The following is a 144179-nucleotide window of genomic DNA, read 5'->3' on the forward strand; positions in this document are numbered from 1 at the left end:
TCTTTGCAGGGAAGGACTTAATGACACGCTCAATATCGCCAACAATGTCGTTTGGAATAAACAAGTCCTGCATCATTGATGGGGAAGATAATTGTCCACTAATTTGCATAAGAAATGTTGTCGAACCAATTGGGGTCCTGAGCAAATACGCAAGTACATAATACCACTGATGCGTAATTAAAGGTGAAGAGTTACTGATAATTAACCGTTGACCTTCATAAATGTCAATCAAAATGTTATCTTCTGATCAAAGGTTGGCGAGACGGGAGGTGAGGAAGACAGATAAATGAGTGAAAAAGCAGAATCTACACCCTTTGTACCTTTTTACTTTACACTATTCACACATTTAACGACTCCCATTATCAGTACTTAGAGAGGAAATACAGCAGGGTCTCTTCAGGGTCCATTGGCTTTCCGTAATGGACGACAAACTCATAATGAGTTGAAATAATAACCTTTGGAATGCATATTTTTGTGTCACCACAAAGTAACGAAAAGGCAATCCATTATCGCCCATTAGGTCTTGAGGTTGGAGAGTTAACATAGGTTTGATCAAATTACCCGTAAAAAAAAAAGACAACCCCCTCCAGGTTTTGACTCTGTTCAATTTCATGAACTCACCTTAATTGATTCAGAACTGCCTCTCTCCAGCTGGCATCAATCCATCACCAGTGCTGCCTGTGTGGAATGTAATACAGCCACCAGTTAGGCAGGCTGCATACCTGCTTTTGCTTGCTCTCCTCTGCTCTCCTCCCCGTGTCATTCCCTGTTTGAAAGACAGATTATATTGGCCTCCTCTCAACACACAGACCCACAACTCTCAGCCGTATCACAACAAGCTGTAAATGAACTCAAACGCTGCCGTCGGCCGAGGAGCACACTGGCAACGGACATGAAAACAATTCCCCTTCATTTCTTTTCTTTCATCAACCACAGGCAAATAGTTGGATTTACCATTTTAATAAAACTACCACAACTCTTCCATTTTTATATCCATCAGCCACATATTTATAGTTCAGTAAATGATCCCAGCAAACATGCTGCCAGTGGGACCAGAGTTATGGGAGCATAATTTTCCATCACCTCAGCTTTATCAATGATGAAAAGATGATCACGCCAGGTTTTTGCCATGAATCTGCCTCTTCGATAAACCATCACAATACAGAGCAGAAGGACGCTATTTTGCTTATTGCCATACATATTTTAAATACAGCAGACTCACAGCAGCCATGGCAGCTTTCAGCCTTTAAGAGACAGCAACAGGTCCTTGATCGCAACAAGTGCTGATAGTAGGCATTTGCACAATGGTTGAGTCCACGTCAGCTGTGCTCATTGTCCAAAGAGCCTCTATACAAAAAAGTCAAACAGGAGAGCACAATCTCGATCGAATTACAAAAGCAATTGTAAAAAATTGAGAGAATAATTGTGGAGATATTATTTTGGAGAAATGGTTAGGGAGACTCCAGAGGCAGAAAATTTATGTTTTTGACATCGCTATATCCAATAATCCAGCCATCTTTTAAGTATGCTGCTAACTCAGGGTCATGAGGTGCTCGAGCTGACAGCAGACTGTACAGGTCACCAGCCCCTCACAGGGCGAACAATCACATTACTGTCAATGTAGAGTCATCAAAAGTCCTTGAAAGCACTTTTCCGGACTTTAAGAGGAAATCAGAGAACTTTAAGAAAATCCACACAAGCCCAGTAAGACCATGTAAACTCCAAGCTTCCACCCAGAAATCCAAATGCTAACTTTTTACTCAAGTGTGTGGCTAGCACAATTATGAGTGCTTTCATTTAGAAATCTATCCTTCGGCTAAGTGTGATGACTTTCAAAATAATGTATTTTTTTTAACTTGATTTCCAACTTCACTCTGTTAAGGAATGACTGTATGTAGCAATGAATTACTGTGACTTTTATACTATTTCCTGCAGTTTTCTCTGCTCCACTGTGGCATTGGCGCTTAATGTTGTCACTTAACCTGTATACTAAAAATCTGCCTCATCTTGGCAGCCGGTGCAGAATGGAAGCAGGATTGCTGTTGCCGAGCGATTTGTTCAGGTGGTGAGAAAGAGTCAATGTGTGTCTCACGGCAAGTCTGCAGACATAGTGCCTTCAGGCAGTGTTTTTTAATGAGTCTACTTTCGTGAATTTTTAAATTCATAGTTTGAATTCACGCCAACATTTTTAACCTGTGATCCAACCAAAAAGGTCTCGTCATATCAATTATGTGAATTTCTAGCTGTTGTGGACTGTATTTGTCTTCTATGTCCTGTATCTTGATTTTTTTTTTTTTACTTATTATACATTTTGTCTTTATTTATTTTGACAATTTACCTTTAGTATAACAAATTCAAAATATAGAAGGTTGAGAATGAAATTCTGCTGGACAAACTAAATGTGAATATGTCTGTACAGTATTGGGACAGGATGACACCGTATGAACTGTACAATATGTCCTGAATGTCCTCTGAAGTTGTTTGACATACAGATGATCTGCTGCTACATGGCCAACAGAATGACCAGACAGCCAAAGGATCACTGTTCATCCTCTGAACTGTTTCAGCCTCATCTTTCCTGAGCTGGGAGCATTCCTTCCAGCTTCTGCTTCCTAACTCACTCCATCTTAATGCGAGACATGTCAATCAGAGCTCTGAGACAGAACACTCATCTCCCAAGGAGATTATATGTCATCAGAGGATGGAGGAACTTGCAAATCCCCCTTCCTTTCACTGCTCCTGTGGAGGGCTTGAGGAGTAGCCTATCACCTCCTCAGTGATTAAAGTGGGAGATTGAGTGTGTTTGCGCTGCACACGAAGAGGCTCATTACAATGCACTAGCATGTTGTTGGAAATAGCTCTTGCCAGAAGCAGTAATCCAGAATGTGCTTAATGAGGGGCCACCCAACCTCTCCATGGTCAGTCAGACCTGGAGAGGAAAAAGGGAATTGGATGGAGAGAGAGAGAGAGAGAGAGAAACAGCTTTCTCATCGTACACATCAATCTTCACTGTGATTGAAAAACTATAATAGAGCTCACCGCTGATATTTCAACTTATGTGGCGTGCACTGCCTTTGGTTTAATGAGATTCATGTCAGATGGTTGTTCAAGGGAGAAAATGAGAAAATATGAAGAGTGTTACAGGAGGATGGGTGCAACTTAGAAATGAAGACAATTTGGAGAAAGGATGAGCTTTTATAGTGATTAGGGGGGAATCTTAGGAGACAACTGGAATCGGTATATTTGTGTCACACACTATAGAAGGTGGCTCATTGATCTTTGTGAAAAGCAGCACAGTGTATGTTTGAAGAAATACAGTATACCCTTTTCAAAGTTCAGTTTTCTTTCAGAGAAAACTGAGAAAGGCAAGTCTGATTTTTGCAGTGGAAATCACTGTAATGCACAGCACTCACCGTTCTTCAACGACGAATTAGATTTTTATCAGCCAACACGGTTACAGTCACCGTGATGCAAAGTCTTCAGACAAATAACAGCTGACAAAGATTGACATTTTGAATTGTAGGTTTTATCGGTGAGGGTAGCCTTAATGGGAAGAAGCAGACATGATTTTTTTTTTTTGAGAGAGAGCTTCTTTCGAAAAAAGTAACAATTTTCACCTTCATAATTTACACTTGTTGGTAGAGAGTATGGTATTGATTATTCCAACACACATACAAACCCCACAGCAGTAAATACATATTGGCCATTTACCAGATTGCAAGGAGTGCACACCTACAGATATAACTATAAGTTCATATCATTTGCTGTCAGTTTTTCTTACCTCTGTGGGCTCGGGTATGTATTAACAGGGTTATTTAACCAAACTCATTCACTTGCATTCAGTCACATGTGAAAAATATGACAATGAGGAAACACAAAAACAGTCAACTGATCACATTTTGTCATGTCATAGAATATAGTCTCTTTCTTTCATTGTGATAGGATTTGGGAATAACTTCACAATATTTCAATTCATTCAAGAATTTGTTAGAAATCCAAAAGATATACAAACTTACAAATGAATAAGAAGGTTGAAGTGAGTGCATAGATAATAATGAATAAGGTAACGTATTGTCAAGTGACTGTGAAGGACTGGTGACATGTCCAGGGTGTACAGGATGAATGGATGGATGGATGGGTGAACAAACAAAGTTGTGGACAGACGGATGAATTGTTGGATGAGATGAGCCAATGCAATGTGTCTTCCTACCTATAATTCTAACAGTAGTAAGTTGTCATTTTATATTCACATTGGTTAATGCCCTGCACTTTTAAGTGGTTTGCACCATAAAATCCTCACCAGCACTGTACCCATGATGATCTCTGCATAATATTAAGATGACCAAAGCCAAGCCTATCTCATTCATATTCATATCAAACTCACACAGCACAACCAGCTCACTGGGCTGACTGGAAGCTTGCCCACTGCTCACCTACTACATCCCACAAATTGTTCTCTTATTGATTTGCCAATTTGAAGTATCAGTCATTGATGCACACAGGCTCAGAGACACAATCTAACACAGCAGTACACTTAATTCCATCTATTTGTTACTGGAGGTAATTGAAACCGTCTGAAAATGATGTTCGACAGGCTTGATAACATCCCAGATTCATGCTACTGAGACTAAAAATGTAATTGATGTTGAGTAGTCCTTTACAGCGACAGGTGCACTGTTGTTTCACTCAAACCTGACTCACCACTGTTTATGATACTGTATCAATATTTTAACAGATACATATTAACATATTAAGAAAATGAAAATTCATTAAAGATTATTTATTTATTTATTCATGGGAACAGGTAAGCTGGACAATATAGTTTTAAAACAAACAAACCCACGTTCAAGTGATTCCCAAGCTGCCACCGTTATATCAAACTGTCAATGGAACAATGGCCTGACACATAATTGAGAGCAAATTACTTTTCCCCGCACTTGTTTTCTCAGCGCAACCCCCCACAGGAGGGTTTGCACATATCTCTCTATTGCCTACATTTTGGGGGTCTTTTCAATTAATTTACTTAATATATTTTCATCCCCTTGCTTCTATCTAGTCAAAAGGAACTGCCTCCGTGTTGCTGGGAGACCAATTGCATTATCACAGTCATTCATCCTTGCAGAGCTCTCTCGGGTCAGTATGTGAGTGGCGTGCTATGCACACATAGTTTGTTCTGCAGCGACATGCAGCTTGTCCTTTCCAAGTTTGTGAAATAAGAAATTACAAATAAGAACTTAGTGCAAATTGCTGTCTAATAAGACAATCATTGTGCATATATCTAAATGGCGCAGCATATATTATATGTATTTAACTTAAACACCAACATCATATAGGGGACAAGTAACTGCTGTTTATCTGTCTTTATTTTTGTGGCTGTCGTATTTTGGAAAAGCGACAGTATTTATTTATTTGTTGGACATCTGGCTGGAAACATGAAAAAAGACAGTGTGCCTGCAACATCTCCCAAATCCTTCAGAATTTCTTGCAATGGCAGATGGTGTAATAAGTAAGAGAAACACTTGAAGGGAAAACACTTCCAGCATGTATATTCATTGATGATAAACAGGGAAAAAAAGATCCAGACTTCCTCATTTAAACTGCTACTCCCATGACTTGAAGAGTCACATGTTATTACAGTGTAGATACTTGGGAACTGGACTTTGACCACTGGTTAGGGTTCATAATGATGAAGTGAGTCTGTCCAAAGACATGCATATTACTTTACTTTGTGTCTCTAAATTGACAAGTGTGCACATTGTTTTTGAACAGAAAGTCGCCACCGCCGAGTTTGGTTCTGCAAAGATTTCTTCCTGTCAAAGTGGGCATTTTTCTTTTCCATCGTCACTAATGCTTGCTCATGTGGAATTGTTCGGTTTTTCTTTGTAAAACTGCCTAGAAATGACTGTGTTGCTGTTGGCGCTATACAAGTAAAATTGAATTGAATTTAATTCTGTGTTTTCCCTGATGGACAAACACAGGGTGTACATAACTTGCCACTTGGCCCCACGACCCTAAGTTACACAAAGCGACGTAGATGCATCAAAACATATATATTCAAAGTAAATAATGTTAAACCCTGACATTGCAAAAAGTATCTCATCCTGACAATCGGTCAGCAACAATCAGCTGTGTTGAGTTGGTACTAGTGATAATTAAGTATGTTTCTCAACTGGCCTGCACCCACATATGAGATGTATAAGATTTTGTTGTGAACATATGAGAAGTCAATTCACGTTTGGTGTCAGCAACTGTGGGAAGCATATCAGGGCTTCAAGGCTCTCAAGAGTTAGGGTCTTATATGTTCACCTCTATAACATTAACACAGTGATACAACTGGCTGTTCCTTTTGGCATTTCTGTTACAAATGTCCAGCTTTGTGCCACATCAGCATAATTTGTTTGTATGTTGTGGTACTGCTGATAGGATTGGAGTTTTCCAGTTGGAGTCAGAATGCTGGTGGAATGACAGGTCGACACTTTCTCTTCTGAACTTTTGGTTTGTGTGGAACCAAATGTTCCCAGAAATCCCTGTCATGCTTTGACTTTGAATCAGTCGCATAGAGTGATAAAGACACATGTTTATTGCAACCAATTTGTACAATACCACTGCAATCTAATTGAGATGTTTCTGTTGCTCTTGTGTCAGCTAAGCTCTTTATTTGAGCATTTTGAACATTTTGTATGGTCCCTTATCATTAACCAATTGCACAATTAAAATGACTGGATTTTAAAAGTGTGTTTTACAAGATTTACTCTTTTTCAAAAATATACCCAAAAAAAATACAACATCAATGACTTAGGGGAAACACTATAAAAAGGAATACAAGGATTTGTTGACAGCATGTTTCTGACTATTCCCAGTTTAGGTTTTATTAATTACTTTTCAGAAGCTTGTTGGAAGCAGCCTAATCTGAAATCTTGCTGGTTGACATTAATAAAATTGGAAGGTGAACGAATATTTACAGCCAAACACAGACGACCTCACAAATGTTGTGACATAGAACAATATCCTATCAACCGGAAACTTCCTCCCTGATGACCTCTTTGAAGACCCATTTCACTGTTTACCAGAATGCTTTGCAGAAATTGACTGAAATTAGCTATGCACCACAGAACCATAAAAACACAGAGGGAGGGTGGAATGGAGGAAGAGATGGAGTGGCTGGTGGCTGGATGCCAGGTGAAGTTCTCCTGAGAGGGCCATGGGTACTGTGGCAGAGAGATCCAGCCAAAGAGCTTTGTTGCGATAAATCAGATTCACAACCCTATTTGTACTCATCTATAAATCTCATTGAAAGAAAAAGAAAAAAAGTTTGGCGAGTCCACGGTGAGACAGCAAATGATCAAGTTACTTGCGTTACAGCGTTGGTTGAACATGTTCTAATGGCCATTATTTATTTCTGCTGCTGCCCTGGTCTCAGATTTCAATCTGGAGCAGATCTATCCACTAATATGAGGGGATCATTAGTGAATCACAGAGAGTAAGAGAAAGAAAAACACAGATGATGGGGGGGGGGGGGGGGGGGTGCGGGGGGCAATTACCATGCCTTGTTAATTGCACTTATTTGCACTTATCGTGGCAATTACAGGCCCCCGTGAGTATAAATACAGCCGCAGTGAAAGTGAATTCACGAGGTACCTTTTTGGGGCACTATGGTAGTAAAAGATGGAGTTGGCGGTATTTCATAAACTGGTGGTTATGATACAATTATTCAAAATATTTATTCTTGGTTATACCTTGGATGTTTCACTGCAATGAATTCCTGCTCTGCAGCAGATGATCCATCAGCACGCCATAAAAAAATCAATTTACATTATAAAGCAACAGCTTCTCCAACAATTTGAGAATGGTAGTAAACTAGTGACACATTGCCCCATAGGTGGTCAGTCGCCTGCACAAGCAATAATTGCAAGTAACATGTGCAGAGCTCAAATTCTTCAATATTAAAAATCACAAGCGGACAGATGATCGGTGGTCACACACAGTCAAGACATTTGTGCATTATGTACACTGGCTACATTTGGAATTAATAGAATTACATGGGGAATGCCAGCTAATGAAGCACGCAATTAATAGTGATGATCGGTACTTGTCCATAATTTAACCAACCCTTCCGCTTTGACAAGCACATTATTGATTGGCTCAGCTGAGTCGAAGGGGTCCACTCTGTGAGTCTGTTTAAATGATTCATTATGTTTCAATCCTTAATTACTCCCAGGATGTTTTTACATCACAAAACATCGATGAGAAATCATTATTTTATTTTTACTTGTTTTGAAAGAATATAGAATATTTTCTTTCTCTGAGCACAGAAAGGCTAATGATCTGTTTATCTGTTATCAGAGCACGGAGCAAAAATCACTGCACGCACATTGGCTGCTGGCTTTAATAAAAATTAATGATGTACAAACACTGATAATTAATTGTGTGGCATATCTGCCTTCCTGCGGCTTACTCAGCAAAGGGCAAAGTTGTATGTATAATGAAATTGCCTTGTTAAATTTACACTAAAGTAAAGTGTAGGTTCCAGTAAGAAAGGGAATTTTGATCGAGATAAAAAATATTCTCCAGACAGTTATAGATAGAAGATCATTACATCATGGGTTAAAGTTGATATAAACTATCAACATTCTGACACTACATTGAACTTCATGAAATATAAAATAGAATATCTTGAGTTTGCATGTTTTCCTTAGAGACATTTGTTCTATCAAACATGGCTGTGAGAGATGGACTTCCAGTAATTTTGGATATGAGTTTCTCATGCATTAATGAAATGTTTCTGTCAAAACTAAGTTCATCTGTGTGTCTGTATGTGACATTTCATCTTTTCTACAAGAGGGATCGGTTCAGGGCCGTAGACCATTCAAACTGGAGTCTGATGACTGCCATTGTTTAATTCAAACCAGGGTAAAGCAAAAACAAATCTGAATATAGCATTGGGACCTGCAGTGTGAATATAACCTCAAACATGCAGGATGGTGGCCCTGCCACTGGTTTAGAAGAAAAGGTGATGAGTGATGGTTCAAATGTTTTTCTTTTATAAAATGTAACCTTTTCTGTGAAAATCCTGATGCTGATATTAAAATTACTGAAATATGCTCTGCAAATATAGCAGCATACCTCAATCAATTACAGGCAAAGCAAAATGGCACCTGTCATTGTGGAGTGAACTAAAAACAAAACAAAAAAAACAACTCAATGGTATGAGCCTGAAGCCTGATTATGACATGACAACCATTAGTGTTCATTTTGATTGCCAGTGGAAATGGAGGTGGATTATTTTAAAAGCTAATTCAACCATTTTCAGCTTCATGTTGAGTGGCAGGAGGATTCAAAGCTATATACTCTACGAATTGGATAAACATATTGATTGTATACCATTTTGAGTACGTCACACTTGTGAATATTAATCATCACAGCAGTAAGCAGTTTGAAGCAGATGTCTCCACCCAAGTTGAAATGAATGTGACACCCCAGAGTCTACCAGTTGGTCAGGGACAGCCAGCTATATGAACAAAAGTGGAGCCCTGAAGCTGTCCTCATTTCTGCCAGAGTTGAAAACATTTTATTGGTAGCATCACCCTGGGGGCAGATGCTGTCATAAACCGGTCTAAAGACTCAAGAACATCATTCTGTAGTGTTTAAGTTTGAGGTGTTCAGTCAGAAGAAGTAAAAAGGAAATAAGAGGTAGGTTTTTTTTTTTTTAATGTATTAATTTATCAACCCTGTTAGTATCATTCAAACATGTAAAAGTTTAATATTATTTCAGCCATGCCTCAGCTTCTTTTGGTGTTATAGTAGCAAGCATCCTAGGTTAGTTTAACCTCTTATGGATGCTCAGAGTGAAGGTGGGCCTTTATTCATGCAGCTGTTTGGGGTATTTGAATGAGACAATCCTGATGTAATCTCTAATTGAATTTTGTAAAGTTCTCCTGGCAAATCTGCCAAAACCATCAGGTTTACCACTGGCCTGTGTCGGATTACTCTTGCAGTTTTCTCGCACAAGAGGGTGTATTGAGTCAGTCAAAGAAGCAGCCATCACACAACAATGCCTAAAGCAAGTGGGGTTTATGGATGACCAGGGTTATGTGATGAAAAGAAAGTGTTCCGTTGATGATCCCAGCAACAACATTTTGAAAAAGCTGGAGTTTCTGGATAGATTTAAGAGGTAGAATAGAGAGGAGGGAATTACTGTAGTTCAGACGGGAGGTGACCAGGGCGTGGACAAGTGCCAAATTTTTTTTTCAAGAATCTTAAAAGGATTAGTTTGGTAAGAGGGGGAGAAAAACAAGGGGCGATCAAAGTGCAGGAGGAGGGAGGGATCCATTGTCTGTGGATGAAAATGTACAGGAAAAGAGTCCTGGATGAATTTGTGAGATCAAAGCTCAGATGTTCCCCCTGCCAGCTCAGTTTTTTTTTCTGACTAATACAGTGATTTAGCCATAGATAGAGAGTTCTTGTAAAGCAGAATATGGTTATGACACATTTGGGTATGAATATAGAAACCAGTTTTCAGAGAGTCTTTGCAGTCATCTTTTGGCCTTGAACAGATGTAGAGGTGGTGAAAACCAGAGGGTATAGATCAGATGAGAGATACAGTGCTGGTTTTTAGTGGGGCATGTAAGGCCAGTACTGTGGGGACTATTATTATAGTGAGAAATTGGTTCATCAGTAGGAGAAGAGGAATTCAAGCAGTGGATATGATCACAACCGGATTTTAAAGCTGTTATGTTAATGTTCTTGATATTGCAGAAGGAAGTCACCTGTCGTGTTTTACTTTTGTGAAGTTAAAGTTGAATGAAATTTATATGCGGTTGGAAATGGAGTGATCAGTTGGTGAGCAGTTTCCGAGATAGACACCAGAGCAGCAAACCAAGCCCAGAACATGAAATTCTGAACGTGTTGGGAAGTTGATGTACTGTTTTAATCCAAAAGTGTCCAGGCGTGATGTGAAAGCCTTAGTGAATCAGAGATTGATGTTGTCCATATGAATGTTTATATGGATAGCCAGTTTATATCGCTGAAAGTGAGCAGATGCCAGTGAGAAAGGTGAAGAATTCATGTATAGAGTTTATGTTGGGTTAGGTGGGCAGTAAACAGTAGCAATTATGGTCAGAGTTGATCCATTAGATAGATAGATAAGAAAATTTTGGGGGGAAGTCAAAGCAGAACATTTGATATATATATATGAATATGACAGTCCAGAAACATGCATTTTAGACTAACTGGTGAAACTGAATTGCCTGAAATGTCTTCTGTCTCTGTCTGCCTGTGATGGACTGGTAACCTGCCGTCACACACAATCAGCTGGAAAATGTCCAAAGATAAAAACAGAGAAGACAACTAAAGTTGCCGACTGTATATAACACCTCAAACACATATTTGGTACATACAGATTACTGAAACTTTATTTAAGTCACAGGCAGATTTGCTCAAATCAGGTGTAATTTTGAAGGCTAAACTGGGAGGTGATGCTGTGCTTGATGGAGAGGCTTTTGATGCATTGAAGTTAATTCAAGGGTACCAAATGCCAGATATAATATTAGATGTAACAGTGCACTTTTCCTGCTGAGTTGATTTTGCTATAACAGAAAATGGCCCCACACTCATGACAGGGGCGTTGGGCTGCTTTGATGTATTTGCAATGACGTCCTCATTATTTTTTTTGCACAAAAAGAGAATAGAGCAGAAAGTGGAGAACAGAGGGGGACCGTAAGGACACACGAGAGACAGACATAGAGTAATAACCTTGCCAATGGCACGCATGTGTATGCGTGTTTTCTGTACGTGTGTGTGTGTGTGTGTTGGGCCACTCGGTTGACATGGCCAGAGAATGGCCCAGCTGACAACAGCTTATCCACTCCACAGTTTCTGTGAGGCCCCATGCAGACACACTTACACACACACACACACACACACACACGCATGCGCGCACTCACATGTACACATCAAAGCATGCACACACTCACTCGATGGTTTCATGGGGAGAGGAAGTGCAACCCTTCTCACCATGCGGTTTGGCCTTCTGCCTTCATGTTCTTCGTGAACTGTTTGATTGTGAACTCTTTGGTAATGGTAATTCAATTTGTGAAGTGTGTGTGTGTGTGTGTGTGTGTGTGGGGGGGGGGGCATTTTAAAAGGAATTCAAATGATAAACATGTCAGACTGTGTACAAATGTGTAGTCTGCATTAAATAAACATCAAATATACTTGAAGAGTTGAAGAAACCTCATATTAAAAAATGAAACGATGGATTAAAAAAAAAAACATGTTTCATCTTCTTTCTATCACCTTGGAGTGGCAGTCTCATTTGATAGAGAGCAATACTGAAAATGGAAAGAAATAATTGTATTATTTTCATGGACTTGAAGTAAGTAGAAGCCACTATATCGCTGTAAATATTACATGAGCCAGGTCATTGAAGAAGTAATTGGCTTTTAGAGTTGGCCGATACTGCTCTCCTGTCTCTGCTGAGATTTACAATGTTGACTTACTGTACAAGACAGAGAGGGTAATCACTGAGACAGTTTATCCTAAAGCTCTATCTGTCTCGCACCCTCCGACATTGGGCAAGGAGTGCAATTGTTTTAGGGCAAAACAGGTGTCAACCTAAATCAATGCTCAATGGATAAAAAAGTCTAAACTTGGGAAAAAAAATGGAAGGTTTAATGTTTTAAAATTAGATCCAGGGAAAATCTAATGATTCATTCTAAATGTATTTTTGGTGCATTTCTTTTTCATCTTTTTCTAATTCATCTTCCTTTCTCCCAAAGTCTCCCTCACTTGCTCACTTTAGGTTTTAGCTGAAATTAAATTGATTTGCATAATGAAAGGAGATCAAATTTTGCCGTACAGAAGTAGAATAGAAATAAAAAGGACTTTCCTCTGAGGGCGGATAGGGTATGAGCCACAAGAGAAAGGGAGAGGTGAAAGAAAGAAACAATAAAATGCAATTATACAGCTTCAATAAACCCATAATTCCAGCATGTATGAAAATACCCAGATAGGCGGTTCACATTATTTCATTCGACAAAGCTATAAAGACTCATTCATAGTTGCAGTGGGCCTTACAAGGCCACAAATTGTCTAATCGCTGGTTTAAAAAAAAGTGTAGAGGGGGGGGGGGTTATTACAATGTTGCTAACACCGTTGACAGCCTCCACTTTCTAGGTGTTAGTACTAATTACATTTCTATTTTAATTGCAATACTTGGCAAGCCTCAACATGGAATCTTGTCTGATTATCACATTAGTAGCTATATCTCTGTTATGGGTCCCATACTGAGGTGTGGGATTGCTTTGATTTTTGATACATTTGGGTCCAATATATACAAAATGTTGACTGAAAATAAGAAAAAAAGAAAGAGACAATGTATTGTGAACAACTGTACTGGTAAACTAGATGTACAAATCTTTTTGGGGATTCACGTGTGTTTGGGGATTTCACTTCATGGAGAGACAAACAAAAGGCTTTGTAGTACTGTAATGTCTATGATTTTTTTTTTTTTCATTGATCATACTTTCAACATGGGGAACAACTGCACTTAACATGGGGAACAACTGCACTTTTTGTTCTTCAGTGCAATCTGCTGCTAGTCAAGTCAATGAATCTCAACATCAAAGTAACCCAGAGGATTGCTGTAGAGAGATGAACTGTAATTTCTCTACACTATGGCTTCTCTTTTCTACTGCTGCACAGTTAATAATGGATGAAGGCTAAGTCTTCTTGTCTGCTTCCTCTCTTCAGAGCTGAAATGTCAGAGGTGAGTGGAGAGCCAGCGTGAACAATACATTTTCTTATAACATAACACACTGTTCCAGACTGTCAAGTAAGCTAGAGATCTTAATTCAGGACACACAAGGGCATGAATTTCTAAACACTGACCGGTTTAACAAGGTATGCAAGTTCAGTTTGTTACAGTTGAGTCCTCAGTGAAAACAATAAAAGTAAAACAAATTTAAAAACTTGTATTGTTGTGAAAAACACATCATGTCACTGATATGGGCAATAAAAAAAAAAAAAAAAATCTAATTAGAATGGATCCCTGTGTCAAATGCATGTATTTTTCCTGTACAAATTCTGGCTTATTATAAGGAGAATTTTATCACGTCATCCCAAATAGAGAATTCTTTTGGTGCCCTCTATTTTATTGAGTCCAGCAAGGTAAATTGGATTATTTAAAAAACACCTGATTGATTGTTTAGGTTGTCTTATGCTTCTCTTATCTTCTTCCAATCAGCCTCGAGTATCCTGTTGCTGGAACGCATCCAAATGGTTAGAAGGTTATATCACATCAAGCACACAATCATTTAATTTCAGGGAGGGCTGCATACAACTAATTGGGATGGATAAGTAAATGGTTTCCATTACTTAAATTGGTCTTTAATTAATTTTGCCTGCATTTGTCTTTTTTGTTTATCCTTTGATTCATTTTACGAGTTTGATATTCAACTGTGTTCAAGTTTGAGTTTTTTAGTTCTCACCTTCACTGACGGAGAAGAAAACGAAACACTTGGGATGTCCTTCCATGACCTGTTCTGAAACCTCTACATTAGTTAGTTTCCTCTAAAGATGTCACTCTCTCCACCATCAAAGCCTGGCACTTTTAAAAACAAAAGACTTGGTTTGATTTCACTCCCATTATTATATGAGAATTAGATATAATGTGATTTACATATTATGTTGTCTTGGGAGTTTTACTGAGGGTATCTCAAACTGTGGATTCACTTTTACTGTCACTGTGGAACTTTTGCTTTCTTTGTTATGAGCTGAATGAGCCGGCGATATCAATGTCTATATTGTTACTTTTGTGTATTTTTTTAATAACATCTTTTAATGTTGGAATTGGAACTGACTTATATTATACTTTTAATAAATCAATCAGTCATTAGCTTGGCCTGCATTGTGGTAGCGACAGAGGCAACCATATCTTCTGATCAGTAAGGTTATATTCACAGCTATGTGTACATTCATTAAGAAACTTAAATATAAACAGCAGGTTATTTTCTCTTTTTTTTTTTTTTATATTTGCCTGTCAGAATATACTGCCTTGCTGTGATTGACAATCAAAAAGACACAATTGCAGTGTGGAGGTAAATGAGCCATAAAGATTGGTGCTTGGTGTTTGTTGGGCTGGTGTCCAGCAAATTTTCTACCAACATTATTCATTTCATAATAACGTGCGTAAAATTGATCTTGTATGTTCTCTTATCAGGAAAAAAGATTTGTGCAGATTTTTGGGCATATGAAGACTTTGACATTACATTAAGAATTGTAAGCAATTACACATGGTTTCTCCATAGAGTGCCGATGTGTTAGAACAAAGGTAGTAACTCATAATTTTCATTTGAAATAATGAGCACCGTGTAACATGCTTTTCTTGTGTAATGACTTCAACACTGAGTGGCGGATTCTTATAAAGCAGCTTAAGCTGCAGTTTCCCAAAGGTACATTTCCAGTGCACTTTGTACTGTTTTTACACAGGTCACCAGGCAATAACAGGGAAAACAGTTCACGCAAACAACCACATTCACAATCTCTTTGACACACAAATCATTTACCTGCATGTTTTGAGACTAGAGATAAAATCACAAGGACCCAGGGAAAACATGCAAAAATCCACCCAGAAATTCTTTCTTAAATCTATGTTCATAAAAATTTACTTTTTCTGATTAGATATTGTGCCTATTGTTCAGCTCCAGGAAGGACTATACTGGTGTTAGATTGCATCTCATTAATGCAAGCACATGTGAGTCTAATCAAAGAGTGAGGATCAGGCGGACTACTCTCTTAAATCCATTGCTGGAGTAGCTTCTCCAGAGTCTCGGGCTGGTTCTATTGAGATGACCTTATAACATCGTCTTGCTCATGAATAACAATGAATCTGGACAGCATTAATGGCATTTCTATTTACAAAGTCATGGCAAATTTTTTGCAGCGCTATGTTCATTCATGTGAGGCAAAGAGTTGAATCACAGTCCCTGCACATCAGGTTTTCCTTTATTGTCAAGGCACTTGTGCCAAATACACGCACACGCACACGCGCGCACACACACACACACACACACACACAAATAAATATATATGGCCAATTTTAGCATAAAAGTAAAAACAAAGTGCTGGCAAACATATCAAATACAAGCCTATTTATCACTTTCCAATTACCATGAAGTAGCACCGAGATTTCATATTGAATGCCAGTTGAAGGGGTTGGTCATTGTTGTTTGGTAGTTATGGGAGTGTGGGGCCACTAACTGCTTGAATAGTCAATCAAGAAGGACAACTGAAGGGGCCCATTTAAGCATTCCCACATAAATATAAATCATCTTGGAAAATCAGGCTCAAAATGGTAAAAAACAATGATTTAGAGAGCAATTCAATATAAAGGACTGACATCAGATACATTTGAAAAACAGAATTGGCTTGCTCTACCCTTGCCCTTGACAAGTTTGGTACTTTTTCAACCCTGTGCTGAAAAACAATCTCAATTCAGAGGACAATTGATCCAGCTATGGCATAAAAATTGTGGGGGATTGGGAGAGAACGGCTCTGCATGCAGTGATATATGCTCCATCTGTGTCTTCCAACTATTATATAGAGACTAATACAGTATGGCATGAGGCACAAGAGACTCAGTCGACCTCCCTCTTGGGAAACAAACACATGCTTGAAACTCCTCCCAGTAGAGAGATCAACTGCCTGGACACCCATTACTTTAGCAATAAATCTTGCACATGGACACCTTAGATGAAGTGCTACATGTTCAATTTGATAACTTTTGACAGGTAGGTATAGGCCTCTTCAGTATGTCTCCTTGGATAAGCCTTTGCAAGGTGGTGGTTAAATAGCTGGATTAAATTATATTAGTATGCGCTCTGTGTTGCAGGCACTGGATCAGAATCTACAGGACCCTGCTGCACAGGACTTGAAGGGCAAACAAATCTAACTTTGTGTTGTGAGGCATATGATGACATCAAACATGGCTGTCTTCAAATTTTCCAATGTGGAGTTTCATTTTAGTCTGGTTTTTAAAGGTTTATACCTGAAGGGGGCTCTCGTTAAGTGACAAGAGATGATTTCTTTTTCTTTTCAAAAACATTTATGGTCGATGTGATGCTGGATATAGGGATCTTCTCAGAGAGGTGGGTATCATCGGACAGTTCTCACTGAGCCTTGGAGAGTCAAGGCCACAGAAAAAAAGCGGCTCAATGGCATCTACACAAAGATTTGACAGTGAATCAAAGCAACTTTCTACTGTTTCAGCTTCATACTTCAATTATCTTTTCTGGCAAACCAGCAAACCAAAAATAAAGTGTGAAACATATCGGCTGTATCAGAGAGATTAAATATGGAATATCATGTGCAATAATGCATCTCTATTTTCACAGCATTGTCTCAGAAAATCCCATTCAAGTCTACTCTATCGTCTATCCATCCAACGAAATCAATTGTAACTTCAATGGTCCATCTTTCATAAAAAACTTTATCCAACTTAGCGTCACAGAGGGCCCGAGCCATTTCCAGAAAACATTGTGCTTCAAGGTGGGCCAAACCTTTGGGAGGGTTCCAGTCTGTCACAGCCACACATTACCTAACATGCTCTGGGAGAATGCACAACCTGCAGGGAGTTTCTAAGCATGTGCTCACCACGACACAACACTGCAATTCATGAAACTTTCATATATTTAAATGAGTGAGAAAGTTTAATTAATCATTAAATCAATCAGATACAGCCAAGAGCTTCAGAATAAACCCAAAGGCAAATCTATGATGTGACCAAAACAAATAATAATTATTAAAAAAATAATAATACATTACTTTTTTTCATTTTGCATTTATTACCAAGATCTCTAAAGAACATTTACTTTTATTTCTGAGATGAGAACGCACAATCAGTGAAGAGAAGAATTGAGAAACCTGCTGAAGGACATAAACTGCAAGAGGCTCTCCCGACTGTGCACACCACATAAATAAAATAAAAATCAGAAGGATCATGAAATTAATTCAGAACTTGATGAGAAGCCTTTCACCAGGAGTAGTATGGCATAACCTCTTCTACTGTGAGATGAAATGAGACTGAAGCCTGAACAATCTTCTCCAACTGACTTAAACTTAACAAGTTTCCTTTGTTGTAAAAACATGAACAACTCAAGCTCTTTCAGATATCTACAGCAGGCTTTTCTGCAGCTTAAAGTAAGACATACAAATGTTACATTATTTAACGTAATTTGATCATTAAAAATGTGTAAGAGAATCGAGAAAGCCGAATAAGGCTTTGAAAAGTGTGATTCTCTACTGGCTAGATGAAAGAATGAGTCAAGTTTAAACCAGAAACACATTCAAGGACCAAACAATAGATATGACTTCAGGCAGAATATTTACTTGTGTGCACAGTGAGATAATGATTCCATCTTTATACATTAATGTGAGAAAATACCACAAAACATCCAATAGTGTATTTAGCATAGTAAATATTTTTTTTCTGAAACCTAAAAAAGTTTTGTCACAATATGTTACAATGCCACAAAAATATTCTTTTTTCCATATTTACAGTACCAGGATGAACACCTACAACTTCTTTACACTTTCTAAGTGGAACAATATAAGGAAAGTAGTGGCACATCACATGTGTGGACACATATTTACTGAATTTACTGTAAAAAGTCAAAAATATATTAGAATGACCACAGGGCTGACCTAGAGATACTCGCACACTACCAAGACATATTTCTTAGGATATTGTGATTCATACTGTCAAAGGTCACGCTGATATCCCGTGGTACCAACCCAGCACTGTCCTACATTACCATGCAATATGTCTTCTGAGACACTATTGAGTTGTTGTTGAGTGAAATGAATGTACATAAACTTGCTGAACATATTTGTGTGCTGCTTTGCTTTCACATTTTTATTTGTCCGGCGAGTAAAGTTTATTCTTCACAGGACATTCATTGAAATATTTTCTTAATGTTTGACTTTCAGAGTCAGTCTTGGAAAACACAACAAAATGTTATGTATTATTTAAACTGTAAAACTGTCATATTTTACAACTTACAGATACAAAATGAATCTCTAAACCGGCTAAATGCTCAGCAAATGTCTTTTAAATGCCTTCACAATTCTGCTGTGCCATTCTAATCAGCATGCTGTACGAGTATCCTGCAAAACATGTTTTTTATTAGAAAAGTAATAGGATCTGCAATTATTGTTAACATATAATTTATACATATATGCTAGTTTTAAAGAAACATGAAAAAGATGGAACTAAAAATATAGGGCTACTTGAGGCATCAAGGGATAACTCTTGAGTTCATTAGGAAGATTCTTTAAATTGTGTCCTGGATGTAATATTTACCTGCTGCCCTTCTGTGACTTTGGAGGAAGTGGAACTAACGTCGTCCGAAGTCAAAATCACCTGACCGTCAATTCCTTTTTGTGAATCAAATCCACTGATCAGTCTGCCCTCGAACCTCAAAACCCAGCCCTTTCCCATTGACAACCCATCAGTCCAAGACCAAGACCACCATCTCTTTATTTCTCTAGCACTAACCTCCAGGGCCGTCGTGTTTGGTTTTACCATTCACCTTGTTCTTTGCCCTTTTCGGTCGAGTCTGGTCATCAAATTTCAAAAGATGTTATTCCATTTTTTCCCCACTTGATCTCTCTTTTTAAACTGAAGGCTGTTTATAGTTGGGACCCAGTTTTTACAGCATGACCCCTTTTTTTTTTTTTTTTTTAAGTTGGTGAATGCCTGTTTAAAAGACGTAGATACCCAAGTACTACTCACTGTGAGAATACCAGCACAAATTGCAGAAAGCAATTTTAAACAGAGATGATTGGAAAATGTGAAAAGGGCAAGATGAGGGTTTTTTTTCCTTTTCTTCAGCTACACCAATTTAAGCATTCAGTCATCTTTACACTTTTACCCCATGCATCCCTAAAGCGTCCATTTAAGCTGCACGTCTATAGAGTGTACAGCACTAATGTTTTCCACAGTGAGCCCTCAGTGAGATGTCCTCTTTTATTTAAAGTGACAGAGATGCTGTAGAAGCAGACTCAAATGTAGTAATGCAGAGACAGCGTCAAATCAATTGTCTGCAAGACTGCCAATGTGCAATGAGTTATAGAGGAGTCACCACTGCACTTAAATTAAGGTCTTCACACTTCAAATTGACTCCTACAGAAGGTGCAGCTTTTGATTAAATCTTAATCAAACACAGTTATCTGTGAAGAGAGACGCTTGTTGCCGTTTTACAGAACAAATCAAAGCCTACAGCCATTGCTTTTCTCCATGTAAAACTCAAAGTGTCTCGCGACTAATTCTTTCATTCTGTGAAATTTCTTATTTTTACATATTTAGAATGTAGATAAGGACTTTAAAACCTTTGGATTAAGTATATGTGGGAGGTTGATGGCGATAGTAATATAGCAATTTAAAGTTGATTCATGGTTCACTGATTTAACACCTATTCTTTTTTTTTAATAATTTTTCTTTCACTGATTGATGGCAGCTGAAGGGGGTTGCTTCAGCCCTCAGAAAAAAAAAGCAAACAAGTGAAACAGAGGTCTTGAATACTTATTGGTGACACCACTCAGACATCAGAGGGTTAGAAGAAATAACAGAATCATTTAAACTGCAGCTACACAATAAGCCAGCGCCATCGCTTTCGGACAGTTTTAATTACATGAAGGAGAAAATGAAACCCAAAATAGAAGAAAACGGACTCACCTCATCCAACACTTCACAAATCCATGTAGGTTTAATCCAAATTGTCAACACCTGGTTGAGCACAGGGAATTCAGGTGCACCTGTGCATCACAGCCAATTTATGGAGAACACCTTATTTTTTTATTGTGGTGAGGGTGCACAATGATGTATGGTTGGTGCTGGATTGGGGACTTTGTGTATGTGAGTTGCTTTTCTCACACTCCAAAAACATGGTCACTCTGAAATTATTCTTTGGGATGAATGTCAGTGTGTATTTGTCTCCTGTTTGCTCAGCGATCTGTCCAGGGTGTACCCCATATTTGCTCACAGCAAGCCGGGTAAGTCTCCAACCACCTGCAGCCCTCCGTTGGATAAAGTGGTTTAGAACATGGATGGTTGGAAGATTGCATTGGGAAGCAGCAATGTTCCATTATCCGCGAGAACACCTATGGCTAAACACCTGGGGCTACACCATCTTGTAAAGAAGGTATCCTCCTGCTTGATACTTTGAAGCTCGAACCTGTATGGTAGGACGTCATAACCCAATGATCCTCTCCAGGGTCAATAGGGAGTGTTGATCTGTCACAGTACATGTGAAACCAATGAGCATTATTAAATGTATTAGAAAACTGAAAACAAGAGGAACCTGCAGTACTTCTTTGTGATATCTAGAAATTATTAATTGTTAAAACACTTTTAACAGTGCAGTTTTATTTGGAGCATCAATCAATTTTCAAATAACTTACTTTACTGAATACCTTCAAAGCCTGGTTACTATTAGCCGTAGGCTGTCGTGTGCACATTTCATGCCACTATGAGCCATTCAATGACCTCTGATTCTGCAGCAGGTCCTTTTGGCTGATCCAATATTTTGAATTAAACGAGGGGGTTGACAGGACTTTTTCAATCTGGGCCCGTGTGATTCACGACGATCTGCCCGAAGAGCTCAGGCAACACTTGAATCAATATGAACTTAATGCCCTAAACCCTGTTTTTAGATGTTTTTTTTCATTTGAAGGTGGCAATGCTGCCTCAAAGTGGAAAAAGTGTTTTGCTTTGCTGCTTTCGTCTGTGGAAACTGGATGTTAAACAGACCCTTGTTTTCCCCTGCAATTCTGAATTTCAGTGAAAATGTATATACTGTATATTTTCATAACTGTGATCAAAAACATTCGTCCAATAAAGAAATAGCTCAAATATCACTTTTCAATTATTTAATTAATTTAATTAATTTCGAATTACCTGTTCAATTTGTGGCTAAGATAGGCTTTCAAGTATTGTTGGACCAGAAGATTGATCAGTTGATGACTGAAGAGTAATGATTAGAAGCAATATTGACATTTATTAATCTTTGAGTGCTGTCAATTGATTAAATGAATTAATTGCACACATTTCTGTAATTGCGTTGTTTTTCTACTGAAGACTGAAGCTTGTCATGGATATTTATTGAGGGAAAACCACGAAATTAATGTTGACTCAACACATGGAGACTATATTTAAAATCAAAGACTTTTTTATAATGTCCTTTTGTGATTTTGTGACTGTGCTGCTCTTCTGAATTTGAAGCATCCAGGCTTCCAGTAGAAAAGATGTGGATACTTTTGATTCCAGAAAAGAAATTGGGGAATGCTGCCAAGTTAAAAAAACAAAACCCAAGACAAACTAAAACTCAAATTCACAGGTTCAATGTAGCTAAATACTGTTTTTCTGCAACAATAAGTCTGCAAGAACTCCTAAAATGTTCTCACAAGAAGTTCTGATAGCTCTTATGTCCACAGTTACATTAACAAATTATTTAATTTCCAAGAAGATATAAAATCTAATAAATTACATTAACCGGAAAAAGTTTAGGATTTGTGCTGTGGTTGGTGCCATTGTCTCACACCCATTGCATGCTGGGAAATGTTCCAGCTCTGACACACAAACTCGTTATGAGATACTTCTTTCTTTTATGTTTTACCTCAGAAAGCGGTTTCATTTCATTCTAGGCTGACTTTTAAAGGTACTATATAAATAAATGGTCCATTTTTCATTTAGAAAAGTATGGGAGACGAACAATCCTTGCTGGCCCAGGTAATGCAAACACAACACCAAAAACAGTCATTATCCAAGCTTCGAATAAAATCCTCCTCATTTTCTGAATAAAACACTCTGATATTCTCCACCTGAGTGCAGTTTCTGTAAAGAGTCAATGGCCATCTCGCCATAATAGCCAACTCATTTTTTAAATCAGCTTGTCAGAGTGCTGCCTTTGCTATGCAGTGTAAGTCAGGCTTGCTTATGTGGTGTATTTTAGCAAAATGGATTTGTTGTTGTGCCACTGAAGGAGATTGCTTTGTTTTGAGTGTGTGTGAAAGCAAAATAAGTAATGGTTTTCAGTTACTAGGCTATATATGATTGATATTTTCTTCAGTTCATGATCATATTTCCCCCCAATGTTTAATCAATTGTCATTACCCAGCTAAGTACAGAGAGAAGAGAAGAGGATATTTAATGTGTGCACAGCTAGCCCCCAAGAGAACTGTCAATCACCAAATGTCTATCTGCATAACTAATGACTGGCCTCGTGTTGCCCTTGGAGTTGAGGGGGGGGGATTGTTCTGATTTATAGCAACACATTCATACGTTCACATGTGTGGGTCATCATTAAGGAGTGACATTTCCTCTGATATTGATGGAAAACAAATGAGAGGCTCTTTTGCTGGGAATGTGCCGAAGCGTCAGAGTGACCAGGGAGCTTCCTTTCCCCCCCGAATATGTGCTTGTTCGTTCACCTCAGCTTCTTCAGCGTTAGTCAAGCGACCTGTGGCTATCCCGTCTACGTCGAGCTTTCTTTAATAAAGGAGCTTGTTTGTATTCAACCTTTCCTGTATGACTATGAAGCTCATGCTGACCTACATTTGTGTATATCCATCCAGGCTGTGACATTTGCCTGTCAGTTAACAAATGCTGTTAGACTAAGAGCTATGATTAATGATGAACAGCCAAACCACCTCTTGGCAAAAGTACAATACAACAAATACACTGTTGTAGTCTAGTTTGATATAGTGTGATAGGGTGCAATGCATGCTGATAAAAGGCTAAAAGTGAGTGTTGCTTTGTGTGTTTCTTCAGCCCATCCAAACACATCTTGCCCTAAAAATATAATTTATCAGGTGATTTGAAACGATAATGAACATATTCAAAATTTATACTGATACTGCAACATCATTAAGTCAATTTGGGGCAAAACAATTGTGGCATCTTTCCGAAGTATGCACAAAAAAAAAAGACTTTTTTTTCAAATTGCTTCCACTTCAGTTTTGTAACGCACAAAAAAATCTGGATGAAGTTTTCTTTTTGTCAAGCCATGATACATAATTTATGTTTGAAACAGAGTTCAATGTCAGTTCTCAGCAATCAGTGGATACAGAAGTCCGACGACTGACTGACTGACTGACTGACTGACTGACTGACTGACTGACTGAGCGCGCGCGCGCGCACACACACACACACACACACACACACACACACACACACACACACACACACACACACACACACACACACACACACACACACACACACACACACACACACACACACACACACACACACACACACACACACACACACACACACACACACACACACACACACACACACACACACACACACAAGGAAGCAGACATTCCTCTGAATCTTTGCTACGAAAGTGGCTGAATGTGAATCTCAGTCACTGGACGTTTTAGCAGCAGATCATAAAGATGAAAGCAACTTCATATGCCTCAGCATCCTCTGGTGACTACGACAATTACAGTGGTTTGGCAGAAGGCAGCCAGGAGGGAGATGCACTGAGAGGAGAGTCTTTGTTTGGCTGTGGTCTGTCATATGGTCTGTTTGTTTCCATCTATGACTATTCTCTGCATCTACCCCTGGTGTAAACAAAAGCTCGCTCCGCAATTATTCATAATTCAGGAGACAGCCTCAGCAAACAAGTCACAAACAATAATTAGCAACACGTATGCTCTATTTACTTTATCTCCTTGATCTCATTTACAGAGCAATTCACTGAGTAATTTAGTTTATTGCACGCAGTGAAATGAAGATTTTTTTTTTACCAAAAAAATTAAATATTTATTAGTTATCTTTTTTTTTTACTTTTCCATACATTTGCAAGTAAAGGTCAACACAGAACAGGGTATGGGTATCAGGTGGATGTGACCAGTCCATTCATCACACAACCATCTTGTGTGGTTCTATCCCCTTCCCAGAAGAAAAAAAAGCAAACTCAAATATCTTTGAACATAAAATAAACTTGAACATATTGTACACAAATCCAGAATGAAGATTGGCTTCCCATGGGACAAAGCTCGCCACAAGCCAATTCCACGAAACAGTCCTTTTGTTTAGTCTTAAATCACTGTAGTGGTTTGTGCCTTATTGCCTTGAAAATGGCTGTGGAGAGGATAAAAAAAGAAATCGTTAACGCACAATTGTCCTCAGTGTATGACCTTTAAAAAAAAAAAGGAAAACAACCTTTTCATAAACCACATAAAATACAGCAAACGTGTGTCAGTTTTAGCTGTTCCTGTTGAACTGGAGGCTTTCCCCCCCTCATTTCAGTTCACCTTTGCTTTCACACACATCACTCTGATGTTGGTTATTTTACAAAACTGGTCATACAAAATAAATACAAATATTTTCCAAAATGTAGTTTTCATACGAGTCATTTGTCACCTTTGCAACAGTATTGTGTGCAGTCCTCTAACACTGTTGTTACTTCTTTTTGATTTCTTCTCGTCTCTCGGTTCTCTCATAACGTCGTCCTCCCCTCACATTTTCTATTCCACTTCAGCAGAGTTCACTGTCGCAGTTACCATAGTGATCATGGTATCAAATAAATAAATAAATACATAAAAACAAATAAATACATAAATATTTTCTCATTAAATAAATACACGTTTGTCAACCAGCCATGGCATTGTTAAACCCTACCTAATGTTAATAATGTGAACTCTGGAATCAATCTCATATCATAAAAAAAAAAAGGTCCCCATTGTTGAGAGAGAAACTAATTCTTCCTTCTCACATGTTTAAATGGCAGTTTTGGACAGCTCTCATTTTCTCCTTTTGTCTCATAACATCACAAGAGCTTTCAAGTCTGAGAACCCCCCTAAAAAGCAAACAGAGATGTGTGGAGAAAAAGAAAGAAAAAAACTCAAAGTTTTCTCCAAAGAGTTCAAAGTCTGAAACTGGGAGTTTTCCTAAAGAGATGAAGATGTGGTACTCTGTCTCTAATGAGTACACAGTGCTGGCTCTGATGATCTCAGATATGTGCCAGTGGGTAAAAAGACGAGATTTAAGGAAAAGGGATGTTTTTTTTCTCTTTTTTTTTTTTTTCCTTGTGACTGTCTCTGCATAGGAGAAGCTGTGCTAGGACCTCTCCTCCTCAGGATTTCCTGGAGCGTAGTAGCCTGCCAGTTGCCTGAAGCGTGGCCCCCAGTCGCTGAGGTAGGAGAAATCCTGCTCCGAGGTGGTGGACAGCGTGTGGATGGAGCTTAGTGAAAGCGCAGGTGAACTGGTGCCTTCAAAGGCATATGTCTGGAAGGAGTCATATGGCGGCACCGACAAGTCGGCATCGGCCTGCTCCACCTTCTTTCTGATGTAGCCTTTGAAAAGGGAGAAGTCTGTTGCTGTCACCGCCGCCGCCCCCTCTGAGCCTCCACCCACCCGGTTCGCTTGTATCCACTGCGGCAGTGAGCGGATGTCCGGGCCAGAGTCACAGCTCTTGGCCTCTGGGAAGTCGTAAAGGTTCCTCAGAGCGCTCATGTCATACGCCTGAGTGTCCTGCTCCCCTCCGCCTTCGTCGTTGTACTTGATGACGTTATCTCTCATGTCCTCCTCGTCCTCTGCCATCCTCTGGCCCTTCCTGTGGCGTTTCAGGGTTAGGATCAGCAACACAAGAACTGCAGAGAGAAAGAGATCACAATTATAATTCCACAATAATATTTACGATTACAGTTTCACATAGAAAACCTCGATAATCAGGAAGGTTGGCGCAGTTTCCATCCTTGTCTACACAATAAGCGGGTTAAACACAAATCTGTCAGATTAACATTAATGGAATGATGCAATAAAAGCCATGGGGAAAAAAAAGACAAGGGACCAATTAAAAGTTGCTTTAAACTGTCATTACAGCAAGTGCTTTGGAATCTGTAGCTTTAACATGGATTAGGATTTGTCAGGCTTAGTTTGAAAACCGTGGATGTAAAAGTGAAATTTCCCTTTTCACTTAGAAAGAAGTAAAAAGCAGACAAAAACCCAGATTTAGGGCATTCAGCACAAAAGGGAAACAAATGCTCTCAAGAAAATAATTGCAATCAATGCTCACATCAAACATGCACTGTGCATGATGAATTCGCTACTACCTCCTCTGGGAAAGTTTAGAACTACATTAAAAGTAACTTGGATTTCACCTCTCAAGGCAAAACAGGGGAGGATAATATATTATCAAGTTTTACATTTCAAATGCATGAGCATTGATTTTTCACAATCATGGCTACCTTGCTGAGAAATATGATTCAAAAGGCTTAATGGAGGCCAATCTGCACATCAATAATCATCCAAGTCAAATCAAGTAACACTTCAAACTAAAAAGTAGGCTCGCCAGCTAAACGAGAGCAAAATGCCTTTGAGAATTAAATCCAGATTAAAAAAAATAAGACAATTGGGATTGATAATGCTATAGACTAATGAGACAAGAGGAAAACAAAGGCTGTATGCACAGATAAATCAATAATGCTTTAATTTCACCTCAGTTACTTTAATTAATGCGTACATTTGTGATTAGACCCCCAGTCGCTAACTTCATCACTCCTCCACAGGGCTTCATCCTTCCCTCTGAAACTTTCACCGTGCTCTCGTCTGATTCACCACAACATCAAATGTCATTTCCAGTGAGGATAAGAACACATTACATTGAGTTTCTAATGAATTATGTACACTGGGGATAGTAAAAAAAAAAAAAAAAGATAATGAACAATTGCACTTTAAATATTGAGATGAATAGCAAATCGCTTTTTGATGAAATCATGAATTAGTAAAATGGAATGTGTTCAGATATTGACGCACCACAGCTAATATATTATCACAAGCACACACATGTTTAACACATTGCTCTCCTATAATGGTGCTAATATTGAGAACTTGCAAGTAATCATATTTAAGAAGAAAGTATAGTATCGGCCTATATCTGTGTCATGTCCATGGGAGTCCTGGCCGGGGTTATGATTACAGGAGTGTTTTTTTATTTTTTATTTTTTTATTTACCATCAGCTGCCACATGGAAGCCCACCCTTTAAACATTGGTTGTTCACCAAAAGTGCAAGAATTTGACAATTTCTCAGAATGTGTCATTGTGAGCAGCCTGACGTATTCTGCCAAAGAGTTATTTCTTGAACCCTGAAGGCATCTGTCTTTATGTGACATGTTTCCAGTCAATCCTCCCTTGTTGTAAGTGACACACAATTGACATTTATCTCCCCAAAACGGGTGTAATTGGCTGAATAGTGAGCAGCTGCTGCGCCACAACACGGTCACTCACGTGAGATCAGGTCAGGCCAGGAACTCATTGAGAACTAATTTCCGAGTTCAGCTGAAGAGGACGAAGGAATCAAGAGGCAAAGAGGAAGACTGATAAACAGGAAAGAACTATGCTGCATATATGACTATCACACAACACTGTGCTTGTTATTTTTTATTATGACAGGTGTATTATTTCCTCCCAAACACAACAATTTGAGTAGCTGGTATAATAATCATACATGCTGTTTGTGAGTCATTTAGGGTGGCTGTTGTTTAATGAGAAGAGATTATCATTATCACTCTGTTATTCCCACTTGTTGACCCTGTGGCATGGCATTTCTTTTGTGTGAAAACTTCTGTGGTGTTTTGTTATTTAAATCTTTTCAGACTGTTGAATCGAAGTTACGTTCAAAATGGCAGTATGTTTACACAAGTATCCAACAATATGAATGATGAACTTACTTGGTAATTTTAGTGATGGAACAGTGATAACATCTGGGAACACATATCTCTTTACACAGAGTACATTTTTATCTAGGCAAGTTGTTGAAAAGGAGACATTTTCCTTCATAACAGACTCAGCAGTGGAAAATATCTTGTTGTTGCCGATTCCTACCTTGGTTCCACTAATTGGACTGGGAAGAAACAGCATAAACACCACAATTTACCATCACTCTGACTGGTGTTCAGCTGTGGCTGAAGGCTCACAGCCAAGTCGATAAATAGTGGTTTTAGCAGTCACCGTGCTGTAGGAGTATTGCTTGTTTAAAAACTTACTCTTGAGTAAAACCCTCTTACTGCTGTCATTGTTTGTGTGTGGGCCACGTTGTTGAAGTTGAGCTTGCTCAAGCAAGCAACCGCTGTCAGAACCTAAAACAAGTTTCTATTCTTTCACACACATCTGTAATGGCTTCTTACTGTGTCCTGTACATCCCTATTAAAGTGTGACTTCTTAAAATCTAGATTGAGCTTAATTTTGTTTTCAAGACACCATGATAAAATGCAAAACACAGGTTACTATAAAATACAATAATAACTTATATAACTTATAATATCATGAATACTGGAAGCAAACTTTAACAATTAATGTTGGATTTGTTTTGGAAAACCTTTTTGTGATCAGAATAGTGGCCTCTTTTTATAAGTTTGCCAATTAAAGTCACTATCAACCTTTGGAGACCCCCAGAATGATGCCGCAGAAAACCTACTTATTTAGCACATTCACTCATTCACACACAAACTCACACACCAATATAGGCAGTTGCCATACAGGGTGCTCAACCCACCCTTTAGGAGTAATTTGGGGATTAGTGTCTTGCTCAAGGACACATCGACATGTGGACTGGTAGAGATCGGCAATAAAAATGGCAACCTTTTTGTTATGAAAAGAAAGAAATCATATTCTGATTTGTATCAGTTCAATCTGAGTCACTTAGAAATACATCTTAGGTTCACCTGCGGAATACATTTGGAGGACATGGAGAAACTTCGTCATGTATTCCTCTTTAGTCGACAGGACTGATGAAGACTTTAGTGAATTCTGCAGATTCAGAAGCTGCATCTTGAGTCGTCACAAAGACCAAGACAACTGACTGCATTAGTCAAGTTCTCAGGTCTTTGCACAGATTTCTATTGAAATAATACTACTGGTCGACAAAGTAAGAGGCAAACATAAAGAAGCAAATTTGAGTTTTTATGGGCCAAAAGTTTGGAACAAACTCACAGTAAAACTGCAGGGCAGCTCCCACTCTGAATTCTTTAATAACAAAAGTATTGAATTGAATTGAAAGTTTATTTCGGACATGAGGGCACAAATTAAATTATTCAAACAATATGTTTTTTTGGTTTGCTGCAGCTTTTCAGTGAACCACTCACTCATTTTGCACTGCAGTGTACCTTTATCTCTTGTATTACAATTATTTGTTTATTCTTTTAATTTGATCTTCATTTTTTTAAATATTTATACATTCCAAACAATGCTTTTATTTGTTGTGTTTTTTTTATTTCCTTATCCTGATATTAACATTTGTTGTTTATTATTCTATATTTGCAGCTCTTTGAATTGCCTTGTTGCTGAAATGTGCAATGCAAATAATGTTGCCTTGCCTTGTGATTTTTGGGGCAACCCAATGTCTGCCAACATCCAAATGTACGATTCACATCAATTATGTTTTAGGTTAAAATCTGAAAAATAATTAAGCCAAAGGTTCATCAACATGTGAAAATGTATTTTTTTTTTCTTTTTGCTTTCTTGCAGCCAGACATGGCACATGTTACTACAAATCGACCCTTTCTTGGTTTTTGCAGACACATTGAGCAACTGCTCTAAATGGAACCAGAGAAGGGACATTTAGATAGATCATTAACGAGTGGGGACCATGCATCTTCTTGGAACCGATAGCCTCTTTGCTAAAACAAATGCCTACAAGCCCACAGAGATAAAAAGACTATCAATTACAATGGAGCCTGTGCTGTCTGGCATGGCAGAGATTGTTGAATTCTCTGAGGTCACCAGGATACCCATCCATACACAGTGAAAATGAGGTATGTCCACAGTGTTTCACAGTGAAGATCAATGTCGGGGCATTATGTGCCGTATACAAGACATTCATGGATGTCTAAGCACAAATAATAGCATGCACGGATTAACTGACAAATGTATGCTGTCAAAGTGACCTTGTAAGTCAAAGTGTGCCTATAGAGCACTTTATATGACCTGCCCTTTCCTTTCTTTTCTTTCTTTGGCGCAAATTCTTAAAGAATCGGTTCAGTACATGATGCTTACACAATCCATGCAAATAACCTGTTGCTTTTCCTGATGACTGTCATCATTTGAAATTAAGATGCCTAAAAATAACTTTGTTGACTGAAAACACCATGTTTGCTTGATGCCTTAAGAGCTGTGCCAGACTCCTGAAAAAGGTGTCCACATCTTCGATTGGGTTTTCATGCAGTATCTCTGACTGATAATGTTCAGTTCTTCTCTTACATTGTTTGCTGGGATCCATTGGGGGAAGCGGTGTCTGGAACTATTGTGTTAATTCTTTTCCTCCATGAATGGGGCAAATGAATTTCCATGGGGCTGAAGAAACAGTCATGGTTTGAGGTAAACTGTGGCACACACTGACATGCATACTAAACACGCACTGATACAATTACACTAAATTCCCACTAATTAGAGGAGTAATAGGAGGTAGAAAACTTAACGCTATGAGCTGCCTCCTGTATGCAGATCAAGAGCTTCTTCAGTGAATTGTGTTAAGGAGAGCATGTGCCATTATGTGAAATTCGGAAGCAAAGACGATCAGATAACCTCCCTCCTGACAAATCCTTCCTCGGCGATAACACTTCAGGAATGCAGATGCTTCAATTGTGATCCATTAAAAATCTATTTAACTAGGAGTTTAACACGACTTCAGAGATGCTAATAAAACACTGTGTAAAGAATTTACTTCCACTAGCAGCATATGTACCTGTATATACCTGACTCCTATACATACAAAGCTGGTCCCCGTGTGTACAGATGTTGCGATAAGCGTTCCTGACAAGACGGTTAATTTACCCTTGGGCCGCACTGGTTGCCCCCACACGGGAGTTCATCACAAGCAGATGGGAGGTAATTGGAATGGATGCATGCAGATGCTGTGGAATGGATCCATCAAATCAGGCCTATGAATGAACTGATGGAGGGACTGTTTGTTTGTAAAGTAATTAGGCAGAAATTTGTTTTCATTTTTCTCATCATCCAACAATTGATGTAATCGAGGCGGTCCATCCTCTGGAGAGTGAGAGAGCAGCTAGTTAGGTAGTTATTGTGTGTGTGTGTGTGTGTGTGTGTGCGTGCGTGTGTGTGTACGCACACACATGAGAGAGAGAGAAAGCTAAAGATTACACATGCTATATGGCACAAGGAGAATGGATTGCATTGCAGTTTGGAGGTGTGGCGTGATTTGACTAAGTGAGTTGACGTGTGCAACATGCAGGGGCAAATTCAGTGTATGCCTATATGCTATATTAAATACCACAGGGTAGTGGGGAAGTGTCAGGCATTGTGTAGGGGAGATGATAAGATTGCTGTCACAAGCCTCACCCCTGTGTTGTTATTCACACCAAATGATAGTTGCGAAAACACTGCTCACCCCCCCCATCCCCCCGCAGCCCTGAGACTTCACCGTCCTCATGATGACGAGCAGAAGGTGGGTGCTCTGACTTGGCCTGTCCTTCAGTGCCTTGATGAGGCATGTTGAGTCCATTTCCTCCCAATCACTCAATCACAATGGCATGTCTGGAGCCCACAATATTCACTGAAGCCAGAGAAAATCAACTTGGGATCATTTTACTTTTTTCACTGCCTCAAGAAAAAACTGCATAATGTAAAATTTCTTTCACTAAAGCCACCGTGAACATTTTCTTTATCTGCTGTAATTCTATTTCTCCTGCACAAGGTCTGGCTTTCTTTTGATATAAAGACTAAAGAATCGTTTTCAACTCAAAGGCTTTTGAAGGGACGCCATCAAGCCAAGAACACCAAAACCACGATACACTGCAAACACTGTGTTTTTATAGCCTTCGGGGGTTGCCTTAGATTTGTACATAGCATTTTTTTCCCAAGCTTTTAAAACCATGATGAATAAATGATGCTTCGCTTTTGAAGTTCACTGCAGTGTGATGGCATGGTTAATGGAGACCGAGTTTTAACAGCTCTCATTAGAAAAGCTTTTAAAGAAAAAAAAGATCGCAATGTTGGTCACAGTTAAAGCCGCACAGTGTCAAATCATCCATCATTCACTGCCTGCACAATGTAAAACATGCAAAGGCGCAAGCAGGGAGACAAAACACTGTGACAGCATTGTCGTTACTTGCTGTCACCAAGGAGTGGGATGCTGAGATGTACAGTGAGAGGGGAACGAGAAGCGAACTCATAAAATTTTCAAATATGACAATACCAAACATTGGTTTCTGAGAGGGTAAGCGTGTGCATGCATGTGTATGTTTGTGAGTGCACGCGTGTATGTGTCTATGTGGGAAAAGCCCAAGAATGTCTGGAAAGCTTTGCCTATTTAAAGCCTGTGGTTCCTGAGGGATACGAGTGCTGAGGTAGCTCTTTTGCCAGTTTGCTTCATCTAACCCACCTCGATTTCACTTCTATTCATTCCATCTTTGTCTGCTTCATGGATGCAAGTGACTTGATATCATCTATAAAGCCAGTCATCACCTGTGTGCTAGTTTAAACAAATACTTTCTCTTCATAAAATCTGAAGCGCAGAAACAACATTTCCAACAAGAACTTGACAGACGGATGAAAAATTGATCCAGTTTCAAGGTCATTTATCTTCTTTTTTTTCTGCTACCACGTGTGCAATTTAATCACTGAAATATGGACTTCTCAAAGTGGCCAATCCATTAAAAGACAACATGCTTGGTTGCATCGTATTTACGAATAGAAGACACAGAGTAGTGTCTTGGGGTGCAGCCCCAAGTTTACCTCTTCACTGGCACATTCCCCTAGTGATAGTTAATGCTCTTGGTTGGTCCTGCTGGAGTGGCGGACCTTAGTCATGACCCCAGAAAAGTAATACTAATAAACAGTGCTTATCAATCCATCATACATCCATCCATTTATCCCTTGTACAGCCATTCATACATAAATACATGAGTGCATCCAGCTGCTTACCTATGAGGATGAGCATGCAGACCAGTAGTGCTATAAGTGCTCCAGGGCTGAGAGCCGCACTCATTGCATAGGCTGTAGCATTGCAGGATTGGATGGCTCCCTCTGTGTTAGAAAAAAAAAAAAAAAGAGCATTTACTGCACAGATTCATGACAGTGTCTCTATTGAGTCCGTTCAGTCAACATGCAACGTCTCGTCAAGAACAATAAGAAAAACAGAATAAAAATAATGTTTGTAATGCGTACATATTATTTTTACATGTGACCTTAACTCATTTGGCATTTTTGGGGGGGAGCTGATATGATGTGTTTGCTGACCAAAAGAATGGCATGTAGATGACCTTTCAGTACTGCTGCCACTAATACAGGGGGTGACAGTGACGATAATGTCAGTAATGGTGCAGCCCCTACAGTAGCTCTCACCTGTGTCGCAGCCACACACACGGATGGTCAGGGTCCCCGTGGAGCTGAGGGAGGGAGGCCCGCTGTCAACCACGAGAATCGGCAGGAAGTACACATTCTGCTCATGGCGGTTAAAGCGTGACCGCTGGGTACGAATGCCAGCTGTGTTGTCTGGGTGGGCAGTATGAGGAGGTTGGGGGTTGGGGTCAGAGAGACAAGGTAAAGCAGAGAATTACACATGACTGACTTTGTTTCTCTGGAACAATAAATTATGCTCTTATCTGGCATGAAAGAATTTCATGAAAATCCATATAGGATATGCTTATATCATTGTATTCACTTTTTCTTTTTGAGAAAAAAGTGCCTGTGGAAACAGATCTATATTTAAGTCTTTATATTTAATTAATGCGACTCTAGTGCTACAGTTTTCAGGGCAAGACATTTGCCATTTTGATTACAATCAAAATAACTTTAGAAGTGGTAAAGAGCAAGAGAGCGAATATCGTCACTTTTAATATATAACAAGTAGAATAAAAATGTTTTACATTCAAGGACTCCAGACTTAGACTGGCAGGGTTGTCAAGTTTACCTTCAGGTTAAATGATTTCACACAGAGCGAACTCCTTTCAACATTTATTCTTTTTTTTTGTTCTTTTTTTTCCTCTCTAAAGCAAAGAATAGTTCATGAGAAAATGAGTCTGAGAGGCACTGTTGAAAATTAAACTTCACCAGTATATATACAACCGCTCTGCCAGAGACCTAGATAAATGCAAAGCAGAATACAGGACGAGACTTTGACAAATAGAGTGAGAGTGGCTTCCTGGGTACAGTTGCATGGAGGATAGCAAGTAATCCATCTCCCTGAACATATATCACTGTTATCCATGTCACTTGAAAGTCCCCCTGGCACATGTAAAACAATTTTCATATTACTGTTTATGTTACACCCCTGAGTTTGTCCTTTTGACTTTTATACAGCATTGTCTTGTGTGCTTCTTTGCTTCAGGAAAAAAATTATAAAACAAGTTTGTCCAGCTATCTTTATGCCATCACACAGAATCAGGAGCAGTGGTGCCTTCCAGGTTAAAACAGTGAACTTGTAAAAAGAGGGTCGAGATTTGAATCGTAATGATGACAGCGGAAAAACTGTGTCAAGTCAAACATGCAAATCAACTGTGGGGTCTCTGTAACAGAGCATTCGAAACCAAAACCCCCTTTTTTCCCCCTTCTTCTTCTTGTTCTGTATGAATTCCGATTTTATTGATATAAAGTTCAATGACACCGAGAGTTCAAAAATAAAAAAAGCCCAACAAAACTGTTGTTACTTGACTGTCGGAGATAAAAGCAGGTCAAGGATCCCATAAGATGCTCTGCAGGTGTTCAATTTGTATCAGTGTGTTAATAGGGAAAGTCAGAGGGTGAAGGGCTTTTGGGGTCCTGCCAATTGAAAGAAGATAAAAATGTATTTTAGCAATTCTGAGGCATTGCAGTGCTGTTTTGTTTGAGCAATGATCCAACTCCAAAAATGCTATGAAATCAAGCCACTGAAATAGTAGGGTTCGTGGGAGAAGGCCTGGTTCACCACCTAATCTCTGCACATACTTATGTTTTATTTTCCAGAGCAAATATATGTAACTTTTTTTTTTATGCTTTTGTTAAAAAGAAAAAATACAGAATTTGCAAAATTGTTGATTTGTCTTTTTTTTTGGAGGGGGGTGTTTTGAAGGACATTTTGCTGTTGAAATGATGGCAGTTTGTCAAATAGTAGCAAACTTTATTTGGTTCAATGGGGTTTTTTGTTTTACAGACTGCCAGCAACAACTTCAAAGAGTTTAGCAACATGGGGAAAATGCCTTTTCATCATTGTGTGTCAAGGCTTGGAGACAGAACACAATGTGAGGCCATGATGAGGAAAAGAAGAAGTGACAGATTGGAAGTGACAGGTTGACAAATGTGTCCATGAAAACAGACACCAGAGTGAAAAAAAAACGAGGGGTAGGAGGATAAAAAAAAAAATCTAGGTGGTGTTTTCTTTTCTTTTCAACAGAAGATGTGCGGGCATGGCTATATGTATTTTAGAACATTTTGTTTTTCTGTATGTATGTGTGTGTAGTGCTGGAAATAATGGGTGGGAAGTGCGACATAAAATGTAAAATATACATATATTGAGTGTGCTGATTTATCATTTTCCACAATCACCCACATTCACACCTCTGATTTCGTGTGCATCTAAAGACAGACAATTACTTACGTCGAGGTAATGGTGAAAAATGAAGCAGAGAGAAGTAAAATGGAGGAAATCTTTATCATGTTGTGTTGCATGTTTCATAACTGCGTGTGCAGCTTTGTGTGGAAATGAGAAACACAGAGCCAGAGGGATACTTCTGTCATACTTTTGCCCATCCCCTGCTCATCCACGCACACAAGTGTATACAGCGCCTGTATGTACTTTATACAAGGTTTGTTTTATGCATGTGAGCATTCACATGGTGACATTTCCCTGGTTCAGGCTGCTCCCCTGACATTTTCCTGGTGTCAGATCAATCTTGATTTAGCCAGATGTCACATCCACTTAAGGTACACATCTCTAAACAAGGGATCTGCAAAGCATGCTCGCAAAAACACAGACAAGCATGAAAAAAGTCATCTTCCCTAACAATGCAAAGTCGTCACTGGGAAACACAGGGTTGTAAATGATTCCTTACAACTTGTGGGTGTGTATTGATGCTATGCTGAAAGCAATTTTCATGAATGTGAAACAGACTGTACAGCTAAAATTGCTGTTCAAACAGAAATTATAGTCTGGAGTCAAGCAAGTATCTCAAAATATCTTCCATACTCTTATTTCAAAATGAAGGTTTCAAGGATGAGTATACTCTCCTGACGAGTTGCTTATCCATCACATGGCAAACAGAGAAATGGACAAGCACACATGTCCACACATTGACATCTCCAGTCAACTCAAGCAACCAAGCCACAAAATGATAAGCTTGTCTTTGGACTTGTGGAGGAGACCTAGTTACCTGGAGGAAAGCCACACGAGCACAGGGAGATGCACACACTCGCAAAGAAAGGTGAAACAACAGAACCAGAAACACAGCCACTATGAGGCAAGAGTGCATTTCACTATATCACCATGGGGCCTCTGAGGCAATACACTCTGAAAACATGTTTATTTGCAAGCTCAGAAAATCAGACACTCACTGGAAAGTAATACTTTTGAGTAGTTTCACTTTGGCAACAGGTGGTGTTTATCCAAACATTAAAATAAATTAAAAGAAATCTGCCTGATTATGAAGCAAATGCTAAATCAAAGACAAACTACACTAAATTGGCTCACTTTAAAACTGTCTCTGGCAATTTTTAAACTATCCTGGAAGTGAACTTTATCACTTGTCTTATGTTAAGAAAATACAGCCATCTGGTACCTGAATGCAATACCCAAGATTTTTTTTTTTTTTTTTTACTTTGTTGTTGATATTTGAAAAAAGTTTTGGGAGCTGCAGCCTTGAGGTTTACATTTACAAAATGCCCTCAAGCATGTTTTGTTTATACAAACACTCACATATCCAATCACTTTGGTAAAGGTTGAGATCATTCTGAAGTCTTCCACTTTCATAAGTTTCATCATAATGTCAAACATTGGTACATTCATTTGTCAGTTCAGCAGTTGTTTGTACCAACACTCACTTAAAATGCAAACACCCACTCGCAAAAAAATAAGGGAAACTGTTTTTAACATCACATCCTAGATAAATACAGCCACAGATGCTCAGAAATGCCTCTTCAACCACAATTTGAGGATCTCTGGACTCTCACCTTTGACGTTCCACAAGGTGAAGTGTCGATTGCTGGAGGCTTCGGGAGCGAGTGTGAAGAAGAAGCGGTGTCCAGATTGTGGCTCGTCTCTATCCACCACACTTATGGTGTGTATTAACTGAAAAAGTCAGAGTCAAAGCAAAAGGAAGGGAGGGGGAAAGAGGGGGGGGGGGGCAATGACAAAAGGAAACGGGTTATCTAATCAGATGTAATCAATGGGAACAAGGAAATTAATAAAAAAAAAACATTTTGCATTTCAAATGTCTCTTTCATAAGGGAGGGAGCGAGGTGCAGCGAGTGTATTTGGATACTACACACCGAGAAGGTTTCCCATAAAAGAGGAGTTGAAAGGTGCTCCAGTCACAGAGAAATAAAAACTTCTCTTTCGAAAAGGTTGACACAGCAATATGAAGAACGTTAATGTAAGAAATGCAAAATCATCACGAAAAGTCTCACCCAAAAAAGCTTTATTTTGATCAGAAAGGGACAGAGACATTGGGCAAATCGGACTTATTTTTTGCAGTAACATGGGGCAAAGTCAAAATGAAAATGTGCAGTGAAACAGAAAGAAAGTCACACAGGCTGGATGGGATTGTCACCCTCCTCTCTAATGCAATAACAGTGATCCACATTCAAAGATAAAAATCAACTGTGATCCAATTTTGAGAACTCTGTGTGGACACAATAAGGTGAGATAGGATTCACGGTGAGCCGAACAGACATCAAACAGCCCCTGGAGATCCTTTCACCTTAACACAGGGCTCTCAGTGACAATTCATCCTCCTCTCATCCTATTACTCTACAGTCAGCATCAAACCACAAGCTGATAAATGATATTTTCACATCACATCTGTCGCCTCTGTTTCCTCTGCAAGCACACGGCGTACAAGTCCACATTCTTATTATTGTGATTTCCTTCACCTTTGTTTACTTGCACTTGAAAACAAAAGCAGTGGAGCTGAATAAGATTTTTTGGAGGAGGTTTGTTTTCAAGCTGCAGACAATAGTGTGCAGCAGAAATGCCAGATACGTCAAATCCGTTTATAAAAGTTGTTTAAACGTCTGAATCTTCTGCAGATCCTGGACATTAAGGAAGACAGAAAAGTGGCAACATTTACAAAATACAAGACGCCTAATGTATAAAACATATTTTGACTGAAAACTAAGCATCTTCTATATTAATTCATTATGGGTGACATGCAGGGTACAGCCTGGGCAGATCACCAGTCAATCACAGAGAAAGATTGACAATCATACTCACATTTGGAGAGACTAGCTATCCTAAAAAACATGTTTTCGGACTATGAGATGAAATCACAGGAACAACATGCAAACTCCAAATAAGGTTGCCACAAATGGACTCGAACTTCTAGGTTTGTGGCAAGACTGCTAACCACGACATAAAATAACCTATCTGTAGTATCATGTCGCATTTAATCTTAGCCATGTCTTCGCCTGTCCTCATCATGGTTTTAAACTTAAAATTGGAACTCCAGCAAGGTTTTAATTCAGCAATTTAAAATGAAAGAGACTATTCACAGTGATGAACGAGAGCTTGCCTTGCAGTGAGCGTGATCTTATCCAGTGCAATAAAACAGTTTTAGAATTTGACAAAATATTTAATCGAGAGACATTGCCTGAGGGAGTTCAATATATAATTGTTTCCTTTTCATTTTATATAGAAGATTTATTCAGAGTATACTTCTTTTTGTCACATTAACCAACTTTTTTCCAACAACAAAATGTTGAAATCTGAGGCGAATCTTCAAAGATTGTAATCTTTAACAAAGAAAATGCTCATCTTTTCTCTTGTATTTTGGATTTCATATAGCTTATATATATAAAATACGCACATCGATTTAGCACTGAGGAGCAGCTTTGTGGAGGGTGCAGTATGATAAAATGTAATTTTTACCGCAATAATCAAATCAAAAACTCAACTTTTAAAGTGAACATGCAGTTTTGCACAGCAGTGTCGCTCTCGTCATCATCATCCACTGCTGTTGTCTGGTCTATCATATAAGGCAGCAGGCATGCGGCACAGATGGCAAATGTCATTACGCCAAAAAACCCAATAATGTATTTCTATGATTCAAAAACTGCAGATGACTTTTCATGGTGTAATTTTTTTAATATTTTCTTGTGCTCAGCCCATTTTAAAAACTCAGGTATTTATTTTAGTTTATTGCACTCCTGTCAACTCTTGTTTGTATTGGCAGCATTACTCCCACTGTAATCAGCTAGTCTCATTAGTCTGTACTTAAGGGCTTTCAGCCTTGGCAAAAGATCCTTCCTTTTAACAAATCTATATTCTTAATATTCAGTTTAAATAAACAACACTCCTCAGAGAGTTGCCAGAACCACTCATACCGCACTTTGCATTTTTATCACTAAATTATGCAACATGGCTACTCGTTTTAAGTTAAAAATGGTTGGGGAAAATAACAAATAAAGTGCATTTCTTTTTAGTATTCAAGAATATTGATTTTTATCTTGTATCTACACACGTACATGCTCACACACACGAATAGCTCACAGGCACTATTCAAAATCAGCAGAGACACACATGGCAGTCAACCTCCAGAAGTTACTATTTGGTGTGGCATTTCTCAGAATGATTAAAGTAGGCTGTTCAATGGCTGTACCTCCGTTGTCTGATCTCACAAAAGCTGAAAGTACCGGATAAGATCAAGGCAAATATATCAAACCATTACTTGGCTTTTACATCAGCCATCCTGTCTTTCAGGTACTGGATACTTAAAAATGTTAAATACGCCTTGGTTTAGTTGAGTGAAACCTCATTTTGTTCACTTCTTGTCTCTATCTACATGTCTTTTCATTTTCTTTTTATTCATCCCTTTACAGCGAGTTCTGGTTCTTCATATTTATCTTGTCCAAAACATCTTTCTCATTCATGCCCTTTCACAAAGTGTGTATGGAATTCTTCATCTATCTGAAAATTAATTATTCAGACAATCCCATTGTATATGCACTCCGTGTATCATGAAGAAATGAAGGCATCTTATTTTATTGTGTGGCATTTGAGCTGATGACGCGAGTGTATATATATATATATATATATATATATATATATATATATATATATATATAAATAGGAGCAGAAAAAGAAAAAGCTTAATTTCTACCAAATAATGTGATTCTGAATGATGAGTGGTGGCTGTGCATTACTTTGACAAAGATGCTGCAGAAAACATGCTCGCGGACTGCAATTGTACCTTCACAATGAACGGCTCCTTAGCACTGAAGTTACGTCACATTCAGTGAACAGGCTTAGTCATACCCACGGCTCATGGAGGCTGTTTAGGATAATATGGCTTACTTCATAATTACAAAATGCTTCTGAATGATTTCAGGGTAAATCACATGCTTCTTCCTTAGTGAGCTGCACACGAGAATCACAAGAACACAGAAATAAACAACACATTGCATGTATCCTTATAAAGATGAATTATATGGGATGTCAGGATTCACACATTTCAAATTGCTGTAAGTTGTAAAGCATAATAGCTTCAATTTGACACAATCTATAATTCTACGAGCTTATGAATTTAAATATATTACAGAATCTTGTTTTAAACCTACATGTTTTGTCCTTACCTCTGACAATAAGCTATTACCTCTCATTTGCAGCCTGTTCATGATTATATATGTTTATGGCTGGTATTAAACTGCATCTCAAGGATTTCAGGCATACAAGTTTGACTCAATTATATTTGGGAATAAATACGTTTTTCCAGTGTTGGCCGAAAATTTGGTGAAGCCAGTTTGTGACTGGAAGCTCAGGGTTTGAACCCCACTAATCACTGTGTGAAAAAGGATATCCTGCAGACAGGTTGTACTCAAACATTTGGCTCACTATCAGTTATAAGAATTAAATAGTACAACCACTGTCCACAAAAAAGATCCAAGTGATTTCTTATTGCTTGCTTCACTGCATGTCATAGTAAACGTTTTTTTAATGACATTGGCCAGAATCTTATGTAACATTTTCATTGTACTATATGCAACTCCAGCCATGACGGATTGGGGTGTAAAGACTTTCAATTGGTGAATAATCTATAACTCACTCTGTCCCTGGAGACTCCCTAATACAGACCCACAGAGAATACTTACTGCTGCTGCTGTCACATTAGTAAAATAAACATTCATGCATATTAGTATTTTTCTGTTTGATTAAACTGTGATAAGACTTTTGCCGACATATTTAGTGGAAAACCTACAAGCGCATTGTTATAGACTGCAACCTGTGTCACCTGGGAGACACAAACAGGGACACTCAGATCCATGATTCAAGGTGGTTTGACCATCAATGTATCCTGAATGCATGTATACCTCCAGTTTAATGTGGACAAAAAAAAACCAGCTGGTTGTAATTCCATCAGTATTGCATTGCAATGTCAGGCACATGCAAGGTCTATTATACAACTGCATTTCTAAAGGTGTGAAATGCACAGACAGTGTTTCCAGTCAGGATTACTAAGAGTGCTTAGGCATGAGACATATGCGATAACACATGATATAACTATATGCTTGTCTTAAGTCCTGAGTTGAAAGTATTGTATACTATAATAAATCACAACTTCTTCAATTAATTTCTCTTTGAATGATGCCAATAATACTCAAGTTGCCCATTTTAATGTTTTGTGTCAAAACACCCTAATGATAATTTTTATACATGCAGATGAGAACATGTGTTTTGCCTGCATTCTTCAGGAGTTGTGACAATTAATCATCTACATATTTGGTTTAGCTTTGATTGAATTTTGTCTTGGATGCACCCTTTGATGCACCTTGAGCACTTAGTGGTAAAAGCTTTGCAGAAGTAGGATTCAAACCAAGAAACTCCTGTTTTCAAATATGCTTCAGTAACCTTTAGACCACCATAGATTAATTTTAATATTTACATATAGTCTATATGACCGTTCCTTTCATCATCGCAACTTGAATTGTACACGTATACTTTTTCCTCCGATATGGAGATATAAACCCAGAGCCTCCACACGTCAGACTTAACCTGATGAGTCACCGCCATATTTATTATTACATTTTACATTGTATGCATAATACAACAATAACTGTCAGTGCAATAAGCTACATGGTGCAATAAAATCACATCTTATATAAGACATACATTACTTTTCACATCCCAGCCATCTACCCTCCATTCTGGTGTCCCATCCTCTTCATTTTCTCCCGATTGGCTACATTTTCAGAAAAAAAACAAGTTTACAGTTTCACTGTTACGTGGATGACACCAAGTTCTACTTTTCCACCAAACTCACATCCACTCTCCCACCCACCACCCTCCATGACTGTCGACAGGAAATCAAATCCTGGTTCTCCCTAAACCTTCTTAAACTCAGTAGTGATAAAACAGAGGTCTTTTTCATTGTCTTCCTAGTCCACCCTCACAAAATCTCATAGTTTTTCACATCACCACTGACAGCTCCTCTGTTTTTCTCTCCACTCAGGTTAAGAGTCTGAGTGTTATCCTCGACAGCACTCAATCAGTTCCAACCCACTTCAAAAACATCACTCTGTCTACGTGATTCGACCTTCGCGACATCAACTACCTTTGCCCCTCCCTTTCATGTAGCCGCACTGCCACACTGGTCCATGCACAAGTTCCTTACCATCTGGACTACTATAATTCTCTTCTATTTGGTCTTCCTCTGAAATCCATCCATACACTCCGTTTCAAAATGCTGGTACCTGGATCATCATGTTCTGGTGATGATCACCAGAACATCTTCTCTTCATCACTTAACTCCAGTTCTGTGTAAACTTCACTGGCTCCCAATTCAACAACACATTCTATTCAAAATTCACCTGCTGACATTCAAGGCGTTCCATAGCTTCACTCCTCCATACCTCACGGAGCTCCTCCACTCTACTCACCCAGCTGCACCCTCAAATATGCCTCCTCTCTCAGAATGACTGTACCTCAGGTCCGCACGACTACCATGCGGTCCAAGAGCCTTCAGCCACTCGGCCCGCCACCTCTGGAACTCCCTTTTAAACCTGACCTTAAAACTATCTTTTAAGACAAGCATTTTCATTATAAACGATGTTGGTCTACTGTAAATCCCTGAACGTTGCCTCCCGTTGCTATGAATTTAACTTGATCATAACTATTTATTATCTGCTGTGACCTTGGCTGTCCTGAAAGGCAGTGATAAATACAATGTTTTATTATTATTCCATTGCAAATCAGGTTCTTTTTCTTTTTTTATTAATACAAGTAAACATGATCTGAAACAAATCGTGCATTAAGAAACACGGGTTTGTATAAATGGGAAATAGAAGAGGCCAAGCAATCGTAATAGGATAGAAAAAGCTCTTTCGCTCAAAAAAAAAAAAAAAAAACGATTTTCACAGCTGTCAGCTATTTTGAGCAGGATCCAGCATACTTAACACACGTGTGTGTGTGTGTGTGTGTGTGAGTGTAGTCTCACAATCAAACAGACACAATGCCATACAGCAGAAGCCGTGACACATCCAGTCATCCACGGTGATCTATAAAAAAATACAGTTGAGCGTGTTGGATGCCAAAACAGGAGTAATCTTTTCTTGCCATCATTCCTTGAGGCCCTGTCATATTTATTTCAGTCTGAATGTCAAGACAATAACGAGCAATGAGAAGACACTATATGCAACAGCCTTATTATCAGCAGAGGAGTGGAACTACTCTTTTCTTTGAAGAAAGTGAACAGAAGTGAAGACACAGTAAGTGAGCCATGATCTGCTTTCTGTGACTGTGCCCTCAGCGGGGGGACTCTCAGGCAGCTCTCGGGGTGAGTGCAGACTGAGAGCTGAGGGGGAGAGAGAGAGAGAAGTGAGAGAGAGCAGTGAGAGAGGAGGAGAGCGAGTGTGTGGGAGTTTATCGAGCAGCTAGCGAAGCTCCCTCAAGCACAATCACCTAATTAGATTTCTATCTAGCAGTCCCCTTTCCTGACCCCCTTAAATCTCTTGCATCTCTGGAAAGCTAGGAGGGGAGACTTTCCCAAAAGTACAGCCTATCTCCACTAGAGGTGTCTGAAAGGTGAAGGTTGTGAGAGGGAGGCGGCTTTCTCGTTCGCAGCAGAAATCAACCATTTCACTCAGGCGCCAGGGAGGTAATGGATAAAATAAAAAAAATAAAACGTGAAACTACTTAAAATGTGCAGTGAGAAGTTCATCTCTGAAGCCTGGAATGCACTGCGAGCGTCAGAGGTGTGTTTTCAAATGCATCCATTACTTTGAGTGGTGAAAAGCATCCTCATGACATCCAGTGGAGAATTACAATATCTCAGTGTATTGCCTTTAACTGTATTCAAGGTAAGAGGGGCAAATACGACTGTTTTTTTGTGATTTTTTTTAAGGGACACAGAGTTAAAAGCAAAGCTGAAATGGGAAATGCTACTTCGAAAGAAAGTTTTCATCCGATAGTCATCTAAACTTTTGAATGGCTTCCCCATTCATATAAGGTCATCTGTCATGCGGCATATACATACACTGCAAGTCAATCCATCCACCTTTCATGCAGATTTCATCCTATTTGGTTTAGATTGAGCCAGTATGTGCTGGATTATGTAACTACTGCAAAAGGTTTTTCTTTGAATGCCAGATTAAAAAAAAATAAATAAAAAAATACACAAAAAGATTCTGAGTGGTTTTAAAATTGACAGATAATAAATAATACACAGGCTAAAATCCTTTCCCCCACAATAAAGAACCACTAAAACCACAAAGAGACTGCATGAAGTGACATGTGTCAGTAGTTGTCCTTCAGCGTTTGTGCTTTAAACACTGACATCAGCAGGTTTAATCTATAAATTGGAAATGCCGCAATTTCTCTCTCTCTTTTTTTTTTTATGACTGTCTCGTCTGTGGGTTTTTATCCGATTCAACATTAACATTTTGTGAGACAAAAGGAAGAAGCATTTGGTGAGTAGGACAGATGACTCACTCAGTCTCCTCATGAAATACTGTCTGGCAGAAGTGTTGGTCCGTCTGGGTCTTTTCTCTTGTCTGTGTTGGTCTGTTGTTTCTTTGCACTACCTCTTTATGACTTTGTGTGTTCGTATCCTTTCATTGTTTGCATGAGGTGAGTAATCATGCACTCACGTGTGCGTGTGATCCGAGAGTGCGTTTCAGGAAGGCTTAACATTTAGCTTTTTCAAACTGACTCTCCTGAGGGTTGGAGGTTGACGGTGCTGTGGCCAAACTGAGGTGATCTGTCGCTGTGACCTACTCAGCCAGCTGTGAGACGGCGTGGCAGAGCTGACAGGCCTCCGTTACCCCGGGCCATGCTTAGTATTTGGCTTTCCACCCAGCCTTTTTTCTGCATACATGGCACTATATGATATCTGTCCCTCTACATTCAGTCACATAAATATCATGAGGTGGGCGAGAAATGGGCTGAGAGGCAAAGATTGTGTTCATGTGTCACTCAGCGAGTTTCTGCAGATTGGGAAAATGGGCAAATTGAGACATGGATTCAAAATAGTGGGAATGAAGATGGGACTTCAATCTTATTTGCTACAACCGCAATAACTAAGCTAATATTCCTTTTATATTTGTCAGACTTAAATTGTACCCTAAATGCTTTCAGGGATGTTTCATTTTAAAAGCAACAGCCTTTTAAATACTAAACTTTTCCACGGCTGGCTTCACTTATGCAAATATAACTGCAATCATATAATTTTGCATTGGTTTTGATTGACTCAAGCCTTTCAAGTAACCATTGGATTATTAATTCTGTCAAGACTGTAACTGCAACATGAGGAACACATTCTGTGTGTCTTAGTTTCAGGGCTAATCAGTTCTTGTTTAATTCCTTCAATAACTTTAAAATAAGAATTTCTTTAAAATGAAATATCCTAGTGAGTGAGGGTGCACGTTCAAAATATTTGCTTTAAGGGCAACAATAGACTCGTTTCTCATGTTTTAGATTTTTCTACCTTGCAGGATGAAGATTAAAGTTACAAAAGCATCAAGTTCCTCGAAGAGTTTCTTCTCTCACCTATTCACTGCAACTGAGATAAGAAATCACTTTCAGTCAAACATATGAAACACTTGAGTGGGCCTGGTGATACTTTACAGAATGAAAGCCACCACTATCGTGTGACAATCACTGACTGAGTTATAGATTGCAAAAGAAGAAAATACACTCGGACTTATAAATAATAAAATAAAAGAAATGTACCAGTGTTTTCTTTCTACACTTATTGTGGTGTTTATTGACGGTGAATTATTCTGAATTAATCTTCCTAGTTAAAGTAGAAGCTAAATGTTTTCTGAACAGCAGTGCCTCTCTGAAAAGTCTTACACTGATATACATAAGTGTCTTTTATATTTGAAAAGGAAGCATGCAGGCGTATTTCTTGTGCAGCTGAACCTACAACTAATACTTTAGCAATGGATTAAGCATGCATTTCCTTCTTGGCATGGTTGTGCACATGTGTGCTACATGATAGAAGTGTGAATCCAATCTGCGTTTGCCATGTGTCTTTTGCTCTTTGGCTTTCTATTTCCCCTCACATACTGGCTTATGGGAACTCACTTATTATGAATCTTTTTTTAATCTTCAAATATCGACCTGTACAAATACCAAAGAGGTCTCTGTAAATAAAAGGTAAGAAGCTATTTAACAATTTGTGTCATGGCCCTGGCTTGAACTGTGTCCCCAAGCAAAAGCTGCTTAGTCCGTGTCACCCATTTTTTATTTACTTCTCAGCCTACCCTTCCCTCCACTTGCATTCTCCCTCTAAACACAAACAAAATAGGTTGTGTTGCCAATTCCTAAATGAGATCAAACCCAACCGCAGTTAAAAGGCTTAGGTAAATCTGATTTTCTCCATGGTTCCACCAAATGCTAGACCTGAGCCAGCGAGCTGACACTCCATGAACCAGACGGGGCGATAACACGGCACAGGAAACAACAGCACGCTCCTCATTAGCTCAGTAAATCAGGGGTTGATCTGACACATTAGGCATGTGGAAGTGAAGGCGGTGTGTGCAGCGTGTGTGTGGGAGTGCCTACGCACGCCTTCATTTGAAAGTAATGTGTGCGTGCAGGGGTGGGCAAGTACTAGGGTATCATGCAATATATATAAAGACAATGTATACAAATGGATAGGAAGACGTTACACCCCTGATGATTTTGGTAATAATATATAGCATTTACCAATTCTAAGGACAGGTTATCAGTCATGTGATTTTGATAATAGCCCAAGCATAATTGTAAAGTGGAACTTGAAGTTTTTAATCTTAAGCAAACAACTACCAGTTGGACAATAACAGGTACGATTTTGGCTCTAATTAATTCTGTCTGTATGGCAGACCTTTCAGTAAGTGAAAAAGGCCAGATGTCGAACAAAGCAACAATGACCTCGTCTAACTTCAGCCCTCTATTTCATAGAGGCCAGATGAAGTGAGCAAAGAGCACATTATCTCAGTCCAGAGGCAGATGCATCAGGCAAAGGACGCCAGCACAGCAGTGTTTGACATCTCCGTATTCCAGGTGAAAGAAAAATGGACTTAATTATGCCCATTTCCGAGAGCCGTTGGCCTGTCCAAGTTTCCAAATTGATTAACAACATTCTGGAGAGCTGGAACAAAATTGAGGCTCATTTTACACGCAAACATCTGTCGGCTGATGCTTGTACCTCTGAGCTCCTATTTTGGCAACGTATTTTACTGAATAAGTAAGTGGATGCTAGAAAGCAGGAGACGTCAAACTGCTTTAACATAACAAGCAACAACCCTTCTGCTTCACCAAAACCATTCACATTTGATTTGTATGTATTAATATAACAGGGTCTGAGAGCTTCACAGAAAGGCCTCCAACTGGGGAAATCTGTTGTATAGATAACTGTCAATGAATTTCCTGAGTTCACGTTGTATTATTTTGCTGCTCTCCAGTCAGAGGCCTGGAAATTGGTTGAATTCTGTCCGTCAGTAACAGTTCTCTCCTCCTTGACCAAGAACAGTATTCCCTTCTGTGACTTCTCGGTTTGAGAAAGCAACTGCAGACATTATGCAATAAGCCAAAACTAATTGGCGTACACAACAAGGTTGATTCTCTAAGATATCAAGCTGTATTAATGGAGCATGAGCAAATTACTGCCTCTCACTTAGTATGGCCTAATACAATGTGTATGCCACAACTTCTATATGTAGACCATCCAATGTCTCCAAATGGTTTTACTTTATTTCCTATTTTGTCCCAGTGACAATAACAAACACTAATGCATTATTTAGTATGTGAAAACAACTGGCAGTTCCAGATATACATCCAAATAAGTTCACTTGTGCTCTTGATGGCCATCATATAACATAATTTGCCGCTTCTTTATTTCAAAAGACCTTTTGTCAGATGAGACAGGGTGTCATTATTGGTTATCATAAGTCCTATTTTATGTATCTTTTCAATGTATGTTTGAAGACAGTTCAGTTTTCTTCCGTTTGCGTTGACGTTTGCTCTAAATTTCTTTTTAAATGTACACTTAATTTCACATTAAGGCTGTAAATAAATTATATGACTGCACCGACCAGTTTAATGTGGTCTACTTAAATCACTGTGCATAATTAATTGACTTGTATAAAGTTTCTGTTGCATAAATTAATGAAAATTTAAAGTGTGATAATAGTAAGTTTATGTACAACCTTAAGAAAGCTTTTGACTACATGAATCCTGCATCAGAAGGTTTATGATTATGCTCTTACAACCTCATATGAGCATACAGCTTTTCTTCCTGAAAAAAAGTACGTTGGATGTGATTTATTATAGGTTGGGGATGTATAAACATAATATTGCTTGCACATATAGGTGAAAGCTGATTTACCAGTTTGGCGTATAAAATAGCAATATCGAATTTATGCTCATCAAGTCTCATCAAGTCTTTTAAAAATGAGCATGGTGATTTACTTGATTTGAAAACTTAATTGCATTTTATTTTTTTTGCCATCTGAAAACTCTATAGTCCACATATGATTGTGTGCGTCACGTATCAAACCCCAAACCACACTCATACATGAGAGATAAAGTTAAAGAGTTTATTTAAAGTGAAGTCTGGGGCAAAAGGTATCCTGAGGGGGTGATCCGAAAGGGTAAGTCCAAGGCACAAGCAAAGACCAAAACATCAAACTCCATATTTGTATGCTCGTGGAGGCTCACACATGCCATTCAATCACTTGATGGTGAGCGCAAACAAACACAGAAGCAATACAACACATCGTCCAAACCATATGAAACCCTGTGTTAATATACTTGTGTTTGCAGGTGATGTTCTTAAATTATCCGTAAAGTGCATACATGCAATCTTTTTTTGTCAGAGTGCAATTAAGAACGCTTCATGCAGGATCTTAGTGAATCAGGCACAAACACTGTATTGCTGAGACTGTGGAGTGAGAAAAACCTGAATAAATTTAGTCCTGAATGAAAATCCGAAAGGGTTTATGACATCAATTATTCTGTTCCATATCCCCTGACCCATAGTGCACAATCGTGTTTCAATTCAAGAGAATGGCATGAATTGTGTGAAGACAAAAAAAAGGTTATGGTGTTTGCTTCCATATCAACACATGCCCAATTTGTTTCAATCTAACAGTTAAAAAAAAAAAAAAAAAAAAAAAAAAAACTTTCAAGAGAGCTAAAACTTCCAGACTTTGTAGCATTACAGTTGTTTTCCTTTGTAATTTTGAAATTCCTTTTGAATTTGAAAAAATTCCGCAAAATTGAGCTTTCAACACAAAACAAACCTTGAGACTCCAGAAAATATGAAAAAAACAAAAACAAGGAGACAATTGCTCCTGCCCTTGCTTCCCGCGGTTCACCTTGAGGCTGTCAGATAACCTTTGACCTGAGGTAAAAACATTTTTTTATTCAATCTCGACATCCACCTCAGAAAGCCTTACCCACAACAACATATACACAAAGTCATGACAAGAAAGGACACCATAGTTTTTTTTTTAATGAATAAAAATAAAGAAATACTGTAAGATTCTCATGTAATCTGTTTTCTACTTATAGATAGACAGTCCAAGTTAAAGATGATTATACTTTCCATAGCGATATAGTGATAACAACAGTGATAAAACGTCATATTATCGTGATGTACTTTTGGTTTGTAATTACAGTGTGAAATACTTTACTGCCTTTCTCTCTAATGAGAACATTAAAAACCTTTTTTCTTTTACAAAGCTGGGAGCTAGCAATGATCTTTTTTGCTGGAAGACTAATCATCTCTGTGTGATTAGGAGCTGAAGGTTAATGTGGGCTCTCGCAGATGGGAGCGGGAGTGAGGTGGGAGTGAGGGAGATCAGACCAGACATCGCTCGAGAAACACGCAGACTGGCAGCATTGCAGAGGCACATGGGGGCTATAAGTGGTTAAGTGTCTGTGGATCAAGGGGAGGAGAGGCCTGAGCCTCATTACACATGTAAATGCAGCTTCCAGCATGGAGGCCCCACTTTAAAGCCTTGCTGTTTTAATTATTCCTTTGCTCTGCACATGATAATTGGGTCTAACTCAGCCCAGGGCCTGTTGGCTCTGTAAGGTGAATAAAATACCCTAATGACTTTGTCCATTTTTAATAGTGATCAGTGGAAAGACTTGGCTTCCCATTGGATTGGAAATAACAACAGCAGAGCCTTTTGTCTCGATTTTTCACACAGGCTGCAACTGTTTGATTAGTACCGGTTAATAGTGCACATAAAAATCATTCTTGGATTTAATTGTGTCTACAGTTTGTTCTTTTGTTACTTTTTCTGTTCCCCAAGGGTCCACCTGTTTGCGTTTTAGATAATGAATGATAGACCAACATTTTATTTAGGTGCTTCCTACTAAATAAAATATACACAAAGAAACATCCTTAAAATGTGTTCTAATATCATTCTGCATTTGTAATGAGGTCACTTATTTTATGGCAACTTTAAAGAAGAGAGCTACTTTCTTATTGAATTGTAGGGAGCTAAATACGAGACAAATGAATGCAATGATAATTTGTCAATGATTCACACAATTAATTTAAAAAAAGGAACAAATTATTAATAATCCTACTGATTTAAAATGTATAAATACCGTCAGGTATTCAAATATGACCATATTTCTATTTGTATTAATTAAAACACAAAGCTTAATATGGTCCAACGCAAGATAACAAATGGAAAGCTGACACTAGAAATACATGCGATTGGTTAAATTTAAAAGAAGTAGTGCCATCTTCCTCTGTTAATTCATGATAGTCAAGTTCGTATGAACTCCTTGTCAAATATATAAAAAAGTTATTTTGTTCATGCAGGATGATATACGACACGTGTTATGTTACTGTGTGTTGGTGATGCTGAGTCAGGTACTCTGTTTTGATTGTTTCACATAATTGAAGCGTTTTAAGTTTAGCTTTCAATACCACATTTTCTTCCCATGTACTTTGAGCTCTTGTAAATGCGACGTGCTCTTGTGATGTGCAATCATATATTGGCTGGTGTCCTTGCATGAACCGTTGTCACACTCGTATCACCCAGAGAACATGATGTCAATGTCTAAATCAAGAACAATGCAGATAGAAGAAAAAAAAGAAGGAAAAAAAAAAGGATGCACTTCCAACATCATCCACTGTAAATAATCACCATACAAGATATGTGTGAAACAGCAAACGCTACTAATTTAAAATCTGGCCAGAAACAATTTCTATGTTTGTGTTGAATATTATTCATAACCATTTGCATATTTTCAAAACAGGTACATATTTAAAACTGGATACTTTGTATTTTGATGTTACTTCAATGTGGCAATTCAACAAAATGAAGCAATGCAATAACCTTGGTTGTTGTTTTTTTTTTTTTTTTTTCCAAAGGTGGGCTCTTTGAATTAAATGAATGTGTATCTACCTATGATACAACACTACTGGGAATAAAATTACAGAAATAATTACTCATGCTTGAAGACACCTCAGTTACCTTCCCACCAATAATTAGCTCAGAGATATTTACACAAATAAACTTGTTGCCCCGAGTGTAGGTGGAGTGCTGTTTTTATGACAAAGACGTTTTCTTGAAGAGACCAATGCGAATTGTTTCTCAGTATAATAATACCAAATCGTATTTTCTTTTGTAATAACATAAACTAGTATTTTGATTTTTCTTGAGATGTAATTTCTCTGCTGCCAACAGAGTCCGTAAGGACACACATACTAAATAGGAGCAACGATGTGCAAAGTGCCAGAATCCAAAAAAAGAGGGTTTTTTTTCTGGTTTATCTGAGATCTCATGTGAAACAAATGAAGGCAGTGTGATTGACCTGTTTTTATAGTGAAATTATTTACATTAAAAAAATCAAAGTTGCCTTTGCTGTGTCACACGCAGCACCAAGAAGCAAAACGCTTCAACGAGCGTTCATGCATTTCTCTCATTGATCTGATCATCCATCAGTACTTTAGTATTTTCCACGTTTCAAATCTCAAGTTGTTTTTATAATTATCTCAAATGGAATTGAGCATCTCTCTACACAAACGTGATCATATTTAAATCTTTAACCTCTTGCTCTGCAAGCAGCAATCTTGATTATGTACTAGTCCTTTTCATTTTGACTTTGCAAATAGGAAAATTATATTCTTTGCATGCACAAACACATTGAATTCAATGTAGTATAACTAAAGAACTTACCTGGCCTGGTTTGGCGTCTTCACAAATGGAGGCTTCATACGGCGTTGCGAGTTCAGGAGGATTGTCGTTCACATCCAGTATACGAATACTCACTGCTGAGTGTGAAGCCATTGTGTAGTTATCTAGAGAAACAAAATGCATATGTGTGTTGCAATACATTTGTGTTCAGTTCTTAATTAAAAAAAAAAGGTATTGGCTGTATCACAATGAAACTAGTAATAATTTGTCATAGAAATGCCACAGATTAACACTGAAATTTTACAGCCCATTCAAATATTTCTCCTTGTTTCAAGCATTTCTCCCACAATTCAGTCATCAAACAACAGAGATCTGATTCTATTCTACCCAGTAAAAAGTCTATAAAGGCTTCATGATGGCTAAAATCTCTCTTGCACTTTATACACATTACTGCAAAGCAAAGCATATTTTTACATTAAAGCCTATTATCTTCAGACTAGTGTGTAAGTATGAGGGATTATGTGTTGGTCTGCAGGTTCTTGCCAGAAGGCCAGTGAACACACAGCAGTACTTCAGCTCGATGCACTCGTGTGGACATGCAGCTGCTGCGAAAATGTTGATGACGTGCCGACTTTTCTCTATAACAGGCTGCCATAGACAAGGTGTGAGACTCTATAGAGACTCTTGCAGTGCTTCTTGTCGTCTGCGATCAGTTTGAGTGAGAGAAGACGCCAACGTATGCGATTTCCCATCGGGGGAGCAGGTACTCAGTTTGGCATTGTGGCTGAGTACTGAAGGGTTTTAATCTAATGCTTCTTCAAATTGCACCCATTACCTCAATAATGCTTCCTGGCACCAGTGAGTAACATAAAAAGGGTACCGAAGATTTCATTTTTTTGTCTCTTGGTCCTCACTATCTGATAATGACATGACTGTATACAGCTGTTTAATAGTCTGAGTGCAAGTGGCACACCTCTCTAAATGATAATGACGAATAAATGCTTTTGACAAACCTGTAAGTGCGGTGCTGTAACTTTTACTCCCGTGTTCTTTCGATCTCGATAATACAGGAAGAATAACACCACAATGCACTCTCAAGACATTTTTTCTTAATGGGCCTGAATGTAAACGTGGGAGTGGAGACGATTATATAATTAGTACAATCAAAACCCAATTCGTATTAGCCTGACTTCTCCTTGAATCTTAATTCCCACTCTTAATCATATGATAATGTCTGGTGGAGTTTCCATTGTACCCATAAAACACTATGTACAGTACAGAAGGGAGCCCAAGGCAACTGGCGTTCCGTTCGTGTGAGAGTGTGTGCGTGCGCGTGCGCGTAGATGATAGTCAGAAGAAAGGAACTAGTAAGAGAAAAAGATAAAATAATCTGGGTGTTAAATGAGAGATCTGGTTACTTAAAATGCTGGTCTGGATATCCTGGTTAATTACACCACACAGTTTATGAATAAATCAGCATACACAGCTGTCACCATCCAGTTAACACATTTGAGTGGCACCCTACAGAAAAAAGTACCAACATGCTGCTACTGACAATTACCCAGTGGCAGAAAAATAAACATAAATCCTTGCAGTTAAAAGTCTTCCACTGACTGAGTTTAGAGTCGTGTAATTACACAAATATGGCACACAGTTAAGTGCAATTAAATAAACTCACTTTTAAGAATTAATGATGCAGTACAGTATCATGTTAAAACTAAATTGGCAATCTTAAGTGAGCATTTGTACATTTGTACTGACGTGCAGACGCTAATAGAATAGGAAAATGAAAAAAAATAACTGAGATTTAGCTGTAAATTCAGTTTAGATTCACTTAAAGCAATCAAAATCTATATTATTTACTGAGAGATAAGGCAGTGTATATTAATCAATATTCATATAAATCTAAGGTTTCTTCTTGACAGACATCAGTAGGCATCCATTGATCAATTGAAGTTAAATGCCATTTCAAACATTATACTGTGTCCGTGAATAATAGGTATATCATTTGCACATTCATGTCATGAGCAATGTAGTCAGAAACTACAGTGTTGACATTGTTGTTCCATGAAAATGCAAAATGCTATTGTAAATGTTATTTTGCATCTAAAAAGGGATTTTGTCAGCGGGGGTGTCCAGCATGCAGTCTTAAGACCTGATGAAAACCTCTTGCAAGGGGACTTTATCCCCCAGGATAGCTTTGAAAAGTGCTAAAAGGTTCTTGTAGCCCAGACATCAGCGATGCAGCAATGAAACTTTACCTTGTTGTGAACATTTTCAAGGGTGAAACTTTTGATAAATCATTAATAATAAGCAGAGATGTAGTGGTGAGCACTCTCAGTTCACGACAAACAAATCCCCTGTTTTAGTTCAGGCTTGTGAGACTGTGTGGAGTTAGAATGTTCTCCCTGTGCCCATACTGACCTTATCGAAGTAGGCTGGTTTTTTTTTTTTTCATAGTCCCAAAAAACATGTTGGAGTTTCAAAGGTCACTTAATTGCCCAAACGAGTGTTTCTCTGTTTGCCCTGGGACTCCACAGGGTCCCCACAGGGATAAGTTGGATAAAGCTGCATTCAAGATGGATGGATAGCATTGGCAGGTTAATATGTTTTTTTATTTTTTTATTTTAGATCCAGAACGTAATTTGAAACTGCTTTGCTATTAACTTTAAGAAATTTGAGATGAAAAGGAAAACTCCTCCTAAATGAATACATTTTTGACCTTCTGTCAATATAAACTTGAACAATTTTAATGTAAGAGTTTTGGTATATAAAAGCGCATCTTATTTTCTTGACTGAGGTCAGAAAAGGATTGCTATTCGATAAACACACTATTTGTATACTGCTTTTGCGACTCTTCATAAGTATGTTATGACATTAAACTGTCACTCGCTCAGAAAATGGCATTCACAATTTGTTGGAAAATTTGAAACAACAAAAAAATAGAGAAATATATAATTTCACAGATTTTTAAAGGGATTGAGTGGCCTTGGTTACAAATGACATTTGACCTTGTTGGCTGATAGATCCTTTATGTGTGCCGTTTGCATGCACATTGTGGGTTATTTTTTTTCTGCAAGTATTTTTATTCCCTGCCACAACACAAAGACAAGCTTGTTAGGATCATTTGAAACTCTAAATGGCCTTTCTAAAGTGACTTTCTGTGATGGCCTGGAAAGCTTTTCCAGGGTCCATCCTGCCCCTTCATGCCATTAGACTACATTGCAGCACCGGCAAACCTGGCCAAAGAGGGTGAAAAGATTAATAGAAAGAGCAGCTGTTTCGAATTATTAGGAGTTTCTACAAAGTGTATGCTTTATTTTCATTATCAGTATTTTCCTTTTTAATTTTTTTCACTAAGGACCTGTGCAGGATTTATAATGCCTTTCACTAAATGTCAGCTGGGATGGGATCCAGCCCCTTGTGACTACACTCTGCATAAAGTGGGTATAGAAGATGGATGGATGGATGGAGGAATGGATGAGAGTTATTAAAGCTTTAAGACTGACCTGTCGATGGGGGTGCTTTTGCTTAAATTAAAAACACCTGCACAACAGTCAGAGGTACCTCATCTTCACAATTGATTTTGATAATGCCAGGGATCAACCAAAACTTCAGGCATCAGTAACTACAATGGGAAATAAGGATGTACTCAGAGGCACAATGTTTGTCATGAATCAATTGAGAGATGAGGGATGTGTCCACAGCTGATGCACCGATGGGCCACGGACCAAGCAGAAGAAAAAGAACAAAGACAGCAAAGCAAATTGATGATCATCGCACTACAGCAGAATATTTCTCGAAACTCCCCCTCCCCTCTATCTCACACACAGTTTTGTCTGACAGTGGCACAGCAGCTAATGAGAATGCTGCTCTCAACTAATAGCATAATCCTCACATCAATGCAGGGCTTTAATTGACTGCCTTTTGCCGGAGCAGCAAGAACATAAATGCACAGAGAGCTCCACTACAGCTAGATATCTCGTCTCTTCTTCCACTTCTAATTTTGTCTTCACATTATATCGCTGTACCCGCTGTGCCAGAATGAAAACCAGAAATCATCAGATGTTACACATTTTACATTTCAATTGCCGTTATTCAAAACAGATAAAACAATGTGAGATTCAACTCCCCCCTCCCTTACCCACCTCAAACTCTCTCCATGGGAAAAAAAAAAAAAAAGAGGAGTTATTCTTTGCGACAGGTTCATTCATGTGGACGAAGTGGCGCTGTTCTAAATCTGCCTTCAGATACCGAAGAAGAATAAAAGGATTTCAACAGATTATTGGCATGCTCTGCATCTGTGCAGCACACACCAGCTGTCGAGAATCCTACAGAAGGGACTGTCTCTCAGGCACTGAATTATACTGACATAACTTCAGGGGAGACAAGGCAAAAATACATGTGTGTGTGTATATTACTGCGCGCGCGCACACACACACACACACACACACACACACACACACACACTCTTTGTGTAGGTGTGCATCAGTCATTCAGCATGAGACCAAATGGTTCAACTTCTATGCTGGAGGAAACTGTTTGGTTTAAAATGTCACTTTTTCCAAAAGGGGGGAAATGAGGATACAGATGCACTCAGCAGTGTGTTCCTGGCCTCCGTCTGCTTGAGTCTATCCCGGTGGACATGGGAAAAGAAAATAATTTACCCCAGTTACATATACCAGACCTCTCAACAGCTCCCTTTCAAAATATATCAATTTGTCCACATTCTAGAGCAGTTTATACAACCAAAAGATTGCACAGTGCTCAAGGTGCTGCGAGCTGGTTAAGGCAAAGGTATTGCGCACCCGAGAGACGCATCACTCTGTAAACACAGGCACCACACATTCAATCTGTGGAGTATACATGCATGCAAACTTCCCACTGAAAGCCCTCCAAGCCAAACTCAAACTGGAAATAGTCTTACCATCTACACCACCACTTATTTAACTCTTAAAGTGCAGAAAATAATCCTGTCCGATAAGGGAAAAGTATAATCCATCAACCATCATCTATTAAAGTTTTATCTAATTCGGGGTGATGGGGTCGGTGAAAGGAGAGTACAATCTGGAGAGGGCTGAAACCCGTCACAATGTGAACACAGAGAAATACATTCTAGGCTCACATTCACACATAAGGACAATTTACAGTCACCAATAAACACATTGTTTTTAACTGTGGGAGAAATCCAGAATACCCGGACAAAATTCACACAGGGAAAACATGCAAACGCCACACAGTAAACACCTCAAGTGTGGATTTGATCAAGAGATGAACTGGCTACGAGGTGAGAGTGGGAATGACCACCATGGGATCTTTTCCAAAACACAGTGGCACCTTCAGATAAATTAAGACCAGATTTGAACTGCAGTAGTTAGCGCTATTGCCTTGAACTGGCAGCTGTGACTGTGAATTTGAGTGTACGTGGCTGTGTGTTTTCTCTGTGTTAGTCCTGTGATGGACCTGTCCAGGGTGTATCCCGCCCTCGCCCATAGTGAGCTGAGATTGGCTCCAGCTTCCCTGAACAAGATGGGCAGTTATAGAAGATAAAAGTGAGATTCAAAGTCAAAGAAGCAGCATGTACAAATGAGAATATGCCCAGACATATTCTGAATCAGACTTGGGTATTCACCGGTATGAGTGTTGTATAAACCTACCTGTCTGTAATCTCATCAACAAGGTAGAATTAGTTAGTAGCAGTGTTTTTCCTTAATCATTAACTACTAGGTACAAAATGTTCACAGAGCAGATTTAAGTTATTGTACATGACCAGAATCAAGCAAGTGAAGAGAGAAATCTCCCTGCACAGCGACAGGAGCTCATTTCCATCACAATATCAAGCCAACGGATAAGAAAAATAACGTTCGGCACTATCGAGATTAAACAGCTTCAACAAGTGGAAATGCACACATGATACACCAACGAGATTCAAATCGTGTTTCTAAATGCATAGATTTTTGTTTGCTCATGCAGCCGGCTTCAAAATCATTTTCATGAGAAGGAAAAAAAATAGAATGGAAAAAAATGAAAGCAAACAACAATCTAACAAAACTCTTTCTCAACCTATTTGACCAAACAAATGCATGAAATCACAATCAGATGTTCCATCCGAACAAACACCTACTGAGAGGAGAAGAGTAAATAAAGTAAAACAAAAGACCTGACCTCACTCTTCTGCTCACATATACATCACACAGTTGAAATGAGACACAGGGGAACCCTGGAAGTCATGGATATTTGGAGCTATTGTAAAACAAGAAAATCTTTGTCAACATCACTCACAGAGTTGCCCTTTTTGTGGCGAAACCTTTTAGTTAGAGACTGAGAAACAAACTGGCAATGGTCATTTCCTCTCAGTGTTTCTGCCAACACACCTCTGCTGGTGGCTGGAAACTGTGAAGGGGCTTCAACACTCAATCAATGTGATACTTTTTTGGACTTGGCAGAAAGCTTCGGTTCAAGTTCAGCAAAGCCGTCAACAAAGTGTTGTTTCTAATCTTCCCAGGCTATGTTGTGTTGATATGCCAGTGACTGAGATCCAGCTTATTTATTATCTGTTTTCATCAATAATCCATCCCTCCTTAATGAATTCAACTAACTGTTGCTCACTGCTTGTTAAGTATTGATGAGTAGTGCCAGAAAAATAACACTAGTCAAAGCACATGCATAAGAACTGTTCAAAATTCAAATTTTTTTATTCCTGTTTAAAAGTATGTCAACTCACTATTCACATAATTTACTTGATTGAAACAAAAATATATTATTAGGATGTCTTTGGTTTAAATTAAGTTAATAGTTTCACACCAGGGGTGTCAAACATACAGCTTATGGGCAAAACATGTTCCTCCAAAGGATTCAGCTCACGAGCAGGATGGCCGTCCAGTAAAATGATTAAGGAGGTATAAATTAATTAAATCCAGTAAAAGCAGCTTTGTGAGTTGCACAGTTCCATTGGGAGGAGTAGTCATAACTGAGAAGCTAAGTAGGATTAGCATCAAAGCCACATGTTAGCAGATGGAATTTCAGATCTCTCTTTGGGAGCAAAGCAAAGCACAAAGTCCAGCGATATTTGTTGCAATTTTAGTTGCAAAAAAAAAAGACAAAATATGGATATCAGATAAAATTCAATATTTGTACATGCTTTCTTACTTTGACCTAATGTTTAAGTAAGTGAAACTGCATCATTTTGCATTTTTTTTTGTCAGAATCAGTGTAGGGCCCCGAGTGGGTACTGTTGTTTGTTTTTGTAATGAAACCATGCAGACATTTTGAATGGCGTGTGCACAGAGATTCGTACGGGCGAACTACACAGCTGGATTGCTATGACAAGGGACTGTGAACAACAAACCTACCAAGTCCCAGGAGACTATGGACTGGGAGTCATGCCACTCTGGAGGCTGCCATTTTTTGTTTTTCTTGTGCATGTGCAAGAATAACAATTGATAACAAGAACCCTTTCTGATGGACATGGGGGGAATAGCAGTGTTTCATTAAAGTTGTGTTTCCCCTTGTTTACACAAAGTGTTATTGAAAGGTTCCACTTCGACAGCAGTTTTTAACATTGGTTTTCAGTGGCTCTGGGCACCATTGTTGTGTAATCGGACACCTAAAATGCAACCAAAGTTGTATGTTTTCACGTGGCTTTGGTTGTTCTGGGTTTGTAAAATTATTGCATAATGCATAGAAATTTGTCAGAGTGGAGCCATACCTTTTGGCACGGAAACAGAGGGAACATTTGTATTTGTCCTGATTGAAAGTTTAATATGCTATCATTGTACTTGTTCAGCCAAATTGAGACCAAACTTGCCTGCATGTGGCCCCTCAACTAAATTAGGTTTGACAACCCTGCTTTACACTAATCAAGACAATAAGAAGAGGAGCCGTGAGGTGGTGTAATGGTTACTGCTCTGATTTCACAGTGAGAAGATCCCTTGTGGCCTTTCTGTGTGAAGTCTGTATGTTCTCCCTGTGTGTGCATGGATTGTTTTTCCTCCCACAGCACAAATCAACTTGCACTTGAGGTAATCTCATGACTTAAGGTTGCCTTTAGTTGAAAATGTGTGTGCATGATTGTTTCACTCTGTCTGCATCAGCCCTGTGATGGATTTTGCCCATAACCACCTCGACTCTGGATCAAGAATACATTCTAATGATCCATCAAATAAGTGTTTCCTAAACAGGATTTGTGATGTGCAACGCTCCACATAACATTTTAGACCTTTTAAATCCTAAAATGATCAGTTGTGCACAATGAATAAAACAATTATATTGTTAAACTCAATAAAAATGGGACAATTCATATTATCATTTTAAATGAATGACATTACTATGAAATACTGCAAGACCTCATGAAAATGAGTGTATCAGAGCTTACAACAAACTTTGTCATGTGTTTTGCTCTTCATCATGGACTCCTTTAATGCTACCAAAGACATCCACTGTTGGTCAGGAGAAATGAGGGTCAAAAACTAATTCAAAGTAAGAGATCACTGAAGGCAGGGACAACGATACTCCAGTAATATCTATCGTACAATGTAAAAATGTTCAGCATTTTTTTCTACTCATAACGGGAAAGGTTGAGAGTTCATGCGAGATGTATTCACAATGACAACACAAACGTTTGCTCTGTATTCATGAAAATGGAGAATGGAAACTCTGTGATGACCACAACGGCAGTTGCATATACATGAAGCTCTTTCTTGTTACAATAATATGAGAATAATACAATGCAGGCAGGCATCTCTGTGGCCTTGAGCCTCTGAAAAGTCTCCACGAGCACTGCAACTATGCATGGCTGCTGTTTGACAAATTAATCATGTCAACCTATCAAGTGCAGGGAAACAAAATGCATCACCACAACTGCAACTATTTCAGGATCCACGTTCCCCTCCTCAACAACGATGACATTAGACATGTGAATGATTATATAAAGGGCAATAAAAAAAGAAAAGGAGCCAAGTTGCAAACACCAGTCTATGATTACAAAATGTTCTGCGTCTCCTCCACCACCGTTGATGGATATGCTTTACACTACAATGGCACCTATTACATCGATGCAAACAAAACAAGGGAAATTCCTTGTTGTATGTAATCCTGCACAACTTGCTCATTTAAACCAGTAAATCATATGTCCTTTCGATTCCTCAATTATCTGATTCATATACTGCAATTTGTTTATTGCTTTGAAAGCATTTATTCTATCATATTTTAAAATGTTCATTCAAAGGAAACGCGTATCTCTGATCACCATGTTACAACAGGCATGTGATTGATTTGGAGTTGATGGGAGCAACGTTCAAACTCCATAAAAACATCACGAACACTGTGCATTTGTTTGCCAGACAGACAGTAAGAAAAGTTATGGTGTAGGATACATCTTTACCCTGTGACAGTGCAAGAGATAAAGACTTTCAGCTACTTCGGTATCTTTTTGCCCTCAGGGCGATGCTCTTTTTTCCCCCTCCCTTCCTGTCTTGGTTAAAAAAAAAAAAAAAAAAAAACAGTTTTGCAAGGTGATACTTGCTATCAGTTTTCGAAAATTATATGTCACTCTAACTTAACGTGATACGTTTCTATGTAGAGGACTGTTAGGAAGTGTGGGTGCGCCGGCTAGTGACAGTGCAATAAACGCTGTTCGTGTACTCAGGAGGTTCTGTGTTCTCTGGAACAGGGACACATACTGTACAGATTAGAGTTTGTTTACTTGAATGCAGTGACAGTGTCTGCAAAATAATTGGTGAATCTGAGGTTGTGCTGTGTGTGCATGTGTTTAAATGGTTGGGGTAATGCAACAATACTTCGACTTCAGCTAAAACATCTTACTTAGTGACGACAAACACACATATACGCAGTAATTGACATTTAACTTGTTTTTGCAATTTTAGCAGCAGGAGATAATCCCAGGGCATAAAAAAAACCAAGTACTGTCAGGCAGCTGTTGTCATTCGTCTAAGACTGATTCACATACAATACAATAGATCAAAGTTCAGTAATGGACTTGGATAATTAAGGGTTGTGCCACAAAACTATAGTTTTAACAATGTCCTCTGACAAGCTGACCCCTGTGGTCCTGAAGAGTTAATGAGCAGAGGTGCCCCCAAAAACAGGAAATTAAGCTTCTACTCCACTCTTTCGAAGCTTGCAGTTTCACAAATCATAAATCTTGTGGGGTTTTTTCTCTCTCTCTCTCTCTCTCTCTCTCTCTCTCTCTCTCTCTCTCTCTCTCTCCCTCTCTCTGTCTGCATCTGCACTCTGTGAACTAAACAGGAGATAAAGAGACATTGTAGATGGAAATTCTGTCGGCATTGACCACTGGCTCAGTCTGTGAAGACGCCGTGTTGATGGGAATGTGAGAGCCTTTATCTTTCAAGTGCAGGCATGTGTTTATGTCTGATAATTAAAGGTGTAGGGGCCACATTAAATCTTCAATTAACATTAAAATGTGCCGATGACATAATGCGAGAACAAAGAAACAGAGCACAAAAGGGAACTGAATTGCTATGGGAGGACTCGGAAAAGTCTAATTTTGTGTTAATGTCTGTGTTGGGTGAGACGGCTTGCTATTCAGTGTCGGCTGTATTGATTATTGAAGTAATCACAGTCTAGGGAAATATGAGAGAGGAACAAATATGAAGACTTTTAAAATCAGCTTTGTTTATGGCATTGTTTTCTTCCTTCTTGTCTGTGCAATGGTGGTTAGATGCAGAATCCAATCTCCTCTGCTTTCACTACAATACCAAAATCACTTCATCTGTATAAGATTGAAAAAGTGAGGAACACCAGGCCTCCTCCTTCCTCAAGTTTACTTCTAATGGTATAGTAATAACCTTCTAGCTTCCCCAAGTTATTACATTCTTCATTTTCTTTGCAATGACAAAAGGAACCAATGAGATGAAAAAATGCATGCTCTTCCTTCATTTTCTGCAATGTGTTTGTCAAGCGCCATAAAATAATGACTATGTTATCTCCATTGTATCATTAAGGTGAAAATGCATGGGAGCGTATCTTGCAGTACAATCACACCCTTGAAAAGTGACCAATAGTTTTTGCAGTGAAGCTCATCAGTATGTTTGATGAAAATCCTGACTTTTTTTCATTTTTGAAGGAGGATGCTGAAGCTCAGTGAATGGAGACAAGAAAACAGGTCCATACAAGCACTGACAGGTTTGACAATTTGACCACAGAGGGGCTGAAGTCATGCCGATCGTAATAACATCCTGCTTCTGTGCTTGCTGTCTTAAAACCAAACATGAGAACACTGTCTTATTTTAGGATGGAGCATCAAAGAGATCTCCCCACGGTGAGGCACATTAACTTGTGAAATGCCTGGTGTGATCTTATAGGGGAAAAACCGTCACATGCTTGATTCCACATATGTCCTTGGTTACTAAGAGACTAAAGGACGTTTACGTCACAGTGCATCATTGTGCTCGGGGGGTGCGTCTGACCCAGACCTGATAGTCACCTCTCTATCTTTCTTTAAGGCTTAAGAAAAGGGAAAGAATGTCTTTGTTATATGTTCCATCTTTAATGTCAGTCATGTCTGGAGAAAAGTTGCGGAAGCTCATTGTAGCACTGTGACCAACCATTAAAGGAGCATCATTTGAACTCTTTGAACCTTTTTAGTTATATTCACAAGTCGTTCTGTTGTTTGGCTTGTAAATGCCTTTTAGGTTCAACATAAACCCATCGGACGATTAACTAGATTAAGATTTCTCTGCAGTATCTGCTCTTGTGCCTTCCTTCCTTCCATCCAAAAATAGATTGAGGGTGAAGCTATTACTTAATTTATCAAATCACACATTTTTTTTAATACGGAATTTGTTGCTGATAAATTACATTAATAATCCAATTGCACCCTGGGCCAGGCTTTAACGTATTAACACTATAATCCAATGAGAACGCAATTTGCCTTTCACCTTCACTGATATATTGTTTCCAACTTTATTTTGCTACTGATGTTTTGTTTGTGCTTTCTTTAGAAATATGACGCAGGTTAAGAATGAAGAGCTGTGATATTAACTGTATTTGTGAAACATTGTAAAAAATAGTGTAATTAATTATTCATTTTCATTTGTTTCTCCACTGGTCTTGCCACAAAGGCTTCTTTCTTCAACGCTTTGTTTTGACATGCTACAATTCATAAGTCAAAACCAAATGTCAAAACAAACTATTTTTATTGAGGTTGCAGCTAGTGGGGATAATTATACAAATTTTCAGGCACTAAATTTACACAGCATTCTCAGCAATCTTCTGAAGTTTTGCCAAGCTGAAAATGTCAATAGATTATAAATAATCTTGCACTCTTCCGAACAGAGTGAAGACATTCAAACCTTAGCTGTGTGAGACCAAGTTTGAAATATCAAGCAAAGTACCTGCTTCTACAGCCTTCACAGTGATGTTGTGCCAGCCTGCTGTCTCTCGGTCCAAAATCTTTCCCAATGTGATGGCACCCGAGTCAGGATCAATATGAAAGATCATCTCCTGGTCCGTGGTCCGATCAATAGAAAATCTGCAAGAGCAGAAAAGGGAACAGATCATGTAGATAACAAAAGAGAGAACGACACAAAGAGTTTACCAAAATCCTCGAAAAGTGTGCTGAAGTGCAAAAATTAAATGTGATACTATGGAATTGGATGTGTTAATGGAGGAATTGATTTTCAACATATCTGAGTGTTTCAGCTCAGAAAAAGCGATTTTGGCACAATTAAATAACGAAAATATGATAGATGGCTTGTCACAAAGTCAGAGCTGTGGGAAGAAGAAGAGCAATAGAAGACCGCATATGGGGTACAACATAATATATTGTGTAATAAAGTCCACAAAGTTAAGTTGTGGGGAGCCAGCTGAGGAAATTCCTATGGGCGAGGGTCAGCCGGTACATCACAGGGCAAACAAGAGACAAACAACTTCACTCACATCCACACCTTTGGGTAATTTAAGGTCACGGATTAACCTCACATGCATGTTTTTGAACTGTGGGAGGAAACCCATGTACGCATAGAGAGCACAAGCTAAATTTACAAAGAAAGGCCAGTATTTGAAGACACTACCTTTTCACTATGATATGAGCAGTAACAATTGTTGTAAATCACATTGTACTGTAAACAAATCTATTAGCCCAATTCCTTACATTAGGTAAATAAATCTAATATTCCATATTCATAAACGCAAATATACTTTTTTGACTGCATGTATTACTTCCTGTCTACCAAACTTAGGCCTCACTTGTTAGATCAGCTTTAACATGCACACCATGTTTCATATAGTTTGTCATTCACTAAATATCAATAAAGTTTTATCATAACTTTCAGTTAGTATAATAACTGGATGTCTATATTGCATGTTAAAGTCTTTACTACAGACTTTAAAAGTTCTTATGTTTTGCCATTGCAGTATTCCAGTATATACAGAAACATTATTGAAAAGGAACATTTTGAAAGCATTTACAGGAGGCATAGCACAGGTCCTGAGATAGTGATGTGTCCCTCAATTGCATGTGGATGTGGATATATAGTAACCATTTTTTTTTTTGTTGATTCAGAGCATAAACATTAAAATTTCATTGTGCACTCAGAAAAAAAACACAAATGCATCTTTCCTTCTGTGGGTTACTTGGTGCTCTTAAAAGATTGGCGAGTCAACAAAATCCACTGAAAGGTTTCTTTGTTCTTATTTGCTCTCTATCCCACCTTGCACGCACACACACACACACACACACACACACACACACACACACACACACACACACACACACACACACACACACACACACACACACACACACACACACACACACACACACACACACACACACACACACACAGCTGGAGTACCCATACCTACATAAACTAAACTACAGAAATATCTGCATTGCCAGCTCTTCACGCCTCTTTGGCAAACATGACAGCCACCGATCCCAAGATCGCATGAATATGACAGTTAGATTTTGTAAATATAAAAAGTAGCATGTCGAGCAGGGAAAAGATTAAATAGGCTTTTGATTTTGCATTCATTTTTGGAGAAGGTGAACAATAGCATTTTCTATTCATATTTTTGTCATGCCACAGCTGGGAGGACAAACATTTCTTCGACTGCTCATCAGACCTTGTGTTGTATGCCTCGAAGAAAACCAGCGCTTGGAACAAAATCTTGCCTGTTCCAATGAACTTTTGCAGAAAACCACTCTAAAGAGAGCGACAGCCATCATGTAGCAGGAGCATCAGTGTATAATATGATCCTTATAAATGTATCCTTAACTTCCTATTGAGGCAGTGATGCCTTTATTACTTGTACATCTGCCACTCACATAAACAATGGCCTTTATCTGTTAACATCTTCATTGGTGAAATGATTATTCTTCTCTCAGCAGAAAGCACTGCATGCTTTGGTACATAATGAATATATGCAAAAACTTACTGATGTAGAGATACCATAAAAGAAAAACCACTCAAGTGATTCAAAAGTATACATGTAACGTACGAAAGGACTGTTCACCTATGCAATGTTCTGCTTGTTTTAATTGATGCGTAATCAACACCTCCCCTACAAATGGGGGGTGTTGTTGATCCAGCGTACATGCATTTATTCACATAAACATGAACACACAGGATTAATGATTAAACACAGGTCTAAGAAAAAAAAAATGCCATGAGCTAGCTAACTTTACCCAGTAGGTGGCTCCTGGCCAAGCACCCCCCCCAAAACCACCACCTTAATCACAGCACACTCCCACACATAAACACAAAGGCATAGTTGTATATGCTCACACACGCATTCCACACATAGTTGCAGCTGCATCCACACATAGTTGCAGCTGCAGGCTGCCAAGCCACTGGTGAACGACAGCGCTGCCATTGTGTTGTACTTTATTACACCTGGAACGCTGAGTCTCATGCATTTTTAATCGAGGTAATTTGCACAGGCCCTGCGTGTGTCGGTGTATACTCTGTCACCGAGACTGTCGTGGCCCTTATCTACATTCCCCCCTCACACTGCAATTGCTCTTCGGAGGACATATAAACCAAAGACCTTGATACACAAGATTACCAGATGATACTGTTTTATCACACACAGTGATCTCAGAAAAAAATAAAAAATAAAAAATTGAGCTGTTCAGTACACCTACATCTCACACATACTGTAGGTTGCATCGTCCCATTGGCTTCAACTTCATCTTTAAGAAAAATAGCCAGAAGAAGAAAAGACACTCTTAAGTCTATCTGGACTGTGTTTTAGTTCTTAGAAATGACATTTTTCAAAGTAGAAATTTTGTTCCAATAAAATGTGTCAGCTGGGGTAGAATAATGGGGAAGATACAGAAAACATAAAAGCCAATATATTGTCGCCAGTGCTTTTGCTGATATATTTTTCAAAACTATTTACTATACATTAAGCAGTTGTGCTCCTGCAGTAGCTGTATACTGTTTCAGTTTTATCTCTTTGTTGCCATCTATTTTTATGTGTTGCTTTTTAAAAAAACAGATAAAAGGTTTTTTATCAGGCCTTATCCATCTTTGATACCACTTGTATAACCACCCAGTGTTGCGGGGTGTGAAAGCCGACCCCACCTATCTACTGGGGAAGGCAGTGTGGACTCTGGATTAGTCCATCCGAGAGCAAATAGTGAGATCCACGCACACACATGAAGTATTTTGGAACCCCAGCCTTAAGCCCACTAGTTCCTCCCAGTCCTTTGATCCTATACTTCATTGTATAAAAAATGGTTCTCAGAGAGCAAGATACACTTTACCATTTATTTAGCAAAGATAGTAAAGATAATCAAATTCAATGTGCAGCGTTGGACCCTAAACGTCTTACGCACAAGTACGAGCAGAGTGTTGAACTTCTGTAGTTCGACATTTTTCTTCTGGGTGGGGGCCACACCCCAACAATAGGTTGGGCTTTAGTGCAATTGGTCAATTTTGTCATGGTAAATGTCCTTAACCAATGTGTGTCATGACAGCTGTATGTGTGTGCGTTGTTATCCGGAGTAGCTGAGTTATACCTCTTTTGCTCTGCCAGCATGCGTCAGGCAGATATCAAAACAACCTTATCCTGAAATGAACGGTCAGATTGTAGTGTTAGAACGAAGTGTCAGATTTTCAGTATCTAAGCATAAGTGTAAACCGTGATCGTAGTATTGCGAATATAATATCCTCCAAGAGGCAATTTAGAGTCACCTTCCCCAACCCTAACTCCCGGCACAGGGACAACATGGAAATGTTCGAGGGCTAACCACTGCATCATTATTACTTTGTCAGTAAAAGAGAGCAACAGTATTTATTCGGGCCGCACGATATTAGTTAAACATGCAATCATGTTGAGCAATTTCATTGCGACATAAGTTTCTACTAACACACAAACACCTGAGATTATGATTGTAATGTTTGTATGCTTTGTGGTTTTTAGTTTCAAAATAACAGTGCTCTTTCTCTTCTTGGACCCAATTATATCGATTATACTGCTTGACATATGTATAACTTTTGTTCTTTTTGATCACATGGTTGCTGTTCAAATCTAAAATGTTTCTGAAGCAGAGCAATTTGTTGATTTCATTGTTTTTAGTTATTTTTCCTTGATTTTTGTCCTTCTGAAAATGGACCAGTCATGACCAGGTACGGTTTAATGCTAAAATAATGATGTGTAATGTGTGGATGAAAACATAATTCACTCCAGTTCGGTGAGTCTTTTGCTATACCCATTTTGCGAATGTTGATCTTGTGATGATGATTGATTTGTAATACATTGTGAGGTCTTTATCTAAGATGATTATATGGTATGTGTCATAAGTGCAGAAGTTTTTTTTCTTTTTGAATAAATTAACCTTCCATCGGTTATCATACCTTACAGGTTTGTTTATCCCATCTGGATCTGTCGCAGTGACGACACCAACCAGTGCCCCGACTTTGGCGTCCTCCTGGACCTCCATCACAGCGCCTTCTGCTGGTTTAAAGATAGGTGGCTCATCCACATCCGACACGCTCACACGGACAATCGTCTGGTCTCGGAAAGAGCCGAGATCCGCGAAGCGAGGGTCAAGATGCTTGTTCGCCGCCTCCACAACAACATTGTGTGTCCTCCTGCTCTCAAAGTCCAAAGGCTGAAAAACATCCAAACAAGAGTCTAATTGAACTGTTTCACTCGACAGAAAGTCATCCATCACTTAAAGTGACACAGTGCTCGACACTGACATGGATGGGCAAAAATTAAATCACAATACTCATGCATTAGCATCAACTGTTGTGATGTGTGCACAGACTGTAAACATCAGTGGAACAACAGAGCCAGAAAAGAAAACAGTGTTTTACCATTAGCACAACTGTCAGGTTATCATTATTTAAAGCAAGACTGACTAATATTAAAACATGGACAATAGTTAATGACAGCATTGTGTTATTTATGTGAAAAACAGTTGAAATGTCTGCCTGAAACATATGTCATGACTGCAACACGTGCTTTTCAGTTTTTGCAAAGCTAAAAGTTGAAATAACTTTTAACATCTCAAGAATAAAAAGAACTGATAGCACTTCTAAAACCCCACTGAGACAAGCAATGATGAAGACTGTTGATCTTTCTTTGTCTATTGATCAAAAATAGCTCACAAAGGAACGAATAGTTAGATGCTGCCAGATTGCAGTAACAAATATGTTTTGCTAAATGATCCCCAGACAATGAGTTGAAGGCTTAACCAAAGGAATCTCAGTTGATTGCAAGCCTGAAGAGTCACTGTCACTTTTAGTAAAATTGCCAGAGGTGACGGAGCCTGTTGTCTCTTATAATGATGCTTCGAACACTTAAGAATGTTGAGGGAAGGGCAATACAAAGAGAATAATTGCCTTCAAGAAATATGGCAATTGTTGGCATTTGTCCGTAATTCTACAAGGCTGGATAAAAATATGTATTTGTATTCAAGTACAAAAGAGATGTCGGCTAGGTTATTTACCACGTTGGTGACTTCTCTGTATGAAACTGAATCATCAAACCTTGGGTTAATATGGCAATGCTGAAGACATTGTGTATTATACTCCATAACTTTTTTGGAAGATCTTATTAATTAATAATTAACAGTGATTTAACTTATCTATACCTTCTTGATGGACACAACAGCTTCCTGTGACTCCACATCCGTAGTGACCTTGAAGAGATCCCCTCCCTCTTTGATCAGATAGTTCATGTCGGTGTTGTCTCCCATGTCTGCATCAGTGGCAATGACACGTCCTACTGGTGTCCCCACAGCAGCCCCCTCCGACACTGAAAACTGGTACATCTCTGACAAAAAGGAGGAGATGGTGGCCACAAGAAGAAAATAGAGGCAGTTAAACCATGATAGAGATATGGGTCTAAACAAACAAACAAAACAAAAAAAAACAAGACAAAGGTATCATAGTTAAAAAAACAAGAAAACGCCATGTGTGGGGAAAGACAGATGGATGTCCGTAGGTGGAAAAGGAGAGTGGGAAGTCAGGGTATTGGTACAAGAGATGGATTGGAGGTAAAGAGAGAAAAGTGGAAAGGGGCAGAAGGAGATAATAAAGATAAAGCGTATAGTGAGTAAACACTCGTGTAATGGAAAACTCAAGTTGGGAAGTGAGTAGTAATGAACACATATCAAAGCAAAGCTACTGTTCAAGTGTCCAGGACTCCAGGATTCTATAAAGGAAAATCTAAACGTACAACTTTGGCAGTCTTCTAAGTATATTGTAAACAATGCTGGGGTATGACACTACGTTTGACAAGACAATGTCATCCACATGTGAGGCCCCACCGTTCAGAGTTTATAACCACCTTCAGACAAAAATATTGGTGCTGTTTTTCATTCCCAGTTGAGCAGTTGTCAATCAGAAACTTTAGATTATACACCTACTGGCTATAACAATTGGCACAACCCACAAGTACCAAATTAGTGTATTTTGTCTGTTAAAGTGACCTCTTTTCTCCCTGGTAAAGATTAAACAAGGTTTTCTTTTGGAGATGTGTTTTCCATACTGGCATAATAGTATGACGATGGCGCAGATTGGCAGCCTCGCTTCCGTCAGTCTGCCTCAGGGCAGATGTGACTACATACGTAGTTTACCACCATTGAGTGCATGGACTGAATGAATAATGCAATTTAAAGTGCCTTTGAGTGAAAAGAGCTATATAAAACCGATGCATCATTATTTTCAAGTAAGTTGTTGCATTCAAAACTTGTTCCAGTGTGCCAACACAAAATCCTTTACAATCACACCACAACCAACATGCAGCAACAAATTACTACAGGGTAGATCCATGATTTAATCTGGTTTAAAGCATGTTCAGACTCTACTTCACCAAAGTCGGCAACAGACGACAACATGGCATGCATTCACTTGTAGTCTTTAAAGGGTTTGTTTTTTTTGTTTGTTTTTTTAATTTGAACTAGTTTCTAGTTTTTCCCTGACTTTTGTCTGACCTTTGTTGGAAACTCAACCAAAAACTTCTGTTCACTAGATATTTGCTCGTTTTATGGCTATTATGATATAAATCAATTGAAATCTTACTCGATGAGTCCTTTCTGAACTACTCCAAGATGTCTGACGAGCTCCAACAGCCGACTCCAGCACATTCAAAGTGACTTTGTTACTTTTTTTTTTCCATTCTGATATTCAGATTGCGGTTTTGCAGGTCATTTTAGCAACGGCTTATGCTTAAATGCATTATGTTGTAATTTCTTTGGTGACACATTTGTTCTCAGAAACACTTTAAACGTTGTATGTAATGATGCAGAGACTAAGTTTAGATTCCAATGAACAGTAAAGAAAAATTTATCAGACCTGCCAGAGAAGTAGATCAGACCTGCCAGAGAAGTAGAAAAAACACACACATACACCACAAAAAAATATTTAACTCAACATTTCCCCAGAAGAAAATTAAACATATATATGAAAATCTTGGCATGCATGCATTATATGCCACCGTGCTTAACAAATGGTTCATAAACTGCTTTGAAAATCTATAATCATTATCCACATGATACAGTAGAATAACTCTACCTGGCTTATTCCATGACTTTGTAAACATGATTTAGGGATTTGCACTGACATTAAAGAAATCATATAAATAAAATGGAAAAACAGGTGTATGTGTACAAGCACCAAGGCTGCCAGACATTGTAGCCCTGGCTTTAAGAACAGAAAATGCGTAATGCAGTGTTTGTTCAACTCTAAAATGACAAACAAGGACAGAAGGAGGAGATGAAATGAAGGCAACACAGGGAGCGCAAGTGTGTTCACAAATCAAATTATTCAGTTTTGAGTACTACTTAACATGATAATACATCACATATTAGATGAATCAAACTTTTAAAATGGGTGGAAAACTGTGTAGTTGTGGTGTAAAAAATCTAAAAGTTCAAAATGTGAAAATACAATTTTTTTGACTGCTTGAATGATTAATTTTCCTTTTTATTTCTTTTCTCAATCAAATAGATTCAGTGTGTTCACAGCTGAGAGTGAAACCTCATTTACATGTGCATGTTTTAAATGTACCTGTTGCAAGCAGACATCTGAAAGCAACTCAACACTGTAAATCTATAGCATCACAATGTACAAAGACAGTATTGATTCAGGCCTCTTTTGAGCTTTGCTTGAAAACAATAATCAAATGTGCAATGGAACGCATCAATTCTCCACGTTTGATAGAGTACTCTGTGATGGGCTGTGGTTTTGATTGGCCCATAAATTTAATTTAGTCAATTTTCTTGGACCGCACGCAGGCCATTGATGCCACTGCTTATTGGTGTGAGTGGACTGCGTGTTGGAAAATACATCGTCTTTGATCAAATTTGGGTCTTTTTTCTTTTTTTTTTGTCTGAGCTTTCAGTTTCTTCACCCACATGAAAATCTCCCATTTGCCGGAAGGCACTCACTCTGTGGGAAGCGCGGTGGGTTGTCATTAACGTCTGTGATCACGATGGTCACTGTGGTGGAGCCGGAAAGTCCACCCATTTGTCCTGCCATGTCTGTTGCCTTGACAACCAACTCGTAGCGATCCTGTGTCTCACGGTCCAAATCTGCCACTGCTGTCATGATGATTCCTGATGATTGAGGAAAGGAGGTGAGTTTTAAAGGAGGCAACCAAAGAGAGAGGGAGAGAGAGAGAGAGAGAGAGAGAGAGAGAGAAAGAGTAGTTAGTAAGTGAGGCCACTGGAGAGGATACATTAGTGTTCAACAATGAAGACGATAACCAACTATGTTTCCTTCCTCAGTCTGAAAATCAACTTCTGCTAAGCACTGTATTATGGAGGCACAAGTGCAACGTATTCCATTTCGCCCCCTCCAACGAGCTGGATGGGAGAGATCGTGACATATTTGCGCCTCTGCACATACACCATTTTATGGCTCAGCCGTATTAAAATGAATAATATATAGACGCGGAATGAAGGCGTACCGCAGCCCCCCAGAACAGCATTACAACTATTCAATGGTTGTGAAATTGCACTCATGCTTGAGAGGTGGATTTCCAAAAAGCCAGCACAGGCCACAGAGGAAATACTATGATGTAGAGATAGAATCAAGGAAAAACATTGCATGAGTTAAATTTGTATGACTGCACATATTTGGTTATATTCAAGTGGCCAATTAAGGACAACAGTCCAATGAATGGTTAATTCCAATTTAAGGAATTAGCTGATAATGATCTAAACAAGAAAAATGTAATGAACATGTATCTGTTTTCTGAAATTATCTTAACATTAGATAACCAGAACTTGTAAAACACTTTTTTTTATTTTTTTTTTAACATGACTCCAGTCTGTGGGCGCTCGTTTAATTCTCCATCTGTCTCTCACACACTATCAGAAACCAGTACATGGTCCATTTTGGTATGAAACAAAGACCCTCTCCTCTGTGGCCCAGCAGCAGGATCAGCATCTGGCTGCTTCACTCTGCAGTGGTGCTTTCCTTCCACGTCACCCCATGGGGTTCTTCACATCAGGATCTATTGATGAACATCTCATTTGTGACACGTTGTCCCACTCACAAAGGTTTACATTGTGTTGGCATACAACTCACCGATTGCTGTCACACTTAGCCCAGAGCCATGTTTTATAAGAAGCCAACATACAGCACACGCAGCAGTAGCGGTAAGAAAGGAGACAAGTGACATGCTCCTGTTCCATTCACGAAAGACACAAGCAGAAAGCATCAGAAATAAGACGCAGTCTACAAGCATTGAGTAACATTGCTTCAACATCATGGTGTGTGTAGATGAGACCACGCGATCCATTGTCAGTGCCACTGAAATGTATGCACTGGATATCCACATTCATATCACGTAGCCTCAACATTAACCAATTTAACTGGGTAATAGGACCATGTATACCAACTGTGAAATGGAGATCCAGTGTGGTAAGTCATAACATTCATACAAAATAAGTGATGACATCCCAATAATTTCCTTATCTTTCATCCATCAATTGTCATTCTGTTTCCGTACTGGGAGGTAATTGACGTCTAATTCACTACTGTGTACTTTTAAACTCACACAACCTGCTATAAAAACCAAAAATAGGTTGTTTTGGTAGGTATTGCTTGCATTTTGTGAGTTCCTCTGGTGAGTGTGTGCTCACTGGAGAGGAGAAACAAAGTATAGAAACATTGTTCCCATACTGAAGAGGAGTTTTCAAATGTGACACTTTACTCAAGAGCTTTTTTCTCTGATGACTTTTTCACTTTCATTTTCATTTCAATGCCATTTAAAAGGAATTAGAACCTTTTGAATGGCATTGCCTGGATTTTCATCATCAAGATTGAATTCAACCAAAATGGATAGAGGTGGCACGGAACACACGATCCTGTTGTGAATCCATCAGTGAATTCTGTGGGTGAGAGTCATAAGAAATCCCCCCCCAAAAAAAGTGGATTCAGATTGTTAAAAAAAAAAGAAAAGAAAAAAAAGAACCACATAGCCCAAATGACGGAGTAAGTTGAGAGCAGGAGGACATTTTATATTCATGGGATTTTTTTATGGGAAGTTCTAAGTTGGAGGAACAGAAACAGCTGTTAAAATTGTCATTCAAATGGCTACTATACACAGCTTGTATGTTCAGTTCATGCTTTTATGCTTTTACTTGGGCAATGTTCAACTCACATTTGAGTTTGCTTGAGTATCTGTGCTTGTGCTTAGGTGAGAAATGTGTTTGCCACCTTTGTGAGAGAGGGATGATTCACATGTCACAATAAAAGCTACTACATCTTGACTTTGCAGTGGAAAAATATACAGCTGTGGCATGAACATAACCAAGAAATCATCTTCACTTCGAGCCTGCCATCACCTGCCATTATACAGTGACCCTGTCAAATATTTTTTCTTTTCTACAGTGTCCTTCAAATTCACTCAATTCAGTTGAGGACATATATCATTTGTTATTGTTGAGGCAGAAGGAACAAAGAATTAATATGCCAATGACCATACTATGTATGTACACAAATAACCAAGTAACCAGATAACTGAATATGTGACAGAATAGGAAAGTAGGTAATTAAGTATGTATACAAGCAAGTAAGCGCATGATGAAATATGTAAAGCGTGAATAAGTAAACAGGTAGATAAGGAGGAGAATAACAACTAACTTTTTTTTTTACATCACACATTTATTAAATTGAATGTGTGCTTGCATGTTTAAATATGTGAATGATGAGGATGCAAAGAAGTTATTAATTTCATCCATCTATTGTACAAAATTATTTTGTTTCCCATATTTTCAACTAATATTTATTTATTTATTTAAATTCTCTATTTTGTATTGCTGTACTGTTGAGGTGGCAACACGATAATAAGTTAATCCGAGATATAAGAGGAAAAAAGCTCCTTAATTCAATAAGCTATATTATTGTGATGGTGTGTGTTGTTTTGTTACACATGATTCATTCCTTGTAAAAATTGTTACTTTGACTCAGAAATGCAGAAACGCCCCCGGACAATTCCATCATGGCAAAAGTGACATAGAGCGCAATCACTACTGCTATTGAGTTTGTTGTCAAGGTGAGTGAGAGTGATATTAATGAGGCAGATTTCACAGCTGGTCCGTCTCCTCTTTATTTTGACCTTCTTGACTCACACCTATTAGGCAGGCCTGTCGGCCCACAAGAGGGAGCGTGAGGTAGAAGCTGGAATGAACCATCTACAGTCTCCTGGCTAGTCCCACCAAGGCAGAGCCATTTATCATCCAGGCACTACGGCTGACCAAATCAAAGTGGTGGAGACCAAAAAAGGAATCATTAAAACTTTAGAGCTTTTCCCTCGGGGAGCATTTGGAGGCAACACGAATGCTAAGCTACTCCAGAAAGCCTGTGGGTCAAACCTTGCTGGTCCTCTATCCTCCAGAGCAGTTGGGAAATAGTACATTTCCAAATGTATAGCTCGGAGGACATTTTGCATGTTGGATCTGAATGTGGTTATAGCATGAACGAGAACTGTATTATAATGATTTTGTGAGGCAGAAACTGTTTTTTTTGGGGTTTTTTTAGCTCTGAAAGCCATGAACATAATCCAATCCATTAATGAAATGGGAAGAGCAAACAAAATTACGCAATGTTATTGCAACAAACATTTCATTAACATGCAACTAATTATTTAGTTTTAGGATTATTTAGGGTAACACTGAAAGAAGGATCACAAAAGTTTACCTGTGTGTCTATCCACAGAGAAAAACTTTTCTCCATCCAGAACACTATACACCACTCTGGCACTGCTGCCGTACGTAGGGTCATCAGCATCTGAAGCGGTAACCTTCATAACGGACGTTCCTGTAAAAATGAGAAATCAAAAAGTCAAAAAAAAAAAACCAAAAAACCCAACAACTAAAAACAGACAGTAACAAAACATCAGAGTCAGTCGGCCACCAAGGATACATCAGACAAGTGTTCTACAGCGCGAGCTTGAATCAGACTCAAGGATATAGGCATTTTCTTTGTCTGCATGAAACTAGTGCTGGTTCTGTGTTTGACCGGGCAAATGTGAGTAATAAACCTTCAGATCGTGGATGTTTTTGGACAAAAAAAAAAAGAATGTACTTGTCTGTCACCACTCACAACTGTTGAAAAGTTTCACATTCATGTTGAGTTGAAGTAGAGCATTCACAGTTAGGCAGATGCAAGCAAAGGGCTAAGTCATACGACGAGTGGAAACTTCCAAATATATTATCAGTAATGTGTCTGTGCCTTGATCGGAGAGAGATCGGATTTAGAAGAAAGAGGCGAATGCAATCAGGTGTGAATACAATCAGGTACGAAAGCAATAGGTAGTTTTTTCACCTCTGTTGAAATTCACTTCAGAATTTTTTTTTTTTTGATATTACATTCCCACTGCAGAAAATTCCAACTTGTTTTGCCTCTCATGTGGACAGAGGTTGTGCTTACAGATGAAAGGAAACATTGAGTCAAACAGACAACATCCTATCTTCAAGGACCATTAGAAACCAAAGAAACAATTACATGCGATTACCGGCACTTAGGCAGATAATAGAAAGAATAGAGTGATTTCCATATTAAATCTTCATACTGAGACGTGTGTGTGTGTGTGTGTGTGTGTGTGTGTGTGTGTGTGTGTGTGTGTGTGTGTGTGTGTGTGTGTGTGTGTGTGGGGGGGGGGTTGTGTTGAAGTCATTATTTCCGACTCAGTATTTGTCAACAGTGTGCACACACCAGCCCTTGGCATCAAGTACGCAAGAGCGTCTCTCTCCCTTTAGTCACACATTTTAGGTAAAGCCGAGCCTAAGGCCTTGGAACTTTAAGATGATTAATTTTTGGGTAAAGAAAGAAAAAAAGGAAAAAACAAAACTACATACTTCTTGCATTTTTTGGGGGAGCTAAAAATACATTCTCTTACAGGAAGGAGAAGATGAAATAGGAGACATTCTTAGGCACCAAAGGCCCTCAAGGACGAGGAGTCAGTCTTTGTCCCCATCTCTCTGGCCGGTGCTATGGGTAATTACTGACAGCTGGTGTTGTCCACTAAAGGTCACCACTGTAGCCTTTCTCAGAGCCCTGTCATGCTACTGTCCAGCTACATAATGACCGTATGCTAATGATGCTAATTAGTGAGAAGTGTCAGAGCACTGTTTGTTTCCTGTCAACCAATGGAGCCCCTGAGTGGGGGTGGTGGGGAAAGTGGATTATCATTAAAGTCACCCAGCCATTAAATCAGATGCTCAGATCACTATTCTGCTGGTGTCATCTGTAACACTCCTTTGTTCTCACTGTATGCCAATAGGAGCAGTTTGCATATAGTTATCACACATGTGAGGGAACTTCATCCCACCATGTCTGGAAGGCCATAGCAACAAATTGTGCAGTTTTGTACCGACATACACGTTATTGTAACAAAAAAAGAAAAGAAAAAAGAAGCGCATGTGAAGAAGAATAAACATGAACAGATTCAGCAAGCTGGCAATTCGCAGGATTTAATTTTTTTTTCTTTAGTTCCGCTGTCAACTTTGTATGCTCCACAGGTAAATTTGGATATATTTCAGTCCCATGTGAATTCAAAGTACAGCATACTAACGAGAATAGAGTGAGCTTTCAATTCATATTCTGACTGGTATCAAGCAATTTACCTGTTGCGAATATCCAAAAGTACACACCAGTCTGCTCCTCGGATGATCAAGATATGCTGGTTTCCAGTCGGGGGATGAATAACATAGTCTTCTTATCATATTGAAAACATAAATGTCCTCAGAGGCCAGGATGGTTTGTTTATTTCTTTCTTTCTTTTTTTTATTATTACTGGGAACAGGCAGGGGTTTGTTAATTCGTCCGACCAAGTTGGTCCAACTGCTGTAGGTCCAACAAAGCCATTTCCATCCTTGGGATTACCCCCTTATCTTAATTCTCCCCAGGTGACAATCAGTTTGACTCTCAGCTGTTTCTGGATACCGGCGGGCAGGACTGTCAGATGGTTTGGAAGAACTATATAAATGCAAATGCTTCTTTATTGTGTTTATATTAAAAAGTGAAGCCGTGACTCTGGCACGTGGGTTCTTATTAAGGCACTGGCTTGCATCAGTAGTTTCAGTGTTGGAAGTCATTACTTACAGTACATCTTGGCGTGGTTGGCTTCTCTTAAGCAGAATCGACTGTTGATGGACTAGTGGGAATACAATAGAAATTGAGTTTTGCAGATGGATATGTAATGCATATAGCAGTATCAGAATAAGTATGTCTAATGGAGAGAAGCGCCAGATATTCATTATCTAAAGAGTTGTTTTTCTCCCACCAATAAAAACCTCAATCACAAATTGCTCTCAGATGAGACAGAATGCACTGTTGCAATAACAATTTTAATTACCAAAATATGCAGGTCTCTCCTCGTGGGCACATTTGTTTGCTTTGACTTTGTTGGGTTGTATTACAAAACTTTCTATATTGTGGTCTTTCACATATTTGTGCAATTACACCAACACAGATGAAATTGAATGAAACATTTAATTATTCCCTGTGCTATTACTTTATTTTTTTTTTCCATCTTAAACGGTAACTCAGCATTTAAAGAGGCTTGGTTTATTATCTCATTCAGGCATTGGTATTCATAAGCCAGCCATCACTGCTGAATGCTTCTACAATTGCAAAAGAGCTGAAAGCTCGAGGTTACACCGAGCATGTCACGAGAGCAAAGGTCCATCGAATTACACAATCATTTTCAAGAAAAGCACATTCAAACATTGTTATTTGCCACTTGTCTGCCAACCTGGGTATCAAAGTATATGTTGTGGTTTTAGAGCCTGTGCTTTTATGAAGTTTGCATCCTGCAGACATTTACATTAAAGATCAAATGTTACTCTGGGAAGCTTGAAAGTGCAATGGACCATTCATGAAGGCAACAGCAATTAGAGGAGTAGACAGAGTTCTAACACCTCACTGCAGTGGACAATGAAGAGGGTGCAGTCTTGTTTTTCCATTTAATCCTCAAGCAGGCTGTGAAAGTAATTGAGGTGGAATGGCAGCCATTTGTTACACATTATTTGCCATATTTCTTTTAATTGTTAATATTTCCATAATACTAATGTTTTCTTCTTTGAAGTACTTAAAATCCCACGGGGTATGTAGGATTACTGGCTAATTAAGTAAAGTAAATAAGGTGACAGTTATATTAATTATTGTGCTAGCAGTAATAGCAATTATTTCTCTCTTTCTATTCAACTGTTTTCAACTGGAACACACTGTGCTCCTCAGACATGGTGTTGGTGGGAAGAATTTAAAAAAAGCAACAGTTATTAGTTCCCCCGAAAGAGAGAAAAAAAAAAGTTACAGTCTATGTTCAGAGTGGCATTTAGGCAGTGAACAATATCTCTGGAAATACATGATGAATAATATCCGTATGAAAACTAACCCTGGGACCACATCTGGTGAAATTGAGTAAAGGGGAGGGTTGTTTCTGGGGCGTGGAGGATTGGGAGGAGGGTGGGTGACGGTAGCGATGTAGTTAGATTTATGCATGAGTTTGGTTTAATGGTATCAACACAGGCTGTCGGAATGGCTTCCCACACCATTTCAGCACTCTGGGAGAGATGGTTCAATTACTGTGAGGGGAGCTGGAGGAGTGTGCCACGTGTGAGACACTAGACTGACAGCTATTTAAGAGGCAGCCTCGTAAAAGAGATTTGTGCCTATCTCAGCTGGTGCTGTACTGGTGCGAGCTTCAGTGAAGGGGTCTAACGGCTGCAGCATTGAGCCTCTTTCTAGCTCCGACCCGCCTTAATCTGTAGGACTGAGTGCTCCCTGCCCGCATTATGGATCATTTAGTAAAGCCATAAAAGCTGAGGTGTTTTCACATGAAAAGTTATTTCTTCACTACTTCTACTGTGATTCATTCCTCTCTCATCCACATAAATGCCCCAAGAGAAAGGCGGAGAGAGAGTGAGGCAGAGAGAGACCAGGGAGAGAGAATGAAGTATAAAGGGAAGAAAAATCTGCCATGTCATAAAAGCCAATGGCCTGCTTACATTGATCCTCTTCCAGATCTCAACAAGGATTTAAAGATATTTTTCATTTGTCATGATAGCGGCTGTAAATCTAACCTTTGTTAGCCTTTTAATAGATAGGATCATTATTTGTGTTGTAGACAATGTTGTAGACCAGTGTGGCATGTCAATTGGAAATCTTAATTGGTCATGAACTGTAAATGTGTTTCTGGATATAATAATAATAATAATAATAATAATAATAATAATAATAATAATAATAATAATGATACATCATCATCATCATCATCATCATTAATAATAAAAGAAAAAAACTGAAGTCACAGGACAAGAATCAACTATATGTTGAACAAATAAACTATATAAACTACATAAACTATCTATAGATTAATAAATAAATAAAAGGTTGCACTGTGGTGTAGTGTTACTTATTCTTGCCTCACAGCAAGAATATCAACATACAAGTCTGGGCTCAAGGCCATTCCACATGGATTTTGCCACAGTCAAAATGTGTTTGAGGTTAATTTGGAACTCTTAAATTCCCGTATATGTTTCTGTGTGTGGTATTGTCTCTGTCTGTACATGTGCCTTGACACCCTGCCTTCATCTTTAGTAAGCTGGGATAAGCTCCAACAGCCATTGACTCCAAGTTGGATAAAGTGATAGAGAAGAAACGTCAGTGATTCTATTCCAATTAGATTTTATTAGGGTGGCTGTGGCTTAGTTGTTATTGCAGGTTGGCTTCTAATTGAACATTTGTGTGTTCAATACCCCATCTCACCCTGTCCATATGTCAAAGTGTCATTGAGCAAGACATTGAACAGCAAGTTGCTTGGTTCCAATGGTTCTCTTGCATTGCAGCCGTCAGCACTGGAATATGTATGTGATTGTGTGAATTTGACAGATCATTTTAAAGCATGTTGAGACTGCTCAAAATGTGCAATATAATTTGAAGATCTTAGGACACCATATTCCATGCTAATTAATTTCTTTTCACCATATAAATTAACAGAGAACGGCATAATTGCCTTTATCGGGTGCGCACTGGAATGTTGACACATTTACCCCATTTAGAATTTTAATTGAAAAGCAAACCCTCTCCCAGAGGTCGGAGACTGGAGGGGGATGCAGAAGTGATGTTGTGAGTAAGATATATTATCATATCACATCAGAGCTACAGTCTGTATTCTGTCGTCTCACACTGTAAAAGATATAGACACATTCACGTCGCCTTGACGACCGTTGTTGGCGTCTCGTCTTCAGATGCATCTGAATCTGTGCTGTAGTTGCTCTGTTGATCATCAAGATATGGCTCAAATCTGTACGGCCTGACCTCCACTGCTCCCGCCAACACCCTATCATACTGTTCTTCTTTAAAAAAGACGCAACTTCATAATTGCTGGCCAAGTGAAAAAAGATGTGGAAATTTTCCACGGTGCAAAAAGCACTAGATCACCCACAGTAAGTTTTGTGGACTTCCCCGTGTTTACACGCCTCAAAACGCAACTCAGGTTCTCTTTCTCTGGGATAATACATTTGTGTTAATAAACGCCTGTTAGCTGACTTGAACGATTCTTGGTGATTATTGTGTATTTATTGCTGACATTTGCTGGTTTGTAACAGTCGGCACTCGGATCTCACAACTTCCCTTTTATTTAAGATTGTTATATTTTTACACAGACATATTAACAAATTTAAATAAACCTTTTTCCAAATGAGACTGACATTTTGTATGATCCATTTCCAGATTCTCTGATGCTGCCCCTTTTATGATTAATGAATAAATAATGAATTTATTAAAATTTATATTTTTTCATTAATACATTATTTTTGATAATGTATTAACTTTAAGTAATTAATCAATTACTTTAGTTTAATGAGTAAATGACAGCTTACTTCCATTAATAATTTCCATTTTTCATAGAATTACTTCCAGTGAATTATTACTTTCAGTAATCTATTACCTACAGTAATTTCATACTAATAACCAACCATTAATCCTAAAATTCGCCTTTTTGTTCGTCCATCACTGTTTTGATCTTCGCTGTGTGCACCTGTTACTCCTGCGACTCCACAGCCAAGATGGAGAAATCTCATTTGGCAGCAATTGAAAATCACAAGTTAAATTTCACAAATGTTTCGGAGTTGTTTACTAGCGGATGACGGTATTATGACAAAAACATTTTATTATGAAAATACTTTTATTTTTTATTACCTTGTGTCTGCAGACCTGGTATCAGCATAATTTTAGGTCTATGGAGACTAAATTAAGTGTCTAAACCTGCTTAGTAACGTTTGTGAAGAAAAACTAAAAGGTTTAATCAATTCCCCAATCAAGATCTTTCGTCCTTTTGTTGTCAATTACATCATTCATAGCATTTCACAAACTGCATTAGTCCTCTTTTCCTGGCCTTCCAAATTCCTATGAAAGCACTGATTCAGTGCATCACATGACCAAACACACGCAAATTTGCTAGGATGCAAATTCACTGTATGCATGCCAACATTACTTATAATTCAGCTTGCACCTTTCTATAACATTAGCCAGACTGCGCGCACACACACACACACGCACGCACGCACGCACGCACGCACGCACGCACGCCAGAATCCATTATGTCAAGCTCCGCGGTTGAGCGCATAATGGTTGATGTTACTGGTCATATACATAAAGGTGATTGGCGGAAAGTATTGATTGTAACTCGCCACCGCCTTGTCGCATCCTCCTCTGCTGTGATCCCGCAGCTCAAAATGTCTCATCCATTGTGAGTACAGGAGGCTCAGGCGTTCCTAATGGTGACTGCAGCAATTTGCAGCCTCCTGGGCAACCTCTCTGGACCAGAGTAACAGGAAGGGTGATTATTATTTTAATCCCCCTGTGGAGTTCTTGCATTACATACAAAACAAGTGGAGGGTTTATCTCTTCCACTAACTCGGAAACTAATAAAAACAAGAAAGATGAAGGTCAAGAGGTCAAGACAAAAAGAAGATGAAAGGCTTCATGAATGAAAGATACATTTACAGCTTTTGTGTCAGTTCTTTGGGTTAATCTTTCATTCATTCTTGAGCTGCGATAAATAATTGTCAGCATGTGTATGTGTGTGTGTGTGTGTGGGGGGGGGGGGGGAATTCAACATTAAATGATTTGCTTTTCCCTTCTCGCTTCTTAAAATGCAGTGGAAATTATCTGATAATTCATCCTGTATTTGATGAGATTTCCAGGTTTTGCATCAAGTCAAAATGTTTTGTTGGTTTTCCACATCCCACCTCTTCCTTCACACATATGGCGCTTTGTCGGGTGTCTCCTCAGCAGGAACAGCAATGCTGATTTTGGATATTGATGATTGAAGATTTTAAGCATACTAATCACCAACCACAACAAAGCTTCCTCTATTTATTATTGTGACATCAGCATGATGCAAGCCTTTCCATTGTGTGTGTGTGTCTGTATGTGCAAACCTAGCTTCATTGCTTTATTTCTGTGCATCGCAATAGGCAGGGCATTGACCCTCAAGAAGTCACTTAATAACTATATCCCACAATGTTTCTACGTCACTCTCTGGGCTTTTGCTCTTTTTAGTCTGAACACCTCACTTCAGGCTATTCATGGCACACATATGTGAACAAATCTATCTATATGGATGGACAACCACATTTTATTTCTGTTATGAATTTCGCAATGGTTATGGTGTTCACGGAATCTGTCTGCTTGATGGTTGAACTCAAAAAGCTTCTTTTAGAATTAATTCTTGGACGAATCACAAGCAACAAGAGCTCGACTTAAATTCTCATTAAAATGTGCTGGGACAATTACAAAGACAACATGTCTTGTAGTATAGAGAAATGGAAGGGAGACTAAGCCAGTGGCAGATAAAAATGCAGGGCATTATCTTATATTCTTTATTGAATGGCTTTTGTTTTGTCAATTTCCACGGCCTGGCCTTCAATATTCGATGGTGTCATTGATAGAGTGGGATAAATGTCAGTTTAAGGCCGCTATTATAGTATTTAAATTCCTCTTTATATTTGGTCATTCTACATTCCATCAGTTTGTGTCATTTGAAGACAAAAGCCTATAATAGTGGTCAGCTTAATGTCTGTTATCAGACGGCTGTTCGCCTGACGTTTGTTCTTTGAAGGCTGCGACTTGTCAGTCAGTGTTACCTGAGGTTGGAGGCTATGGCACAGGTGTCATGTCGTGCCACATCTATGCCACTCAGAGGTCCTTAGGTTCTTTCTAATGGAACCACATCAATCACCTGATAACCTACGTGGAAAGCACCCTGTTGAGATCTCACCACTACGAACAACCCCTCCTGGCCACATTTCCATTCAGCCTTTCAGTGAAAGGGAAATATGGCTGTTCCAGTGACTAAATTGTTTCATGCCCAACAAACTGAGCTAATGTGTCATTCGGCTCACAACAGGAGTTAAAAACAGAGCAGCAGATGTCCTAGAAAGCATGTTGTAACACGGTGTAATAGTCACTTCAAATTGGAGAAGGCCTGTCTTTACAACTCCAATATTAGTTGGGCGTGTGGAGCATAACCACAGGCTTGAAATGCCAATGCCAATAACGTCTCTGAAGTACACTGGATCTTGAAGTTATTGTTTACTGCTTAACTGTGGGAGAAACAACACTATACTAAATATATGGAGTCCTCATCATATACCGGGTTGGCATTACTTAGCCTTTGGGTTGTTAAAACATTTTCTTTTGGGCACAGCTCATCAAAGCTACATAAATATTTAAATCTTACAGTGGCTGGGGAACCCAAAGTAAGAGACGGATATGATTTAAATATTAATGATGAGGCCTTCCAAAACATACATATTAGTCCAGCACACTATTCTATATCAGTTAATATATGAGCAAAGGATTATATAGAAAGATAAATATTTAGATGGAAATCTTATCTATTACTGCTGTGAGACACAATCTGCCTGAGGAAAAAAAAAAAAAAGGCTTAAAATAGTACCACAGATGGGTCATCTAATATATTTCTGTTTACACCCAATTACACACATTGGACTAAATGTAGAGTCTCATCAACTGACATTTCTCTAAACATTAAATCTGTCCAACAATAACTCTATTATGCTAATTTATTTGTTATCCTTTCATGAAAAATAGGCCTGAAGAAATAACTATTTCAAGTCAAATCCCACATGCCCTGCATATAAACTGTAACAAATTACAATGTGAAAATCAAAGATAAATCAAAGCAATAACTAATAACTAAGAAAAATACAATTGATAGATTGATAAATATGGATGCACGCATTATGCTTGGCCATCTGCGAACCCCTCTCACTGTAGGCCAAAGGAGCACAGATTCTCAGCCACAAAGATAATGTAACCATTGTCTTAAGGTAACCACTTATAAATAGTGCAGGAAATAGGTAAGACATTACATACAATACAATGATATGAATGCCAATTAATTATTTGAGACAAATTGAACTTATTTAACCAACACTACCATACGATTTATGAGACTAAACTCACTCTACCCCTCCCCCCCCCCAAAAAAGGCAGAATTAAAAAAAATATATATATATTTTTTTTGATTATGGCAAACTCACATTAATTTGTGATACAATGGTTGGTTTACATGTGTAAAAGTCTGTCATATGGCAAAAATCAACGTGCGAACAAGAGTGTGACTTCTCACACAGCTCGAAAAAGCCTTTAGCCCATTAAGAAACTGCTTCAGCATGGTCTATTACAGTGGTTCCCAAACTTTTTTGACCAGTGTACCCCTTGAGCTGGTTTCCATGTGAAAAGTACCCCCTCTCTCGTGTGTGATTATTCGCCTTAATGTGTACTTATATTTAACCCTTTGTCTTTCTATCTATCCAACTGCTCATTTAAATAAAACAATTATTGTGAGTGTAAAAACATACCTTTTAATGAGACACTTGCGCTTGCTTGTCTTTCATAAGTCTTTCATAATTCCTTTTTTCACTGGGCTCCCCTGTGCCTGCGTCCGAGGCGACGGTAGCAGTAGCGGTAGCTGGACGTTTACTCCTGCCTAGCCATGCATCCATGTTTACAGTCGGTATGCAGCTAGAGTTAGCTAGCTTCGCGAATCGTGCGCGCCCGCAGCAAGAACGTGAACCTTTTTTTTTTTTTTTTTTTTTTTTTTTTTAAAGTGCGCCACTTTATAGTCTTTTCATATTATGTGCATAGTGTTACAATCACTGTGGACGAACTGCTACTCATGGAAAATAAACGTATGGCCTTACTAAAATTCATGATATAATACAATATAATATAGTATAATTTTTTTTTGTGTGTGTGTGGATACTGTAGGCTAATTTATAATCTTTCTGCGTACCCCCTGCAATACCCTCGCGTACCCCTAGGGGTCCGCGTACCCCCGGTTGGGAATCACTGGTCTATTACACCCAATGAAAGCTTAACACTGCAGTGTTTGTAAGCCCTATGTTATATACAAAATCTTGAATTTGTTGGTGAAAGGAATTTGCTTTTCTTGTGTGTTGGGATGGGGACATTAGTGTAATGCATCGTTTCTTTTTTACATATATCATACATACCAAAGTAACTTTCTACATGATATTTTTCTCCAACAAGTTTCAAATGTTATCCAGCCCGCACTCTTTGTTTTGTGACTTAACCTTTTATGTAACAAGTACTGTTGCTGGGAAGTTCAGAATGGTATGTAGGTCTTTGTTGCAAATATGAATTCAATGTACTTAATAGTAGAGGGAATGGGTGTTTTAAATGGACAGACCTGTACCTCTAACATTACCACGCAAATGGACATGAGGCAACATTAGCGTTTAACATTGGGGGTAATTTACATCAATAATGGATACATTTTTAATTCAGAAAAAAAAGAGGAGAGTGAGCCATGAAGAGAAAGATGACCTGTTGTATTGTAAGTGAGCATCCATTAATCAAATGGACCTGTAATGGACAGGTTTACAATGCAACTATATCATGACACAGGTGAAAACTGCTAAAATGAGCCATCTAAAGTTGCAATATGCTGTGTGCTTGCATATGGACACAACATGAAACTGAGGACCACAAGGCTGAAACAAAATTTTCAGTTTGAACAGTTCAGTATGAAATGCGACCTGCTCCTCAAACCATCCCGAGGAAGAACATACAGCCCAATTTGATCCACATAATTACTGTAAAAGTCAATAAATGTATGACAGCATAACTCAAAAAGGGTTTTATTATTTTGAGAAGAGGAATGTCATTCCCCTGCAATTACAGGCATGGGCTAATAGCAGTGGGCAATTACTTTAGTGTGAGTTTGCATCTCAAAGGCAACTGTTCATTACTTCGGATCCTTGTACTGTCATGTAGAAATGCAGCAGAAAAGATAATGAATTTACCGTTGTTAGTACTTAACACCACCAACAGGAAGGAGGTAAACAGATAGCAGATGGAGGATTCAGTGCTTCACCATCGAAATAAAAAATATGCATATTTTTTCATTTTTTACGTTAGAGAGACAAATTTGTTTGTCTAACAGTACAGCAGCAAAAACTATCCACTGTTTCAACGTGCAGATGAACGCATGCTCTGGGAGTGAGGAATTTGATCGGACAGGTGGCCAAGTTTAAAATGCAAACGGCTGCCGGGAGGACAAATTCTCAGATGGCCTTGTTCAAGTTCGAACCAAAGACCTTCCAACTATGTGCACAAGGTGCTTGACAATGACTCGCTGCCATGCCAAATAATGTAAAGTGTGGTTGGAGAAGAGAAGAAAACTGGGTGGAGGTTAAAACAAATTACTGAGGGGACTTAATTGATGCATAATATTAATTAAATCTACCTGCAAGGTATCTTTTTTTTTTTCTACATATCAGTGTTAATTAAGATATGCAGGTTAAAAATACACTCTTATTGATGAGACGGTAAACTATCGTTTATCATTAAAGCTCCCGCCTTGAAAAAATACCGACCACTGTTTTCTAAGTTTATGACAAATAAAGTACACACTGCATGCTTTATCTTTAAATTTGTATTCGGTAAAGTAAAACTTAAAAGCATGCTGTGATTAATACCAGTGAGGATGATGGGCCATTTTGTAGTCTGCGTCATATTTCTTGTTTGATTGTCCTCCAACTAAACATTGTATTAAATCCATCTTTCACCGTCTTTATCATCACGAGTCCGAGGAAGGAGCAAGTGTTAGGCAGAGCACCACCGTGCTCCCTCTTCTGTCCCAACGTAAAGACATGCATGCATTTCAAAGCAACATTCAGTCACCCATACACTACAAATTTGATTTAGGACTGCAATTTCATTAGCCACACATTTTTCACAGGACAACACCAGAGCTCTGACTGACATACTCCATCACCAAGTTTGCCAATCCGGTTATTTACCCCCCATCTCCACCTTCACCAAACACACAATTCACAAAGGCACTATTTTTCTTTTTAAATGTGCTGAAAAAGCAGAGCGACAGACTGGGAAACAGGAGGCTTCGGTGAAAGGAGGACGGAGGGGATTTAGGCTGTAAGGGACTGACAGAGATAGGCACTGGAAGACATGACAGGAGTGATAAGTAAAGATGAATATGCCTCAGGCAGAAGACCACTGATTACTTTCTTACTATTATGGCCTCACGTGTTTTAAGGCGATTTTCCCGTATGGGCGGCCGTAAAACAGCACAGTGAGAACATCACTGGTGTGTCTAATGCTCGCAACCTGTTTCTATCACAGCATAAAACGCGCTTCACATCTCAAGAGCTTTGTCCAAATTACGGTATATAAAAAAGTGCTGATTCAAAATAGGTCCCTGGTATATCCCGTCTTACAGGAAAAAAAAAAGAGAAGAAGACTAAATTAAGTATACAGCAGATGTCAGCGTGCTTTAAAAAAAAAAAAAAAAAACTTCCTTAGTCATCATTTCAAAAATCATCTGACAATGCAATTCACAGAGGAGCTAAGGAAGGAAATAGTGGAGCTTCTCACAGCTGGGATGAACTAAAATACATATCAGAGGGTGTTGACACAACTCAAGGGACACCGTGAGAGGAGGAACACAATCACAAAAAAAAAATGTTTTTAGTAATCAGCGTTATGCTTAATTAAATGTGTTTGCAGACAAGAGAAGGTAAAACTTCAGTTTGTTATGACATGACGTTAATTTAACACTCCATGTATCTTCTGTACTACTTCCTAGGATCAGGGGTGGGGACTGGAGCTGGTGATGGTTAAAGGCTGATCAATAAACAATCGGGACAAAATAATAAGTGGAGAAAAAATGAAACCACATAAACTCACATTCTCACTAATTGACACCAAATAACCTCAAATGCATGGTTTTGAAGAACCAGGAGTACATGCAAACTTTATGCAAAAAAGGTCTTGGGATCACCTTTCTATAAGGAAGAGTGTTTCACACTATCCCACCCTGCAGCCCCAGCATACGCAACACTGCATTGACGTCAGTTGTAATTATGGTGAATGCCACAAATTGTGGCAAAACAACTCAGTTAGATATAATGATAAAAAATGCTTAATTGCAGATGATGAGCATACTCCTTTAATAAATTTGCAAATTGTTGACAATGATAAAGTGACATTGTGCTGTGATTGAGCTAATTACAGAGCAATTCTTTAAATGAGCGAGTATTTGTATGTATTTTTTTAATCTTTTAAATCGTAATAAATAAATAAATAAATAAATAAATACATTAGCCAATGTTAAAACAGGAGACGAGCTAAAAGGAAAGAAACAGGACCATGGCAGAAGAATCCTCGACTAAGCGGTGGATTATCTCATTAGAGGTAGTGCTCTACAATGATGTTTAAAACATGAACTGCACACTCATTCTGTGTGTAATTTGACTAAGGCTCGACAGGGTCGAACAAGGGGTAGCAGCCAAGGTGGGGGGGGGTCATGATCATTAAGATTACATTAACTAACATTAACTAAGCATGGCTTCCATGACTCTATCTCTTTTTCTTGAGGAGATAATAGCCCTCGTGCTTCCTGAGGTTTGGTATCATATCCGAAAACGTTGCATTTTTTTTTTTATCCTCTTTATCTCCCTCCTGTTTTCGCTACCTATCTTTCTGCCTCTCAGTTGCACATGCACACACATGCATGCACGCACACACGCACCCCTCATTCAGTTTTAGAGAGCACTGTTGGCAGAACTGCCCATGGTTTGGATCATGCTGAGGAAGCAGGAATTAATTCCAATCAGGCTTGAACAGGGAAGAGCCATTCCATTTTGCACCACTCCTGGAGTCACTCAAACAAGAAGCACCCCCACCTCGGCTGCATAGGCATGAGCACACACACACACAAGCGCGTGCACGCTCACACAGACGATGTTGCAGTATTGTGATAGCACTTGGCAGCCAAACAGAATTTTGTTTATTAAACATCAGCTGTGTCATTGACATTAATACCATGCTAATGAAGCCTCTGACACCCTCATTCACCTGTCTTTTCTGTTTCACAGGGAATTTTAAGCAGCCTTGGGGTGCTGCTTATACCATTCTTCACAATAAAAACATGTTTGTCAAGATTAAATGCACCATGGTGTCACTGTCAAAGGCCTAGCTGGATATGTGGCGTACCCTCACTATTATCTACTCTCCTGAAGCGCTTCTGTGGTTCCTCTTCCCCCTTATTCCCCCTGTATCATTTGTCTCAAAACAGTATGTCAGCACACAGCCACAAAACTCATATGAGAGTAATACAATTTGTTTTACTTGCCTTTCTTCATATGCCTGCGCTGTGTCCTTTATATCCCATCTCATTCCAACCAACAAGCTGTAGCTGTGCCACTATTCTACTTCCTACGATGCACGACGAATGTCCATTTCCGATGTGAGGCAGGTTTTTAGCACATTGATTTTCTTGGCACATTTTTAGCTTCCCTTGAGCTCTCAGTAAAGCACCATCCCATACATCCTATTTATGCATCATGAAAATAGTAAAATAAAGGGTATTTTCGCACAGTACACAGGTACCTTTGGGCCCAACTGAGTTTGAAAACCTAAAACAGCAATTCAGATGGTCCACTTACCTATGGGTGACAGCTCCGCCACGCTGCCAATGTAGGGACCTTCCAAGAACTTTGGCTCGCTGTCGTTGATGTCCTGGACCTTGATGACAAACTCTGACTCTGGTTCCAGAGGGTCATTGGAGAGACGGTCCCGGGCCTGAGCCCTGAGTGTGTAAAAGGCCTTTTCCTCTCGATCCAGCCGCTCCGTGGCATGAATGTCTCCTGTAAGCTCGTCTATGAGGAAAATGGAACCCGCCCCTTCCCCGGAGATTGTGTACTTGATGTTGCCTTCACCTTCATCAGAATCTGTATGGATCTGGAAATATATGGGGAAAACAAGTCACATTTGAACAAGTTAAATTTGGTTTAAATTTATAAAACAGGATTGTCATACTGCTTTTTTTCTTCTGGAGTGAAACAATAGTAACTTTTCTTTTTTTAATTATTACTCATCTAGAATAAAGGTATGAAGATCATATTATTCAACATAGAAAAACTAAACAAAGAGAGTGTCACAATTGATAATTCCTCATTGATCAACAATGTGTTTGCGCTATCAATTATCAATTATTATTAAGAGACCTCAATCATAAAAGGATTAATTTAAACAACATACATAGAACTACTCTTGCAACACAGAAAACTTATCTCATGAATTCCTTGGCACCAACAATTGTATGTATTCAAATTGTATGTGTTGTATGAAACAATTACATGCTCTCCATCTGTGATACTTGTAAAAGGATACATTTTCTTTAAACCTGAATCCTTTGAAACAAGCAACTTTCTTATGTGGTATCATTGCTGCCAAAAAATATGCTGGCAGTATGATGGAAACTTCAAGTCAACTCAACTTCAACTTCAACTCAACTTCTTTATTCCTCTGCATTGATCAGTGATGGTAAAGTTGAGGTATTTATTATTTATTTTTCACTTCACACACATTTGGAGGTGATTTCCTATTTAGTTTCACGTCATTGTTAATAATGCGGAATCATGCCATAAACCCCTCTCAAAATTACATTTCATCCTCATCAATGCCCTCAAAAAACTTGTTTTATTCCTCGACTGCAGTTTGAAGTCTCCTGATAGGCTACCTCCGGAGCGGCCATCATTACTGAGGTTAAGGAAGACACCACAGTTCCACTGATGATTTACACCTTTTCTGCACATTGTGCCCTTCACAGGATGTGACGCCCAAATTAGGGGATCAAAGTCATTTCAAAGATTGTTAAAGGTAGAGACATAGAGGTGCTGGGGCTGAAAAGTGAACTTAAAAGTGCCCTTATAAATCAGAGCTATACTTTCCTCTAATGTGATTAGAAGACATTCAAGAGGTAGCAATAGGCGCAGCATTGGTCCCATCCCAGCCTCCCCTTTGGCTCTTTAGTGAGCACTAGACCTGCTCTCTCTTTCTCTTCCTCACTCACTCACCTTCTATGTGAAATTATAATTCAGAGCTGTCTATGCAGTGTAACTGTGGTTCAATCTACTGAACAGACCAGGGGAGAGGGGAAATCGCCCTGGCCTCCCTGGTTAATATTTTATAAAGGCTTAATTAAATAGAGGCTTCTATCACCCTCGCGGGGATTTTCATTAAGTATTTGTCGTAAAACCGTGGAATAATGCAAGCCTGTGCCTTGATATTGCTTCTCCCATCCATTCTCTCCTCCCTTTTTTTATCTGTCTGTTTTTTGCCTTCTCTCACCATTCTGAATCATCCTGAAGAAAAATACATGAAAAGTCAGAGAAAATATACTGCCAGATACTTTGGTGGTATCAATATTTCAGTTATAATAATAAAAACGGAAAAAAAAAGTTTCAGTGGTCCAGGCTGTGAAGAGTTATCCAATATAAGTGAGCGTACTCTTTCACCGCTGGATATGTTTCCCCCAGACGCTCTCCCCCTTACATGCGCTCTGTATTTCTAAATTAGATTCTGCAGACAAGAGTGTGTGAGAGTGTGTGTGTGTGTGTGTGGTAATGTTGTCATCATGTGTTAATTCAATTGCACAAATGCTGGCACCACGCATGCAATACCCTGCCTCTCGCACATGGATGCAACAAATCACACACACCTACCGACAGTATTCTTGCATGTACACACACACACACACACACACACACACACACACACACACACACACACACACACACACACACACACACACACACACACACACACACACACACACACACACACACACACACACACAGTACATAGTGAGTTCATCATTCTGCTGGGATGATGCGTTTTCTACCCCCCTCCGGCTGGCTATACCCATCCTTCTGTCAGTCTACCCTGACTGCCGTGATTCAAGTTGGCAGCTTGAAAAACACACACACTACGCTTAGCTGGGTTGTTCTCGGCAAACGAAAGGTCACAGCCAGGACGTCACTTGCTTGGCAAAGAGAAAAAAAAAAAAATGATAATCAGACATGCAAACATGACCAACACATTTATATTGTAAGAAGACAGGAGCAAATTCTCCATCAGGATCGGACATAACCTTAAGATTATACAGCTGGGAAATCAAATGTAGATTTACTCAATTGGGGGTATGGTTGACAAAGTTGGTAACAAAGCAGTAAAGAGGGAAAGAACAACAAAAAACACATGGGTGAAGCACGTAATCACTATTTATTCTAAACACAAAAGCTGCCTATTGATGATTAAATACCTCCTCGTGCTGAAATCTGCAGCTTCCTTATAAATGAGGAAAAGTGCTTTTGGACTGCTCGAGTTCAGCCAACTAACACAAGATTCAATTTGTGACCTATTTTCCCAGTTAGCCCACAGGAACTCCGAAAACCACTCCAGTAAAATAATTCACTTTTATCATTAAGGACAAACCTAACACAGCTACGAGTGTGCAGGGTGTACTGAGAACATAGCGAGTAAGAGAAGGGGATCGTGCTGGAGGAAATGTAAGATTTGGACTTCAAGAATCTTGGCTGTGTGGTACTTTTATTTTCCTTCACCCACAGTGAAAATGGGTCATAATGGTAGTCTATTGTTGAAGGCTGAACTCGAGCCGACCACTGCCACTGATCTAGGTCTTTGAGAAAACTACAAACATTTTACAACCACCCCTCAGGACAGCAGGAAGGAAGTTTTTATCCAGAACAGACTTTATTTTTTGGGGCGGGGTGCTTCTTTTTCACGTGTGTTTCGTCAATGTTGCTCTGCATGACTCTTTTCCAACAATTCCTATATTTTGTATAGCACAAGATACATTTTATAGCACTTATTAGTTGCCTAAATTAAACAAAAAACTACAGTTAGATATCAAATATATATTTTAAAGGGATTTTGGTACCCTGGAATAGAAGAGCTGTAAAATGAGAGGAAATGCATGAGGCAACAATAGCTGCAAATGCTATTCTAAAACCTCCGTTTGGCATACTACACAGCTGAGGGACACGGTGGTGGAAAACATGATATTTTTGAAGCCTTCTGAAACTAATTTACTAAAATATTCTCCACTCCTTTGAGCCACAACTCAACTAAAATCTTAATATAGAAACAAGGTACACACAGTTATACCTTCTTGATGACTCATGCTTTTTGTCAGTGCCGATATCTTTTTTTATGTGCATCACTCATCAGCATCCATATGTTACAAAAACAACAACAAACTTTTTACTGATTGCTATACCAAGTGCAGTGTTTATAAGAATTGGTACAAATAAGAATTACTCATGTCAAGCTTGCTATATTTGAACAGTACAAATTTGCTAGGATGCAAATTCACTGTATGCATGCCAACATAAGTATAATTTGTCAGACTACACACACACACACACACACACACACACACACACACACACACACACACACACACACACACACACACACACACACACACACACACACACACACACACACACACACACACACACACACACACACACACACACACACACACACACACACACACACACACACACACACACACACGCCTCCTAAAATAACTTTCATTTACCAATGTCTGCATGACAAAAAATTAGGCGAAAGCACGACAGACTCTCCACAGTGTGAATATGCCCTGTATGGTGATGGGACCCCTGTTTGCTCCTACAGTCCCAAAACACATGGTAATGGTTACATGGTGACTTTGAATAGACCACAGGTGAGAATATGTGCGACTGTTTGTTGATCTATGTTTGTCCTGTCTGTCTGCGATGGATTGACAACTTGTACCATACCCAGTCATACTCAAGTCACCCTTCACCCTTAGAGATCATCTCCAGCACCCGACGACCCTGAGTGGGATCGAGACAAGGCAAGGCAAATGTTTCTATTTAAAGCAGATAGATGGACATATCATAGATATTTCATAAATTATCTCACTCTATTATTTAAACACAGTAAAACTTGTTAATTTATAATTTATCATAGTAGCAAACAGTCATCATGACTGAGCGTCTGGCTTTAAGTTAAACTTGATGCAAGTGGTAGTCAGTCATGCCTAGGGGTTTACAGTGGAAGGCTGTAGGGTGACTCAGGGGAGAATGAGGTTGTTGATGCCCTGTCACAATCACCTTTGGGTCATAACAATGTGTCTAGCTGTCACTATAGGCTACACCTACTGAGGGGGATGACATATGACTCACACAGTGACACAAAGTTTCCTTATTTGACAGTCAGCTCTTTTTCACTGAGTGCATTTCCATACTTAACGTGGTCTGAATAACATGGAACAAACACACATTATGTGATTAGGTAATGATAAACTTCAGTTTCTATAGTATATATAGATTATAGCCTACGAGGATGAAATATAGAGCAGAAGAGTGTGTACCCCAGCCTTGCTCATAGTTGACTGGGATTAGCTGCAGCGATGGGTGGATGGAAGTCTACATTAGACCAGATCAGAACAGACAAGACCACAATAGACTAGAATAAGACAAGCATAGAATAGAGAACAAAACTCAATAGAATAGTATGCAATACAATGAAATAGACTGGAAAACAATATGATTGAATAGAATAGAATAGAATAGAATAGAATAGAATAAAGTGGCCACATTTTGACATTTGCAGTGGAGATGGCAGAACGTGTGCTGCACTGGATCTTCAGTTTATTGAGGGTTTCAAAGCGGGAGCAAATTGGCTGTCTTATATTTAAGTCTGTGTAATCAGGAGTCGACCTGCCACATTTCACTGCAGCTTGTCAAGCTCTCTGATCTTAACAGCTTCAAAGTGTTAACAAGGTGACTGTATCAGAGACAGCCTAGGTGGAGACAGCTATGGGGAAGGAATGGAACAGACTATGGGAGACAGAGCCAGAGATGAGAGGGGGGAATAAATGGCAGCATGGTGAGAGGAGTGGGAGAAGAAAGAGAAGAAAGTCAAAGGAGCAAATTAAAATGAAAGAGATGGTTCTGAATGGTGAAGAATAAGAGGCAGACCGGCAAAAGCTTAGACAGGCAGAGGAGTCATAAACCCAAAGAAAGAAAATGAAAAAAATACTTCATGGAAGGTGATTAACTCTTTTATGATAATACATTTAAATGTAAGAATCTTCTTCTTTGTCCTCTGGGGGAAAAAAAGGAAACACAGAGCTATAAAAACGCACAAGAGCAGTGCCTGCACAGTTTTTCTTTCGTGTATATGTACTCAACAAGACTTAAGCTGCTACATTCTGCTTTGATGCGAGTGTTTTGATGTTGTTACGGGTTGACACAGATTTAGCTAACTATAGCCTGGATCATTATGACAAAGAGGATTGCAATAACAGGCTTTAACAGTTGTTGTTGTTGTTTTGAGTACATAATAATGCATTTTTACCTTGCACAAACATGCAAACATATCTCACCACTATGTCACTTTAAAACACAACATATATATTTACTTTATTCACCCATATTGAGAGAAATGTGTTAACTTTATACATATTACATTTGCCAAAGAAAACAGTTTCTATTAAACTTCTTTTGAATTTGAGTGGTTTCCTTACCATCCTTGCATACATTTCCGTTGAATTGGTTAAGTGCATTTAATTTTAAAAAATGAAGAAAAAAAAAGAAGGGGCTCCATTATTACCTAAATGAGAAAATGTATCAAAAGCACAGTCAGTTCCTTCAGCAATTCCCTCCAATAATCTCCAGCTTGGCGTTCACAGAACCAGGGGTCATGTTGGAGCCAGCTATGGAAAATTGCTTATTTTGCTGCTAATTTTGAGAAATTGTTCCCTCTCGTTTCTTCTGGCAGGTTGCCCAAATAAACTGGCTGACATGCATAGTTGCACATGCTCCTGACTATATGTTGTATAATTTCCCAAATGGTCTCCAAGAGTACTTGTTTCCTAAAAAAAGAAAATTGTCTCAACATTAAAATTGCTCTACATTTAGGAGTTGTATTAAATGTTTGCAGATCCCTCAGTACTTTCCGAACTTTAAAAGTAGGCGTAGTTTAAGTAAAGAGAGATATTAACTATGATCCATTTGCTAGGTAACTATGACTGTATTGCTTTATTTGTCTGTCCCTTAATTGAAGAGAACAGCTCCAAGCACAGAAACAATGTAAAATAATAATAAAAAAAAAGTCCTTCAAGGGTAGTTTTGCTTGTACATTGTTGTGGATTTCTGCATGTATTTATCCACCTCCTCTTTTAAAAAAAATTTTTTAAACAAAATTTGCAATTAACATTGTGAAGCAAACCTGCAGTATCCAAAATCTTCCCACTATATAGATGCAGATCCAAAACAAAGTCCAACTGACACACAGTAGTGCCAGATGCAGACATATAGATTGGAAAGGTAAGGCTCCGAAATGGCACAACAAACATCTCAAAGTGTGCTTGATAGAATGAGCACATGTCCTAGCATAGAAAGCTCTACAGAGACGACTTATGTCAAAATATAAGAGAAAGAAACTTGATGGAGGGGGTGTGTCATTTTTGCTTCCCTTACTATACTCACACAAACAACCCTTTAAGGCTTTCCTTAAAGGAAAGCCAGACAGGTTTCCTTCCTTCCATCATATAATTCAACACAGTGAAAACACATAAATATCTAACTATGCTGACATCTTTAATAAACTTTGGGTCATGGAACACACTCTCGAGAAACACAAAGAGTGACTAACAGTCACACACACTCGCATTCATTTAAAGTGACCGATTAACTTCCAACACATGCTTCTGGACTACGGGAGGCAAACATGCAATGGCCAAACAGACAGGCCCCCAAACCAAACCTATATGTTCGTCTACTGACTAAATGTTCCCGATCAATACAGGCAATCATGCTATTGATTTACTGATCTAGAGTAGTAGCAAAGTAGTGGCATCCACAGCATGAGACAGTGCAAACTTGGCAAGTTGTGCTGAGTTGAGGTAAAGTAATATTGGAAAATGGGGGAAAACTGCATGTTGCAATTATCTAGTATGGAAACACACCATTTGGCTTTAAGCCTCTTTTGTTCAAAATAAAGTGTTGATACTAGAAATCCAGGCCTCGAGTTCATGTCTGTGTGAGTGCGAGTAACACCTGGAGAATCGCATCCACACGAACACATGCCATTAATACCATTGATAGCCGTGCCCACTGCTCCAGTCATACGAAGAGTAATAACTTGAGATTATTATATTAATAAAATCATCTCTCGTATCCCCCTTGCTGTGTCACTCTCTCAAACTCCCCTAAGCACTTTTATATCATTTCTGAGCCTTGCCTGGCACCCCGTCCTGTAATGAATCACACATCAGCACATGAAGCCTCCTCTTTCCTAGGCTCCCTTTGCAGCCTTCTCTCTTTCTTCATTCCTCTTCCCATGTATCACCCCGTTTGTTTGTATTTTTTTGGTACGGTCTCACCGCAGACAGACAGCGTTGCCGGTTGGCTGTGTTGTCGGTCCTGCCAGGAAGAATGCATCACAGTCACAACTGGAGACAAATCATAGTTAAGGAACAACTACTCTGTAACAGCGGCCACTGCCACCGAGAACATCCTCATTAATTTGTAGAAAATAGAAAAATCGATATGTGCATATGCAATATTAGCTGGTCAATTGCCATGTCGAAATGATTAGAAACGGGGAGATTGCATGATTGATGTGTGACTCATCGCTGAGTCTTGTCCTGTCCGCATTAATGTTCCGTCTTTTCAAATCATGTCCTACATACGGCAATCGGATCCTACGCGCTGTCCGCTCTCATCAACTCAACGAGGTTCATTTGAGAAAACAGCTGATGAATTGGATGTGAAGAAGAAGATGGACCAAAAAAGGGGAGAAAATGTTCCCAATTGTACATATGGCACTGAGACGAGTCCAAACAGACTTGATTTGACATGCACTCATCATCTGTAATTTGCTGTTGAAAAATAACATTTAATGATCACATCTCTGGTGTCAAGACAGTGTCTTCATTAGCAAGGGGAAGGGGACTGCTGAGGGAGTTACTACTAGATGAAGACAGTGTTACAAAAGGGTGAAACTGAAGAGTTTTCAAAACAACAATGTAACAATATAGCTTTTGAGGAGTCGAAAGGAGCCAAAAATCGAAGCCAATGTAATTTTTGACACACCATTTTCACACAAAGTAAATGAAATACAAATGGGAGGTAAAGAAATCTGAAAACTTTGTAGTGTCTGTAGCAATCTGTTGCACATGTTTATGACTAGTTAAGTGTGGGTTAGTAAGTAATCACAGTTTGGTACTAAAGATTCATATGTCTTATTTATGTTTGCTGCCTGCGGTTACAAGGAAATTGTACATAAGTTAACAGCCTGGAGGCATGTGTTTGACAAATGAGCATCTTTCCTCGCTGTAAATCTTTTCCTCAGTGATCTGAAAGCACTCGCCCTTAAGCAAGAAACTTAAAAAACAGAAACCGGTGGATATAATAGATTTCTACCATCTGGTGGTAAAGCTGTTAAGGTTAATGAGTTTCTTAAACACTTTGTTGTCAAGTTTCTTTGTGCACATTTGCAAAGCAAAATTGTTGTATCTAAATCTTTACCCGTTACTAAAATGTTCAACTTTTTAAAACGATAATACTATAATTGCAGTTAAGTATTTATTTTTTAAAAAGTATTAAAAAAAAAGTTAGACTTTAAATGGTGCGTTCTAATGCATTCTGGACTACTAAATACTACATTGCGACATGTAGATTTTGCATCTTAACAGTAATGTATTTCCTTTCCTTGTTTTTTTGCTTGACATTTTTGATGATGCATTCAATGTACTTTCTTTCTTTGTTTAAAAAGTATTTTTTTCTTTTCGAATTGGTCGTTTCTGGGCATAATAAAAACCTGGGGTTAGTTGTGAACTGAAGCCGGTAATTTTGCTACATTTTCACAAAAAAAAGATTAATTTGGGTCAAGTCGTAATGGACATTATGCACATATTTTTAAATATTCTCTTATAAAATGGTCATATCATTTGTCTAGTCTAGTCTAGTCATTTGCAAAGTTTGACATGCCCACCACAGCGGGACAAAAAAGCACTGGACAGAAAGTGACGGCATTGTGTTAGAAAAATACATATTTAGTGTTTTTGCAGACAAAGACAAAAGCCCCCAAAAATTTAAAAACATTTAATCCTTGTTTACAGGTGATACACCTCATTTCACTGCCAGTTCCTCACAGAAAGACAATGGGACTTGTTATCTTTATTGCTACTTATTCAACGTCTGATGCCTTGATCTTGTCACTATTACCTTACGCTGGGAAAACGCTGGCAGAGGCAGAGCGGCAACTGCAATACAATTATTGGTAATTATGAGTATTTGTTTGGTGCAAGTGCCTGTTTAGCATTTCAGCAATTCTGAACGGTGAAAACACACACACACACACACACACACACACACACACACACACACACACACACACACACACACACACACACACACACACACACACACACACACACACACACACACACACACACACACACACACACACACACACACACACACACACACACACACACACACACACACACACACACACACACACACAGTATTACCAGGTGTTTTATGGTCAAAGTGTCCTTGAGCAATACATTGAACCCCAAACTGCTCCCAATAATGTAAAGTGCTTTGAGGACTGTTCAAGTGGTGAAAAAATGCTATACAAGTAAAATATATTTACCATTGACTAACTTTTAACCAGATAGCTTACTGATCACAACCAAAATATAAAAACAGACCCAGTTAACCACTAACCTTTCAATGATATTGCAATGATATTTGAGCATATTTAGTATCAGGGAAGATAAAGACAACAACTCACAAATGTTGTGGCGTTCGAACCTGTTTAAAATGTGCAAGGCCATGTGATATGGATGATATTGCCAGCTGTGCCAACATATTTGATTATAGGAGTCTGAATAATTAATTCATGCATTTATTTTGCTGTAGCCATATGCCATCTACCTGGTTCTGAAATAAGTAGCAACCTTGTCTTTGAAAAACACTATTGAAATGGAAATCACATCACTGCGACTTCGAGTGAAGACAAACCATACTTACCAAAGCACGTTTATGAATTGTAATGTAATTGTTAATACATGAGTGGCATGTGCAAGACTTTGGTTAACATAAACAACACTACAAAACAGTACCAACCTAAATAATTTAATGTCAATCGATCCACATGGAACATAGGATTTGTAAAGTTGTCATATGACTTGAAGATTGGTCTGATGCTTCAAGCTTTGTATTTGCAATCAATAATTATGTTCATCTGCGAGCCAACTAATTGAACATTAGGTACTACTAGTTGATATAATCTGTCATTTCTTTTGAGCTCCTAAATCTAAACTGAAGTCAACATATGTTTAGAGCAATGAACTATGCAAGTTTTTTAATGTCTTCATTAGATGAAAATATGAATTACAAATATTGATACTATTCTAAAACAACTTGTGTGTCTAACTGGTTATCCAAGTCTGCACAGGCAGATACATTTTTATTTGGCTGTTTTTTTTATTTTCCTCGAGGATGTGAACAGAAATGATCTGTACTACTCATTAGAGAAATGTCAGATGCTTCATGGAGCTATTGGTAAAATATCTTCTAGTAAGCCTCTCGTAAGACATTTGTGTTATTGACCTTGCAACTTTGAAATGTGTGATACAATATCAATTTGATGAACAATAAATATAATACATATTAGCAATACAGTTGCAAAAAGCAAAAAGTTGACGGATTTTCCATTCATTCTATGAAAAGAAATGGTGCCTCACCTTTCCAACGTATAATGGTTCTGTGCCTGTGTACTCCTCCACCACAAAGAATTGGTTCCACACCCATCCTCTCTTCACTCGTTCCAGTGATGAGGGCCCTTGTTCCTGTCTGCTCGTTCCTGAGGTTGTGTCACTAGTCCTTGAGGCCTCACACCAGGTGAAACAATAGCAGCTTAGAAGACTCATTGCTGCCAAGACTGTCAAAGCTTCTGCTGTCCAAAAAGGAGCCATTTTGATAAAAGAATAAAAGAAAGGAAAAAAAAAAGACTAAAGCCTGCCTGTCTCTACATGTAGTCTCACAGATACATGTGGACAGGAAGACGCTTCTTTAGCCGTTCTTTCAAATCAAATACAACTTCACCGGGGAAAACTTAAAAGGTCCTTGTAAAATAACTTGAAAGTTAATCCATGGGATCACAAATCAATCTGAAGTTATCTTCTGAATACAGGGCAGGTCATGGAGCATATTGGATTTGTACCACCTGGAGAGTCCCTGCTTGTATTGTAACATGGTCAGTAATTCGGATTCTTCATAGTATCTCCACCCACCTTACAGAGTATCTGATTGTTTTTCAAAGTATGACCTGAAAGTGAGAAAACAACTGACTTCAAAAAATGCCTTTCAAGGTTTTCTGAAGGCAACAAAAACAACAGATGTGACTAGATTGGTTTACTGATCAGCAAGGAAATTGGGGGATAAAATGGATATAATGGCACTCAAAGTGGATATGAAGAATTTCCATCCATTTCTGATTTTTTTTTTTTTCTCAGTGGCTGTGCTTCCAAATCCTCTTCTGGGTAAGTCACCCACAAGGGCTAGAGTGTGTGTTTCAGGCAGTTTCTTACTAAGCTGTCCAAAAATGACTCAATTAAACTTTTCCGACAGGAAAACTTATTTGGGTCCAACTCCTTGAAAAGTCACAACTGGCATTACCTCCTGAAGCAGAAAACTTGAACTGAGAAAAGGCCAACTGATTTCACTGTTGGTGATTACGCCTGATCTTTGATCGCTTTCCTCTTCAGAACAATCCATTGGTTTGGAAAGTTCATTTTTCCAAAGGTCCTACATTGTTTTTTTTCCAGCATCATGACAGATCTCTCAGCAGCTCGAAGGCTGGGAAAGGACAAACCTGGAAGACAGAAAAGACAAATGCAGTTAGATTCCCTTCAGTCTGGATTTCAGCACGTTTGTAAAACATGTAAAACATGTAAAACAACATCATACATAAGAAACAGATACAGATTATTTTTTCATTTTCTATCATGGTTAGCACCACCATTTTCCTATAAAATCGTTCATCAACAGAAGCTAATAAATAGTACTAAATGCCATTGTAGGCCAACGTAAAACCCTATTCTGATGGCAATGTATGGCTCATGGTGCTTTATTAAAACTCCTGTGTCCCTGTACTAATCATGTTTGATCCTCTCCGGATCATCTGGAGGAAACTATTTCTCACTACGGATTCTTGCGTTCAGAATGGATTGCAACACTGTATCTGCATTGGAGAGTGATGGCAGAATGGTGAAAACAGGACAGCAAACCAGTTGTGAGGGAAAATAGGAAGCAGAGCACAAAAGAGGTGAAGCAAGAGAGAGAGCGAGAGAGAGAGAGGTCATTGTTCATCACACACTAGACCCAAAGCATCTGTCTGCCTTTCGTCCGACTGATGGAGCAGCCCTAACCTCAGCGAGCTGATTAATTGCATGAGGGAACACTAATTGGATAAAAGTATTAATCAATTAATTCCATCCAATGAGGCGACTCCCCTCTAATACTTCAGACAAACACTGGAGAGAGTGAGGGGGTAGCGGACACGCTCTTTGGCTGTTGTGAAACATGTACAGAGGTTAGGCAGAAAGACAGCGCTGACGGAGCAGAGAGGGGGAAGAGGGCGCGGGGGGATCTGAAGGAGAGAGAGCATGACAAGAAGAGAGGGGAAGTACTGAAAAATGAAATGAGTCAAAGAGTGAAAAGGCAGACTGTGTGTGACTGTGGGTGTGATTAATGGTCCCTTTGAAACATTCAGAACAAAAGGTGGATGACAAGAAGTGGAGAAACAATAACATTTAGTATGTCTCTGGCCTTACAACCTCGAGAAAAAGGAAGATTGCAAAAGTCGCCAAAGAAAAGCTCCTCAAGCCGGCAGGTGGTTTAACCTATTGTATTTCCACTTGCTGGGAGAAGACTTCTAATCTCACTCGCCTTCTGCCCAGTAGCAAGCTTGGAGCTTCCGGAAATAATTCCTTCTCAGACTGTTGGTCAAGGCAATGTCCGTGGTATTGGAAACCAACTGCTCTGAGGGTGTGCAATCTCCAGAGCAAACAGTTCAGGGGCAACTGCAACAGCTCGGACCTCTTCATTTACCTCCACACTGTCCACACCATTAATGGAGAAACTACTGTATACGGGCAGTTCCATGTAATAGCCCGACATTATTATTGTACCTTTATTGGGTACTCATGTGATTCAGGAATTGGATTTCTATGAAGCACAAAAAAACACAATTTAGCACTTCACTAATCAAGATATTAATGCTTGCTGTGACAAGTGAGCATTTGGCAGCTACCACATTTCTTCCTCATTCTTAGAAACTATGATGTGAACAATAATGACTTGGGTGACCCTTTGTAATCATTGCTGCTCATTAAGGATTTGCAAAATGTGTTGTAAACTGACAACATATGACACTTGTGCTTCAACACTGGTGTTTCTTTTGCTCATTTGCCTTGATAAATCACCTCTTTCTTCGATTTAGTGCTCCCACTTGCTGCATATAAAGGATGGTGACTGGGTCTGTTTAGCAGCCTGTGTTGCAAAAGCCTCTAGAGTATAGGACAGTGGTACTTAAAGACAATTTCACATTTTCACAAAAATACAGAGACATTTTTTTTAGACACACTTTTGTCACATTTAGTCCACAATTTATTACATTATAAATAGTGATGGGTTGAATTTGACTCTTAAAATAATCTTAGAAAAAGTACATTTTTGGTGGTCAACTTGTGCCTCAGTTGAGCAACTTGCAAGAGCAGTGTTACATCTGGTACGTGGTTCTCAGACAAGAATGATTCAAGCTGAATATCCTATTAAGCAGGTAACGCTCGCCATGCTCAGCATCTGAGCTTAGAGTGTTAGCATGTTAACACACTAATGGATCCCACTGTGCAATGATGTAATCTGATAACATCATTAGAGCCTCCATTTAATTAGAGCACCCACATGTCTCACAAGCTTTGCCCCCTTGTGTGTCAGTGAGGCTTTCCTCCAGAAACATGTCGTCTTCTAGCAGAACATGGGAGCATAATACATCTTTAATGACATATATTTCATTACATAAGCAATATATGTAACAGAAATATGCACCAAATACCAAGCAGTTGGGGAAATGTATTAAATATGGGAATTATAATGCTAGACTGTGTTGTTATGAGAATCATCCAGCTGACATCATTCTCATAAAAAAACTGACCCTGCCCCAACATTTTGCTCAAAAATGATTGTCTTTAAATTCGAATTAAGCTGTAATTGTTTTCTAAATAATACGAGATCTTATCTTCTCTTCGATCCATGAGTAACGTTCACTGTGAATTAGCGGTTGACTTACTGGTTAAGATGACAATTAAAGTCTAAATGTTACACAGGCGGGCTTCATTAACAAGGCCCAATACACACCTTATGACCGCACCGGACTAAAGGAATCATAAAAAGAAATTTGCAGAATTAAATTGATCAATAATGAGTCTGCCACAGACCATAAGAGTGGAATGATGTTAATTTAGCCCAATATGTTTTTTTTTTTTTTTTTTTTTTCCCCCCACCATTAAATATAAAACTGAATTCCAGAGAGAGAATGCAGCAGTCAATGATAACTTTGTCTCAACTCAAACAGATTTTCCCCTTCAAGCCCTGGACTGATTGGCATGGCAGTCCAACACTGAGTGCCTTGGCACCATGCATGTGGTTGCCTGCATTCATTAACAGTAGGAGTGTGGTTGTTGGCAGTGATAGGCTTATTTTCCAGCATTCTCCTCAGATGGAGCATTGCTCAGACAGCAGTGAGACAGAATGTGACCAAGCTTGTCTGACTCTGCCCTGTGCCCCTCTAAATTCCACTACTTGCCCCCGCGCATGATGACAACCAGCCCCTGCTGACTGGCAAGGGGTGACATGAAATAGTTTTTAATATGTGTTAAAGCAGAGTGTCTCTATGTGAAACCAAGTTACAACAATTGGTTTTTTTTTTGTTTGTTTTTTTAAGCTTAGGAGGCAGAAGTCTGATCATCTGGTCACCACCTATTCATTTGCTGCACTGCCTCCTGCAAGAGATGCAAAAATGCTGAGGCGCAAAAACTTGCAGATATGAACAATGCTCTGTTCCTGTACCATCTGTTTGGGTGCAATGTCAAAGTCTGTCATTATTCACAGAGTTAGAGTGCCACAGAAACGAGTCATAAAGACCATGAAAATGCCTTTATGACTCGCAGCATTTATCACTTTTGGTGCCCTTCTTGAAACAATTTTTTTCTGAATGGGTTTTTGTGTCAGTAACTTAAATATACCATAAGGTTAAAACAAGTTAAACAGAACTTGACTAAACTGTGAATGTTGCAACTGTTTCCTTTGGAGCATTTCTTTTTTCAAAAACTCCTATTAACAACATGCTACTGGACTACGGTGGCCATAATACACAGAGTAGTAATTTTCTTAGCATTGCCTGAATAATTACCCATGCTGCATTTATTAAAGAGCAGATCACAATAGAGACTCATGAAGGATCATAGCTTAAATGAAATACATCCAAATGCTGTGGAATAGACCACAATCCACAATTCAATGATGCTGTGATTTATTATCAGTATATTTAGTGAAATAAAAAGGAAGAATAATCTTTTGTGGAAAAAAACCTTTGAGTGACAGTAAAGAAACGCATCTCAAGTCACTTGACTGAAATTGATCAAAAACATGCGTTTCCGAGTTCCCAATTAGTTATATTTGAGCTACGAAGTGATAACTTCAAAGAAATAAAACATACTGTTTATTCCTCTGTGCCTCAAAGGCAAACTGCAATGGGAAGATGGAATTAATTCCTTTTTTGCCTCTCTTCGCTTTTCCCTGCTTCCTTACAGTAGATGACTTAACAGTGCGACAGGCAGTTTGAATTTGTTTAATTAGGGAACATTTGTATCAAATATTTCCCTGCGTGCACCAGTGGCCCAGAAGTTGCTTTGCAAACTGAAACATTTGCTCAGCACCAACTGCTTGGCACCTAAAAACAAAATCTATGCTCCTCCATGAATCTCCTCCTCCTTCTGTTCTGTTTCTGTGCTCAGGGAATTTCATTAAGTGTGTACACATTTACTTATAATTAGGTCTAAAAGTGGGTAACTCTAATGAGTTGGAGAGAGAAACAGACAAAGAGATTTATGTTAGTGTGCTCTGGTTTCGCTCAAACTTGGCCCTCACTACAGGAGTGGAGTCAGAAGCCTTCACTCACAGAAGGCAAATTAGCAGCCCGTCAATTACTGCCCTTTCTCTTTTCGAGCAGTGCAAAGTGAAACTTGTTGATTAAAAAAAGGAAAAAAAAATATGGCTGATGTTTCTATCTTTCCCTAAGTATCTCCCCTCTTTTTTCCCCTATCTACTCCCTCGTCTCCTCATTCTCCAGTCCAAAGCCATTGGCAAGCATTGTGCAGCCATTCGTGACCTATTAGAGTGCTGGATTGATTCTAGAGCATGGCTGCAGCCTCTCATCAGTGGGCATGCCCAGAGCAAGCCCCTTTGACAGCTGGCAGCGGACAGACGACAGCCAGGCAAGACTGATCACTGCAAACTGATAGGCATAGAGCCAATGACCGGCAGACAGCCCTCTCTGTCTCCGTGACGCGCACGTTCCCACACACACACATTCATGCAAAATGTGTGTGGCAATTGCAACGCAACTGCTGAGGGAGATAGTGTAGCCATAATCACGAGAGCTTTTCGTGGACCAAAAGTCTAAAACATACAACAGAGAGGAAGAAACTATAAGACATTAATCTTTAAAAATGCACTGAAAATTACAATTATTCTTGTGGTTTCCCATTACTGTTTATTTGCATGTCAGGCTCTCATTTGGCAAACTCGAAAGTCAATATGTTAAATATGTTCCTCTATGTGATTATGCAGGTGAAATATTATTGCAATTTTGTGATGTCGTAAAAAAAAAGTTGTTACAGGAATGAAAATGTTTTTCTAAATTGTTTCTGTCCACCGGAGTTCTCCTGATGCACCATCCTTCGTATGTTTATACTTCTGATTGCTGGTCTTATCAGATGATTTTGGACATTTTAGATCCGCGTAACCTATGGAGTCACATTACGGACTATTAGTTGTTAGCATATCAGTGACCATATTTCAGCAAGGTAAATGAAGCTTCACAAATTAACTCCCATATTGACTGTAACATATATGTTTAGAATTAGAATTAGCCACAGTTCAAAATGAAGATATATTATAAAATTAATTTCTTATTTTGCATTTCATATTTATTCACTTTTTTCCTTTTATGAGCCCCTAATGAGCTGTACGCTCTTAATAAAGTCTGCAATGAAGGGAAAAGCTCATGATGAAATTAATCTGAATAATGCATTCATTATACATAAATAAATCATGGCACACAATGCACAAAGGAAAACATAGAATGGGAGAGAAAAAGTATTTTCAACTGTTCAGCTAACCTGTAGAAATGTGCCACCACGAGACTGACAAGTCAGCAGGCTGTTCATTTGAGTTTTTGTCCAAAGCAAGTTTTTTTTCCACCACTTTTTTTTTCACTCTCACACAGTGATAAGCTCGTTATCTTTGCCTCTGTGCTCTGCCTTTAGCCCTCTCCCCTCTCTATTGTGTCTTCTCTGACCAATCAGATTAGATGCCACTACAGAGAATTGTGTGGAGTGCATAAATGAGTACCGTGAATTACAGAAAGAAAGGGGGTTAAAAAAACAACAACAAAAAAAACAAAACAAACTGTTGTTCTTTTCTCACCAGAACACCTTTTAACTTGGGTTGGGAAAGATGAATCACACACTGCTGTGATTTGTATTTTGTATTTGTCGGGGACTTCAGAGAGAAGCAGATCAGGCTGGCTTATTTTTTAAGGCAGGCACAATTACTCCAAACACAGACTACATGGCTGCTGCAAAGGCTGGCAAAACAGGTAGTTGACAACAGCTCATCAGATCCCTTAATGCACTGGCAGGATAGATGAGCAGTAAACCATATCAGCATCACAGATTTTCCTTTTTTTTTATTCCAACTTTCTCATATGCCACTGACATACTCTGTCATAATTTGTACAGGACACTGAAAGAACTTTGTTTTTGGTCTATGTTTAACAGTCTGTTCAATAAATCATCTGTCTGAATTGCGACAAACAGAATGAGGTATCTGGTCAGTTATCAGTTGAACAGCTGCAGAGTTGCTGTGATAAACAATTACACCAAAGCATCACAATGTTTCCTTTAAGTGAAAGTGGATTCCTACACTATAGTTTGGTCATCTATATTCTGCTTCAGTTGTCCTTTATCATAATCGTAAACGACTTCATAAAAATGGAGGTTGCCATAACAGCAATAGATAAAGGATATCATAAAATCCAGAGGATATCACAACCAGAACGATTAGAGTGAAGGATGAAGGTGAGTGAGTCCAAACTATCCATTATATTCATCCACTGGTCAGGAAAACACGCCATAGGTATAGTGTAGTTCAAGGATTAAAGGCTGCAGCCTGAATAGTGATCCTGTTGCATCCGCATGTGTCTAACGAGTTTTACTGGCAAGCAAACCTGGCTGCCCATCTCTATCCCATTTTAACAAAAGCACAGAGTCTGCAGTCAGCTCTTCCATTACAAGAAGGCAGGGGTCTGAGTTCGAACATGACAGTCACTAACAGCTCAGGTGGATTTGTCCAAGAGTGCAGTGCAGCTGTGAGTTATAGCCTCCAACCAAATTTTGAATCATGTGATGTTTTGAAGCGGGGAAATAAAATTCCTCACAGGACTGAACTTGTGTATTAGTGGGAAAATGTCATGCTTTAATTCATAATTCATGTTTTCACAGATATTAGACGTTGGTCAAAAAATAAAGTGTGCTCCCGCTGGGCTCAAACATTTTTCTACTTCATAGGAGACTTGCAGGAGAAAACATGCATGCCAACACACAAATATGCTTTCACACAGAACACAGCTTTAATCATACACACACAAACAATGTATGTAAACTTGAGCATAACCATTATGGCAATTTATTCAGCTTTTGCACACATCCATAAAAAAAAAACTCAGTAGCTTTCCAATCACACATCCTACCATGGCTTCCTGCACCAGTTTATTCTATATTCCATTCACCTTTTTGCCTTCCCCGTCTTTGTGCTGCTGTGTCCAAGTCATTTTCAACAAGTTCTAAAAACTATTGCTTTTCAGTCTTCCACTCACTTGTCTTTCACTTCTTTGAGCCGTTTATGGGTTTATTTGGCTCCTAATTCCTTTTCCTCTGCCACTGTCCTTACAGCTTTCCGGAGCAGTCTCATCATTTGCATCATCTTGTTGATCTTTTTTTTTGTGCAGTAATCAACTATTTTTCTTTTCTTTGCATCAATCTCACCATCACTCTATCTGCAGTTTTTTTGTATTTCTCTTCATTACATTTTGCTCTCTCTCTCCTCTACCCTTTCTCACATGAAAACATGTTTTGTCAACACAAAAACACATTGCCCCCCCCTCCCCCCACACACACATGGACATATTGACATTTATCTCAGCACCCACACGTACCTGCAAAAAAAAAAAAAAAAAAAAAAGACATCTCAACTGAAACCAGTATCATTAGGGAACCTGCATCCCCCTCTAATAACAGCTTCTCATTTCAGGGACCGTGGTGACAAAAAGCGGCACAAGTGATTACTATCTGAGGGAAGGAGTTTATATTTGGAAGCTAATAGCCTGAGGTTAACACATGGCCGCATCCACTCCCTCTGGGCCCTGCTCACTCGCCACACTATATCTGTGGCGGAGATTGATGTGTGTACTGATTTTGCATTTACTCAAAACCTTCCCTCTGCAAACGCACAGGCCTGCAAAGCTTAACACACCCGTACACACACACACACACACACACACACTCACGCACAAATACACACACGGGGGAGATAGCGAGACATACGCGGCTCCATCTTCCATTGCCAGAATCTCCCCATCAGATGGATGAAAGCTGCCATCAAAGCCGGGCCCAGGAGGAGTTCAGACAGTCTGCTTATTCGAGTGAACCCGACACCAGAGTCCAATCCCCTCCGCCATGCTTATTAAATAGCCTATTTTGTCATTTCCAATCCCAATTTGTCACAGTCACTTGGCTCAGCAGCCTCGTGTCATGTCACAGAGGGGTAAAAAAAAACGAACCAGAGACACAACAGAAAACATGTCTGTTTCTGTAAAGAGTTTATGTCGTAATGGCAAAGTTTTAATGGGCCGTTTGCTGTGAGATTGACAAACTAGGGAAAAAAATAAACCAAAATAAATTGATGGGATGAAACAGTTCGCCTTGGACCATGGTGTTGTTGCCATGAAAACAAGGGTCATGGAAGTTATAGAAATATTCAGAAAATGACTGAATGAGTGAGCCTGCTACTCATGCAAATGTTCTGTGATGACAGGAGAAGCTTCAGTTAGACATGAGTTATATTCTCCCCTGTACTTTTACCATGAAAAATTAGATGGTCATTGTACCATCTTCATTTCTTTCTTTTTTTTTTTTAAACACATTTTAAGCAGATGATTAAAAAAACAAAATATAACAATAAAGAAACCAAGCCTATTGGAAAGGGCTAATAGTGATAGAAAAAAAAAGTATCATGAACAGTATTTGCTTCATAATTATATGTGGCCACAGATTGAGGGCAAATGTCTTTTGATAAAATGATCATTTCTGCCACCTGTTTACAAATGAAAATAAGATGGTCAATAATACGGTCCAGTGAAATGAGTTTACATCATTAAAGAACAATCCATTTTGTATAAATATTAATTATATATGTTCTATTCATGTCACCTCTGCAAAAACATCTAAAGCATTGCATCCATATGAATTAATCATTCCCATTCTAGTGCAACAATGTTTCGGACTCCCTTCTGTCTGGCTGCCAAACACCCTTTACCTCAGCGACGTGCTAAGTTGGACCTTTGCTTTTGTTTAGGTCTCTCTCTCCTCCGGTGGACTCTCCATTCTGATTCCAAGGCCCCGTGTTATATTGGCAAGTCAATGATATGCAGCCGAGCGTGACTGGGGAAAACAAAATCTGCATTGACACAGGGAACTGTCTCGAGAATGGGTGCTGCCTTGAATTACGCTGCCGTGTTTGCTTATGGGCAATAACGAGAGGTGACATATTGTCAGTGCTTTGCTAAAGCTGGTCTCCTAATTACAGTAATTGCTGCTTTTCCACCCTCGTTCCTCACTCCATCCCTTTCTCTTCTCTGCTCCCCCCCAACTTCCTCCTTGTCCCCCCCCCCCCCCCCCCCCCCTTTCCCTTGGCAGTACTGCTGCTACTCTTCAAAACTCAAAAGCTTCCACCCACCACTAAGATGAGCATGCACCCACTCGCTCCTCTCTCACTTTGTACTTCCATCCATTATTTTTTTTTCTTAAATTTTGCTTCAAAACTATCCTGTTCCATTAAATTCCCTCGACATATGACTATCTACCTGTACTTATCTGCTTTTGTTTTCCTGCAATTTCCTCTTTCTCCTAACCCCTACTGGACTACTCTTTGTGCCCATAAATGCCAGTGTCCACTACTATTGCACAGGCCCCCATGCTTAGGCTGCCAGCTGCACAATTACTAAATCGCTCATCTCACGGGTGGCTGGCGCTCAGTATCCCCAGCTTTGGCTAGGAGAGTGAGAGTGAGAGGGAGGGAGGGAGGGAGGGGTGGGGCGGGGGGAAGTAGCATATGAATGAAACAAATAAAATGAACGGGTAGACTACACACCAGGGTCCAAGCCTGCTCACCCTTCTGTGACTGTGTGTGTCTGTATTTACATACCTGTGCCTGTGTGCACGCATGTGTGCAGGGGCTCATATTATGCATGTCAGCATGAGCGCATCTGTGCAGGTGCATGTGTGCGTTTCTCAATGAAAGACAGGTGATGGCCAAGGAAGCTGACAGCTGTCGGTGCACATGGACCCGGGATGGTAGAAGAGCGCTGGTGTCTGTCAACACGCTGCTCTGACTCTGCCCTCAGCCTCACACTGATGATACGTAGGACTCTCTTCGGGCAAGCAGAGACCACTGGTGCCTTTCAGATCTGCTTGCAGATAATGCAAATACAATCCTGAGTGAGTTGGATTGACTGCCATGATGCCATCCAGTTGAGCATCCTGTAGGACGGTCTTCCTTGCAAGGGGATGGTGCATTATTATACTCTTGCCTTGGGTCTACTTGGCAAGGACTGTAAACGCTGTGCCATGGGCAGTGGTGTCCTACGCAATCTGTCCTGGCATTTAAAGCCCTGTTATACAGGAAATACCCTGCAACACGGGCAGGTGATTTTCTTAACACTTTTCTCGACGATACTAAAAATAGACATGCCAGTAAAAGAGTTGCAAATGCAGCATTGCTCAGTATTTTATTCCACTGGCACCCTTTTACAGTGTGTTATTCCTTATCCCTTCTTTGAGCGATCTGAGAATTTGTCACCAGCAGATGGTTTATTTACCGGTGTGTTCAAGCAGCCACAAAGCACGTTTTTCAGATTATTCAGAAACACTGTTTATGAAAACCATTTAGAGACTTAACTGAAGTCCCATAATCAGTCATGAATTTATTCTGTGTGGATAAGCTCACAGAAATTTAAGATAAAATATTTGTTTAAAGGCATCGATGAGACTAATCCAGCTCTCTAGTCCCTACTGTCTGGAAATGCATCAATGGAGGCTTCATTTCATCTGAAGTCCAACATAAGATCAAGGAAATTATAGTATTTGATGAACAATATGAATAGTCTTACATGATTTATTGTGTAAATAATACATGGAGGAATTCAAGAGATCAAAACTGTTTGCTGACAATGTAATTAGTATACAACTGTGAATTAAATTCTAATAGATTGATCAACTTTAAATGAAACCTCTCAGATAATCATTCCCGTTTGGTAAAATAAATAAATAAATAAATAAATAAATAAAAGAAGAATTGCATATTACATGCTCGAGGTCGAGTTGCAGAAGCTATTGATGCTCGCAGGTTTAATAAGGTGATATGTTGGATTTCTCGAGCACAAGGAAGAGGAGCATCATAGAAGTATATAACTTGGAGTTGTATAGGAGTCTATGAGCAGGGCCCACCTTCTATATTCCTATGTTCCCTGTGTCTTCTTCTCCGTTTTTGGTGTATTTGGTGAGTCATAGTGCCCCAGTGAAGGTCTACCGTGTGTGTGTGTGTGTGTGTGTGTGTGTGTGTGTGTGTGTGTGTGTGTGTGTGTGTGTGTGTGTGTGTGTGTGTGTGTGTGTGTGTGTGTGTGCGTGTGTGTGTTTGAAAGTGGGGGCCCAGTAGAAAAGTCCGGGAACCTCTACATTAAGCCACTTGATCATTTTGTCAAACTCAAATATGTCATTTTACATACTAGCAGTACACGAATTCTGGGAATGACATATTGATAAAAGAAAAAAAACAACACAGTTAATTATGGTTTGTGAAGCATATCATGTTTTGACACCGAAATGAATGCTCGCATGGTGCACTGAAGACTGAAAGCATACTGTATCAGTAGGAGTCTTGTGGTAATTTATGAAGCGGAGCACTCATCTCTGAAAATCCCCCCAAAAAGGGGACGTGTTCCTCCAGGTTCTACGTGTCTGCTGTCACAAAGCACGCCGCTCATGTTTTGTTTTCATTAATGGAAAAATCTTGCTATGAAGTAATCTCTTAATCCGCCTCATAATTTCTGCCTACCCCTCACCTTTCCCGTCTCCTGTGGCTGTCAGAGTGAGCGTGTGTTTGTGTTTACTCCCTCGCTCACTTTGATCGCACTTCAGCTTCTTTGTTTATAATCATGTTACATACAATCAGCAATCCTTAATATATTCAGAGGAATACATATTTCAAGGGGACTTTCGGGGGCGAGGACATGTTTATTTTACTTTTCTCGTTATCACTTGATGAATCAAGAGAGATGCTACTGCATGTTGTGACAACAGCCGGTCTCAAACCTCAAAGCGAGGAGAAAATATGTACAAAGGGAGAACAAAAAACACACAGTATGCAGCTCCCCCTCTGCTGTGCACTGAAACTTCCTTGTGCAAACCAAATCTTAAACAACGATCCTTGCCAACAATATACAAGCTCATGTCAGTATGTGGCATCAAATCCCTGGCCATGATTGTACAGAGCATACGTGTCCAAGATTCCCGACACAAAGGCGTGCACATATTTGCCAGTGTTACCAAATAAATTTGCACCAAACATGTTAAAATCTTCAAATAACTAGAACACAGCTTATAAACTTAAAATAGATTGGTCCAAGTTTGGTTCATTTTAGAATTGTAAGCACTTTTAGCTGTGTAACCCAATAATGAAACAATGGCCAGTTAAATTTAAAAAAGCAATAATGTAATAACTTCTCAATTATATTACAATTATTATCATTATGGGTCATTGTAATACGATAATTATATTACAATTTCCCTAATAATCTAATTAGTCATTAAATTATTGAACTTGCACTTAAAGCTTCTGATGATCTAATAACTGCAACCAATAATGCAATAATACATAAACACTACGTTTCTTGGAAATAAACTCTTTTGCATTTTCTGTAATTTTATTGAAAAATAGGTATAACTAGAAAAGTTAGTCATCACATTCATTCACTAACTATTTTTACATACCATTTCATTGCATTTCTTGTAGTAGTTTTAACTGTTTAGCTTTTCAGTCATTTTAGTTTGGTCATTTAACCTGTTTTAGCCAATGGAACAGTTTTATCCTTTTGGCTGTTATAGGTGTTTTAGTTTAGTTTAGTTGTTTTAGCTGTTTGGCACTTCCACATTACATTTTCTTGTTTGGTGACTTATAGTATATTATGCTGATTTCAGCTGAGAAATTACTATTTTTACTATAAAGTACATTAACTATAAAGAGTGAAAATAAAGATGAAGAGCAAAATCGGTGTGAAAAAAATCTGATTAAAAATGTTTATTTACACACAATTTTGTGAAAGTGACAAGGAGCCAACAAAGAGGGAGCATGCTGTTCCACAGCTGTGTTTAGCAGACCCCTGGTAATAAGTTTAAAAAAAAAAAATTGCTGTGAAAAGAAAAACTTGGGCTATAAACTCTTACGGCTTATAAAAAGGAAAGAAACACACTTGATCGTTTTATCACCAGCCTAACATTCAATCATAATGTGGTATTTCTTTTCTTCTTGGTATAGTTCAGTTTTGCAGAGGAAATGCTTTCACTGGGTGGCCATACATCCTGACTCTGTGTGCTTTGTAGTGCACTCAGCCATAGTATTCCCATTAGGCCTGAATGTGGTCAGAAAGGACCTAACCTGTCTCGGTGTTTCTTTTCACCCTCTGTGACTCTGGTGGTTGTTTGTATTTGCAGTGTGTGTGTGTGTAAATACCCCCTCAAATAACTCTCATTCAAAATCACAGCTGGTCAAGGCTGGATGAATATTATTGTCCAAAATAGAAAGCATTAAATGAGAAAAAACTATGACTAAACACACTCGAGGTGAAGAAGGTAGAATAATAGCTGTCTGATCTAAAAAAAAACACAAAAAAAACATCAAAAATCTGAACATATTTCCCCCCTCTCGCTATAACGCAGTTTCTTGTTACATGCGGGTGATGGGAGATGACATCGGTGTTCGGAGTGCACAATATAAAATGACATTCCTGTTTTCACATTAAGGGAAATGAACGTGTTATTTGCAGAAAGGTCAAGCCTCCAAGCCTGGGGACAGGTTGTGTAACTGCCGTAATTATTATGTAGCTTCTCAGGAATTAGAGGCAACTTCATGTCAAATGTCACCCGCCGGGACAAAGATTGTCTGAATCTTTATCTATGAGTTTCCAAATGTCAGCACTCAGAAAGTTACTCAACAAAAGTAATTTATTAAAAGGGATCCCTTCATTAGGCACTCAGGTTTTTCATGTAAGTCATACAATTGTCTGTTATTTGTAATGTGTTCACTCAACAAGTTTGAGTTGGAATCTGCTCACATTAATTCTTGCTCACATTAATACTTGTGTTCTATGAACAACAGAATAGTCTTCCTTTCCACTAGGTAGGTCCATTCATTAAGGCTCTCTTGCAGATATGAACTTCTGTGATTTTTCTCTTATAATTAATTTGTGAATTTTAATATAAAGCAGAGAGATTTTTATATTTAAATACGACAACATCAGAAACAAAAAAACTTCCAACATTTTTCCTGTGTGGTAGCAGCTAATTATGTCATAATAGCCAAAATCATAAGAACTTCCCAAGAAGATGTAATAAAAAAAGAAAGAAAAGAACATTCAATGGAGAATTCTGCATATTTATCTTCAATGACTTAATTTATAAAAAGTTCAATCTGAAATCATTGTTTCCACAGTGATCCTCATTGGATGCATCTCGGTAAAAGCCTGTTGCTTCTTTGGCTACATGATTTCTGTGTCTTTCAATGTGCACATTTTATGAACTCCCCCTCTTTTTGTGGCTTTGATACTAATGATATTTAGCCTGCAATAAGGGCGCTACTGTAGCAATCACTTTAAGTCCCAGAACTCTGCTAATCTTACTAAGACACTGCATCTCCAAATTACTATAGCTCCTGCTTTTATTGAGAAATTGCGGCATATTTCTACTTTTCATTGTCGTTCTGTGGTCAGGATTGTAACCTGTGATGGGCTGGTTTCACAATTTATAAGAGTGTGTCCATATTTTTTTCTGATTACATTAAATCCAAGCTAAATGCATTAGAGTGATTTTCTTAAAATGAGTAGTTCAGAACAGCACCAGCTATGTACTGTGTCACTGTTTAACAACTTGAATGTGTTTAAAACCCTAAATATTGAATACTGCTTTATAACCCTCACTCAGAATTAAAATGTCCTACACTTCGACAGCATTACCATTCCAGAAACTCTTCAAACATCTGCTTGGAATTTTGAGGCTGTATGGTAGTACAGCAAGGGAATGCCTGGTTCAAGTCTATGCTTGGGGTTCTTTCTGAGTTTGCATGTTACATGTGTATATTGGCAATGTTTTTTTTGTATTTTTTTTCTGTTCTGTGTCCAAAAGTGTGAGTTCTAGACTAATTGTTACCCATGAAACGACCCACTCCAGGCAAGTACGAAGAATAAGTATAGAACACAGACAAATGGATGGACTGTTTACACCAATCTAACTCAAAGTCTTAAAAATGACCTAAGACAATCAGATTTGTTTTAGAGCGGAAACAATTATAGTTTTGGAAGCAACTGCAAGCCTTGTTTAGGTAGACGGCTCTTCTTTAAACTGGGGAATTTGAATGCAATTGGGTGTATGCTAAGGAGATGCAGCCAAAGCTGTTTTGGAGGGCTGGAAGCAATGAATATAGAGCGCACAAAATCAGCCAACGGCAACTGATTTCACATAATAGCCACTTCACGGGACACACCTCCTCATCATCTCAGTAAGAGCCTTTTCCAAAATCAATAGTTGGCTGAACATTCACTTCTTTATAGTTACGCACACAGGCACAAATGCCTCTCTCTCTCTCTTTTTGTCTTTCTGCAGGATACACAAACACAAATACACCCCGATACTCAGACTATTATCTGAAAGGGAAGAAAACACATACCTTTGAAAGTGTCTTGAATTCTATAATAGCTTTTCCAAATCCTAATAAATATTTTACATCGTTACCAATTTCTAACAATCCTCTGAGGAAATAGTGGGATCCATGAAAATATTTAAGGGCAAACACTGACGTAGAAACAAGGTGAAACTTGCTAGTTATCCTTCCAGTCATAGATAAACTGAGCAAACGTTCTTGGATAAATGCATAGATCACACCCCAAAAGTGAACTCTGCTGGTGAGGGCCATTACGACGGCCATTTGTTTTCTGCAGCGAACCTCTTCTCGGTTAGCAGAACCAGAGTTGACAGTTTATGGGGCGAGAAGTCAAATAAAACAAATTGCCTCCACTCAGATACAAGGGAATTTACTCTCCATGCCTAACAGCAAAACAAATAGGATGGCATTGTGAAGGTTTCTCTCCCTTTAGGTTTATATAACGCACTTGTTCACACTGTAAATGACTTGGCACAATGAAAGAGCAAATATATCAGCCATGTGTATACTGTACAAATTTTCATAATTTGAATCTGAGAAGCAAGTAAAAGCAACATGTGACCCCTCCGGCCACTAAATTAATGAATAAGTGTCATTGTGATTGCATAAAATCTGATGGATTCAATAAAACATGAAAATGAAAAGCAAAAAATATGTGGAAGTTTGAACTTACAATAAAAGTATACACAAGCTTGTTATACTTTTATTTCTAAATTGCTGAGCACAGTTGTGAATCAGCCTGTTGGCATAGTGAAAGAGGCAGTTAGAGTGAAGCTAACCAATGCAATAATGTAAAAACACTCATATTTACCAGCTGAGACTGAGAAATTAGCCAACTGGTGAAGAGCGACACTGAAGTTTATATTACTGAAACCCACTTGCTGCAACCTCACTACCAACAGAGGTGAATCTATCCAATCTACCTGTATAACACCAAGACATTCCTTCAATTTTATTTCATTATTGTGATATGTTGTTTGATTATTGTGACAATAATTGTAAACTACAGGAATTGCTCCTACTAGTGCGTTTACAGCTAGTAAATAATCACACAACTGTTTACTTGTCAGTTTCGGTCTGTTTTCACAATATGATTAAGAAGCTTCTCATTTCACTGACATCAAATGCAAAATATTCATGCTCTGATGAATTTAGAGTATTTACGTGGACACGTTGATTCATTGATTGATTGATTCTTTTAAATCAATGTATCTTATACAGAGCTTCATAGTGTACATATAATGGTGTTCATTCCATGATAGGCCATCACTTCTTTCTCAAGTGAAAAATGAAATAAAATACATTTAAATGAAATATAATAGAATAATATAAAATAGGAGAGTTTAGAACAAGAGAAAATAGAAACTGGCTTTTTGGGAGGTCTCTTTCAGGGACCTTCTTTGATTTACCCTAAAATCTCTCTCTCTCTCTTTTTTTTTTTACCCCTCCCTTGTCTGAACTGTTTGCAAAGTAATTCTGCTGCCTGGGCGTATTTTCTCTCACAGACTGTATGATTGACAGGCTCATTACCCTACCCCCATTACGGTATTGCCTAATCAATCTATTCATTGTATTCTTCTCATGGCAGAAAAGGCCATCTTTTGCATGAAAATGGCCGGGTACATTGCAGGAAGCAATCCAAGCAGGAGTGGAGGGAGGCGGGTTGGAGGAGGCTGAGTGTTGGGGTTCAATTTGCAGCCGAGTAAAGTAGCAGCGTTTACTGGCGAAATGATCAATATTAATGTCAAGATGAGCTGTGTGTAACTTTCCTTCTCTGTCTAATCCAAATTGGCAATAAAGTGCATGGCCAAGATTGGCCTAATGGTGGTATTGGATAGACTACAGAAATGAAATGGGGGAGAGGGTGGGGGCGAAAGAAAAATGACAACAACAATGAAGATCTTTGTAGCTTTCCCCCCCCCCCCCCAGTTCTTCAAGCACCTGGTCAGAGAGCAGCACTAATACTGGACAACAGGATCAAAAAGGAAAAGTTCACCAGGAAAATGACAGATGCCCACATGCACTGCAATGGCCCGCACTCCACTGTGAGGTAAATCACACCTTTGAAGTCGGCCCGCTCGCTCCCCGCTGAGGTTACCGCGTAACTATCAACACACTATTGGAAAAGCGAGTTCCCGCCATTATGATCACTATCATTAGGGCACCAGTGAAGTTATTATTACCATCATAAAAAGAATAATGTCCATCAGAAGTCAATCAGAATCACAGTATGTGGCCAGAAGTGGACCAGCAGGCGGATGGTGGCTGTCTTCGTGGGGGGAGGTGGGATTAAACTCAACAGTGGCAGGTATCTGGACTTTGTCCACAAGTTAAGGTATTACATTTCACCAGCTTGTGTGATATATATAAAAAAAAAAAAGAATCTGAGGAGTAAAATGTGGAAGAGACAAGCTGCTGAAAAAACCCTGTAGTACATTTGTCGCATCAGGCTTGTGAACAGAAAGAAACGATTTGTACACTGACAGCCTGAAACTAGAACTAAATGATGATGTGAACATATTGCTTAATCACTGTATAAACCAAAGGTCAAAACCTACACTCGATGGAGAATTAGTCATCCTTTTAAAACCTCTTCAAAACAGAGCTCACAATGCCAAATGATTTCCTTTGGGACATAGTAATGTGCTCAGGGTTTTACTATTAATTGCTGTGATTACCTAACCACTAACGGTAGCTCTGTTATTCTACCCATTTTCCCGTGATAATTAACCAAAGAATCATTATACAAATAAAAACTTTATATTATACAAAAGAAAAAGATACTTAAAAAAAATATGTGATCCACATTATTTAAAAGGCCGTTTAGTTCTGACTCTTTAAAATGCAAAAAAGCATATTTCAATGAGCTGAGCTCGACTTAGTGAAGAAAAAGTCATCTGTAGTTTTTCAATACCATTTATACTCAATGTACATTAAAATAGCAAAATGTCAGGATAATAAAATAGATGTTGCAATGTTATTTTTCTTTTACAAATTGCTTCAGAAAATGCTACGAAAGATAACCAAAGCTTAAATGTCAATTCCCTCTGTTTTGTTCCACAGTCATTAACATGTGCATTACAGGTCTATTAACTCTGATATCAAAACATTCCCAATATAGTATTTGTAATGAATCCAAGATAAGATAAAGAAATACCTTTTTTTGTTTGTTTTTTAAAACCTCAAATTGATTTCTGAAGAATGGTTTTGGATTAGAAGGACAAACAAAAAAAGAAATACTGTAATCTAAATATCAGCAGTCCTGTTGGTTGCTATCAAACACTTCTTATAGCATTAGCTTATTCTTTATCACGTTTCTATGCATTTGTGGATGTGGGTAAATATAAAATGAGTCAGTACCACGTATAATGGAGCCACGCTTTGTCAGAAAGATACCTGGGGTCCACTTAACACATTTCTGAACATTTGTCAAGGCTTTCACCTGTGTCCTTGAGGAGAGGTAAATGTTCTATACTGCGAACCTTCAAGCTACTGCATTTTACATCAAATCTACTCAGCGGTATATTACAAATACTCGCCGGTCGAAATATTAAAAGTTTTATGCGAGCTGGTTCGAGGAGATTATACAGTGCCCTTTTTAGTATTCCTGAGAATTCATAGAAACACCTACACCTCTGAATTATCTTCAAGACGATACTCATGTCGATGAAAGAAAGACATCTTGAGTTTTTGATGGAAACCTTCAAAAAGCAATCTGTTGGATGGATTATTTCATGACAAATGCCATAAATAAATGTGACCCAGAAGAGGAAAATTATGTAAGTAAACCAGTATTGTGAGAAAGGGTGGTGGAAAAAGTATAACACATGCTCTACTCTCACGTCAAGGAGAGGACAATTACAGTGTGCATCCGTGTCAGCTTTCAAACTCCACTTCCTTTCATTTTTCTTAATTACCGGGCAAATATTCTCTCCTCTCCTGCTTCATTAGCTACTTTGTTGCGCGTTGAGTGATGTCAAAGAGCTGATGGAGGGACAGAGCAGTGAAGCAAGAGGGGGAAAATGATATCTCAGAGAGCCCTTGTCTCGAGACTGAGATTAGGTCCCTTAAGAGGGCCTTCTGAGTCCCGCCAGCCTCTATAACTCAACTAACAACTCTGACAACCAAATGAGTATAGATTATGGTTTTGATGGGTGACCCACTCCTGTCTGGCAAAGTTAAAGGGATGCTTGGGCATTATGAATTTCAGTGGGTTATCTCCCTGTACCAGGCGCCACTGTGTTGTGGGAAAAAATGGCCTCATATTGTTGCTTATCCATTGTGGTGGATGAGGAATGTAAACATCATAAACAACACTAAATGAGAGACAAATGCAGAGACGTCCCACACTAAACACACCCCCACATACACACACACAAATACACAAAGGTATTATTATTCAAAAGGTCTATTGAGTCCCGTTAGGAAACAAAAGATATTGTCAGCACTCAACCAAACTCCTATCACAACTCGCACATCAGGAAGAACTCTTTTTGTTCATCAGTGTGACTCGTCTAAAAATACAAAGCTTTATCTTTTCTGAAAAACCCAAAGGGATTCTGACTATTTTCTCCAATTTACAAAAATCCTGTTAAGTTGAACGCCTCTGGAATTTGTTCACTTGCATTTGCCTCTTCCTCCGTCTTTTCCTGACTCTCTTTGAGACTTGCTTTGTCTGCACCTCTCCTCGTTTTCCTCCCCCTCTCTCCAGTGCCTTCCCAAACGGTGCGGCGAAATTGTTATTCCCAAGTCATTATCTTATTTGTGCGTCTCCACTCAGCTGTAAATCCTCTAGGTATTCCTCTCTATTCTCTATTAACTCTGCTGCAGTCAAGCTTCAGCTGCCAATCACAAAACATTGCTGAGGGAGAAAAGAGGAACAGAGGCAAAGACAAGGGAAGAGAGACGAAGACACAGAGACAGAAAGGTGGCCAGAAAATACCAAAAAGAAAAGGAGAGGATTAATTACGGCAGTTATGCAAAAGACAAAAAAAAAAAGGATTGAGGGAGGATATAAGCTAAGGCAAGAGAACAATATTTAATAGGGGCTATTGGGCCAAACAAGAGTCCAAATGAGGGGTCAGGGACTCAAGTTCACTGGCTGCATGGGGAAATGACTGCGAAGGGAGATAACTCAATTAATTTCTCTTTTTCCATATTTCAGTGGAGCAGATAAGACTTTGCGTGATGGATATGCAAATAATATTCTATACTAATTGGAGCCAGGGTAAACACAGGCGTTTAGAGCGCTTTGGAAAATGATGAAGACTTGTGGGGGTGGGTAGCAAACACCAGAGAGGTGATATACGCAGCCTTCTCGTTTTAGGAAATTAACATTTGATTTGGTTCACATGGGAGAATGCTAGAGCTCTCCATATGCACGCACAGAAGATATTAAATGAATCACTCGAATTTCACCTCTATACGGGGACTACAACATGGAGGTGCGTGCACACAATTAAAAGATAAGTTCCTCTATAGTGGAGTAGTGGCAAATTACAATCTTGTTGAAACAGAGACAGTTGGAATAAGAGTGTTAATCGAAACATGAATTAAAATGATGGGCAGGGCAAGTACAAACACAAACAGGTTCATAGAAAAAAAAATGTTTTATCTGAAGAAATGTTTGAAGATGACAGTAAGAAATTATGATATTGTGTCATCATCCCGTTAAGTGTGAATGAGAATGTATGACAGTCAAAGCCAAATACTTTCCAGAAGCAGTAAATAATTCATTTCAGATCAAAACCTGGAAAACACTCTCTCAACATGGTAAGATTGACTCTATGCTAATCATGTCATATGATTATACACTAATAAAAACGTGATGGCGACTCCAGAGCTGATATATGCCAATAGAAACACCGGATCCTAAACAATGGTTTGTTAAATCATAAGCGGAATTTAAATTAATTTAAATCACTTGAAATGCAAGAAGTGAAAGTGTACTTCGCAAACAACTTGTTAAAAGGCACTCTCAGCTGTAATGAGCTGCTTCGTGTTAATAAGGGCCATGTCATCATGCAAATACTATTACACATTGACCCGTACAGTAGAAATGAATTCAAAGCCGATGTTTTTTCATTGAACTGCAAGTTGTTCATGGTGTTTTACATCCCTCATAAACAAACACTTTCTCAATATGATCATAATGAATAAACAGCCGTGGAGTCCCAAAGCATATTGTGTAAACCCCAAACATTAATACCGTGTCAAATATAATTAGACTTCATGAATACTGAATTTGCCTCATCTATCTATGTCTCTATCTATCTATGTCTCTATCTATCCATCAATCTATCTATCTATCTTATGTTCACAATGTGCTTTATGTTTAGAGATGATAGGAGCCACTGTAAAAAAAATAAAAAAAATAAATTTAAGTATCAACTACCACAAAGTACTAAACAACAAATCACCAGTAGTTATCTCCAAATCTATTTTTCTATTTCAGCGCGTTAGATGCTAAAGTGAGCTAAACCAGGCACATTTTTGTTGGCTTCCCATAAGTGTCACAGGCGCCAAACTTGGAGGACCTCTGCCCTCACTGCCAACGGGATTACTAAATTTAGGCAACCGATTAGCACCGTAGAGAGCAATGCAATGAGAGGATTTTGAGAATTAATGGCTTACATAGAGAGGGTTGCACAGTGGTTAGCACTCCGGTCTCGTACCCAGGCTATCTGGTGCAAGTCTGGAGTTTTCTGTGTGAAGTGTGGATGGTCTTCCTCAGAGTACTCAGGGTTCCTCCTACAATCAAAAAAGCATGTATTTGATGTTATTTGATGACACTAAATTGTCTCCTTTGGATTGGTTTCAGATCCAGCAGAGACCCTATGCATGCAGGGGGATATATCAATAGATGACCTGAGGATAATCAAAAAAGTATTCATGTTTTTTTATTTTCATTTTGACTTGTCCGGACCTCTACAAATGATTTCATCATCAAGTGAAAGATTCAAAGGTTATATCTAGATTTTGCACGTTTCCATGCTTTTAATTCACACAACATATATCCTCTCTAATACTGTGGTTTTGCTCTCACTCATTTGAAAAGGTGCATTATGTCAGTATTTCTGCATGACTTTTTTTTTTTTTTTTTAAAGCCCTGTTCCATTTCTGCACACAGCTTAAGTGTTTCAAAAGCTGATGGCCTGCACTCAGTTTGAGGACTTTTAATGGCATCATAAGGTCATTCTGCAAAACTGGCTGTGCTAGCTTTTGAATAAGCAGGCTGCATTTCAGAAATGCAAAATGACTATAGGTGGTCACATGAGAAGGACAGCGATGGTAAAGCTGAATTAAAATGATGAGCAAATAAAGTGCCAACTGAATACAGGGAAAATGGGTTTCCATCTACTGAAAAGTGTAAAGAACATTTAGATCACTCACAAAGTCAAAGTTTGTCTATGCTACATGACTGAAGTAGATGATTGTGAGACTAATAGAGCAGCAGTCACAAAAAAAAATATGTCTTGCAACACCCACTAAACAAAGACTACAGAATGTGGGAATAAAGCTTCCTAAGCTGGGCCCCGTGTGTCTCTTCTGTGTGGGAGTGTGTGAAGCAGCTGAACACTGGTTGCTTATGTGCTGTGTTCCTCCCTCCTGCAGTGTACCAGACTGGCCCCTGACGACGAAAGAGCAGCAGCGAGAGTCTGTAGACATCAAACTTTAAAAGTGGCCAAAGTGCTCCAGCCAAGACAAAGGACTTCACTGAGCAACTTCAGAGACTGTGGGTTCAAATGTGTGTTTTTACAACTGTTATAATAAGATAACACTTTTAAGATGAGACTCAAAGAAAAGGCTGTGTTCTATGAGAACAAACATGCAGAGAAGAGGGTGTTCACTATGTTATAGAACATACATTTATTTGATCGCTTTACATAAACAAAAGAGACAAATACAAGGTGAAAAATCTGCAGCCTTGGGACAGAGATGAGGTTTTTTTTTTTTTTTTTCTTAAGATAAGGAGAGAAACAGAACGTTATTAGCGAAAAGTAGAATGAAAATGGAAGAATCTGTCTGAAGATTTCAAAAACAAGAAATCTAAGAGTAATTTATCTTTGGTACTTGAGACTACACTGATGGCCTTTTCAAAGTTTTCTATCACAGTTATAAGATGGATACAGATGATTAAAAAAAAAAGTCATCCACTCTAAAACCAGTACAACTGCACTTATCACTCCACTCCAGTTCAAAACTTAAAAAAAACTACAAATAACTTCAGAACCAAAGTACATCTCTGATTGCATCGCGGTGTGGAACTCATTGAAGGTCAGAGGCCATACACAGGACAACTTTCATTGAGTGAGACCAGTAAAATTTAATCAGAATACAGGCATATCCAATGTTTTCTCATCTGTTTAGTGTAAAAGAAGATGAGTACATCCAGAAAAAAAAACAACTGATCTCATGCTATCTTTTTATTTTTTAGAGAGACTTTTACTTTTAGAGAGAAGGTCTGAGACTAATGAGGACAAAAGCATATAGCCCCTCAGAACTGAGGGTGTCTTTAGCAGGCATGTTTTCAAAAACACACACTCATTTTAGGATGTGAATGCTATTTTGTGAGCAATAAGGTAATTGCTGTTTATTTCAGTGTCTCGAATTAGTGTTTTTGCCCTCCATCTATTGATTCCCTTAATGCTTGAATAGAATAGAAAATAATAGAATAGAAGAGAATATAATAGAATAACGTCATTAACCACAGAGGGAAATGCTTCAATTCCATTTTAAGATTTCAGGGGGTTGAAATCAATCATAACCATAATCATAATGGATTGTATCTTTTTGCAGGCTGGTTTTGGGTTTTGGTTATTATTTAGTTTGGAGGACATTTGTACTTTTATTTTGGAGTGTCTATTTCTCTCCATTTTTTCTTTTGCCATTTTTCTAAGTACTAGTTACTAGTACAAGTTATGCTTCTGTGTTTTCTTCATGAGTAATCTATGTGCTTGGTGAATCACGCATCAGCTCTTGTAAGTTTAGTTGAACTGAAATTAATGAGGTTTTTTTTCCTTTTTAGCCTGACCAGATTTTTCCAAATGTTTGGAGTATTTCTGTAATTGGCTGCTTAGCATCTTGGCACACTGATATTGTTTCTAAATTTACATTGGTAAATTTAATTTTTAAACACCGAAGGGCTCATATTCTGAGAATAAAAAACAATAAATTACACACACACACACACACACACACACACACACACACACACACACACACACACACACACACACACACACACACACACACACACACACACACACACACACACACACACACACACACACACACACACACACACACACACACACACACACACACACACACACACACACACACTGTGACAGATTCCCTCTCACACTGTTTGATGTGACACAGTGAGCGGAGTTCGTACTGCTCTCCCTGAGTGAGGAGCTGGTACTTGTTGTTTGTTCTCTTCTTCTATCTCAGATTGGTAAACACAACCGGTGTCTGTGCTCTGCATGGGAATCAGTCGGGGAGCCCGCTCAGCCTTGTCGGCTTGGATTAATCCTTAACAGGTCAAGGTCAGACACATTACAACAATGCCAGCCCGGTAATAAGCATGTCTGAAGATTTCGCAAGCTCTAATTTAATTCCCAAAGCGTAATGTGAAGCGGTTGAGGGACAGAAAAAACGGGCAGAGGGAGAGAGATACAGAGAGAGAGAGGAAGTGAGTGGGGGGGGCGAGGAAAGGAGATCGAGAAGATGAGACAGGAGGTGAGACAACTCAGCAGCTGAATTAGTGGCAGGCTGCCGCAGGACCTCGTCGTCGTACCGCTAACACTTTTCCTCTCTAACCCTTTATGCCCATCTGAATGTGGCAATCAACTTCATTGGAGAATTAACAAGAGCATTAGAGTGGAGGACACAAGCAATCAGTGTCCTCTGAGTTTGCCGTGCCACCACGCCAAAATAAAGCATTAGAAGTTGTCTGGTCCGACTTCGGCAAACGCTTGTCACGGAGGGAAACAACATGAGAGGAAAGCAACATTTGTTTTAAACATAACACCACAAGAATATGCATTTGTTGCCAGCCTTTCGAGACCTTTGTTTTGCTTTTTTTCTTATTGTTGCTATGAATGGCAATGAACTTAAAATTGTATATCTTTGTAGGTCAGGCCTGTTGGCAGAAATCTTTTGCTGGAAAATGAAAATCTTTTGTCAAATTATAGCAGATGTTGAGATGAAGAAATACGAGATAACGCAGATAAAAAGTGACCTATTAGACCGGTTCAGTATTATTCCTTGTCTACCAATAACTATTAAATCCAGTAATTAGTTTAAGTTATAAAATGTTTGTCGTATAAATTGTTTTAGGTTCCTAATGCATCTGAGCTTGCATATTCATCATATTAATTGACTTAATTAAACTAAACAAACATACAAATAGCACACAGTGATGAAGACCGAAGAACTGACGGGGATATGTCTTTTGAAATAAAAATGTCACCTTCAAACTCTGGTGTTTAAGTTAGACGGTGAATTCCCTGAAGAAGTTGAGGTGTCCGTGCCATGTTTACACAGGTTGCTATTTCCATCAGCAGTGAGTAACCTCCTACTTTTGACCTCAGCTTTGCTCCATCTCCTGAGAAGAGGCAGCCAGACAGTGGGTGCAGAGACATGAAGACATCACTGACACACAGGGGCATTCATGTCATGTGGACGGGAAAACATATGTAAATCTTTTGATCAATTAATGTTGATTATAGGGTGAGATAATTAATGGCTATTTACATAAAGTCCATTAGACACCAACGATGCTGCTAATGCGTGTCCTCTTTTTGTTTGAAGGGCAAATTTTCACTTATTAACCAGTCATGTTTCGTGAAATCATGACACAAAAGGGGGGACATATTAGATGTTCTGAAACAACTTTTGCCATTAAAAACACATTCTGGCCATGAAACCACTGTAAAATTCCCTGTCTTCATCTTAAGTTATACTCTACACATTGGAGAAGAATGCATGTCGCAAGTAGCAATGTTACTTATAAATGAATGTTGCCTTTACTTGAACCATTTTCTTTATGGTGAGAGGCCTGTAATAATAAATCATGTACATAGTGGCACAGTATACGGGCTAGTACCTTTGTCTCATAGTGAGTGAAAAAAAGCATAATCATTGTAAATATAAAATACAATATGGCCACATGATGTTGTAGCAGTGAGCACTTTCACCTCAAAGCAAGATGATCCAACTTCAGGGGGCTTGTGTGGGTTTTCTTTGAAAAATCCAGTGGAAAATCGAGTACTTCAGTTCAATTGATGACTCAGATAGTTATGAATGTGAGTGAGAATCATCGGTCATTCTGTGTTTGTCTTGTGATGGAGTGACAATCTCTCAAGGGTATAGCCTGCCTTTACCCATAGTCAGCTTGGTTTGGCTACAACTGACATCATAACATCACATCATTTTCTTATTTTCTTCTCAAACAATTACAAGGGCTACAATTTGCAGTGAGCTTACATGTGCAATATTTTTGCAGCTTTCACAATTGGGCTATTTCCCCGACAGTTTGGAGGCTATAAAATCTGTCCCAATATGAACATAGTAACAATTACAATTTTTCCTGTTGGATTAAAATCTAGACATTCAATGCACCACATACCTTTTGCAATTGCTTTTTGCTCCATAGGGCTATTGCTATAATGATAAATGCTGATATACAGTGAGGCATCAGATTGCATTGTGAAATGTTTTGTCAATCTGGTCAATAAAGAAAAGTGTGTTTGTTGCATTGGGGTATAATAATGGCCATGGTCACAAGGGATCGATAACTTTCATTTCTTGGAGATGCCGGTAGCATATTCTTCCATCTCTAAGCCATGGCCCGCTTTGTATGTACACACAGCAAACCTGACCTGACATGAAGAAAGTATTTCAGTATACTAGTTCAACTTTTGGTCTTGAATGCATTTTATTTGACAAGCAAAGATTTTTCTTTTTCTTTTCTTGTGGAAAAAAAACCCCCTGGTATCTATACATCTACACGTCCTATAAGAAGAAAATAAAGAAACAGAAAGGACGCAGAATGAATAAAAAGAAAAAGGTTTTAAAAAGTATTTTCCACTGATGAAAAGAAAAAAAAACAATGCCTAAAAATGTACTTTAGCTTGATTTATAACATGAATAATGCCATGAAATGTGCTTTTGATTTGTGCGAAGCTGCAACTACTTAAAAAGACAAAAACAGCACAAAGAAGCAATGAGGGAAAAACACACACACACACACACACACACACACACACACACACACACACACACACACACACACACACACACACACACACACACACACACACACACACACACACACACACACACACACACACACACACACACACACACACACACACACACACACACACACATAGATCCATACCAGTAATGATCTGTCTGACCACAGGGCTATGTACTGCTCCCGCAGGGGCTGGCTGACCGTTTCATTTTAAGGCCACACATGCACCACACTACCACACATTTATCATACTGCAATGGGAAGTTATAGACCCTGGGAGGAAGGAGCATCATAGATCACACACACATCCACACACAAAGACACACTTGATCCATTCTGCACAAGCTGATGTACTATAAACAAACAAACATGCACACACACACAAAGACACACGTGTAAGTCTGCTAACTCATGCATGTAGATATTCCTCTCCGTGCTCATACACAGACACAAGCACAACTGAGAGACTGAGGTAATGTGGAAGGGGGGAAAAAATGAAAACAAACAAATAGTCACAGCTGCGAGCCATATAATGACACCCTGTTGGGTTAGTATGACAGTAATGGGCCTCCTAGCAGCAGTGGGATATTACGGCGAGTCACACAATACAATCAGCAGAGGGGTTTTCTATAACCAGACGTGGACAAGAGGTGAACATTTGGAGGACTGTTTGCATTATTAAAGAGGCATGACTCAAATCAGGCTCATAAATTGAGTTACATTTCCGTATGTTAAATTAGAGATTGAACACTCTGTGAAAAAGCAGTTGCTTTGTGTTTCATCATATAAGATCACTGCCAATATTTATCAAACATTCCGCCGTCACTCCTCGGACTGACACTAAATTTTAAATTAGGACTGAAAACGCTCACACCAGTAGGTTGTGGTTAATTTATAAAGCTGCCCATTATGATTTTCAGCACAGAGTAAAACATTTTTTTGGAAGGAGTGACTGGTATCATGACTGTACAATTATGATATAATTTATGGTAAACAAGGTACAAATGATCAATCATAAAACAAAAGTTACATATCATTGGTTGTGTGAGCAGTTGTCATTGTTAATTTACACAAGAACCGTCCATTAAAATTGAATAAATAAAAAAGAATCCAAGAACTGATGTGTCACAAGATACGTTTTAACAGGAAAACAGCAACATTAACTTGTTTTTTTTTTGGTTTTGTAATCCAACTACAGGTTTAACCACAGTTGCTGTTCGCATTTAGCGCACATGGTCAGTGTGTGTGTGTGTGTGTGTGTGTGTGTGTGTGTGTGTGTGTGTGTGTGTGTGTGTGTGTGTGTGTGTGTGTGTGTGTGTGTGTGTGTGTGTGTGTGTGTGTGTGTGTGTGTGTGTGTGTGTGTGTGTGTGTGTGTGTTCAAAAAACTCAATAAGTGGGGTGCGTCACACTTGACTGCCGGTCTTTTTTCTACATCCATCCTAAAAAAACAACAGATTTAATAGTGGACTATATGAGAACAAAAATCGGATAAGTAACTTTTATTGTTCTTTGCAATCTGTGTTTTATGTCTCTGACTGCCACCGCTTTGAAGGCATTGCTGAGTTTGAAGTTTAGGGGAACACTTTCTAAACTTAGTGCTGACAAACGCAAAGCATCGCTGCCATTGAAATCCCAACACAAGGGGTGTAAACGACTTACAACTACAAGCTACCATCCCTTTTTCTCCATGGAAGCAATGGCAGCAAAGCTATATTTCAACTTCTAAAATGGATACCCCCACCCCCACCCCATGCACAGAAACTGATCCCTTTACATAAATCTATTTTGAAAGTGCGTTGAGCACTTACACCTTGTGAAAACTGAGTAATAGCTTGGCACATCTTTCCTATGACACAGAGCAGGCGTTATAAAAGCCACTTGATAGGTATGGTAATTACCGCCATCCCAAAGACTCGAAGACGCCATCCTTGATTCTTTTGGAGGTGTAGAGATAAATAAGCCTCTTTTAATGAGAATCTAAGTCACGCTGTGTTCAGACACTCGTGCTTAAGCAACACAACTCATCCCCTGTAGGGATTACACCGTGTAGTTCCCCAGTTAAACACCACCATTCATCTTCAGAAGTGTCTGTAGCGTGAGTGATGCAGGTTATACCATTTCTTATTGTGTGTACACTATGCCGGTCGTGATGACTTAGGCCTCATTTGATTGTTCGCAGGTGATGCTAATGACCACGTGTTGCTTTGATTTCTTCCACAAACGCACTGTGCGAACTCCCACTTTGTCGCTGGCTTTATGAATTGTTTTGTCATTCAAATGATCATTTGAGTTAAACGGTCATCAGTTGCAGGCAGTGCGTATAGACAGCCAAAAGAGAGGAGAGTTGTGCTCACACATAATGACTGACTGAGCAGATGCAAAAGACAGTTGGCAGCCTGATGATGACTGACAACCACAAATCAAAGGGATGCACTCGATTCTACCGAAGAGATGATTCAAAGACACACATGCATACTACACACTCGGATGCTGAGTCGCGAGAGACACATCCACACTGCCCCCATTCATATGAGTAGGAAAAACAAAGGAGCTGTGACACAAGGCTGAAGAGATGACAATAGAGAACAGAAAGTTGCGACGGAGGGCATTTGAACCTAATTTGAAAACAAAGGGGAGAGTGAAACAACACGGCAAGTGGAACTAAACAACAAGAGAGCCAGAGGAAGAGAACAGCAGAAAAAAAAAAGGCGCGGGGGGGGGGGGGATCCAGGGGTATCGGCTGAGTGATTGTTTGTGTCTCATCCTTTACCCTGATGGCACAGGGCTCAATCAAATTCTACTCATTCTTGACCATGCATTAGCTTAGCAAGCAGGGACCTTATTTCACTCCCTCAATTAAATGCCCACCCACACATAATTAACGACTGTTTTGTCCACAGATCAATGGCGAGCCTGTTCATTAAAGGTCCCTTTGCTTCCTCAAAGATCCCTTCGCTTCATCCACTATTATATCGGAGGAGGTGGGGTCGCCAAACAGTAGATCCATTCCGGTCTCATATCTGTGGAATTTCCTTTGGTGAAAAATAGAACAGGAACTCAAAAAAGAGACTGAGCTCTGAAAATGTGAGGAAAGCTTTATAAAGTAAATCAATGAAATAGTCACAAGTCTTTGATTTCAGTCATCCTTGCTTGTATTTTCTTCTTAGATCCAGGAAATCACAGAAGAAAAAAGTAACACAACAATACCAATCCATTCATTTTTTATACTTTTATTTAGGTTACGATCAACCCAAGACATTGTGCCTGTCCATCACTAACACAGAGAGGCCAACCTTCATGCACAAATGCACGTCCAACGCCAATTTAGACTTGCCAAAGGTCTTTGCAGCCTTCAGAAAATTAAATATGTGCAAGCATAGAATAAACATATCAAATCCACATGGAAAGGTCCTAGCTCGTCATTGAACTGTGTGTGTTAAACAATAGTGCCAATCTCTGCACCACCATGTGGCTTCCCCAAGACACAACATATACAATGCAAAGAGCTAAGGGTAACGCTTTTATAAGTGTCGCGGTAAGGCTCATTGGTTTTAGTCGACAATCTGGATCTATTCAACAATTACCTCAATAGGACTAAAGGCTGATGGAGAATTGCAGCGAGTTTAAAAGGGCAAATTCTAATGTGCACTAACCATATGCTCAATGGCCTGTTATCATTTACAATGTCTACATCAGCGCTGCAGCCCAAAGCCGCCATCAATGTTCACAGATGCAAAAACAAAAGACCCGCCTACAACTTCTTAAACAATAAAAAAATCAATAACCCCAACAGGAGTTAGATTTTACATGGTGCACGCCTGACTGCCAGCCACCTGCCATGGCTAACACACCAAATGATTAGACCAGCAGTTGTTTCAATCTCGCTCACACACACACACACACACACACACACACACACACACACACACACACACACACACACACACACACACACACACACACACACACACACACACACACACACACACACACACACACACACACACACACACACACACACACACACACACACACACACACACACACACACACACACACACACACACACACACACTTTTCACAGTATAATGATCAGTGTGCACTATGCCGTTGCCTCTCACCTCTCCCATCTGCCATGGAATTGCAGCATCTCTGGAGATGGATAACAGAGTTTGAACACACAGCGGTCTCATTCTCCAGTATGTTTTTATTGTTTTTTATCAGATTAAGCATCACAGACACCATCTTCGAATTACATGATACCATTCTGTTATTTCATATCTGTGTAGTTAAATAAAATGAAAAAAAATCAACAGTAACCATGTTAACTTCTATAGTTTTGATCAGTGGTTGTTTTATGTGACTTCATTTGGGTTTGGTCTTAACCTCAGCGTGACCTTAAATGTTCTTTGTAGATTTTCTAAAAGCTGACAGAAATTATTTGGTCATGTTGCCTTTATAAAGGACACATGACAAAAGGTATTTGCTTGAATATGTCTTAGGGCAGGTTTAAAGTCTGCGGACTCTTTTTATGACCTTTTGCATTCAACGTTTGTGCTATGTTTGTACGAAGCTTATTCTACATTTATTATAAAGTGTTGCCGAGAGTTACTTTTCAGGTAAGTGAAAATAAAACATAACTTTTAAAAGGCAAATGGGATACATAATATAGACTAATATTGGCTGCTCTATTACAAAACCTTCACAGATTAAAAATGCACACAGAAAAATATGTGAATTGATCATAGCTATTTGTAATGTAATGATAATCTTATTTTTCATAATGTACTCCAGCAGACAAATATAGCAACGTGCAGTATAGATTGCTTTAAAACAATCTATCATGTGTTAAATTATATTGTATGAGACGTAGCGTTTTTCCTATGCTCGGTCATAAGTACTCTATAGTTATGTCTGCATTTGCGACGGAGTACTCAGACTCCGTGAAGGTTGCAATGTGCAACATTTGTATGCGTTATCTTAATTAAAGGAGCATCTTCAAGATGGTTCATCCATTTTGACATGCTCTTTCAATGTGATGTAAAAAGATGTGTTTTATTGCATCCATTAATCTATGAGCATTCTACTTCAACAATATTGGTCCAATCTCATCAGACTGTACCTGTTATCTGTTGTGAATATGTATTTTTATTTCCCATGTGAATAGTCTCTTTCTTTTCGCCAATAAATGGATATACTGGCATGGGTCATTTGTTGCAAATAGCAAATAGTTTCTAATATACATTTTTTCCCCCCATCTCTGTCCAATAGGGAACTGCTGTGGAGACTTAATTCCCCCCCATGAGAAATATATGGCATCAAACCTCTTATCTTATTCAACTGAGGGTCGTAAGGGTCTGGAACCAATCTCAACTGACTATGGGCAAAGGCAGGGTACATCCTGGACAGGTCACTTGTCCATCACAGGGCACGGACAGGCACACACACAAACGCACACACATGCACACCCTTGGGGGGGAATCTAGTGAGACCAATCCAACTAAAAGGTTTCAGATTGTGGGGAGGATGTGCACAGAGAAAAAATGCATTTGCATAATTTCAACATACAAACTACAAACAAAGACCACTCAACACCTAAACTGGGAATATCCTTGGCGTAATTCATGCCAATTAACCACTACGTCACCATGCAGCATAGATCAGTGAGATCTCATGAGTGAACGATACAGAATAGCCAGTAAGTTCTCACCTGTAGAAAGGCTGAGGTCATTAGTGTTCACATTACAAAAACAAATATTTATTGATTCATCTTTTTCATTCCCTGTAAATGTAGATGAGATCTGTGGTGGAGTTTAGATCACGCACACCAACAACCAGCCAATCAAACAGGGTTGATAACAGCTTTCTTGGCTAGGGTAATGAAAAATGTGCTAAATTAAACTGGTATTCATTTTTTTTCTTAAAACACTCTCCACCCTAAATATTCCCTTCATCTGTTTGGATGCGAGGATCCAATTTTTCAGACCCAATTTAGAATCATTCCACCCTTGGTCAATCTTGCTGCAGATGGATTCCCCCGTGTAACATCTGGTGGTCTCTAGGCAGTGTGCATCCCTCTTTTCACTCCCTTGCTCATAAGCTGGTGTAAAATTGCCCCTTTGAATCTTTTCCACAGTGGAGTCCTCATTCAGCGAGGCAGCCGTACCCTGCGCACAGTGAAAATCTTTCTTTATTTTGTGAAAAATGCTAAACATTGCCACATAAGTTCCCTCTGTCTGTTCCCTTAGACTGATGAATGTGGCAGAACGGCTCCGAATTCCCCAGCTCCCAGTGCTATGATGTGTGCCAGTCTCCTGGATTATGAGACATATGGAGGCATGTGAGTACACAAGCATGAGCAAATGAACTCAGAAAGATTAACACACATTTCCACTTATGGCCTACAAAGTGCATGCATTACAACGACAGAAGAAAATGTGTGTACGCTACACACAGCAATATTTTCACATTGTTGAAGCTCAAATAATTCAAATATTACAGAATTATGAGTATTTGAGATTCTAAAAAGGCTAAAAAGCCAGAGATTAGACGTGCAGACTTAACCGGAATATTTAGATTTTCAGAAAGAACAGCAAATCTGTCGTAAAACCTCAAGGCACTTCTCATCTCCCATCATCCCAGTCGCTCCAAACTAAACTGTTCCTAAGGGTTGCATTTAAATATCAGGATACTGCTTACTCATTATGGCATGATCAATCAAAAAGAAAATAACATTTGTTTTTAGTGTAGTCCAAGACCCGAGTACTGGAGCAACAGTATAAATAACCACCATTTGTTTTAATGAGTTTGTCTTGTTTGCACATGTATTATTGATAAAACTGCAGTAGATAAAAAAATAAATAAATGACTGAATGAAAGTGAGACACAAAGCTTGAAAAAAGAGATTGCCTTCACTACAGCATCCTCTGCCACGCAATATGATCTGCTGCTGACCGTCAACTAGTCTGTGAACCAGACCACAAAAGGTCACCGTTATTCCTGCAAGTTGTTTTGTTTTTTTTGTTTTGTTTTTTTCAAAGGATGACTTGTGTGATTGTGGTTGTGAGGAGATTTGTGGGGTTGGGTGTACCAGTTTCCTGTGTGTGTGTGTGCAGTAAGTCTGGTTTTGATCAGTGCTGAAGGATTTAAAGCTAGTAATACCTTATTCTGGCTTGGTACCAGTGACATACTTTTCAGTAGACTACCTCTTTGAACTGCAGCTCCTCTGTGGGGTGAGGGAAAACCACAATAATTCGAATACAACATCCCGTTTCCCTACTTCTCATGACACAGCTTTGAAGTCTACTGTAGCGGTTTTTGGTTTTTTTTTTTTTTTTTTTTAAATGGAAAAATATGTTGCTGAACAAGGAAACACAAGAAATTGTTTTTCATACTGCAGAATATTGTTAAACCAGGTATTAAAGGGAATGATAGTGTGACACCATTGTCGCCAGGAGATGGTTAACAAGCATCAAGAAGGGGGAAAGGGCAACAACTAGTGTGGCCGCATTGTGCTCGATGTATGACGTATTTACTGTGTGGTGTCCAAACCAAAGCTTTTGTGCCGGTGCATAGTATTATCACAGTAATGCCAATGATGGGATTTTTTTTGTCATAGTCCAATTCAGTTTTACTTATTTTGAATCAATTTAAGGCCAATTCTTAAACTGTATTGTTTGCCATTAATTGAATAGTTTTATTGCAATTATTTTCATTCTCTTTTGATGATTTTGATCTTTTTTAACTCTTTTGAACACCTTCTAACTGTCATTGGTTTACAACATCATTTCAAATAGGTTGAGAGCATGTAAATAAAAACAGCATACAATGGTTTGCTCATTAAAATCAATGCTCCTCATTCACAAAAGAATGTTAGCACTTCCCTCACAGTGAGAATGTGTGCTATTCGATTTGAAGTCTGTGTGTTCTTCCCTTGTGTGCGTGGCGTTTTCTTCGAGCATTTCTGTTTACACAGTTCAAAAAGCATACATTTCAGGCCAGTTCTACACTGGGACTCTTCTACTAAGAAGCCATGCTGTAGTGATGACTGCAGTCTGTGTTATAGGATTTCCCATGTTAAACCATGCAAGGCCTTGCATCAAAAAGACATCTGGAACATAAATGTTTGATAACTTAAAGGGTCTTTCCAGATGTTCAAGCTGAAACTGCTATAAACAATAATGCAAGTCAATAACATCAGGGATTCTGACTTTTGAACTGGGCACCAATAACACGCCAGATAAAAGGACCCAGCCTCTGACTTTATAAAAATCAGCCCAAATTGTTGAAGGATGCATTTTAAGCGTTACCCAGAACAATAATATTGTAAAGCCAAGCGAGAATTAGTATCAGTCAGTCGTGCATCTATGTTCAGTTAACGTGCCAGCTACAACTGCTAATGAGTCCACAAGTGAGCTTCTTTCATCTAACAGACAGATCCTCTAGTGTGCAAAACACCCCTGGACAGCTTAGCATCTTTATTCAAATTACACATTCCGTATTACAAGTCGCGCGTTAGTCAAAAAATTAATCATGAAGACACTATTCTGTTAAATTACAACAGCAAAGGACACAGGGCAAATGTAATAATTTCAAATGGGTTTTTTTGTCATTGGTTTTTACTTCAAATGATGTTTGGATAAACTTCTGCTGTGTGGACTTTTCAGGTAACGGTTTGCTTGTAATGTCAGAGACAGTAGATTTGAAGGTTTTCTGTACTGTAGTACCATTCTGTTGTAAGAATGTGTCAACTAGTAGTCCAAACTGATATTTACCAGTATAGTTTAAAAGTAGCTTCTTAAAATAAGATACAAGGCCATCTGTTATACAGTACCGGGCTCTGTAGACTCTATACTATTATGCATAAATACATCACAACAAAGTTCTCAATATTGCTCTCTGGCTTTGTAAGTTACTATGTGGGCATATGTTTACACTAGTTTCTATACTCCGTTTCAACCGTTTTATAGTCCACAGCTTCAAACCAGAGAATATTTTAGATTAGCAGTCCAAGCAATGTTTTATTAATTGAGATATTTTTATTAATTTAAATAGGAAATACATGATTGTTGAATAAAGTAAATGTTTTAGAGCTTCATCTGATGGTCACCTCTTCTGCTGATTCAACCGTCTCCTCTGAGAAGTCGCGTCATGTCGTGTCTGAAGTCTATCTGTCATTGTACTGGATTACCGATCTAAATATATGTGGCATTCTGCATACGCCTCAGGCTCATCGTTACAGAGAAAAAGTCAGCCCGAGGCAGGAATCAGACCAGCAGGGAATTCAAAACACTTTGTCGTCGCTGTTGTTTACAAACTGCGGTGCTGTAGCAGCTGAACTCCATCAAAACTGACCCAGATTTGAAAAGTAATTTCGTCCTGCTTCCACATGGCAGATCACGTGACAAATCTGCAAGCTCAGTGATTGGATACACACTGGAAGCTGGAGTTCATTTCTTTTCTCAGCATTTAAATTAACAACCTTCAGATGTTCCATAATGTAGCTGTTCATCATTGAAATCAATCCCTGAAAGAGGAGAGTTTCATGTAGGTCCGACGAACAGAAAAACTGTTTTCTTTGGATATACTAATGGAACCAGGATTCTGCAAATAGCTTCCCAGAGATCTTCAGTGCAGTATATAGTTCTGGATATAAGTGTATCTTATTTTTGGATGGTTCTTTTTTTGAAAGCAGCCAACAAAAACATGCCAAGTTAATCATCTCTTGCTGTAAGCTTCACGTTCCAAGGACAAGTTGAATACGAGACTCATCATCAATTTCACAGGATCTAAAACATCCATCTTCTGTCCAGCTTAGTCCATGAGGGGGCATGGTGGCAGTATGGAGAGCAAATATGTAATTCCTCCCAAGAAAATGTGTCGTAAATGCAAAAAAATAATTATTTCACAAATGTCAAGTTGTTTCATTAAGTACATTTTCCCAAAATTATTACTGTCTCTATGTGTGTAATGGAATCAAGTGTTCCTAAGCTTGACATTGAGCTCCTACTGCATCACCCGACATGGATGCTTCTCATTCAGAAGTTAATATAAAATGTCAAGTTTTAGTATCACATGCCTCGATTGTGTAGATCACAGT

At 38.9% G+C, this 144179-nt stretch overlaps 1 protein-coding gene across 1 annotated transcript; it reads right to left on the minus strand.

The window, feature by feature from the left end:
- Nucleotides 1-26125: 26125 nt before the first annotated feature.
- Nucleotides 26126-105179, minus strand: cdh22 (cadherin 22; the record flags this gene model as incomplete). Its single annotated transcript, XM_080494929.1, has 12 exons — nucleotides 26126-26658; nucleotides 33951-34052; nucleotides 34371-34520; nucleotides 38169-38286; nucleotides 53838-53959; nucleotides 66170-66306; nucleotides 70640-70896; nucleotides 71884-72065; nucleotides 74683-74850; nucleotides 78443-78562; nucleotides 93772-94066; nucleotides 104949-105179. 12 exons carry the CDS (start codon nucleotides 105177-105179, stop codon nucleotides 26126-26128), a joined length of 2415 nt encoding a protein of 804 aa, XP_080351055.1.
- Nucleotides 105180-144179: the final 39000 nt, after the last annotated feature.

The sequence above is a fragment of the Blennius ocellaris genome, assembly GCF_963422515.1.
Source record: "Blennius ocellaris genome assembly, chromosome: 4".
NCBI lineage: Eukaryota > Metazoa > Chordata > Actinopteri > Blenniiformes > Blenniidae > Blennius > Blennius ocellaris.